The 138,073-nt window shown below is 48.3% G+C and overlaps 61 non-coding genes and 2 pseudogenes across 61 annotated transcripts; all 63 read left to right on the forward strand.

Annotated features, from left to right (window-relative positions):
• The first annotated feature begins 9,396 nt into the window (after window positions 1-9,396).
• Window positions 9,397-9,478, forward strand: TRNAS-GCU (transfer RNA serine (anticodon GCU)). The gene has a single exon. It is a non-coding gene; the product is annotated as a tRNA-Ser (tRNA).
• Window positions 9,479-16,911: 7,433 nt separating this feature from the next.
• On the forward strand, window positions 16,912-16,993 carry TRNAS-GCU (transfer RNA serine (anticodon GCU)). The gene has a single exon. It is a non-coding gene; the product is annotated as a tRNA-Ser (tRNA).
• Window positions 16,994-22,024: 5,031 nt separating this feature from the next.
• On the forward strand, window positions 22,025-23,210 carry LOC126548292 (uncharacterized; annotated as a pseudogene).
• Window positions 23,211-40,058: 16,848 nt separating this feature from the next.
• Window positions 40,059-40,140, forward strand: TRNAS-GCU (transfer RNA serine (anticodon GCU)). Its single transcript has one exon. It is a non-coding gene; the product is annotated as a tRNA-Ser (tRNA).
• Window positions 40,141-40,233: 93 nt separating this feature from the next.
• Window positions 40,234-40,315, forward strand: TRNAS-GCU (transfer RNA serine (anticodon GCU)). The gene has a single exon. It is a non-coding gene; the product is annotated as a tRNA-Ser (tRNA).
• A 93-nt stretch (window positions 40,316-40,408) lies between these two features.
• On the forward strand, window positions 40,409-40,490 carry TRNAS-GCU (transfer RNA serine (anticodon GCU)). Its single transcript has one exon. It is a non-coding gene; the product is annotated as a tRNA-Ser (tRNA).
• Window positions 40,491-40,583: 93 nt separating this feature from the next.
• Window positions 40,584-40,665, forward strand: TRNAS-GCU (transfer RNA serine (anticodon GCU)). Its single transcript has one exon. It is a non-coding gene; the product is annotated as a tRNA-Ser (tRNA).
• An 84-nt stretch (window positions 40,666-40,749) lies between these two features.
• On the forward strand, window positions 40,750-40,831 carry TRNAS-GCU (transfer RNA serine (anticodon GCU)). The gene has a single exon. It is a non-coding gene; the product is annotated as a tRNA-Ser (tRNA).
• A 93-nt stretch (window positions 40,832-40,924) lies between these two features.
• On the forward strand, window positions 40,925-41,006 carry TRNAS-GCU (transfer RNA serine (anticodon GCU)). Its single transcript has one exon. It is a non-coding gene; the product is annotated as a tRNA-Ser (tRNA).
• Window positions 41,007-41,099: 93 nt separating this feature from the next.
• On the forward strand, window positions 41,100-41,181 carry TRNAS-GCU (transfer RNA serine (anticodon GCU)). The gene has a single exon. It is a non-coding gene; the product is annotated as a tRNA-Ser (tRNA).
• Window positions 41,182-41,273: 92 nt separating this feature from the next.
• Window positions 41,274-41,355, forward strand: TRNAS-GCU (transfer RNA serine (anticodon GCU)). The gene has a single exon. It is a non-coding gene; the product is annotated as a tRNA-Ser (tRNA).
• A 93-nt stretch (window positions 41,356-41,448) lies between these two features.
• On the forward strand, window positions 41,449-41,530 carry TRNAS-GCU (transfer RNA serine (anticodon GCU)). Its single transcript has one exon. It is a non-coding gene; the product is annotated as a tRNA-Ser (tRNA).
• A 93-nt stretch (window positions 41,531-41,623) lies between these two features.
• TRNAS-GCU (transfer RNA serine (anticodon GCU)) lies at window positions 41,624-41,705 on the forward strand. Its single transcript has one exon. It is a non-coding gene; the product is annotated as a tRNA-Ser (tRNA).
• An 84-nt stretch (window positions 41,706-41,789) lies between these two features.
• TRNAS-GCU (transfer RNA serine (anticodon GCU)) lies at window positions 41,790-41,871 on the forward strand. The gene has a single exon. It is a non-coding gene; the product is annotated as a tRNA-Ser (tRNA).
• A 93-nt stretch (window positions 41,872-41,964) lies between these two features.
• Window positions 41,965-42,046, forward strand: TRNAS-GCU (transfer RNA serine (anticodon GCU)). The gene has a single exon. It is a non-coding gene; the product is annotated as a tRNA-Ser (tRNA).
• Window positions 42,047-42,139: 93 nt separating this feature from the next.
• Window positions 42,140-42,221, forward strand: TRNAS-GCU (transfer RNA serine (anticodon GCU)). The gene has a single exon. It is a non-coding gene; the product is annotated as a tRNA-Ser (tRNA).
• An 84-nt stretch (window positions 42,222-42,305) lies between these two features.
• Window positions 42,306-42,387, forward strand: TRNAS-GCU (transfer RNA serine (anticodon GCU)). The gene has a single exon. It is a non-coding gene; the product is annotated as a tRNA-Ser (tRNA).
• A 93-nt stretch (window positions 42,388-42,480) lies between these two features.
• On the forward strand, window positions 42,481-42,562 carry TRNAS-GCU (transfer RNA serine (anticodon GCU)). Its single transcript has one exon. It is a non-coding gene; the product is annotated as a tRNA-Ser (tRNA).
• A 93-nt stretch (window positions 42,563-42,655) lies between these two features.
• Window positions 42,656-42,737, forward strand: TRNAS-GCU (transfer RNA serine (anticodon GCU)). The gene has a single exon. It is a non-coding gene; the product is annotated as a tRNA-Ser (tRNA).
• A 92-nt stretch (window positions 42,738-42,829) lies between these two features.
• On the forward strand, window positions 42,830-42,911 carry TRNAS-GCU (transfer RNA serine (anticodon GCU)). Its single transcript has one exon. It is a non-coding gene; the product is annotated as a tRNA-Ser (tRNA).
• A 93-nt stretch (window positions 42,912-43,004) lies between these two features.
• TRNAS-GCU (transfer RNA serine (anticodon GCU)) lies at window positions 43,005-43,086 on the forward strand. The gene has a single exon. It is a non-coding gene; the product is annotated as a tRNA-Ser (tRNA).
• Window positions 43,087-43,170: 84 nt separating this feature from the next.
• On the forward strand, window positions 43,171-43,252 carry TRNAS-GCU (transfer RNA serine (anticodon GCU)). The gene has a single exon. It is a non-coding gene; the product is annotated as a tRNA-Ser (tRNA).
• Window positions 43,253-43,336: 84 nt separating this feature from the next.
• TRNAS-GCU (transfer RNA serine (anticodon GCU)) lies at window positions 43,337-43,418 on the forward strand. Its single transcript has one exon. It is a non-coding gene; the product is annotated as a tRNA-Ser (tRNA).
• Window positions 43,419-43,511: 93 nt separating this feature from the next.
• On the forward strand, window positions 43,512-43,593 carry TRNAS-GCU (transfer RNA serine (anticodon GCU)). Its single transcript has one exon. It is a non-coding gene; the product is annotated as a tRNA-Ser (tRNA).
• Window positions 43,594-43,677: 84 nt separating this feature from the next.
• TRNAS-GCU (transfer RNA serine (anticodon GCU)) lies at window positions 43,678-43,759 on the forward strand. The gene has a single exon. It is a non-coding gene; the product is annotated as a tRNA-Ser (tRNA).
• A 93-nt stretch (window positions 43,760-43,852) lies between these two features.
• TRNAS-GCU (transfer RNA serine (anticodon GCU)) lies at window positions 43,853-43,934 on the forward strand. The gene has a single exon. It is a non-coding gene; the product is annotated as a tRNA-Ser (tRNA).
• Window positions 43,935-44,027: 93 nt separating this feature from the next.
• On the forward strand, window positions 44,028-44,109 carry TRNAS-GCU (transfer RNA serine (anticodon GCU)). Its single transcript has one exon. It is a non-coding gene; the product is annotated as a tRNA-Ser (tRNA).
• A 92-nt stretch (window positions 44,110-44,201) lies between these two features.
• TRNAS-GCU (transfer RNA serine (anticodon GCU)) lies at window positions 44,202-44,283 on the forward strand. The gene has a single exon. It is a non-coding gene; the product is annotated as a tRNA-Ser (tRNA).
• A 93-nt stretch (window positions 44,284-44,376) lies between these two features.
• TRNAS-GCU (transfer RNA serine (anticodon GCU)) lies at window positions 44,377-44,458 on the forward strand. The gene has a single exon. It is a non-coding gene; the product is annotated as a tRNA-Ser (tRNA).
• Window positions 44,459-44,542: 84 nt separating this feature from the next.
• TRNAS-GCU (transfer RNA serine (anticodon GCU)) lies at window positions 44,543-44,624 on the forward strand. The gene has a single exon. It is a non-coding gene; the product is annotated as a tRNA-Ser (tRNA).
• A 91-nt stretch (window positions 44,625-44,715) lies between these two features.
• On the forward strand, window positions 44,716-44,797 carry TRNAS-GCU (transfer RNA serine (anticodon GCU)). The gene has a single exon. It is a non-coding gene; the product is annotated as a tRNA-Ser (tRNA).
• Window positions 44,798-44,890: 93 nt separating this feature from the next.
• Window positions 44,891-44,972, forward strand: TRNAS-GCU (transfer RNA serine (anticodon GCU)). Its single transcript has one exon. It is a non-coding gene; the product is annotated as a tRNA-Ser (tRNA).
• A 93-nt stretch (window positions 44,973-45,065) lies between these two features.
• On the forward strand, window positions 45,066-45,147 carry TRNAS-GCU (transfer RNA serine (anticodon GCU)). The gene has a single exon. It is a non-coding gene; the product is annotated as a tRNA-Ser (tRNA).
• Window positions 45,148-45,239: 92 nt separating this feature from the next.
• Window positions 45,240-45,321, forward strand: TRNAS-GCU (transfer RNA serine (anticodon GCU)). The gene has a single exon. It is a non-coding gene; the product is annotated as a tRNA-Ser (tRNA).
• Window positions 45,322-45,413: 92 nt separating this feature from the next.
• TRNAS-GCU (transfer RNA serine (anticodon GCU)) lies at window positions 45,414-45,495 on the forward strand. The gene has a single exon. It is a non-coding gene; the product is annotated as a tRNA-Ser (tRNA).
• A 92-nt stretch (window positions 45,496-45,587) lies between these two features.
• TRNAS-GCU (transfer RNA serine (anticodon GCU)) lies at window positions 45,588-45,669 on the forward strand. The gene has a single exon. It is a non-coding gene; the product is annotated as a tRNA-Ser (tRNA).
• Window positions 45,670-45,762: 93 nt separating this feature from the next.
• On the forward strand, window positions 45,763-45,844 carry TRNAS-GCU (transfer RNA serine (anticodon GCU)). Its single transcript has one exon. It is a non-coding gene; the product is annotated as a tRNA-Ser (tRNA).
• Window positions 45,845-45,937: 93 nt separating this feature from the next.
• Window positions 45,938-46,019, forward strand: TRNAS-GCU (transfer RNA serine (anticodon GCU)). The gene has a single exon. It is a non-coding gene; the product is annotated as a tRNA-Ser (tRNA).
• Window positions 46,020-46,103: 84 nt separating this feature from the next.
• On the forward strand, window positions 46,104-46,185 carry TRNAS-GCU (transfer RNA serine (anticodon GCU)). Its single transcript has one exon. It is a non-coding gene; the product is annotated as a tRNA-Ser (tRNA).
• Window positions 46,186-51,167: 4,982 nt separating this feature from the next.
• On the forward strand, window positions 51,168-51,249 carry TRNAS-GCU (transfer RNA serine (anticodon GCU)). Its single transcript has one exon. It is a non-coding gene; the product is annotated as a tRNA-Ser (tRNA).
• Window positions 51,250-51,342: 93 nt separating this feature from the next.
• Window positions 51,343-51,424, forward strand: TRNAS-GCU (transfer RNA serine (anticodon GCU)). The gene has a single exon. It is a non-coding gene; the product is annotated as a tRNA-Ser (tRNA).
• Window positions 51,425-52,684: 1,260 nt separating this feature from the next.
• LOC126548293 (uncharacterized) lies at window positions 52,685-59,687 on the forward strand (annotated as a pseudogene).
• On the forward strand, window positions 58,254-58,335 carry TRNAS-GCU (transfer RNA serine (anticodon GCU)). The gene has a single exon. It is a non-coding gene; the product is annotated as a tRNA-Ser (tRNA).
• A 4,786-nt stretch (window positions 59,688-64,473) lies between the features above and the next one.
• Window positions 64,474-64,555, forward strand: TRNAS-GCU (transfer RNA serine (anticodon GCU)). The gene has a single exon. It is a non-coding gene; the product is annotated as a tRNA-Ser (tRNA).
• A 93-nt stretch (window positions 64,556-64,648) lies between these two features.
• TRNAS-GCU (transfer RNA serine (anticodon GCU)) lies at window positions 64,649-64,730 on the forward strand. Its single transcript has one exon. It is a non-coding gene; the product is annotated as a tRNA-Ser (tRNA).
• A 93-nt stretch (window positions 64,731-64,823) lies between these two features.
• TRNAS-GCU (transfer RNA serine (anticodon GCU)) lies at window positions 64,824-64,905 on the forward strand. The gene has a single exon. It is a non-coding gene; the product is annotated as a tRNA-Ser (tRNA).
• Window positions 64,906-64,998: 93 nt separating this feature from the next.
• TRNAS-GCU (transfer RNA serine (anticodon GCU)) lies at window positions 64,999-65,080 on the forward strand. The gene has a single exon. It is a non-coding gene; the product is annotated as a tRNA-Ser (tRNA).
• A 93-nt stretch (window positions 65,081-65,173) lies between these two features.
• On the forward strand, window positions 65,174-65,255 carry TRNAS-GCU (transfer RNA serine (anticodon GCU)). Its single transcript has one exon. It is a non-coding gene; the product is annotated as a tRNA-Ser (tRNA).
• Window positions 65,256-65,348: 93 nt separating this feature from the next.
• TRNAS-GCU (transfer RNA serine (anticodon GCU)) lies at window positions 65,349-65,430 on the forward strand. Its single transcript has one exon. It is a non-coding gene; the product is annotated as a tRNA-Ser (tRNA).
• An 8,950-nt stretch (window positions 65,431-74,380) lies between these two features.
• TRNAS-GCU (transfer RNA serine (anticodon GCU)) lies at window positions 74,381-74,462 on the forward strand. The gene has a single exon. It is a non-coding gene; the product is annotated as a tRNA-Ser (tRNA).
• Window positions 74,463-79,470: 5,008 nt separating this feature from the next.
• Window positions 79,471-79,552, forward strand: TRNAS-GCU (transfer RNA serine (anticodon GCU)). Its single transcript has one exon. It is a non-coding gene; the product is annotated as a tRNA-Ser (tRNA).
• A 92-nt stretch (window positions 79,553-79,644) lies between these two features.
• On the forward strand, window positions 79,645-79,726 carry TRNAS-GCU (transfer RNA serine (anticodon GCU)). Its single transcript has one exon. It is a non-coding gene; the product is annotated as a tRNA-Ser (tRNA).
• Window positions 79,727-79,815: 89 nt separating this feature from the next.
• Window positions 79,816-79,897, forward strand: TRNAS-GCU (transfer RNA serine (anticodon GCU)). Its single transcript has one exon. It is a non-coding gene; the product is annotated as a tRNA-Ser (tRNA).
• A 22,263-nt stretch (window positions 79,898-102,160) lies between these two features.
• Window positions 102,161-102,242, forward strand: TRNAS-GCU (transfer RNA serine (anticodon GCU)). Its single transcript has one exon. It is a non-coding gene; the product is annotated as a tRNA-Ser (tRNA).
• Window positions 102,243-102,335: 93 nt separating this feature from the next.
• On the forward strand, window positions 102,336-102,417 carry TRNAS-GCU (transfer RNA serine (anticodon GCU)). Its single transcript has one exon. It is a non-coding gene; the product is annotated as a tRNA-Ser (tRNA).
• Window positions 102,418-107,404: 4,987 nt separating this feature from the next.
• Window positions 107,405-107,486, forward strand: TRNAS-GCU (transfer RNA serine (anticodon GCU)). Its single transcript has one exon. It is a non-coding gene; the product is annotated as a tRNA-Ser (tRNA).
• An 82-nt stretch (window positions 107,487-107,568) lies between these two features.
• Window positions 107,569-107,650, forward strand: TRNAS-GCU (transfer RNA serine (anticodon GCU)). The gene has a single exon. It is a non-coding gene; the product is annotated as a tRNA-Ser (tRNA).
• Window positions 107,651-107,743: 93 nt separating this feature from the next.
• Window positions 107,744-107,825, forward strand: TRNAS-GCU (transfer RNA serine (anticodon GCU)). The gene has a single exon. It is a non-coding gene; the product is annotated as a tRNA-Ser (tRNA).
• Window positions 107,826-107,918: 93 nt separating this feature from the next.
• Window positions 107,919-108,000, forward strand: TRNAS-GCU (transfer RNA serine (anticodon GCU)). Its single transcript has one exon. It is a non-coding gene; the product is annotated as a tRNA-Ser (tRNA).
• Window positions 108,001-108,093: 93 nt separating this feature from the next.
• On the forward strand, window positions 108,094-108,175 carry TRNAS-GCU (transfer RNA serine (anticodon GCU)). Its single transcript has one exon. It is a non-coding gene; the product is annotated as a tRNA-Ser (tRNA).
• A 4,977-nt stretch (window positions 108,176-113,152) lies between these two features.
• On the forward strand, window positions 113,153-113,234 carry TRNAT-GGU (transfer RNA threonine (anticodon GGU)). The gene has a single exon. It is a non-coding gene; the product is annotated as a tRNA-Thr (tRNA).
• Window positions 113,235-113,327: 93 nt separating this feature from the next.
• TRNAS-GCU (transfer RNA serine (anticodon GCU)) lies at window positions 113,328-113,409 on the forward strand. The gene has a single exon. It is a non-coding gene; the product is annotated as a tRNA-Ser (tRNA).
• A 15,587-nt stretch (window positions 113,410-128,996) lies between these two features.
• TRNAS-GCU (transfer RNA serine (anticodon GCU)) lies at window positions 128,997-129,078 on the forward strand. Its single transcript has one exon. It is a non-coding gene; the product is annotated as a tRNA-Ser (tRNA).
• The last annotated feature ends 8,995 nt before the right edge of the window (window positions 129,079-138,073 follow it).

A 138,073-nucleotide genomic window follows, 5' to 3' on the forward strand; every position in this document is an offset into this window, starting at 1 on the left:
TCACATGCCGGAGTATCCTATGCAGCCGTCGGTCCTTCTTTTTCGGAATGCGATGTACTACATCCAGAAACAAGTATCTTTACGGCAGAGGCCTACGCTATATGGTCGGCTGTAAAGCATATAAAGAAAGCAAAACTCCAAAAAGCCGTAATATATACAGACTCCCTAAGTGTGGTGAAGGCCTTAATGTCACCCTACAAACATAAATATCCTGCACTTACTGAGGTCTATTCCGACATGTGCAAAGCTTATCTATCTAACCAGCAAATCATCATATGCTGCGTACCCGGCCACAGGGGAATCGAAGGTAACGTCTTGGCAGACCAGATGGCTACGTCAATTGCACTCCCTGCTGTTAATAATACTGATTTGGTGCCTCTCACAGATCTGAAACCTTACATACGAAAGAAACTGCGAAACCACTGGCAACGCATGTGGGACGCAGAGATAAATAATAAACTGCACGTTATAAAGCCGCAGTTAGGTTTTTGGCCCTCCCCAACAAAATCTCGGCGAACAGATGTCCTATTCTGTCGCCTCAGAATAGGACACACATTTGGCACCCATAATTATCTGCTTAGTGGAAGTGAACCTCCAATCTGTGGTAGATGCGGTGAGATGCTTACTGTCCTCCACGTGCTCCTGGAGTGTCGGGAAGCCGAAACGGAGAGAAAGAAACATTTTCCGCTTGCTTACAAACATCACATCCCTCTACACCCGGTTATGTTTCTTGGTAAGGAACAGCTTTTTGACACCAAGACAGTCCTGAGCTTCTTAAATGATGTCGAACTACACGTTATATGCCCAAGAAATTCGTAGAGCATCCTCGCTCCAGAGGATGCCGCTGCGATAACAGTTTTGCCTAGCACATGCCTCCAGGCCCTTGTTTTTTCAAGGGCTCTAAGGAGGCAGTAGTGCTCGAGCATATCTTATAACCTTATATATTTTTACGCATCTTATCATTCTATTTAAATGCATCTTAATGTTCATAGTACACGTCATAAGTCATCGCCATAATCTTATTATACAGATTTTGCGCACTTTAGCGCGACCGTTTTTAAGGCCCCTCTACAGCCACGTCACACCAACTTCATCGAACTCATGATTTCACTGCAAGCCCATTAACACGGACATGGCGCTCTTTGGCCATACTTGGCCCTTGCGCCACAAAACATTAAACATTCATTCATTCAACCAACATGCCCAACTATCCATGCTAACGTCTTTGTGCCGCTTAGCACAAATCATTTAAAAGCCACCTAGCTCATATCTTAACTGCCGTTTTCAACGAAGCATACGAACTGAATATACTTCCACCATCCTTTGGCCAGTCTCATACAGTAGTAATACCGAAAACAGAAGAGACCGAAAAGCTCAAGCAACTTTCATCCTACAGACCCATAGCGCTTACTAATTGCGACTACAAAATATTGATGAAGGTGTTGGCACGACGGGTCCAGCCAGTTATTAAGGAAGTAGTCGGCCCACACCAGACGTGTGGCATTCGCGGCAGAACCATTTTTACTAACATTCATAAGATGAAGTGTGTGCTGGAGTGTTGTAACGCCATGTGTGATGCAGTAGCGATCCTCCAGCTTGACTTGGAGAAAGCGTTTGATTGAGTTTCTCACGAGATATTGCTCACCATCTTTGAACACGTTAATTTTGGCCACATAATCACTGAGGGGGTGACCATGGCGTACCTGAGCTGCTATACCAGACTTATAAATAATCAGACGTTGGGGGCCCCCATTAACGTGAAGCGCTCCGTTCGCCAGGGTTGTCCACACAGTCCACTCCTGTTTTGTGTTTACATAGAAACGCTGTGTCAGGCCATCATCGAAAATGAAGGCATTAAGGGATATTGTCTTCAATCAGCAGAGGTGAAGCTATTGCCATACGCTGACGATGTGGCTGTGTGCTGTAAAGATAAGCAAAGCGTATCGAACACTGCGAGCATCGTCAGACAGTTTGGTAACGGCACTAATAGCTTCATGAATTGGCAGAAAGGTCTGGGGTTTTGGCATGGGAGATGGCCGTCCACACCAGACCACTTTTCGAATGTAAACTGGGTCACGACTCTAGTTAAGTACCTTGGCGCACCCCTGGATGCCTACAAGGACAGTAGCGAGTACTGGAAGGAGCGGACAAAAGGACTAAAAGAAAAAGCCGACCGATGGAACGCCGGTCACTTGTCAATGTTCGCGAGAGCTACAGCGTGCAACATGTTTCTCGTGACAAAGATCTGGTACGTAATGCAGGTCCTTCAGTGCTTTTGTATTAATGTGCAGAATCTGCACCGCGTGTTCGTGGTACTCATGTGGGCATCGAGCTGGGAGCGATGCAGCCGAGATAATCTCTTCCGGCGTGTGAAGGATGGCGGTCTGGGGTTGGCGCACCTCTTCTTGCGTCAACACGTGAACAGATTTTTCTGCTTTCGAGATACAAACGACCAATTTCTGCGCACGGTGATCCAAATGAGGCTGTCAAGAGCACTTCCCGAATTCGTTGTACTTACCAAAATAATGCCAGGACCAATCCGTGGTTTCTTTCGGGAAATAGTTCAGTGTTTCTTTTTTGCGTGTTCGCTTTTCAAGTGCATACTTGTGGAGTGCAAAACGGAAAAAGCTATATCGTGATTTGTGTGACAGTGTCTTGCTTGTACCCATGTACAGAGCCGTGTACAGTGGAGGCCCAGGCCTAGACGTACTGAAAAGAATGAAGATGATGCCAGTTCAACCAGCCACGAAATCATTCTTTTTTAAATTACATACCGGCACTTTACCTGTTAAAATCTTCCTGGAACTACGTGAGTTCTACATGCCATGGGGAACACATTGCCTTATTTGTAAAAAATTCAAACTATAGATCATGTCTTCATCCACTGTTGGGAAGGGGTCTTTTTCTAGGACGTGTTGCAAAGAACTCTAAAAAAGGAGTTACCGATAGATCCCCACGGAATCAGTTTTCTACCAGTAAATGACGGCGAAGGTTTCCCGTACGACGTCATCATGCTTACGGGCCTCCACTGTTTATGGCGCACAAGAATGGCGGGCTAGCATTGTGATCCGGATGCCCGACCGGCACGTGTATACTTCCGTGAATGCATGCAGCGGTACGTGGAAGTGCAGAAGTTGCATCAGCCTGTTCCTGAGTGGTGCCACAGGGTTGAACCCCTGACAGCAATGAGACAACGTCACGCATCATGGCCACGCACGCTTATATCGCCTTCCGTTTCTCTACCACGGGATGCGCTTTAAAACCACGGCGCTGTAATTTTGCTTCAGAGACTTTCCTTCCCTCCCTTCTTCTCCGCCCTTAAACTGGCTCTCTTAACTACTACACACAGAACAAAGCAACAGCGCGCGCATTAGATCCCATAGATGAGATGAATATTTACAATTAGTATTAGGGTTATAATTATATTCGAGTGCTGATTGCTGTGCTATCGTTTGTTACCGAAGCTTTCCCTCAAGTCTAAATATTTTACGGCAGTTTGTCGTGTGCGTATCATGACTACGCACGCATATATCGCATTCCGTTTCTCTACCACGGGTGCGCTTTAAAACCACGGCGCTGCAGTTATTGCTTTTCTTTTCTTTCCTCTTCTCCGCCCTTAAACTGGCTCTCTTAACTATACTACACGCAGAGACAAAGCAACAGCGCGCGCATGCGATCCCATAGATGAGATGAATATATATATATATATATATATATATATATATATATATATATATATATATATATAGAAAACTATCAGTCATAGCTCTCGTAGTATAGCCCTCTGGGCCGTTTCCTTTTTTTTTTTCGAAAGTAGTCCTATTAGGGTTATTATAATTACACGAAGGTATTTCGCCCTCATCAGCAGCAGTCCTTGGTATAGTTATTCTGGCGGCTAGCTTCCCACGCTATGCGTGCCGCCATCGCACCTGGTTAAGCTTTTCCTAGACGCTAGAGTTATGCTTTGTCCGCGCAACCTTGAGCGATCGGAAAGCGCGTTTTCCCCTCTTGGCCGGCGGAGAAGGGAGGCTTCGTTCCGGCCGCGAAGCTCTCCACATCTCTGTAAGGTGCCTTGTGGATGTCTCGTGCTGACGATGCCCTCTCGGTGAGCGCATATTTCCCCCCTCATCTTTTAAGAGGTTCAATACATACAAGCATTTGTCTCGCAAACCAGATTTTTTTCAAGGGAATTTTCCACGTCTCAGTAATTTCTCTCGTCGTATTCGAGTGCTGATTGCCGTGTTATAGTTTGTTAACGAAGCTTTCCCCTCAAGTCTAAATATTTTAAGGCAGTTTGTCGTGTGCGTATCATGGCCACGCACGCTTATATCGCCTTCCGTTTCTCTACCACGGTTGCGCTTTAAAACCACGACGCTGCAAGTTTGCTTCAGAGACTTTCCTTTCCTTCCCACTTCTCCGCCCTTAAACTGGCTCTCTCAACTACTACACGCAGAGACAAAGCAACAGCGCGCGCATTAGATCCCATAGATGAGATGAATATTTACAATTATTATTAGGGTTATAATTATATTCGAGTGCTGATTGCCGTGCTATCGTTTGCTAACGAAGCTTTCCCTCAAGTCTAAATATTTTAAGGCAGTTTGTCGTGTGCGTATCATGGCCACGCACGCTTATATCGCCTTCCGTTTCTCTACCACGGGTGCGCTTTAAAACCACGGCGCTGCAGTTATTGCTTTTCTTTTCTTTCTTCTTCTCCGCCCTTAAACTGGCTCTCTGAACTATACTACACCCAGAGACAAAGCAACAGCGCGCGCATGCGATCCCATAGATGAGATGAATATACATATATATATATATATATATATAGAAAACTATCAGTCATAGCTCTCGTAGTATAGCCCTCTGGGCCGTTTCCTTTTTTTTTTTTTCGAAAGTAGTCCTATTAGGGTTATTATAATTACACGAAGGTATTTCGCCCTCATCAGCAGCAGTCCTTGGTATAGTTATTCTGGCGGCTAGCTTCCCACGCTATGCGTGCCGCCATCGCACCTGGTTAAGCTTTTCCTAGACGCTAGAGTTATGCTTTGTCCGCGCAACCTTGAGCGATCGGAAAGCGCATTTTCCCCTCTTGGCCGGCGGAGAAGGGAGGCTTCGTTCCGGCCGCGAAGCTCTCCACATCTCTGTAAGGTGCCTTGTGGATGTCTCGTGCTGACGATGCCCTCTCGGTGAGCGCATATTTCCCCCCTCATCTTTTAAGAGGTTCAATACATACAAGCATTTGTCTCGCAAACCAGATTTTTTTCAAGGGAATTTTCCACGTCTCAGTAATTTCTCTCGTCGTATTCGAGTGCTGATTGCCGTGTTATAGTTTGTTAACGAAGCTTTCCCTCAAGTCTAAATATTTTAAGGCAGTTTTCCTTGTCTCTAAAGCCGCTCGAGTTCGCTCTTCTCCTCGGGCAGCCATTTTTCCAAGAAAATATGCCTTCCAAGCACTCGCAAAACGCAAAAACCGACTGTCGCGGACAACCTGAGTCTCTTTCCACCTAAGTGTGAGGCTCAGAGCAGGAGCTGTGGCGCTTGAAAGTAGCCTGGGGCCTGACGAACCAACCGACTGAGCTATCTTTCCGGGCAACATCGAAGGGTCACGAGTTCAAATCACCTGTTATGTTCCTTTTGTTTTTTTCGCCCCTTTTTCTTTCTTTTTTTTTTCTTTCTTTTAATGTCTTTTCCTTTATTTTATCACTGTACGGGAACCCTCCTAAAAAAAAAAAAGAAACATATATCTTCAAATATGTATGGCCTCACACTCACATGTGCAGGTCATAAATACCAGGTTCTCTAGCCGAGTGCCATCCATGCGGTATAACCGAGCTCAGATTGGTCCACCTTGACTGACCAAATAGGGCACCACTGTAGGTTAAATGAGGTGTACAACTCCTGCGGGACCCGCCGTGGTTGCTCAGTGGTTATGGTGTTAGACTGCTGAGCACGAGGTCGCGGGATCGGATCCCGACCACGGCGGCCGCATTTCGATGGGGGCGAAATGCGAAAACACCCGTGTACTTAGAATTAGGTGCACGTTAAAGAACCCCAGGTGGTCGAAATTTTCGGAGTCCTCCACTACGGCGTGCATAATCAGAAAGTGGTTTTGTCACATAAAACCCCATAAATTAATTTTTAATTTAACTCCTACGGGGACGGTAGAGTATCCGTCTCGAGTGCAAGAGGACCGTGATTTAAATCCCGGTGCCGCGCTATTCTCCACCGGAAAATACAAAAAAAAAAACCGTGTGTTGAGAAAATTGCACAAACAGGCCTGGAGTGCGGCCTGATCCCGGTGACCAGAACCGGTAACGCACTCTCTCACCAGAGCAGGATTGGCCACCCTGGTGCAGTACTTGGCCACAACCTCCTATATGAATACAACAATCGAACCCCGGATCTCAGTCCCCAGCAGCCGCGAAGCAACTGACCACGGCGGCGGTCAGATCTGTGACGCTGCAGAGGGTGCTAAGAATACCTGGCTCCGGACAGGCCGCCATTGGAATCTGAACCTGGCAACGTTTAACGTTAGAACGCTATGTAGTGAGGCGAGTCTAGCAGTGTTATTGGAGGAATTAGAGGGTAGTAAATGGGATATAATAGAACTCAGTGAGGTTAGGAGGACAAAAGAAGCATATACAGTGCTAAAAAGCGGGCATGTACTGTGTTACCGGGGCTTAGCGGAGAGACGAGAACTAGGAGTCGGATTCCTGATTAATAAGGAAATAGCTGGTAACATACAGGAATTCTATAGCATTAACGAGAGGGTGGCATGTCTTGTTGTGAAACTTAATAAGAGGTACAAAATGAAGGTTGTACAGGTCTACGCTCCTACATCTAGTCATGATGACCAGGAAGTCGAAAGCTTTTATGAAGACGTAGAATCGGCGATGGGTAAAGTCAAAACAAAATACGCTATACTGATGGGCGACTTCAATGCCAGGGTAGGCAAGAAGCAGGCTGGAGACAAGTCAGTGGGGGAATATGGCATAGGCTCTAGGAATAGCAGAGGAGAATTATTAGTAGAGTTTGCAGAACAGAATAATATGCGGATAATGAATACCTTTTACCGCAAGCGGGTTAGCCGAAAGTGGACGTGGAGGAGCCCGAATGGTGAGACTAGAAATGAAATCGACTTCATACTCTGCGCGAACCCTGGCATCATTCAAGATGTAGACGTGCTCGGCAAGGTACGCTGCAGTGACCACAGGATGGTAAGAACTCGAATTAGCCTAGACTTGAGGAGGGAACGAAAGAAACTGGTACACAAGAAGCCAATCAATGAGTTAGCGGTAAGAGGGAAACTAGAGGAATTCCGGATCAAACTACAGAACAGGTATTCGGCTTTAACTCAGGAAGAGGACCTTAGTGTTGAAGCAATGAACGACAATCTCATGGGCATCATTAAGGAGTGCGCAATAGAAGTCGGTGGTAACGCCGTTAGACAAGAAACCAGTAAGCTATCGCAGGAGACGAAAGATCTGATCAAGAAACGCCAATGTATGAAAGCCTCTAATCCTACAGCTAGAATAGAACTGGCAGAACTTGCTAAGTTAATCAACAAGCGTAAGACAGCGGACATCAGGAACTATAATATGGATAGAATTGAACAGGCTCTCAGGAACGGAGGAAGCCTAAAAACAGTGAAGAAGAAACGAGGAATAGGCAAGAATCAGATGTGTGCGTTAAGAGACAAAGCCGGCAATATCGTTACTAATATGGATGAGATTGTTCAAGTGGCTGAGGAGTTCTATAGAGATTTATACAGTACCAGTGGCACCCACGACGATAGTGGAAGAGAGAATAGCCTAGAGGAATTCGAAATCCCACAGGTAACGCCAGAAGAAGTAAAGAAAGCCTTAGGAGCTATGCAAAGGGGGAAGGCAGCTGGGGAGGATCAGGTAACAGCAGATTTGTTGAAGGATGGTGGTCAGATTGTTCTAGAGAAACTGGCCACCCTGTATACGCAATGCCTCATAACCTCGAGCGTACCGGAATCTTGGAAGAACGCTAACATAATCCTAATCCATAAGAAAGGGGACGCCAAAGACTTGAAAAATTATAGACCGATCAGCTTACTGCCCGTTGCCTACAAAGTATTTACTAAGGTAATCGCAAATAGAATCAGGAACACCTTAGACTTCTGTCAACCAAAGGACCAGGCAGGATTCCGTAAAGGCTACTCAACAATAGACCATATTCACACTATCAATCAAGTGATAGAGAAATGTGCAGAATATAACCAACCCTTATATATAGCTTTCATTGATTACGAGAAAGCGTTTGATTCAGTCGAAACCTCAGCAGTGATGGAAGCATTACGGAATCAGGGTGTAGATGAGCCATATCTAAAGATACTGGAAGATATCTATAGCGGCTCCACAGCCACCGTAGTCCTCCACAAAGAAAGCAACAAAATCCCTATAAAGAAAGGCGTCAGACAGGGAGATACGATATCTCCAATGCTATTCACAGCATGTTTACAGGAGGTATTCAGAGGCCTGGATTGGGAAGAATTGGGGGTAAAAGTTGATGGAGAATACCTTAGCAACTTGCGATTCGTTGATGATATTGCCTTGCTTAGTAACTCAGGAGACCAATTGCAATGCATGCTCACTGACCTGGAGAGGCAAAGCAGAAGGGTGGGTCTGAAAATTAATCTGCAGAAAACTAAAGTACTGTTTAACAGTCTCGGAAGAGAACAGCAGTTTACGATGGGTAGCGAAACACTGGAAGTGGTAAGGGAATACATCTACTTAGGGCAGGTAGTGACCACGGATCCGGATCATGAGACTGAAATAACCAGAAGAATAAGAATGGGTTGGGGTGCGTTTGGCAGGCATTCTCAAATCATGAACAGTAGGTTGCCACTATCCCTCAAAAGGAAAAGGTACAACAGCAGTGTGTTACGAGTACTCACATATGGGGCAGAAACCTGGAGGCTTACGAAAAGGGTTCTGCTGAAATTGAGGACGACGCAACGAGCTATGGAAAGAAGAATGATGGGTGTAACGTTAAGGGATAAGAAAAGAGCAGATTGGGTGAGGCAACAAACGCGGGTAAACGACATCTTAGTTGAAATCAAGAAAAAGAAATGGGCATGGGCCGGACATGTAATGAGGAGGGAAGATAAGCGATGGTCACTAAGAGCTACGGACTGGATTCCAAGGGAAGGGAAGCGTAGCAGGGGGCGGCAGAAAGTTAGGTGGGCAGATGACATTAAGACGTTTGCAGGGACAACATGGCCACAATTAGTACATGACCGGGGTAGTTGGAGAAGTATGGGAGAGGCCTTTGCCCTGCAGTGGGCGTAACTAGGCTGATGATGATGATGATGTTTAAGGAATGTGTGTTGTTGTGATATGTCGAGGACTGGCAATGAAGAAAAAAGAGGGCGAGGTGGCTGAGTGGTTAAGGCGATGGACTGCTACTCCATTGGGCTCTGCCCGCGTGGGTTCGAGTCCCACCCTCGTCGAACGTTTTGCGCTTTTTGTCCCTGAAAAATACGCTGAGTTGATTTCGCAGATGTGGGATTGACTGAGATCTTACGAGGGGTACCTGACGTCCGGGCGAGGTGGCCGACACAGTCATTCTGCATCCGGCAGCCGAGCTGTTCGGATCGTAGCGTCATGGCCTCTTCCGGGGCAGCGACAGCGGGCACTTTCGGCCGCGGAAACAGGCTTACCGACGAAGACAAGGAGTATCCGTTTATTTTGCCGCAACGGCCGAAAGGACGAGTAGCGATCAACACCGTGTTTTTACACGGAGATGTACGTGCGAGACCCTACAAGGTCGAAGACTTCAGGGACGCCCTATTGCCAACGGGCCTGGTGCCTGACGTGGTATGCATGGCGGCGTACCAGATTAACCATGTCCGGGCGGTGACCCTCAATGATGCGATTGCCACAAAACTCCTGCTGGCCATGAAGGAAATGCAAGTGAAGGGTAGACGGTGGGTCATTGTTGACCCGCAGGACCAGCAGGTGAAGTTTATGCTTCACTGGCTTCTGGACGGCGTTTCCGATGAGGACATCCGGACGGCGTTGGCAACCTTCGGCAAGGTGGAAGAGGTGAGCCGAGAGCGGTGGCGCGTCCAAGGCATGGGAGACAAGACCTCTACTACCCGGACCGTGCTCGTGAAGCTGAAGAGCGGCGGAAAACTGGAAGACCTGCCTCATCAGGTGCGCGTCGGTGGAGAGCTAGCATTGGTGATGCAGTGTCTGCGTTGCCAATGCACGGGACACGTCCGCCGAGATTGTAAAGTCCCCCGCTGTTCCAAGTGCAGGCGTTTGGGCCACGTTGACGCTGACTGCGTCAAATCGTACGCAGCCGTGACAGGACCAGCAGCGAGTGACTTTGCTGCAGAGCACGTTATGGACGTGGTCGAGACGGAGGACGCCGCCAAAGGAACCGGAGACCTGGTTCCGACAGCGACAGTCAGTGGTGGGACATCGACCGTCGGCACAGAAGGCACGGTGGCTGAGGCTGCCGAGAAGACGAGCAAGACGGTACAGGTCCTGTCGTTAGTGGGTCATGCTACAGGGGGCGTTAACGAAGACGCACCCGATGACGACACGACAGCAATGCTGCAGGACGAGGACGCCAACGACGGTGAGCGGATTGCGACTCTCGGTGCCTCAGTCAAGCGTCCCCCACGACGCGACCAAGGACCGGGACGGTAGTGCAACCAGCACCAGCGAGGGGCCACCGACGAAGGCGCCTCATGGGAGGCGGATGGGCTACAAGCCAAAACCTAATATTCCGCCTGAAAAGAAGCCTGTTGTCAAAGCGGCGACGGCCACCAACGCCAGCAAGCCGGAAGTTCCTGGAGGCGGCTAGCCGAGGGCTAGTCGTGAACGGTAAGCAACATGCTCCAGGCCTACTTTTTCCTTAGTTAAGATGGCTCTCTTCCCGTCACTTAGTATTGCCACATTAAACGTGAGAGGGTTGGCGGCTAGTCGTAAGCAAAGTCAGGTCCTATGGTTGGTCACTGACCAAGACATAGACGTACTAGCCGTCCAGGAGGCCAAGGTTGACGGAGAGGAGGAGACCGGGAGTGCATGATTTTGTTGGGGGATGTGTTTTGAGTGCTCGGGTTAGAGCCAATAATGCCGGTATTCGTGATAGAAGCAGCAGCGTGTTGACTAAGCTAATTAGTGAAAATGAACTGGACGATGTTTGCGAGTGTCTGGAGGGGGAGCGGGAAGTAATGTACACGCGATTTCAAGGTGGTAGTCACGCGCGGATAGACCGCATGTATATATCGCAAGACATGATTCCAAAGTGTCATAGTTATTCTGTGGCACCAGTATCGTTCTCAGATCACTGCTTGGTGAAATGTCCCATAGGCACGGAGAGGAAGAGAGAAGCTTTTAATTGGGACCTATGGAAAATTAATGCCGTACTACTAAAAGACGAACCATTTGTAGAGGCAGTACATGAGGCCGTTAGGGAGGTATGTGAGGAAAATATTCAAACAATAGCAGAAAAATGGGAAGGGTTCAAACAAAACGTAAAAATGAAAGCCTTAGAAAGATCGAGCTGCTTAATGTTTGAGAAGGAAATGAAAGAAAGGGGCTTACGAAAGACACTTAAGCAGCTGATAGCGCTTGAGTGCGAAGAGCCAGGGGCGTATAAACAATATGTGCGAACCATTAAAGAAAAATCGAGCAGCTCGACAAAGAACTGTATCAAGGTGCGATTGTGCGCGCAAGAGCAAATGCATTAGTGATGGGGAAGACGCCCATTAAAAGGGCGCTTGGACTTGAAAAAGCGCGAGGCCGACGGAATCACTTCGGTAAGATTCTATGGAACGGCACAACTGCCGACGACAGTAAAAGCATAGGCCGAGCGTTTTTAGAGTATTATCAGTCGCTATTTGCGTTTCAAGAAGCGAATGTAGACGAGCTTGAAAAGGTTTTTCTCAGTCGCTTGTCGCGATTGAGTGACGACACAAAAGAACGATTAGAAGAGAAAATAACAGAAAGCGAAGTTGAAAAGGCAATTGATGATTGGAATCAAGGCAAATCACCAGGACCTGGCGGCCTGGGCGCTTGTTTATATAAAGCTTTCAAGAAGGAACTGTCGCTGTTGCTAACACAGCTGTATAATGATGCGTATGTTAACAAAGCTTTGCCGCCTTCTTTTGCCAAAGCGCATACCATACTCCTCCCTAAGAGTGATCAAGTGGAGAAACTTAGGCTAGTGACATCTTACAGGCCGATATAATTAACCAATGCAGATTATGAAATTTTCATGAAGGTTTTGGGAGCCAGACATCAAAGTGTAATAAAGGTAATTATCGCAGATCACCAAACGTGTGGTATCAAAGGAAGGTCGATGTTTTCGAATATTCACACGATGCGGTGCGTGCTCGAGTGCTGTGACGTTACTTTTGGGCAGAGTCGCAGTGCTTCAGCTCGACCTCGAGAAAGCCTTTGATTGTGTCTCTCATGATATTTTGTTTGCCATTTTGGATCATGTTAATATTGGTTCCATCATCACTGAAGGAGTGGCGTTGGCGTACCAGAACTGCACAACACGATTAATTGAAAAACTCATTGGGGGCCCGCATTAACGTCATGCGTTCTGTGCGTCAGGGCTGCCCCCTGAGTCCTCTTTTGTTTGGAATTTACATAGAAACTATGTGTTTGACCATAATTCAAAATGATCAAATACGCGGTTATAGCTTGGCAGACACAGAAGTCAAGCTCATGGCATATGCAGATGACATCGCAGTGTGTTGTACAAGCAAACAAAGTGGGACGGAAACGATAAGGGTAGGGAAAAATTTTTTTGATGTGACGGGCAGTAGAGTGAACTGGGGGATGTCCCTTGGTTTGTGGCACGGAGAGTGGTATTCAGCCCCGGACAATTTTGCAAATGTGAGCTGGATGAAAACCCCGACCAAATATCTAGGTGTTCCCATGGACAGTTACAAAAATAGCGATGAATACTGGACGAATCAAGCATAAGAAACTAGATAAAAAACAGAAAGGTGGAAAGGCATCAACATGTCCATTTTCGCAAAGGTAACTGTGTGTAACATGTTTTTATTGCGAAGTTATGGTACGTCATGCAGACGTTGTACTGTTCAACCGTAAACGTGCAAAAGCTGCACAGAGTGTTCGCCATTTTTATCTGGGGCTCTACCTGGCAGAGGTGTAGCCGAACCAATCTGTTCAGGCACGTGAAGGAAGGGGGGCTGGGCTTGTCGCATCTTTTTGTACGACAGCTCGTCAACAGATTTTTGTTTTTTCGGGATGTGCGTGATCCATTTCTGCGTACGGTATGCCAGCTAAGGTTGAGAGGCGCTTTGCCGGCACTTATCGTTAGTACTGATGGTATGCCGGGAACGCTTCAGGGCTATCTTAAAGAAGTTGTGGATAGCGGGTGCTTTTTTTTGTTCGTTTTTCTTTTGATTATTTATGTGGCGTTAAAAGGAAAACATTATATAAAGATGTTTGCGACATTGTATTTCCAGTGCCATTGTACAGAGCTCTACACAGTGGAAGACCGGGACAGGATGTCTTTAAACGTGTGAAAAATAAGTTGGTGCCTACTGGGGTAAAGACATTCTTTTTTAAACTACACACAGGGACACTCTCAGTGAAGACATATATGGAAGAACGTGGCTTCCTTGTACCCTGGGGATCGCACTGCTTGATTTGCAAGCAACCTGAAAGAGTAGATCATGTCTTTTTGCATTGCTGGGCTGGGGTGTTCTTCTGGGATGTCCTACAACGAACAATGAAGAAAGAGTTACCGTTAAATCCCCATGGAGTCATGTACCTGGCGGTAAAGAATGAGGACGGGGTTCCCTTCGACTTAATAATGCTCAATGGTGTTCATAGTTTATGGCGTGCAAGGATGCCTGGGTACTACTGCGACCCGGACGCTAGGCCTGCGCGTACTTATTTCAAAGAAAGCATGCCTAGTTTCATTGAAATAAAGAAAATACAAGATTGTGTACCCGAGTGGCTGTCGAGGATAGAACCTCCGACAGCATTGAAAGAATTTTAATAAGACAACGTCAGTCCTTATTGGACTGATGGCATTTATGTTTAATTGAAAATGTTTTAGTTGTTTTGTAATTTTGTTCGGTATTATGTGCTCTGTACAATGCGGAAGACCGGCAATAAATTAAAATAAAGAAAAGCGAGGTGGCCGAGTGGGTGACACTTCCGGCCGCGAAAGCCTACGGACGTGTTTTTCATGTGTTCCAACGGGGCGGCGTTAGCGGCCCAGTTTAGCCGCGGAAACAGGGACGACATGGAAGATAGCCAGGACTACCAAGTGCTCCTGCCTCATTTGCCAAAAGGTCGTATTGTTTTGAATACAATTTTTTTTGCACGGTGACCTACGAGTAAGGCCGTACAGAGTTGAAGACTACCGGGATGCCCTTGGACGTTTGGAACTGCTGCCTGAGGTTGACGCCTTAGGAGCATTTCAGATGAATCATGTGTGGGCTGTTGCGTTCAAGAGCCATGAAAGCATGAAGAAGTTGTTGACTACGGGGAATATTACTGTGAAAGGTAGTAGACCCGAACTACCAAGATGTCCGAGTGAAAATCCATTGGGTCCTCCCTAACGTGACGAATGACGACATACGTGTGGCCTTTGAGCCATACGGCGAGGTTATGGAAACGACAAAGGAGCGCTGGCGTGTCCTTGGCATTTCTGAAAAAGGTACGACAACGCGCGTGCTGAACTTCAAGCTGAAGGCCGGGGTCACGACTGAAGATATTTCATATCAAGTACGTGTCGCTGGTGAGCCTGCTCTCGTAGCTATTCCAGGCAAGGCGCCACTTTACTGCGCTGCCAGGGTAAAGGGCATATCCGCCGCGACTGCCGGATCCCGCGATGCTCACGGTGCCGACGCTTCGGCCATGGCGAAAGCGAGTGCGTGCCCACGTACGCAAATATAACGGGCCACAGAAAAGACGCTGACATAATGGATAATATCATGGACGAGGCTGAAGCTGAAGAAGCAGCTACCACGGTGATGAAGGAATAAAAACCTGTGGAAACGCCTCCGGCAGCGGTACAACAGCGTGAGCCAGCTAGTGAAACAAAAACGTGTGAAAAAAATCCGGCCGGTGCAAATAGTGACGACGTGCACAACAAAATGAATGGAAAATGCCATCAAGGGAAATCTAGTGAAGCTATGGTGACGTCGCCAAATGAAACACCGACAGTGCAGTGTCAAACAATGGAAGGCGTTGTAGAGGCGTCGGCAAAGCGCATGCACAGCGACAGTGTCGGCGAAACGGACCATCTGAGTGGTGCAGGTGGCGGGGGGCCGCCTGTGAAAAGGGCGTTCACGAGACGAATGTCGTTAAAGCCGAAACAGAACATTCCTCCTGATAGACGCCCGGTGGATGAACCGACGGAATAAAGGCGGGGACTCGCTTCCCCTTGGTGATTGAGCAGGATGGGACCGAATAAGCGACGCCGCCTAGACGATGCTGTCCCGTCCAGCTACCGAACTTCGGTTGAGGAAGCAGGCGACGGGCAGCGAGTTCATCCTGACCCACTATTGCCACAACTGAGTGAAGACTCCACTGCATCCTTGCCTTCTGGGGTAAACACTGCCCGATCCGAGTGCTCTTCACAAATTAAGGACTAAAAACTTGCTCTTCCCTTACGTGTTGCCACTTTGAATGTAAGGGGATTGGCGACTAAGAAACGGCAAAATCAACTTAACCGGCTTTTTCTGGAAAATAACTTATACATAGTAGCCGTGCAAGAAAAAAAGATAGAAAGTGAGGAGCAAACGGATCGAATGGTGGGAACTTTTCGAAGGCACTTCAATGTTTGTGTTAGCCATGCGATAGGCACCTCCGGTGGTTGTGCAGTTTATATAAGGAACAACGTGGGCATTGAAGGTGAAGAAGTAGTTGCGTCAGAGGCGGGACGGTAGCTTGTTGTTGACTTTTCGTACTGCGCAAGGGAATGGCGTGTTATCTGTATATGTGCACCAAACGTCGATTATGAGCGTGTTGTTTTGTTTGAAGACGGAAAGCGGCAATCCCGGCATGTATATAAAAGCAATTCGTGAAGTGAAAGGCAAACTAGAAGTAATTGCAACCGAAAACTACAGAGCAGCCGTGATAAGGGCGCGAGCCTAAAAGATATGGTTGGGTGAAACGCCCAACAAGCGAGCGATGTGTGACGAAAGAAAATACGCGGCTCAAAACGAAATACGACAGATCAACTACCGTAACGAACAGACATCAGACAGGAGTAAAATTGAGCAGGCATTTGTCGAACATTACAGCGAATTATTTGCGAATAAAAGAGGCGATAAAACTGGGCTGAGAACCGAGGTTATTAAACTAATGCCTAAGCTCGATGAAGAATGTAAGACGCAATTTGAACAGCCAATAAGTATAGAGGAAGTGAAAAGTGCCATAAAAGAATTAACTACAGGAAAAACACCTGGGCCGGACGAAATAGGAGCAGCCTTTTACAAATATTCATTGAAGAAATCAGCCCAATTTTGCATAAAGTTATTAGCAAAGCCTATGAGGAAAAATGGTTACCGCCTTCCTTCCGTGCTGCCCATGTTGTTTTGATACCGAAGACAGATGATCCAACTAGACTGTTATCAGTAGGGTCCTATCGCCCAATAACTCTTACTAATGTGGACTGTAAGATCTATACCAAAATTTTAGCTAAACGTTTGCAAAGCGTTATTATGCTGCTCGTTGGACCGAACCAGACATGTGGAATAAAATGACGTTCGATATGTACAGTCGTGCTCATAAATTTGGAGACCATGCGAGCCCGTGGGTTCGAGTCCCACCCTCGTCGAACTTTTTGCGCATTTTGCCCCTGAAAAATACGCAGAGTTGATCGCGCAGATGCAGGATTGACTAAGATCTTACGAGGGGTACTTGACGTCCGGGCGAGGTGGCCGAGTGGTTAAGGCGATGGACTGCTAATCCATTGGGCTCTGCCCGCGTGGGTTCGAGTCCCACCCTCGTCGAACTTTTTATGCTTTTTGTCCCTGAAAAATACGCCGAGTTGGTGGCACACATGTAATGTTGATTGAGATCTTACGAGGGGTACCTGAGGTCCGGGCGAGGTGGCTGACATTCTACTTCCTGCCACCGAGCGTGACGGACGGCGAATCATGAGCTCCAGTGGAGCGGCGACAGCGGCCTTTGTTGGCCGCGGAAACAGGTGGAACAGCGATGACGACGCAGGCTATCAGATTATTTTGCCTCCACTGCCAAAGGGGCGCGTCGAGCTAAACACCGTGTTTTTGCACGGCGACGTGCGAGCTAGACCCTACAAAGTAGAAGATTTCCGGGACGCTCTTGGCCCAACAGGATTGCTGCCGGAAGTGGTTGCCCTGGGGGCCTACCAGATTAACCACGTCTGGGCTGTGACCATGAACACCGCGGACGCCACGAAAAGGATGCTGGAAGTCAAGGAGCTGAAGGTAAAGGGGCGGCGCTGCATCGTGGTCGACCCTCAGGACCAGCAGGTGCGGCTACGTCTTCATTGGTTAATACATGGTGTGGCCGATGAAGATGTAAGAACGGCATTGGCGGCTTTCGGTAAAGCCGTACAAGTCACCCGAGAGCGATGGCGCGTTCAGGATATCAACGACAAGGGGACGACTACCCGGTCCGTCTTGCTCAAGCTCAACAGCGGCGTGAAGGTGGAAGATCTCCCGCACCAAATTAGGGTCGCCGGTGAGCGGGCCCTAGTCGTCGTTCCTGGCAGGCCAATGCAGTGCTTGCGCTGTCAAGGCACTGGTCATGTACGACGAGACTGCAAGGTTCCCCGGTGCTCGCAATGCCGTCGGTTTGGACACGCCGAGGACCAGTGCGTACGTACATACGCCTCTATGACTGGGCCAGCCGAAGGCAATGACACAGCAAGGTTGGTAATGGATGCGGCCGAGGCCGAAGATGCGGCGAAAGGGGCAGGAGACCAGGCAACCCCATGTGCTGTAGGCGGTGTGCGTGCACCTGATGCGGGCGCGGGGACACCACCGGACAAGGAAAACTCTACGGAAGGTGTGGCAAAAAAGCCAGCAGAAGAGACCAAGGAAGAAAGCAAGAGCAGCCTAACGGAAGCTAGCGAGCAAATGAAGACAGCTGAGGACCAGTCGGCGCAGAACGACCCTATGAGCAGCAATGTCGGAGCCTCGGTCAAACGGCCTCTTGAGAAGGCTGCAGACAGCAGCGCAGCGACCCAAGGAAGTGGGGAAGACGCCTTCGAAGACGCCAACGGGCAGGCGCAGCAGCTACAAGCCACGACCGAACACCGCTAACGCAGACAAGAAGTCCGAGAAGAAGCCGCCACCGCTCTCCAGTGGTACCGGTCCACCGGACGGCTCCGGGGGCGTCTAGCTGTGTGCTAGGCGCTAAAGGTAAACACCATGCTCCGGGTCAAATCTTTTCACTAGACATATAATCATGGCTCCCAACCCGTCGCTTAGATTGGCCACGCTAAACGTTCGAGGTCTGGCCGCCAAGCGAAAGCAGAGGCAAGTGTGTAGGCTGCTGGTGGACTATGGCCTTGACGTGTTAGCCGTGGAAGAGACAAAAGTAGATGGTGATGAAGAGACCCGCAGCATGGTGCAGCGGGTTACGCCACGGTACTACGCGGTAGTGAGCCACGCCTTAGGGACGTCGGCGGGCTGCGTGCTGTTTGTTAGAAAATTACCCGGTATAACGGTGCAAGGTTTTTATTCATGTTCATCTGGTAGATTAGTTTTCTGTGATTTTGCTTTGCATGGAATTGAATGGCGGGTGGTATGTATTTATGCACCAAATGCGTTGGAGGAACGGGCTTTGTTTTTTTCCATGTTAAAAGAGTATATATCTTCTGAAAAGCAGATGGTGCTGTTAGGTGATTTTAATTGTGTTCTCAATGCCCGAGATCGGTCTAATAGAGGATTAAGTAGCGATAAATGTAGGGATGTTTTGAACGAGATAATTACTGAATGCGAATTAGCGGATGTGGCGGAATGTATGATAGGGACGCGAGATGTGCGTTTCACGCACTTTCAAGGAAACAGCCATGCGCGCTTAGATCGTATTTACTTGTTGCTTCAAGCAATACCAATGTGTAATAGTTACAGTGTATATCCTATTTCCTTCACTGATCATTGTCTGGTTAAATGTGACTTAGGAAGGAAGGAAAAAGGCGGCAGCTTCTCTTGGGAGCTGTGGAAAATGAATTCAAACTTAACTACTGACGAAAGTTTCGGAGAATATGTATCGGACTGCATCAAAAAAATTCTAATCAGCGGCGAGGGTGAATTAAAACATCGATGGGAAGAGTTTAAACAGTGCATTAAAATGAAAGCCATCGATCGTTGCGTCGCGATAATGCATGAAACCAAAAAGAAAGAGAAGGAACTGCGAATAATCATGGAAAAGCTGACAGAACTGGAGTGCCAAGAACAGGGAGCATACAAAAGCGACATACGGAATATTAAACAGAAACTTGAATTGCATGATGAGGAACGCTATCGCGGAGCAATAGTTCGTGCTCGAGCCGAATCCTTTGCGATAGGGGAGGCGCCCACAAAAAGGGCGCTCGGACTGGAAAAATCGCACGCTCGACGTAATCATATTGACGTGATCGAGGTGGGTGGTAACGAAGTTACAGATAATGATAGTATCGCACGTGCGTTTTTTGAACACTACGAAAATCTGTTCGCATTTAGGCAGGTGGACCTAGAACGGTTTAAGACGAACTTCTTGAAAAGAATGCCTCAACTGACTGAAGAAAAAAAAGTTGCATTAGAAACGCCGATAACTGTTTTTGAAGTGGAACGCGCAAGTGACAATTTGAATCCTGGCAAGTCACCGGGCCCTGATGGGCTGTGCGCTCTGTGGTACAAGCGGTTTAAAAAGGAATTGTCAGCAGTACTTGTAGCAATCTTTAATGAAGCGTACGATGGTAAGGCGTTACCGCGATCTTTCGGTCAATCACACACGGTGTTGATTCCGAAGACAGAGGATGTAGATAAGTTGAAAAGTGTAACATCATACAGACCAATAGCACTCACAAATGTAGACTATAAGATACTAATGAAAGTCTTAGCAGCTAGACTTCAGTCGGTTGTTAAAGACATAGTCGGCCCACACCAAACGTGTGGAATTAAGGGTCGCACTATTGCGACGAATGTTCACAAGATGCGCTCAGTTCTTGAATGTTGTGACTCCCTTGAAGCGTGTGTGGCCATACTTCAGTTTGATCTGGAGAAGGCATTTGATTGCGTAGCGCATGCTATTTTGTTTGCAATGTTGGAACACATTAATGTCGGATCCGTCACCGCGGATGGTGTAGCTCTGGCGTATCGGAACTGCTCTACCAGACTAATTATTAACAAAGAATTGGGGGCCCCCATTAAAGTGCAGCGTTCCGTGCGTCAAGGCTGTCCCATCAGTCCACTTTTGTTTTGTATATATATTGGAACCTTATGTTTGTTAATAATTGAAAATCTATCCGTGGTTTTCATTTACAATCTTCAGAGGTAAAACTGCTCGCATATGCCGATGATGTGGCGGTATGTTGTATTGACTACGAAGGTATTGAAGAAACCATTCGAAGTGTTAAATTTTTCAGCGACGTTACAGGAAGCCGAGTAAACTGGGGAAAGTGTCTGGGGTTTTGGCACGGCGTGTGGCCGTTCACCCCGGGCATTTTTGCCAATGTTGTATGGCAGAAAACGCCTGTGAAGTACCTTGGTGTGCCACTTGAGTTCTACAAAAATAATAATGACTACTGGCAGCAACAAGCAGAACTCTTACGCGAAAAGGCGAATGCTTGGAGGGCGAATTATCTCTCCATGTTCGCGAGGGCAACCGTGTGTAACATGTTTTTTGTGGCTAAACTGTGGTATGTTATACAAGTGATGCACTGTTCTAGGGTAAATGTGCAGAAACTTCATAGGGTTTTTGCGACCTTTGTGTGGGGATCGACGTGGGAAAGGTGCTGTCGCACAAATTTGTTCAGGAGTGTGAAGTGTGGGGGACTTGGACTGGCACACCTTTTTCTCAAACAATTAGTTAATAGATTTTTCTTTTTTCGCGAGGTCAGCGACCCATTTCTGCAAACGGTGTGCCAGGCCAGATTAGGGCGACTGCTACCTGAATATGTTATTAGCACGCAAGTCCTGACGGGGACGGCACAAGGTTATTTTCGGGAAGTAGTAGCGAGTGTGCGATTTTTGAGTGTGCGTTTTTCTAATGATTATTTATATTCTGTTAAAAAGAGGAAACTGTATAAAGACTTATGTGATATAGTGTTGCCAATCCCGTTGTACAGGGCGATATACAGTGCAGGCCTGGGTCAGAACGTACTCAAACGGGTTAAAAGAAAGCAAGTAGCACCAAGTGCAAAAACTTTCTTTCTCAAACTGCATACCGGAACTTTCCCTGTAAGAACCTCCTTAGAGGAGCGTGGGTTTTATATGCCATGGGGGTCTCACTGCATTATTTGCAAAAAGCCGGAAACGATCGACCATGTTTTCCTTCACTGTTGGGAAGCGGTGTTCTTCTGGGATGTGTTGCAGAGGACAATCAAAAAAGAACTCCCACTAGACACGCATGGAATTAGGTACCTTGCGATAGACAACGAAGAAGGAGTACCTTTCGATCTAATCATGCTGACAGGCCTGCACAGTATATGGCGCTCAAGAATGGCTGGCTTCTACTGTGAACCGGATGCAAGACCAGCGAGGCTGTACTTTCGAGAGAGCATTGCTCGGTTAGTAGAAGTGGAAAAAACAAAAGAATGTCTTTCTCCCTGGATAGCCAGGGTAGAACCCTTAGTCACACTAAGGGAATTTTAAGTGACAACGTCAGTCAGAACACGAGTGATGGCTTTTCGCTCAATGTGTTGACAAATTGTATTGTAACCCCGTCTTGACTTTTCATGTGTTGTAAGTGTATCGTTGTGTCAAAACCGGTAATAAAGAAGAAAAAAGAAAGGGCGAGGTGGCCGAGGATTTCACTTCCGTCTGTCGAAAAGAGCGGACGTGGTCATCATGTGCTCCGATGGGGCGGTGTTTGCGGCAATGAATAGCCGTGGTAACAGGAATGCGACACCTGCTGAACGTGAAGATTATGAGGTCATCTTGCCTACATTGCCTACAGGTCGTACAGTTTTGAATACCATATTTTTACATGCCGATATTCGGGCCAGGCCTTATCGAGTTGAAGACTTCAGGGATACGTTGGACCGTCTGGCATTGCTCCCTGAGGTGCTAGCCTTGGGGGCGTACCAGATGAGTCACGTATGGGCCGTCACCTTCAAGAATGCGGATGGCGTGAAGAAGGCTCTGACCATCGGTGAAATGAAGGTGAAAGGGTCGCCGCTGTGTTGTAGTTGACCCGGCGAACCAAGCCCTGCGCCTGAAGTTGCACTGGCTGCTTTTCAATGTTCCCGATGAAGATGTGCGTGCTGCACTAGCCATGTTCGGGACGGTAACAGATGTGAAAGAAAAGTGGCGTGTGAATGGCATCCACGAGAAAAGTACGACGACGCGGACGGTGAGCATTAAGCTCCATCCAGGCGTCAAGGTTGACGACCTCCCACACCAGCTTCGTGTTGGTGGGGAGCTGGCGCTGCTAATTGCGCCAGGAAGAGCACCAGTGTGTTTGCGCTGTCACACCGTGGGACATATACGACGCGACTGCCGTGTCCCTCGATGTGCTCGGTGCCGTCGTTTTGGGCACGACGAGAGTTCGTGTGTGAAGACGTACGCAAGTGTAACAGGACCAGTTGGAAAAACTGACGCAGCAGAGCTCGTCATGGACGAAGCCGACGCGGAAGAAGCTGCAGGAACGTCGAGTCAAGTGACTCAAAAGGAGATACGACCAGCAGACACGCCCTCGTATCCGCAAGAAAATAAACAGCAAGGAGAGCATAGCCTTGTAGAAAAGCCCGACGTGAGGGAAGTGCCTGAAAAGACAAGTGTGGGCGCAGAACATGGTGAACCTTCAAAGGATCCAGCGAGCCAACACACGGAAAGCATGGACGTCACGGTACAATCCACCGGAGGCGCAGTCGGCAAACGAGGACGCGAAGCCACAACGGACGAGGCGGACAGACAAGACGTCGTTGGATCTGTGGAACCACCAACGAAAACGGTGGTGACTCGACGCGCGTCATTGAAACCCAAGCCCAACGTTCCACCAGACAGAAAAGCGGTGTTGAAACCGTCAACGTAGCCGCGAGCGTTGACGCTCTGCGGTTCCTTAGGGACTACGTCGACGCACATCAACCATCGAATAAGGACAATGATTGGAGCCTTTTGCCGCGCAACGCAAGCCGAAGCTCGAGGACTGCAGGCATCAGGAATCGGTTTGCTTCTTGGAAATGAGCTGCGGGCTTTCTGGTGTGCCTGCGCTCACGAGGTATGCACCATGGCGTATATGCAATTTTAATATATGGCGAGAAATCTCAGCACAGCACTAAAAATTGCGACTATCAATGATCGAGGCTTAAATGCTAGAAAGAAACAATATCAGCTAAATTGCCTTTTCTTGGAGAACGACTTGGACGTAGTAGCTGTACAAGAGACGAAAATAGGTAGCGAGGAACAAACTGACCGCATGGTGCTGCCTTTCCGAGCAAGGTACGATGTTTGTGTTTCTCATGCTTTCGGCACGTCAGGCGGATGTGCCATTTTCATTAGAAACAATTTAGGAATAGTTGTTGAGACCGTGCTTGTGTGCCAAAGTGGTAGATTTGTTTTAGTGGATTTTTTTATGTCCGAGTCTTGCTGGCGAATAATCTGCCTATATGCGCCGAACGCCGAAAATGAACGTGACGTGTTTTTTGAACGGCTCGAGCAGTACCTGATGTGTGAAAGACAAATAATTATGCTTGGAGATTTTAATTGTGTTTGCTTAGTAGCTGATCGAGTGAAAAATGTCCCACTAAGGCATAAGAGTGCCTCACGCTTGATTGCAATGGTGCAAGATCATAATCTAGAAGATATAGGAAATATATTAACTAATGGGACGCAGCCAGTCTTTACACACTAGCAGCGTGCGAGCCACGCGAGACTGGATAGGGTATACGTTTCTTTGCATTTAGTAGCGGCGTGCCATAGTTATGCCGTTACACATGTGTCATTCAGCGACCATTGTTTGGTGTCGGTCACAATTGGGACGCATAAAGAGGCCTCGCGCTTTAATTGGAAAATGTGGCTATTTAATGACAAGCTGCTGCATAATGAATCATTTGTAGAGTGCGTAAAGGAAAAGTTCGAACAGCTATTGGCGAAACATGATGACGTGATACAACGGTGGGAGCTTTTTAAAGAAGAAATAAAGATATGTGCAATAGAAAAAGCGAGTGTAATGAAATACGAAGAAAGGAAAAAGGAGAAAGAAATACAACGAGAATTGGATTTTATGTACAGAGTGGAAGCCGATAAGCCTGGTACATTCACAAAGCAGATCAATGAACTTAAAAGCCGACTGGAGCTTATAGACGAAGATAAGTACAGAGGAGCGGCTATCCGAGCAAGAGCTGAAAAGCTGTGGCTCGGCGAAACGCCCACAAAGCGAGCCTTTGCAGATGAAAAGGCTTACGCTAGGCAAAACGTAATACGGAAAATAAGATATAAGAATGAAGTCACTGACGAGCGAGCAAAAATAGAGAGAGCGTTTTTAGAGCACTATAGCGAATTATTTCGAAGAAGTTGCGATGTTCCGGAAGAGTTCGAACGAGAGTTCCTTGCTAGCATGACAAAACTAGATGATGTTGACCTCGAATGTCTGGAAGAACCGATCAGCTCGAGGGAAGTCTCCTGGACCTGACGGGTTGGGAGCGGCCTTCTATAAGGCCTTCAAAAAAGATGTGAGCCTAATTTTGCATCAGGTAATTGCTAATGCATATAAACGAAAATATGCACCCCCGTCCTTTGGCCGGTCGCATATAGTGCTCATTCCCAAAACGGAAGACCCAGGGAAATTGCTGTCAGTAGGGTCTTACCGCCCAATAGCATTGACTAACGTTGATTATAAAATATTTACTAAAATCTTGGCAAAGAGGTTACAGCGAGTTATAACACGAATTGTAGGACCACATCAGACATGCGGAATCAAAGGTAGACCAATCTACACAAATATTCATGTTGCACGAACCATTCTAGAATGTTGCGATGCGTGGGGCGGGCATGTAGCAATGCTGCAGCTTGACCTACAAAAAGCGTTTGATCGTGTATCCCACAATATCCTTTTCGCAGTTCTTGATTATGTAAATGTTGGTTTGGTGCTTTTAGATGGAGTTAGGATGTGTTATGCTAACTGTACCGCTAATCTTATAATAAATAAGGAGGTAGGTGAGAGCTTTCACGTACGCTCAAGTGTGCGCCAAGAGTGCCCTTTAAGTCCTTTATTATTTGCGTTATACCTTGAGCCATTCCCGTACAAAAATGACTGTTGATTAACCATTGATATATTATTGGGGAATTGTTGAAACAACGGACTTCAACAAATTTTCAAAAGCAATTGAGTTCGCTCAAGACTTGCACAACAATATTACCGTTGAGTGTTCTCAATAAACAATTTATTGGGTAATTTGTGTTGATTTTGTAGTTGTTTTTTTGTTGTGCAGCAGTTGAGTCCCGTATCAATAATTAGGACTCGCATATGAAGACATACCAAAAATTAAAATGCGAAGCGTTCCAACCTCATTGCTGTCACTTTGCGGCAGGTAGGTTCTTCTTTCGCCTCGTTTTCATAAAAAGAAAATAATGCGTGACCGATGGGGTGGCATTGAACGTCGGCCGTCAAGCCCGGTGCTCTAACCATTAGGCCATGAACGCGCGCATGCTCCTCTCGTTCGAAAGCCAGTAAGTTCTGAAAGGCTTGGCGCGTGCGCAGCGTGCCACTTCCTCGTGCTGCGCTAACGCTGGCGCTTTCAAGCGCCTATCTCCGGGACTGCCCCACTTTCGTAGCCGTTTTCTCTCTGTAAAAACTGCAGCGTTAGACTAGTTTCATGACCGCCCAAGTTCATAACGATTTATTTCTTCGCCGGTGCACAAACGCCATCGTCGTTTTAACATACACTAGATGACATAGCAATTGGTACGATCCAAAATGAGCACGTTTCGGGGAGCAGAAGAATGCGAAGTTCACTCATAAACACGGCGACTACGCGCATATGGAGTTCCCCAAAAGTAGACACGGCGGCAGCGCGGCCGGCGATAAGACAGGCGCCGACACGCGACGACGCTACTACCTTCGAGCATCCGACGCGCTGTGGGAACCGTAGGATCCAGGCGGCGCACATGCTGCAAACATACACGTGAGAGATCTTCGAATTTCCTGCGACGCACCCTCCGTCCGGAAAGTAAATATAGCTTTTTTTATCCAACGGCCGTGGTACTAGAGATCAAACAACGAACACGCTTTGAGATCGCAGCGCGCAGCCGCTATAACCATTGACTTCAAAGAGCTTCTGATTCAGAAACAGCCGCAACAGTATCGCAGCTAATCGCTGTATCTGCGGCTGCTCCCGACTCTCGCCTTGCAAGAAGCATGCGATTTATTTGAACCTCGCCGAACTGGGGTGCGATCTTGTACGCGTTCCAATATAGAACGGAGGCGGTCCGTTCTATCGAGCCGCACACGATTGGTCAATTTGAACCGCGACGAATGCCATGACGTCAATTGTCACGTGAGCCGTGACGTCTTGCTGCACATAATCTTTCCGTGTCGTCTGCTAACGGACGAACGCCACGGAACGGACCGAGAGTCCGTCCGGAGCGATAGAACGGATTAGAACGGCTACCAGACGGCTTGGATTGGATTAGAACGTAAGTACTTGGGACAGTTAGCATCTTTCGTATCCGGTTCAATCCGATTCCGCGCTCCCAACAGTTGGAGAACATGGCGTTTTTCTCTGCCGTGCCTTTTCGTGTCGCCTGTGCGGCTGGTGCAGTCGCGCAGAGACGACGACCCGAGGTAGATGATGCATTTAAAGAGTTGACGGAAGAAGAGTTCCGGCAGTATTTTCGTCTGTCCAAACGAACAGTGCGTAGCTTGTGCGACGAGCTGCACCCTATCATTGGATGCCAGCGAGCCAGTGGCCTTTCCACAGAAAGGAAAGTGTTGTGCGCGCTGCGATTCTTCGGCACCGGAAGCTTCCAGAGGAGCGTTGGTCGCGAGGAACACGTAGGCATGGCACAGTCGGCCGTGAGCAGCACCATTCACGAGGTGACAGAGGCCATCATTTCCGTGTCTTCCCGGCGAAAGTTGGGACTCAGCCCGGCTGACACGACGAGCTTCATGTCGAGGAAGGGTTATTACGCCCTAAACGTCATGGTCGTAAGTACCGTTGGAATGTTTTACTTCAAACTGTGGTTGCCATTTTTACTCGCCCATAGTTGCAATTGTTCAGTTTAATGCCCAAGCTGGCATAACAAGTATTTTAACGATTAAAAGAGGACATGCGGGGAACTGTTTACGAGCTCGTTGAAATCTGACATGGGAGTAATGATGAGTGCCATGTGTTGTGCATAGTCAGTCTGCCGTTCGAAAATTGTTTTAAATGGGCAGCAGTCATAGCAGAAATGGATACACTGTAGGGAAGACACGATGGAAGCATTTTGAACACGGAAGTACTTACAACCATTGCATGGGCAGGCTTTGGCTCGTATGGGGGTTCTTGCGCAATATCGGGCCTCGAGTTTTCATTTAGCTATCAATTAGTGCGAACCATAGGCGTCCACACAAGGGGGGGGGTGCATTGCCCCCCCCCCCAATTGCAAGACCCTGTGCACGCCTATGGCTGAAACAGTCTGCTACTTGTACCCGCGTACGTGTATTCTTTTGTGCATATGAATGGCAAAACGGATTTCGAGCATATCTGCAGCGCTATTTTGTATTGCTCCCCATTGCAGGTGTGCAACGCGGAACTTCGCATTCTTGTTGTGGACCCCCGGTTCCCTGGTTCGTGCCATGACTCTTGGGTGTGGCAGCATAACCCACTGCGTGCACGCCTAGCCGCGCAACTGCAGCCTGGCGAGTATCTGCTTGGTTAGTATTCGTAATGCGTACCCCTAACTAGGGCAGAGCACTCAGCTGTCACTTTCTGTAATAGGAGACTCAGGCTATCCTCTCGAGCCATGGCTGCTTGTTCCAGTACCTGGCAGCCATGCCGGCACCACCTCTGAAGGCCACTACAACCAGGAGCACGCATCCATGCGCAATGTTGTGGAGAGATGTATCGGGGTGTTGAAAAGCAAGTTCCGCTGCTTGCAGCGCTTTCGGACACTGCTATACAGCCCCGATAGAGCAGCGCGAATTATTTATGCATGCGTTGCTCTCCATAACATTGCCTTGGACGCGGGCGACTGGACATTGGACGATTATGGTGGGGAAGTGCCACCAGCTGAGGAGCCAGGAGACATCCAGGTGCTGGCACCACACGACGTGTTCCTCAGAGGAAGGCAGCAGTGCAGCGCCGTTGTCAACCTTTTCTGAAGGACACAGGAATGGCGAGTTTTCATAATACATAATTTATTTATACAAAGTGCCGTGCCCTTAGGCTATCACAGGGCTGTGTTTGTACAGCGGAAAATACATTAAAAATTTTGTATACACAACAAGTGCACCTCCATACGGATGGTCAATGTTCCAAATCCACACATCCGACAGATTATGATAATTTAAACACAGACGAAGTACACTTCGTTTCGCCAAAAACGAAAAATTATAGACCGATCAGCTTACTGTCAGTTGCCTACAAACTATTTACTAAGGTAATTGCAAATAGAATCAGGAGCACCTTAGACTTCCGTCAACCAAAGGACCAGGCAGAATTGCGTAAAGGCTACTCAACAATAGACCATATTCACACAATCAATCAGGTGATAGAAAAATGTGCGGAATATAACCAACCTTTATATATTGCTTTCATTGATTACGAGAAAGCGTTTGATTCAGTCGAAACCTCAGCAGTCATGGAGGCATTACGGAATCGGGGTGTAGACGAGCTGTATGTAAAAATACTGAAAGACATGTATAGCGGCTCCACAGCCACCGTAGTCCTCCATAAAGAAAGCAACAAAATCCCAATAAAGAAAGGCGTCAGGCAGAGAGATACGATCTCTCGATGCTATTCACAGCGTGTTTACAGGAGGTATTCAGAGACCTGGATTGGGAAGAATTGGGGATAAGAGTTAATGGAGAATACCTTAGTAACTTGCGATTCGCTGATGATATTGCCTTGCTTATTAACTCAGGGGACCAACTGCAATGCATGCGCACTGACCTGGAGAGGCAAAGCCGAAGGGTGGGTCTAAAAATTAATGTGCAGAAAACTAAAGTAATGTTTAACAGTCTCGGAAGGTAACAGCAGTTTACGATAGGTAGTGAGGCACTGGAAGTGGTAAGGGAATACATGTACTTGGGACAGGTAGTGACTGCGGATCCGGATCATGAGACTGAAATAATCAGAAGAATAAGAATGGGCTGGGGTGCGTTTGGCAGGCATTCTGAGATCATGAACAGCAGGTTGCCATTATCCCTCAAGAGAAAAGTTTATAACAGCTGTGTCTTACCAGTACTCATGTACGGGGCAGAAACCTGGAGGATTACGAAAAGAGTTCTACTTAAATTGACGACGACGCAACGAGCTATAGAAAGAAGAATGATAGGTGTAACGTTAAGGGATAAGAAAAGAGCAGATTGGGTGAGGGAACAAATGTGAATTAATGATATCTTAGTTGAAATCAAGAAAAAGAAATGGGCATGGGCAGGACACGTAATGAGGACGGAAGATAACCGATGGTCATTAAGAGTTACGGAATGCATTCCAAGGGAAGGAAAGCGTAGCAGGGGGCGGTAGAAAGTTAGATGGGCGGATGAGATTAAGAAGTTAGCAGGGACAACATGGCCACAATTAGTACATGACCGGAGTAGTTGGAGAACTATGGGAGGCCTTTGCCCTGCAGTGGGCATAACCAGGCTCATGATGATGATGAATGCGGATTCAAACACAAACAAAATGTAACGCCGAGTGTAGTGACAGCATTACACTCGTCACATCATGTCCAAATGGGTAGATGTAAATTAACGTAAAAGCGCAAAAAATAGATAGGTCAACTTTATCACACTCTATGATGACAAGTACATCACAAACCTTGTAGTACAACATGCTTCAGGTAGCAAAGCATGTGACAACATTGCAACATCAGCATCACACAATTCGTTTTCACCACGGCATGTAAAACTTGCAGTTACATTTACGTGACCTTGCAAGAAAGTATGACTATCCCAGGTATGTCCATTCCCTTGTCAGTGTTATGAGTCACTGACTAGAAGCATTCATTTCTCGGCAGCAATTGTAGTGCGATGCTAAACAACGGGTGAATCATAATTGTAAAAAGGTGAGTGCACTTGCCAGCTGTGATGAAAGATGTTACATAAAACATGAATAATTGGCTCTACAATCTCACAGCACCCAGAAAGTGTCACGCGTGAAAGATATTCTTGCAATGACTCCCTTGGAACGAAGACTAGAGGAAACCAATCACTGGTGTGGTGCAATGATGATGGTCATTTTCATTTGTGAAACTATGCAACTTAAAGAGTGACTAGTTTGGTGCTTTGAAAAAAAGACGACATTGTAGTCGTTGCACCTTAGCCTCACTGTGCCGGAATGAAAATATCACAGTGCAAACACTATGCGGTAACGCTTCATAATGAGTGCAGTAAGCTACAACACAGTGAAGCAATATAAATATCGCAGTACAAAACCCATACACAGAAATCGACAACTATTTGTAACGATTCCAGTGTGAATGACTAGGCGCCTTCGAAATGTGCAAATAAATAGAAAGAGGCAAATACAACAGAACAAAAATGGGTGCGCGCATTGCACCTCTCAACCAAAAAAATCCTCCTCTATTACTCAAAGGAAACTCAAACAATAAATAAACAAAACAAACGGAACTGGTGAAACAAATGAATAAAATGATAAATTAATTCCTCTCTTGCTGCAGGTGAGCAGCGATGTCTTGCGCTATGGCGCGCACCTGCTCCAGGATCCCCTCCTGGGCTGCTGCCGTCCGCTCTGCCGCGACAGCGAGGCGGGTTGTGGAGGCCTCGATTCTGCGCAGCACCTGGAATGAATAATCATGGTGGAACTGTTCGCATCAGTTGCTGATTACTCGCAACCAGCTCACGGCTGCAAGCTGCTGTTGTGAAGAATTGCAACGTGCACAACGATTCCCTCTCTGCTGAAGAGCCACTGGCCTGATGGCATCCTTTGGCAGTGTCAAGCGGCGTACAAGCTATACCCTCTTCGTTTGGATAGACAAAGACCTGCTGGAACTACTCTTCCATCATCTATTCTAATGCATCTCTCACCACCAAAAAGCCCATTTCAGGGCTAACCAACCTTTCGTCCGGCACCTGATCGTTGGCAAGACACGTTACCGAGCCCTCTATACAACGCATATTTCTTGTTTACATCCCAAGCTGATTTGTTTTTCAGATTCATGATTTACTTGTAACAAAGCATAAATAATATTTATGTCCTTCATGTAAAATGACACCAAAGGGCCTACCAACCTGCAGCACCTCGTCGCCCTGTTCCAGGCTGCGGGCGCACTGCGACGACATCGTCGTCAGGGTATCCACCCGTCGCGGTCGCTGTCGACGTGGTGGCCGAACAGGGCGCTGCAACACTGAAAGCATACAGCATTTTCTACAGTTGCACTGCATTTTATGGTACGAATGAAAGTGGCTATGGTCATGTTATGGCTTATTGGGCTAGTTCAATAAAATACAAGAGCTCATTTTATTTAACAGCTTGAGGATCAATAACTTACCAGGTGCAGCGGCCACCCATTCGGCAGGCGACGCGCCGCGCGGTGGATCCTCTGCCGCTGTAGAGTAAACACATTAAATGTTTACCAACTGCACACACACTTGGCGATAATTAAAACACTAATTCCTCTGATGCTTACGTGTCGCTGTGCTCACGCCCGCAGCCTCGTCTTGGACGACGACTTCCATAGCGCAGGTGGGGACCTCAGCCTGCCGGAAAATGTCATAAGCGTGGCTATTCGTTACAATGCCTAGGTTACACGTTTTCGTACTAATTTGCGAAAATATTGTGCGATTATTGAGTGCTTAATGATCCCATGTGTTACCGTCCTCGTGCACTTCCGTGAAGGCATTCTAATTCTGTGTTAATCACTTAACCCCCCTTTTCCCGAAAACGCAGCCAACTGAGATTCTAGTTGATTAACCTACCTGCTTTTCCATTCCCTCCTACGCTATTTTCCTGTTCACCAACGGTGTCGCGTTCTGCTAAAGGTACCACTTACAGATAATGACAAACTCTAAACCGGCACCATTCAGGAACCCATGATATTACGGCGGCAGTGTGCTTACCTCTTGGTAGGAGAGGTCGGTCACGCCGTGGAGGCGGACCGTCCCGCTGAGCTGCAGCACTCGGCCATGAAAGCCATGTAGCCGCCGCCCTCCTGTGCTTCTGAAAATACACGCCAATGTCGAAGGACAAATCGCCCAGGCCATTGGACGGTCACTCACCTTTGTTCTTAAGTAATTGCGGCAGCGTTGCGGTGGGCCTCGAACACTCTTGCCACTGCTCGGTCGCGACGGGGCCTTGCGTGTTCAGCTGGTCGGCTAGCTGCTGCCACAGCCGTCGGCGGTCGCCAGCAGTGAAGCGCGGCCCCAGCTCGCTGGATCTTATAGCCAGCTGGGGATGCTGTTGCATGAAGGCGACCGCCGTCTCCTTCTGCGCCTCCGACACGCGCGGCCCCTTCGCCGGTGCTTCGACGTTAAGCGCCATGGCTTCAACTGAACGACTAAACCAACCGCTTCAAAATTCGCGCCGTGTGCGTGAAACGGGGTGGTAGCTAGCGCCATCACTAAACGTTTCGCAAAACTGCGACACCACCTAGCGCCATTTGAAGACATTAACCGCAATATTTTGTTTCAGTCGTTTTGCATTCCAAATTGAATCTTTGAAAAGCAACACCAACATATTTTGCTACTCACTCATAATAGCAAAATATTTCTCAACATGTTGCAAACGCTTCTCAATATATTATACGGTCCCCAAGCAGACGTCAAAAGCGTGACGCAGGCTTCCACTTCGCTCATTGGCTGTTTGCTTCCTCTCGTTCTCGCGAACACTGCGGACCGCCTATTTCGTGACCTTTAGAACGGAGGCGGTCCGTTCTATTTTGGAACGCGTACAAGATCGCGCCCCTGTTGTCCGCAGGACAGGTCCCGTATGTTCGGTTAAATCGAAGAACACCAAAGGGAAATGAAAGAAATACAGGTAGCGGACTCTTATCATACCTTACTTGTCACCTCGTCATCTGCAAAGGTGCAATAAACCATTCTAGTACCATTACTTTTGTAAAGATAATAAAATTAGTAGTAATTATTACTTCTAGATGGCGCTACCAACGTCAAGGTAGCGTTCGGGTGTGTGTGTGTGTGTGTGTGTGTGCGCGCGCGGTTGCAATCGTTGTAGCTTTGTTTTATGCACACTTTTTCAACAGTACACATCGTTACCGCTAGTTTCGTAGTCACATTTCTTGGTCGAAGTATTTATTGTTTACGCTACAAATTAGGTTGTTCTTAAAAATTTATGAAGGTTAGTTGATGAAAAATTATTGCTAATTAATTAGCGGTTTTTAAGTGCCGTTATTTTGTGTTTGAAAGGTTTTGATAACTGAATACGATAGTGAAGCTGTGAACGGCTTTCGGACTCCGTTAGTTGGGTGCCGTTGCGTGGTGGTTCACGCATCGTGCTTTTTGATGAAAGTGTTTTTTTCTTTTCGGTCATCAAGACGCACATTTTAGTGAAATGCTTTAACGAAGATAAGTGAGACGTTTATCCGTTGAAGTCGTTGGCTGACTCAGCTACTAGTCTTCGACTGATGTGCGAGCCTGGCTGTTTTGATGAGTTGCGCGGCAGAGGTCATGATGCCTGTTGGAAAGAAGGCACCCCGAAACAGTCGCAGCCGAACTTCTGCAGATAGGTAAATAATCTCGTTTTCTTGGGCACATAGCCTTTTTCTATTTTGACATTGACAAGCGTGAGATGTTCATCACACCGTTCACTTTCTTCAAGCAAACCGTATGCCCCGGAGCGAAAGCGCGCTATACGCATTTCGTAACTATGGCGGCCGCCGTGGCAATTTGGGGCTTGAGGTCGTGGATACGATCCCTGCGGCGGCCGCATGCCAAAGGAGCGAAATGCAGAAAAGCTCGTGCATTGTGCATTGTATGCACGTAAAAATTTCCAGGAAGTCAAAATTAATACGGAGTCTCCAACTACAACCTGCCTCATAATCAGATCGTTGGTTTCGCACGTAGGACATCATAATTATTTTTTTCAATCCGTAGTGGCTCATCGTATACCGTACGGTTAGTGTGATCACCTTTTGTGCCGTAGCGGTTAAGCGCGCCTCGATTTAGGTTGCGCCTAATGATGCGGCGCACCGCAAAATATATTTCGCCTCTTTGGGATTTGCGGAGAACGGCCAACCGATTAGTCACAGCTTCCGCGCGGTGACTGTACACGGATACACAGCGCAAATGAACAGAGGTGTGGTGACGACTTCGGCAAAGAACACAGCCGCCGACGGGGTCGCCTTATCGCCTATCACCGCCAAAACTACCGCAGTAACCATCTTTATCTAGCGCGGCGCGTTTCTGTTGAAGGCGTACTGTACAATTTCAATTGGCGATAACCGAAACATGCCACCGTTTTCTGCTGCCCCTTTGAGCTGGGCCGATACGAATGTGCGATGCTTGCAGTAGCGAAAGGAGCGCCACTCGCGCGTTGTCGCCTCGAGCACCGTTTGCGCGGTGAAGAATGACGCGTGCATGAAGCTAGCTCACTGCGCAGACGCTACCGCGCAAAACGCGCAAGGGCGTGTACGCGACGTTCTGCACACAAATCGCGTGGGATGATCGGAGACACGCCGGAGCGGCTAGCGTCAAAGAAACGGTGCATGTTCTCACTTGTACACGCACGCTCACCGCTCGCATCGCTCTCGGCGTATCTTTAGGCCATTCCTGCTGCTGGACTTCTACCCAAAGATTCGATATCTGCTTGGGATCGGCTATGCACCGTCGCGTGGTCTTCGGTTCTGTGAGAGAGCCGGGAATATTTCTCCGCGCTGTGAAACATCGCTGTGCGTGCCTTAGCTAATATTTACCGTAGCAACCTATTTCTTCCTTTTCTAGAAAGCACTCGTAAAGAGTCGCAAATTTTTACTTGCCAGTATAGTATGTACTTCTATTTTGTGCGTAGTTATGTGCAGTGTGTGGCAGATTCTGAATCCGCGCAGTCTCATTTTGTGTCCGCATTCCCTTCTCGCAGGTTACGCATGTAGCAAATGCCCAGATGCTAAAGTGTTCTACGTCAAGAGCAGCTTGGCGTCATGCAAGAGACACCTGTTGATATGTGGCTGATTCACTAGCAAGCTCGCTTCTCTGTTGCCACTCTCCATCAAGTGGGATTTTTAACAATTTTTTCTGCTACTGTCGTGTACTAGCTGCCGCGCATGGACGCTGGGAAGGCTTTCGATTTGCTCTGGCTTGTAGTAGTAAAGGATGGGCTACCTTTTGAGGGGAGGTATTTCCTTTTGCTTGCGAGAATGTTTACCAGCCTAACCAGGTGATACGTGCATACTGGAAACAGCAGCGCGAACAGAGACGGACGACGAAATAAGTAGGAGCACACACGAGCGCAAGTTCAACTAAGCTTATTTTTGAAGACAGAGGTATTAAAGACACTGGTCAACTTGACAAAGGTAAAGAGCCGTGCATGCGTGGAAGAAACAGCCACGAGCGACAAGAAAAAAATATGAAAAAGCCATGTCATGTAGAATAAACGTGCGTGAAAAACGAGAACTAGCGGACAAATCTATCGAAAAAGTGAAATATTTGTTCGATGAGTGACACTACCCAACGAGAAATACTCTTGAGAACTGCAAGTCTTTCCCACTAACGGCAACAGATAACTTGCTTATGTATTTGTTTCGTTTGTGATCAATAAATATTGCTGCTGGAACTCCTCTGGTGTTGACGTATAGAGCAGAAAGAACGGTTGTTTCATCACAAAGACCAGAGCACAAGGGGACTTATGGAAGAATTATTTATTGATCACGAAGAAAAATTCATAAGCAAGATTTCTGTGACTCTAAGTGGGAAATAGTTGCTGCATTATTTCTCGTTAATATCACTTACAGGACAAACCTTTCAGTTTTCATGTGTTTTTTTTTGTTTTTGACGCATATGTTTGTTCTACAGGACATGTCTTTCGGTCCTTTATTGTTGTGCCGGGCTGTTTCTCCTGCACATCCATGGCTTTTTCTTTGTGAAGTTGGCCAATTTGTTTAAAATATTTGTCTTCACGAATAAACTTCTAGTTGAGTCAGTGTTAATGTGTGTTCCTACCTTAATTCATCCTTCTCGTTTCTGTTTGTGTGGTTGTCAAATGTACACCGAATTGGCGAAGTGTCCATATAATTTATACATGAAATATTTGCGCTGTTTATTTCAGGAAGAACGCTATAGGGTCTTATCTTCTCTGTTTTTCACACTGATGTACATTTTTCTAGTTCAACTTCAAGGAGTCCCCTGAGGAAGCCAATAAGAGTGATGGTAACTTCATTTGTGTAAGATTTTAGAATTTCATCCAGTCAAGGCATGACATGTCACATGCCTGTAGGTATGCAAGTATTTGTACTTTTTAAACATACTAAGTTCTAGTTTTCGGTTCTCATGACGCTGCTTTGTACTGTGCTGCATTCTCCAGGCGCAGGAACCTTCTTTTATGCCGTCACTGCATGGGTTCTTTTTGTATATATTGGAGAAACAATTGTCTTGAGCTTAAATATGCATGTATATCACTTGTAATTTTTTTTCAACACGGGTGCTGTATCTCCCTCTGTCTTTCTTACAGCTTTGTCCCAATTTTTATGCAACTTTTATGTATTTTATGCAATAAAATTCTGGTAGCATTTTAATAATATTTTACCTGCGCAATTGAGGTCATTGGTTTTTCGTATACACATTTATTTGCGTTTTTCACTGTCTCACCAATCTGGCTGTCCAGTCATTCAAACCTTTTCCCATCCTTTATGACTATTTCTGGGCTACTTGATACTGCAAGTGCAGGTTACCATCTATTTGGCTCTGGAATTGTGTTAGCCGTGTGTTACTACCAATTTTCTGTGCTAAATAATTATTTAAACCACTTAGTTGCTGGGTATAGTGAATAAGGCCCCAAAAAGTGCTCTAATTAGCTTTGTGCAAGTCCAGAAAAATTAACTGAAAATGAGCTCACTAAATTGAGGAAATACCACCAACAAACTCTTCTGTACCTCAATTTAACATATACAAATGGTGTACTGTTCTTGCAAACCTGGCTCGTCAGAAACATGATTCAGGTGTTAGCCATGCCCGACAACTTTCTAAATGATGTCTCATCAATTAATAGCTAAGTTGAGTGATGTTATTTTATAAAATAATTGGGCAACCTGAAAATATATGCATCTCGAAGACAAAAAGCTCAGACAAGTCTACTTTGGTACTTCATTAAATTTTAGTCGCGATGAAAGACGTGTGCTAAAGCTTGTATATATTTACGTGAAGTCATTTGTTTCAAGTCTGTTATTTTGCCTTCTCACAGTCAGCCGTAACTTTTCCTGTGATGGGTTAGTGTGCGAAACATGTTAATATAACGCATTCAGATGTCTTGTGTGTATCCACACGCAAGCAGCTTCAAGTGTTCATGTGTTCAAAGTTCGTTGTTACAAAGGTATGCTTAAGCCCGGCCTTTTGAGTCGCTTTGCCTTCTAGTCATAAACTTAAGTCGAAAGTAAAGACCACAATGATCGTTTTGATTTAATTCATATGTATAGGTTTTTTCAGATGTATTTACACTGCTAGAGTGCTGTAGGTACGAGCCTATGTCTCCAGGTTCGATGTACTGGTGCCTTATGTACTGTAATAATGTTTCACGTGCACGCATCTTTAGTGTAAATAAAGGTACTTCAAGTTGGACCAGTATCTGCTTTGATTTTGTTTGTGTTTGGGAAAGTTATGAGCAGGCACCGGGGCATGCAAGTGTGAACAGCAAAGAAATTTCAATATATGAATAAAAACCCACTAGCCCAACAAAACGTCAATCATATTTCACTGGCGACTTCTGAAATCTCAATGCCATCTCAACTGTGCCACAATGTGCTTTTCAATGCTGGGGCAATAATAACTCAACAACAGGTCAACAGAACTACCACAACGTTAGTTCAACGCACAATCAATGGTAACTCAACAACCATTCAACAAAATGAACACAACGAGCCGTCTAAGCACAAAGGACTTTCAATGGTAACTTAACAATTATTCAACATTCAGGTACCCAATGGTGTTTCAATTAAATTTCAGTGGCCAATATTCAAGACCACTCAACAGTTAGCCCAACAATTCTCCAACAAAATTTCCACAATTCCTCAATAAAAAACTCAATATTGACCAATAATAATTCAATGCCTTCTCAATAATTTTTTTTGTACGGGTTCTGCAGAAAAATAATTTATAACAACAGTATTATAGGTTTTCGTTTGCAGTCAGCGGAAGTAAAACTGGTAACATATGCGGATGATATTGCTTTGTTCTGTAGCCATAAGGAAAGCGTCGGGACCGCGGTAACGGATGTCTTATCGTTCTGTAAGATGACGGGTAGCGTCATAAACTTTGATAAGTGCCTGGGAATATGGCATGGAACATGGGAAAACACCCCACCTATTTTTGTCAATGTGAAGTGGACCGTTGCGCCGACAACGTATCTTGGGGTGCCGCTTGAACACTACAAGGAGACTGCGGGATTCTGGGAAGACGAAACAAACAAAGTGCACGAAAAAAACAGTTAAATGGGGTGGCCGTAGTCTTTCAATGTTTGCCCGCGCGACGGTCTGCAATTTATTCGCCGTTGCAAAAGTGTGCTATGTATTGCAAGCATTGTCTATGACTAGATTGCACGTGCAGCGTTTGCACAGGGTACTGGCAGTGTACGTATGGGGGTCAAAGTGGGAGCGAACCAGTCGAACAAATTTATTTCGATCCGTCAAAACAGGAGGGCTTGGACTGGCACATCTGTTCTTGAAACAGATAGTATTTCGCTTTGCGTTTCTTAGAGACCAAAAAGACCCTTTCCTCATTAATGTGATGCAACTGAGACTAGGTATGGCTTTTCCTGAATTCATTATATATAGTTGTTTAGTTAACAGTGGCCCTATGAGCGGATTTCTGAAAGAAGTGATATAGGCATTTCGGTTTCTGAAGGTACGCTTTTCAATGGAATACCTCAGTCACGTTCCTAAAAAACGTCTGTATAAAGATTTAATTGATGTAGTACTGCCAGTACCGCTGTACAGATCGAAGTTCAGTTTAGGTAGTGAAAGAAATGTGCTGAAAAGGGTAAAACGTATGCCTGTTAGGCCATCGCCAAAGTCTTTCTTTTTTCAACTACATTCCAATACACTACCAGTAAAACCGTGGCTTCAGGAAAGAGGTATTTTTATTCCCTGGTCTTTAGACTGTTTACTATGCCATAAGCAAGAAACAATTGAACACATATTCATAGACTGCTGGGACGCCTTATTTCATTGGGACGTCCTGCAGCGAACTTTAGAGAAAGACTTGCCGATAACACCTTATGGCTTCCGTTTTCTCCCAACGGAAAATGAAGGAGGAGTGCCTTACGACATGTTTATGTTATTAGGGTTGCACAGCCTGTGGCGCACGCGCATGGCCGTTAGACATGCGGATATACATGCTCGAAGTACTCGTGAATATTTTATTGAAAGTGTCAGTTACATAAAAGAAGTCTACGATGCTCAAAATGAAAAACCAGAATGGATTAGATTATTGAACGAGCTTGCTAAACTTGGGCGTTTTTAAAGCCACGTGCACACCAAAGCCTGGTGGCACTTTTATCATTCATAAAGTGTGTATATCTTGTATGTACTATGAAAACAGTAATAAAGAAAAAAAAGCGAGGTGGCCGAGTGGTTAAGGCGATAGACTGCTAATCCATTGGGCTCTGCCCGCGTGGGTTCGAGTCCTACCCTCGTCGAACTTTTTATGCTTTTTGTCCCTGAAAGATACGCAGAGTTGATGGTGCACATATAGGATTGACTGAGATCTTACGAGGGGTACCTGACGTCCGGGCGAGGTGGCCGAGTGGTTAAGGCGATGGGCTGCTAATCCATTGGGCTCTGCCCGCGTGGGGTCGAGTCCCACCCTCGTCGAACTTTTTATGCTTTTTGTCGCTGAGAAATTCGCAGAGTTGATGGCGCACATATAGGATTGACTGAGATCTTACGAGGGGTACCTGACGTCCGGGCGAGGTGGCCGAGTGGTTAAGGCGATGGACTGCTAATCCATTGGGCTCTGCCCGCGTGGGTTCGACTCCCACCCTCGTCGAACTTTTTATGCTTTTTGTCGCTGAAAAATACGCAGAGTTGATGGCGCACATATAGGATTGACTGAGATCTTACGAGGGGTACCTGACGTCCGGGCGAGATGGCCGAGTGGTTAAGGCGATGGACTGCTAATCCATTGGGCTCTGCCCGCGTGGGTTCGAGTCCCGCCCTCGTCGAACTTTTTGTCCCTGAAAGATACGCCGATTTGATGGCGCACATATAGGATTGACTGAGATCTTACGAGGGGTACCTGACGTCCGGGCGAGGTGGCCGAGTGGTTAAGGCGATGGACTGCTAATCCATTGGGCTCTGCCCGCGTGGGTTCGAGTCCCACCCTCGTCGAACTTTTTATGCTTTTTGTCCCTGAAAAATACGCAGAGTTGATGGCGCACATATAGGATTGACTGAGATCTTACGAGGGGTACCTGACGTCCGGGCGAGGTGGCCGAGTGGTTAAGGCGATGGACTGCTAATCCATTGGGTTCTGCCCGCGTGTGTTGGAGTCCCACCCTCGTCGAACGTTTTATGCTTTTTGTCCCTGAAAGATACGCCGAGTTGATGGCGCACATATAGGATTGACTGAGATCTTACGAGGGGTACCTGACGTCCGGGCGAGGTGGCCGAGTGGTTAAGGCGATGGACTGCTAATCCATTGGGCTCTGCCCGCGTGGGTTCGACTCCCACCCTCGTCGAACTTTTTATGCTTTTTTCCCTGAAAAATACTCAGAGTTTATGGCGCACATATAGGATTGACTGAGATCTTACGAGGGGTACCTGACGTCCGGGTGAGGTGGCCGAGTGGTTAAGGCGATCGACTGCTAATCCATTGGTCTCTGCCCGCGTGGGTTCGAGTCCCACCCTCGTCGAACTTTTTATGCTTTTTTTCCCTGAAAAATACGCAGAGTTGATGGCGCACATATAGGATTGACTGAGATCTTACGAGGGGTACCTGACGTCCGGGCGAGGTGGCCGAGTGGTTAAGGCGATGGACTGCTAATCCATTGGGCTCTGCCCGCGTGGGTTCGAGTCCCGCCCTCGTCGAACTTTTTATGCTTTTTGTCGCTGAAAAATACGCAGAGTTGATGGCGCACATATAGGATTGACTGAGATCTTACGAGGGGTACCTGACGTCCGGGCGAGATGGCCGAGTGGTTAAGGCGATGGACTGCTAATCCATTGGGCTCTGCCCGCGTGGGTTCGAGTCCCGCCCTCGTCGAACTTTTTGTCCCTGAAAGATACGCCGATTTGATGGCGCACATATAAGATTGACTGAGATCTTACGAGGGGTACCTGACGTCCGGGCGAGGTGGCCGAGTGGTTAAGGCGATGGGCTGCTAATCCATTGGGCTCTGCCCGCGTGGGGTCGAGTCCCACCCTCGTCGAACTTTTTATGCTTTTTGTCGCTGAGAAATTCGCAGAGTTGATGGCGCACATATAGGATTGACTGAGATCTTACGAGGGGTACCTGACGTCCGGGCGAGGTGGCCGAGTGGTTAAGGCGATGGACTGCTAATCCATTGGGCTCTGCCCGCGTGGGTTCGACTCCCACCCTCGTCGAACTTTTTATGCTTTTTGTCGCTGAAAAATACGCAGAGTTGATGGCGCACATATAGGATTGACTGAGATCTTACGAGGGGTACCTGACGTCCGGGCGAGATGGCCGAGTGGTTAAGGCGATGGACTGCTAATCCATTGGGCTCTGCCCGCGTGGGTTCGAGTCCCGCCCTCGTCGAACTTTTTGTCCCTGAAAGATACGCCGATTTGATGGCGCACATATAGGATTGACTGAGATCTTACGAGGGGTACCTGACGTCCGGGCGAGGTGGCCGAGTGGTTAAGGCGATGGACTGCTAATCCATTGGGCTCTGCCCGCGTGGGTTCGAGTCCCACCCTCGTCGAACTTTTTATGCTTTTTGTCCCTGAAAAATACGCAGAGTTGATGGCGCACATATAGGATTGACTGAGATCTTACGAGGGGTACCTGACGTCCGGGCGAGGTGGCCGAGTGGTTAAGGCGATGGACTGCTAATCCATTGGGTTCTGCCCGCGTGTGTTGGAGTCCCACCCTCGTCGAACGTTTTATGCTTTTTGTCCCTGAAAGATACGCCGAGTTGATGGCGCACATATAGGATTGACTGAGATCTTACGAGGGGTACCTGACGTCCGGGCGAGGTGGCCGAGTGGTTAAGGCGATGGACTGCTAATCCATTGGGCTCTGCCCGCGTGGGTTCGACTCCCACCCTCGTCGAACTTTTTATGCTTTTTTCCCTGAAAAATACTCAGAGTTTATGGCGCACATATAGGATTGACTGAGATCTTACGAGGGGTACCTGACGTCCGGGTGAGGTGGCCGAGTGGTTAAGGCGATCGACTGCTAATCCATTGGTCTCTGCCCTCGTGGGTTCGAGTCCCACCCTCGTCGAACTTTTTATGCTTTTTTTCCCTGAAAAATACGCAGAGTTGATGGCGCACATATAGGATTGACTGAGATCTTACGAGGGGTACCTGACGTCCGTGCGAGGTGGCCGAGTGGTTAAGGCGATGGACTGCTAATCCATTGGGCTCTGCCCGCGTGGGTTCGAGTCCCGCCCTCGTCGAACTTTTTGTCCCTGAAAGATACGCCGATTTGATGGCGCACATATAGGATTGACTGAGATCTTACGAGAGGTACCTGACGTCCGGGCGAGGTGGCCGAGTGGTTAAGGAGATGGACTGCTAATCCATTGGGCTCTGCCCGCGTGGGTTCGAGTCCCGCCCTCGTCGAACTTTTTGTCCCTGAAAGATACGCCGATTTGATGGCGCACATATAGGATTGACTGAGATCTTACGAGGGGTACCTGACGTCCGGGCGAGGTGGCCGAGTGGTTAAGGCGATGGACTGCTAATCCATTGGGTTCTGCCCGCGTGTGTTGGAGTCCCACCCTCGTCGAACGTTTTATGCTTTTTGTCGCTGAAAAATACGCAGAGTTGATGGCGCAAATATAGGATTGACTGAGATCTTACGAGGGGTACCTGACGTCCGGGCGAGGTGGCCGAGTGGTTAAGGCGATGGACTGCTAATCCATTGGGCTCTGCCCGCGTGGGTTCGAGTCCCGCCCTCGTCGAACTTTTTGTCCCTGAAAGATACGCCGATTTGATGGCGCACATATAGGATTGACTGAGATCTTACGAGGGGTACCTGACGTCCGGGCGAGGTGGCCGAGTGGTTAAGGCGATGGACTGCTAATCCATTGGGCTCTGCCCGCGTGGGTTCGAGTCCCACCCTCGTCGAACTTTTTATGCTTTTTGTCCCTGAAAAATACGCAGAGTTGATGGCGCACATATAGGATTGACTGAGATCTTACGAGGGGTACCTGACGTCCGGGCGAGGTGGCCGAGTGGTTAAGGCGATGGACTGCTAATCCATTGGGTTCTGCCCGCGTGTGTTGGAGTCCCACCCTCGTCGAACGTTTTATGCTTTTTGTCCCTGAAAGATACGCCGAGTTGATGGCGCACATATAGGATTGACTGAGATCTTACGAGGGGTACCTGACGTCCGGGCGAGGTGGCCGAGTGGTTAAGGCGATGGACTGCTAATCCATTGGGCTCTGCCCGCGTGGGTTCGACTCCCACCCTCGTCGAACTTTTTATGCTTTTTTCCCTGAAAAATACTCAGAGTTTATGGCGCACATATAGGATTGACTGAGATCTTACGAGGGGTACCTGACGTCCGGGCGAGGTGGCCGAGTGGTTAAGGCGATCGACTGCTAATCCATTGGTCTCTGCCCGCGTGGGTTCGAGTCCCACCCTCGTCGAACTTTTTATGCTTTTTTTCCCTGAAAAATACGCAGAGTTGATGGCGCACATATAGGATTGACTGAGATCTTACGAGGGGTACCTGACGTCCGGGCGACGTGGCCGAGTGGTTAAGGCGATGGACTGCTAATCCATTGGGCTCTGCCCGCGTGGGTTCGAGTCCCGCCCTCGTCGAACTTTTTGTCCCTGAAAGATACGCCGATTTGATGGCGCACATATAGGATTGACTGAGATCTTACGAGAGGTACCTGACGTCCGGGCGAGGTGGCCGAGTGGTTAAGGCGATGGACTGCTAATCCATTGGGCTCTGCCCGCGTGGGTTCGAGTCCCACCCTCGTCGAACTTTTTATGCTTTTTGTCCCTGAAAAATACCCAAGTTGATGCGCACATATAGGATTGACTGAGATCTTACGAGGAGCACCTGACGTCCGGGCGAGGTGGCCGAGTGGTTAAGGCGATAGACTGCTAATCCATTGGGCTCTGCCCGCGTGGGTTCGAGTCCCACCCTCGTCGAACTTTTTATGCTTTTTGTCCCTGAAAAATACGCAGAGTTGATGGCGCACATATAGGATTGACTGAGATCTTACGAGGGGTACCTGACGTCCGGGCGAGGTGGCCGAGTGGTTAAGGCGATGGACTGCTAATCCATTGGGTTCTGCCCGCGTGTGTTGGATTCCCACCCTCGTCGAACGTTTTATGCTTTTTGTCCCTGAAAGATACGCCGAGTTGATGGCGCACATATAGGATTGACTGAGATCTTACGAGGGGTACCTGACGTCCGGGCGAGGTGGCCGAGTGGTTAAGGCGATGGACTGCTAATCCATTGGGCTCTGCCCGCGTGGGTTCGACTCCCACCCTCGTCGAACTTTTTATGCTTTTTTCCCTGAAAAATACTCAGAGTTGATGGCGCACATATAGGATTGACTGAGATCTTACGAGAGGTACCTGACGTCCGGGCGAGGTGGCCGAGTGGTTAAGGCGATGGACTGCTAATCCATTGGGCTCTGCCCGCGTGGGTTCGAGTCCCACCCTCGTCGAACTTTTTATGCTTTTTGTCCCTGAAAAATACGCAAGTTGATGGCGCACATATAGGATTGACTGAGATCTTACGAGAGGTACCTGACGTCCGGGCGAGGTGGCCGAGTGGTTAAGGCGATGGACTGCTAATCCATTGGGCTCTGCCCGCGTGGGTTCGAGTCCCACCCTCGTCGAACTTTTTATGCTTTTTGTCCCTGAAAAATACGCAAGTTGATGGCGCACATATAGGATTGACTGAGATCTTACGAGGGGCACCTGACGTCCGGGCGAGGTGGCCGAGTGGTTAAGGCGATGGACTGCTAATCCATTGGGCTCTGCCCGCGTGGGTTCGAGTCCTACCCTCGTCGAACATTTTATGCTTTTTGTCCCTGAAAGATACGCCGAGTTGATGGCGCACATATAGGATTGACTGAGATCTAACGAGGGGTACCTGACGTCCGGGCGAGGTGGCCGAGTGGTTAAGGCGATGGACTGCTAATCCATTGGGCTCTGCCCGCGTGGGTTCGACTCCCACCCTCGTCGAACTTTTTATGCTTTTTGTCGCTGAAAAATACGCAGAGTTGATGGCGCACATATAGGATTGACTGAGATCTTACGAGGGGTACCTGACGTCCGGGCGAGGTGGCCGAGTGGTTAAGGCGATGGACTGCTAATCCATTGGGCTCTGCCCGCGTGGGTTCGAGTCCCGCCCTCGTCGAACTTTTTGTCCCTGAAAGATACGCCGATTTGATGGCGCACATATAGGATTGACTGAGATCTTACGAGGGGTACCTGACGTCCGGGCGAGGTGGCCGAGTGGTTAAGGCGATGGACTGCTAATCCATTGGGTTCTGCCCGCGTGTGTTGGAGTCCCACCCTCGTCGAACTTTTTATGCTTTTTGTCCCTGAAAGATACGCCGAGTTGATGGCGCACATATAGGATTGACTGAGATCTTACGAGGGGTACCTGACGTCCGGGCGAGGTGGCGGAGACATTCTACTTCCGGCCACCGAGCGTGACGGACGGCGAATCATGAGCTCCAGCGGAGCGGCGATTGCGGCCTTCGGCGGCCGCGGAAACAGGCCTGAAGAAGTTCAAGATAGCGAGTACCAGATTATTTTGCCAACTCTGCCCACCGGACGTGTTGTTTTGAACACGGTTTTTTTGCACGGAGACCCACGAGTGCGACCGTTTAGAGTCGAAGATTTCCGAGACGCGCTGACCAAGACCGGTACGCTGCCTGACGTGGTGGCTTTGGGGGCGTACCAAATCAACCACGTCTGGGCGGTGACTTTAGGCAGTGCGGAAGCAATGAAGCGGCTTCTCGCCTTGAAGGAGCTGAACGTCAAGGGGCGCCGGTGCCTTGTCCTGGACCCAGAGGACCAACAGGTGAAGCTTCGACTCCACTGGATGCTTCATGGCGTGGCCGACGACGACATTCGGACGGCGCGTACGGCGTTTGGGAAGGTCACTGAAGTGACCCGTGAGCGCTGGCGTGTTCAAGGCGTCCACGAAAAGGGTTCAACCACGAGAACCGTGCTCCTAAAGATGAAGCCTGGTATGAAGATCGAGGACCTGCCGCATCAGATAAGAGTTGCAGGAGAGCTGGCCCTCGTAGTCGTGCCCGGACGGCCGATGCAGTGCTTGCGCTGCCGCGGCACGGGCCACGTACGGCGAGAATGCAAGATACCAAGGTGTTCGAAATGTAGACGCTTCGGCCACGGTGAGGAGGAGTGCGTACGGACGTACGCAGTTGCTACAGGAACTGCGATGGCAGTAGATTCGGCGGACCACATCATGGACGTTGACGAAGCGGAAGCAGCTGCAAAAGGAGCCGGGCAATGCGAGAAGCCTGCAGTGAATGCAAAGACTTCGGTGACCGAGGAAGAAGTAAAAGAAACGATAACCAAAGAAAGCAAAGAAACGGCAACGATACGCTGCGAAGGAAAAGAAGACGGGGGGGGGGGGGGGGGGGCGACTGGTGCCGAGGGAGCACCAGAGCCGGACGTGTCTGAACCAGGGAACAGCAAGGAGCCCCTCGACAAGAGCGGCGGCCGAGCGTTGAGTGTCACCGGCACAGCGAAACGCACGCACACCGAACGCGGCAACGAAAAGGACCAGGCGGCGGCCGCTAGCAGCGAGGAGCCACCGACAAAAACGACACAAGGGAGACGACCACTCTTCAAAACAAAGCCAAATGTAAGGACGGAAATGAGAGTCGCCGAAAAGCAGGCGTTGCAGCTAGGCCTACGTGGCCAAAAAGGTGACCCCGGCACCAACAAAAGCGTCTAGCGACGTGCTGGACGCGAAAGGTAAGCACCATGCTCTCGGCCTCTTATCACCGCAGCAAAATGGCTTCCGTTCTCACGCTTAATGTTGCCAGTCTAAATGTACGAGGCTTAGCCACAAAGAAAAAGCAGAGTCATGTGCTGCGCCTTCTAACTGACCAAGATATCGATATGCTTGGTCTACAAGAAACAAAGGTCGAAGGGGAAGAAGAGACTGAGAGCATGGTGCAGCGTTTCACGTCTAGGTTTTACGCCATTGTCACTCACGCAGTTGGTACTTCTGCCGGGTGTGTCATGTTTGTCAAAAAACTGCTTGGTCTAGTTATTCAGTCGCATGTTTCACTTCCTTCAGGACGAGGGCTTGTCTGCGATTTCGTTTTTTGTGCTACTGAATGGCGCGCTGTCTGTATATATGCACCCACCGCAGTTGACGAGAGGACTGTCTTTTTGAATTTATTAAGCAACACCTGAACACGGAAAGGCAGCTCATTCTGCTGGGTGACTTCAATTGTGTTCTGAGCGCCGATGACAAAACTAGTACGCGTACTTTCAGGGATAGTAGTACTGCCGTTCTTATTCGATTAATTGATGAATTTGCTTTAGAGGACGTGGGAGAATGCCTGGTGAGCAGGTGTCCAGTTAAGTACACTCATTTCCAAGGTACCAGCCACGCCCGACTCGACAGCATTTACGTGACTGCATGTTTGGTCCCAAAGTGTCATGGCTATGACGTAGTGCCCGCGCCCTTCTCGGATCACTGCATGGTTCAATGTTTTATTGGTGCAAAAAAGCGAAGCAGCTGTTTTCAGTGGGATCTTTGGAAGTTAAACAACAAACTGCTCAATGATCAAGAATTCGCTAAGGGAGCGGAGGAAGAAATTAGTAAAGTCACTGGAGGGGGAATACATGAATTGGGCCACGAATGGGAACTGTGCAAGCAGCAGATCAAAATAAAAGGAATTGAAAGGGCGAGCTGCATACGGTACCAAGAAAAACTTAATGAAACGCAGTTAAAGTCTATGCTAGAAAAATTATTAGCTCTGGAGTGCAAGGCACCGGGATTATACATGGAGGACGTTAGGAAAATAAAACAAAAACTAGAAATTAATGAAGACGAACGCTATCGTGGAGCGCTTGTGCGCGCGAGAGTTGAACATCTAGCCGTGGCGGAGACGCCCACAAAACGGGCGCTAGGGATGGAAAAAGCGCACGCAAGAAGGAACCATGTCACTGAGGTACAATGGGCGGGTCGCACCGCAACAGATAATAGAGAAATCGGGCAAGCTTTCTTTGAGTATTACCAGGCATTGTTCGATTTGCGTAATGTCGACCTGGACCGGTTTAAAGAATCGTATCTGCGGGCGATGCCACGACTAGACGAGGAACAAAAAGCAAGACTGGACACGGCCATTAGCGAGCAGGAAGTAGAGCGTGCAATAGATAATTTAAACCCTGGTAAATCGCCTGGGCCTGATGGCTTGAGTGCAGCGTTCTACAAAACTTTCAAGCAACAGCTAGCTCCATTGCTGACTGCGGTATTCAATGAGGCATATGAAATAAATGTTTTACCAGTGTCGTTTGGAACGTCACACACTGTACTTATTCCGAAAACCGACAAAGCAGATAAACTTAAGCAGGTATCGTCATACAGACCTATCGCTCTGACAAACGTAGACTACAAAATCTACATGAAGGTTCTTGCTAGCAGATTACAGAGTGTAATGGGCGAAATAGTTGGCCCCCATCAAACGTGTGGGATCAAAGGCCGTTCCATCGTTTACAACATTCACAAGGCGAGGTGTGTACTCGAATGCTGTGACGCCACATATGCACGGGTCGCACTACTACAATTAGATTTGGAAAAGGCATTTGATTGTGTGCCACATTGTATTTTGTTTTGCATCCTGGACTACTTCAATATAGGTTCGGTCATCCGGGAGGGAGTGAGCTTGGCGTACCGAAACTGCACTACGAGGCTACTTGTTAATAAGTTGCTGGGGGCCCCCATAAACGTACGACGGTCGGTGCGCCAAGGTTGCCCCCTCAGCCCTCTGTTGTTTGATATATATATTGAGGCACTGTGTCTGAACATAATACAAAGCGATGAAATTCATGGATTTAGACTACAAGCAACCGAAGTGAAATTGCTTGCGTATGCAGACGATGTTGCAGTTCTTTGTAGGGACAAGGAAAGTGTTAGTAAAACAGTTGAAAGGGTGCAGTGCTTCAGTGAGCTAACCGGAAGTCGGGTGAATTGGGATAAGTGCCTGGGATTTTGGCACGGAGAATGGCCTTCAACCCCAGTCACTTTTGCCAACGTGGCTTGGGTAACAAGGCCACCGAAGTACTTGGGGGTGCCGCTGCAATTTTATAGAGACACTGATCCGTACTGGCGAGCGCAGCTGCAAGAGACGCGAGAAAAAGCGGACAAATGGATAAGCGCTCATCTATCTGTCTTCGCAAGAGCTACGGTGTGCAATCTTTTTTTTATTAGTAAGTTGTGGTATGCAATGCAAGTGTTACATTGTTCCCGAGTAAACGTGCAGAAGCTGCACCGTGTATTTGCTGTCTTTGTTTGGGCGTCCACATGGGAGGGGTGCAGCCGCACGAACTTGTTTCGGCAGGTGAAGGCCGGTGGTTTAGGACTGGGACATTTGTTTGTGTGACAGATTGTAAACAGGTTTTTATTTTTCCGTGATGTTAGAGACCCATTCCTGCGCACAGTGTGTCAACAAAGACTCGGGGAAGTTTTGCCTGAGTATGTTGTTACAACGCAATGTATTTCAAGAAGCGTTTGTGGTTTCTTTAGAGAAATTGTTCAGAGTGTCAAATTTCTAAGTGTACGTTTTTCGATGCAGTATTTGAGTAGCGTTAAAAGGAAAACATTGTATAGGGATGTTTGTGACGCGCTGTTACTAGTGCCCTTGTACAGGACCATACACTCTGGAGGCCCAGGTGGCAATGTTTTAAAGAGTTAAAAAAATGCAGGTGTCGCCGGGAGCCAAATATTTCTTTTTCAAGTTACACACTGGAACTTTAACTGTTAAGTCCTTTCTAGAGGAAAGGGGTTTATTTCTACCGTGGGGTTCCCACTGCCTTATATGCAAGCAGCTTGAGACAATCGACCACGTTTTTCTTCATTGCTGGCAAGGGGTATTTTTCTGGGACGTGCTCCAAAGAACCATTAAAAAGGAATTACCGCTAGACTCTCACGGGATCCGGTACCTTCCAACCGACAATGAGGATGGCGTCCCCTTCGACCAGATTATGCTGATGGGCCTCCACAGTATATGGCGCTCCCGAATGGCTGGCTATTTTTGTGATCCAGACGCGCGACCAACACGTATGTATTTTCGCGAAGGCGTACACAGATTCCTGGAGACTTTGAAAGCGCAAACAGATGTTCCTGAGTGGCTGTCAAAGCTGGAGCCTTTGGTAGAGCTCCGGGAATTTTAAAGATGACAACGCCAGGCCTCCGTGGCAGTTAGGCCACTCGTGCCTTCTGGCGCACTATACATTTTGTGTACTTTTGTCGTGTACTGTGTCGAAGACCGGCAATAAAGAAAAAAAAAAAAAGGGCGAGGTGGCCGAGTGGTTAAGGCGATGGACTGCTAATCCATTGGGCTCTGCCCGCGTGGGTTCGAGTCCCACCCTCGTCGAACTTTTTATCCTTTTTGTCCCTGAAAGATACGCAGAGTTGATGGCGCACATATAGGATTGACTGAGATCTTACGAGGGGTACCTGACATCCGGGCGAGGTGGCCGAGTGGTTAAGGCGATGGACTGCTAATCCATTGGGCTCTGCCCGCGTGGGTTCGAGTCCCACTCTCGTCGAACTTTTTATGCTTTTTGTCCCTGAAAAATACGCTGAGTTGATGGCGCACATATAGGATTGACAGAGATTTTACGAGGGGTACCTGACGTCCGGGCGAGGTATGGCATATAAAAACTCTACTACTAAGCTTATCATTAACAAAAAGCTTAGCGAAGGAATCCCAGTAAGGTCTAGTGGGCGCCAAGGATGCCCAGCCTCAAGCCTGCTATTCGCCATATATCTTGAACCGTTCCGTTCAAAAATTCTGAACAACAAAACAATATGCGGCTATCGCTTCTTAACGCACGAAATTAAAATCCTCTCATACGCAGACGACATCGCAATCTTTTGCCGAACTCAAAAAAGCATCGAAAGTGCCATTAAGGAAGCAAAAACATTTTGCAGCCTAACTGGAAGCGCCATTAGTTGGCAAAAATGCCTAGGATTCTGGCACGGTGAATGGAACGAGAGGCCGACACAATTCGAAGGTATAAGGTTTACTGATACGCCGGGCAAATACCTTGGCATTCCTTTGGAACACTATCGCGGAAACAAAGACCAATGGGCGGGTGAAATTGATCGGGTTAAATCCCAAACAACAAAATGGGGCGGACGCGATTTCTCAATCTTTACACGTGCAACTGTGTCTAATATGTTCATCGTAACAAAAGTTTTCTATATGATGCAAGTGCTTTGCATGGCAAGGATGTCTGTACAAAAGTTACACAGACTGTTCGCTGTTTTTATCTGGGGGTCGAACTGGGAGCGTACTAGTCGTCTGAACTTATTTCAGTTGGTTAAAAACGGAGGGCTAGGCTTATCGCATTTATTTCTTAAACAAGTTGTTACACGGTTCTTTTTCTTGAGGCAACAGAACGATGCTTTCCTGCAGAGTATTTGTCAAGTGTTTTTGAGCCAGGCATTACCCGAATACATAGTGTCATTGTATTCTACTAATCATGTTCCATTGAAAGGGTTTATGAAAGACGTCGTTGATGCTTTTCGTTTTTTGAAAAGCCACTTTTCGACTGAATATCTCTCGGCTGTAACAAAGAAGAAATTGTACAGAGACTTGCTTGATGTGATGTGTCCTGTGCCGATCTATCGTTCCTTTATGTGCTAGGACGAGAACGTGAATGTTTTGAGTCGCGTTAAAAAGATGCCTGTGAGAGCGTCGACCAAGACGTTTTTCTTCTTTCTTCACACCGGCACGCTCCCTGTAAAACCCTGGCTTAAAGAAAAAGGTATTTTTGTACCTTGGAGTACTGACTGTACAATATGCAATAAGCCCGAAACCATCGAGCACGTATTTTTAGACTGTTCAGATTCTGTTTTTCTGTGGGACATTTTACACAGGACACTCAAAAAGCAACTTCCACTTACACCTCACGGGATTCGATTTCTCCCGTTTGATCAGACAGGGGACGTGCCGTGTGATCTGTTGATGTTGTTGAAAATGCACAGTCTATGGAAGACGCGAATGGCTGTAAGACACGAGAATGTTAAATCACAACCGTCAAAAGTGTACTTCAGAGACGCTATTATGTACGTCCGCGACATCTACAGGTCACTTGCCGATCCTCCAGAATGGCTACCTGTGTTTGATCAGTTGCTAACCCAAGAGCCGTACTAACCTAACAACACGAGACAAAGTACGAGTCTCGTTTTTAATACAACCTAAGTGTATCTATGTTGAATTCCAACAAGAATTCCTGTCTATTGTACGAGGAGAAATCCGGCAATAAAGAAAAAAAAAAAAAAAACGTCCGGGCGAGGTGGCCGAGTGAGAATCCACTTCCGTCTGTCGAAGAGAGCGGACGTGGTCATCATGAGCTCCGATGGCGCGGTGTTTGCGGCAATGAATAGCCGCGGTAACAGGAATGTGACGCCTGCTGAACGTGAAGATTATGAGGTCATCTTGCCTACATTGCCTACAGGTCGTACAGTTTTGAATACCATATTTTTACATGCCGATATTCGGGCCAGGCCTTATCGAGTTGAAGACTTCAGGGATACGTTGGACCGTCTGGCATTGCTCCCTGAGGTGCTAGCCTTGGGGGCGTACCAGATGAGTCACGTATGGGCCGGCACCTTCAAGAATGCGGATGGCGTGAAGAAGGCTCTGACCATCGGTGAAATGAAGGTGAAAGGGTCGCCGCTGTGTTGTAGTTGACCCGGCGAACCAAGCCCTGCGCCTGAAGTTGCACTGGCTGCTTTTCAATGTTCCCGATGAAGATGTGCGTGCTGCACTAGCCATGTTCGGGACGGTAACAGATGTGAAAGAAAAGTGGCGTGTGAATGGCATCCACGAGAAAAGTACGACGACGCGGACGGTGAGCATTAAGCTCCATCCAGGCGTCAAGGTTGACGACCTCCCACACCAGCTTCGTGTTGGTGGGGAGCTGGCGCTGCTAATTGCGCCAGGAAGAGCACCAGTGTGTTTGCGCTGTCACACCGTGGGACATATACGACGCGACTGCCGTGTCCCTCGATGTGCTCGGTGCCGTCGTTTTGGGCACGACGAGAGTTCGTGTGTGAAGACGTACGCAAGTGTAACAGGACCAGTTGGAAAAACTGACGCATCAGAGCTCGTCATGGACGAAGCCGACGCGGAAGAAGCTGCAGGAACGTCGAGTCAAGTGACTCAAAAGGAGATACGACCAGCAGACACGCCCTCGTATCCGCAAGAAAATGAACAGCAAGGAGAGCATAGCCTTGTAGAAAAGCCCGACGTGAGGGAAGTGCCTGAAAAGACAAGTGTCGGCGCAGAACACGGTGAACCTTCAAAGGATCCAGCGAGCCAACACACGGAAAGCATGGACGTCACGGTACAATCCACCGGAGGCGCAGTTAGCAAACGAGGACGCGAAGCCACAACGGACGAGGCGGACAGACAAGACGTCGTTGGATCTGTGGAACCACCAACGAAAACGGTGGTGACTCGACGCGCGTCATTGAAACCCAAGCCCAACGTTCCACCAGACAGAAAAGCGGTGTTGAAACCGTCAACGTGGCCGCGAGCTTTGACGCTCTGCGGTTCCTTAGGGACTACGTCGACGCACATCAACTATTGAATAAGGACAATGATTGGAGCCTTTTGCCGCGCAACCCAAGCCGAAGGTCGGGGATGGCAGGCATCGGGAATCGGTTTGCTTCTTGGAAATGAGCTGCGGGCTTTCTGGTGTGCCTGCGCTCACGAGGTATGCACCATGGCGTATATGCAATTTTAATATATGGCGAGAAATCTCAGCACAGCACTAAAAATTGCGACTATCAATGATCGAGGCTTAAATGCTAGAAAGAAACAATATCAGCTAAATCGCCTTTTCTTGGAGAACGACTTGGACGTAGTAGCCGTACAAGAGACGAAAATAGATAGCGAGGAACAAACTGACCGCATGGTGCTGCCTTTCCGAGGAAGGTACGATGTTTGTGTTTCTCATGCTTTCGGCACGTCAGGCGGATGTGCCATTTATTAGAAACAATTTAGGAATAGTTGTTGAGACCGTGCTTGTGTGCCAAAGTGGTAGATTTGTTTTAGTGGATTTTTTTATGTCCGAGTCTTGCTGGCGAATAATCTGCCTATATGCGCCGAACGCCGAAAATGAACGTGACGTGTTTTTTGAACGGCTCGAGCAGTACCTGATGTGTGAAAGACAAATAATTATGCTTGGAGATTTTAATTGTGTTTGCTTAGTAGCTGATCGAGTGAAAAATGTCCCACTAAGGCATAAGAGTGCCTCACGCTTGATTGCAATGGTGCAAGATCATAATCTAGAAGATATAGGAAATATATTAACTAATGGGACGCAGCCAGTCTTGACACACTAGCAGCGTGCGAGCCACGCGAGACTGGATAGGGTATACGTTTCTTTGCATTTAGTAGCGGCGTGCCATAGTTATGCCGTTACACATGTGTCATTCAGCGACCATTGTTTGGTGTCGGTCACAATTGGGACGCATAAAGAGGCCTCGCGCTTTAATTGGAAAATGTGGCTATTTAATGACAAGCTGCTACATAATGAATCATTTGTAGAGTGCGTAAAGGAAAAGTTCGAACAGCTATTGGCGAAACATGATGACGTGATACAACGGTGGGAGCTTTTTAAAGAAGAAATAAAGATTTGTGCAATAGAAAAAGCGAGTGTAATAAAATACGAAGAAAGGAAAAAGGAGAAAGAAATACAACGAGAATTGGATTTTATGTACAGAGTGGAAGCCGATAAGCCTGGTACATTCACAAAGCAGATCAATGAACTTAAAAGCCAACTGGAGCTTATCGACGAAGATAAGTACAGAGGAGCGGCTATCCGAGCAAGAGCTGAAAAGCTGTGGCTCGGCGAAACGCCCACAAAGCGAGCCTTTGCAGATGAAAAGGCTTACGCTAGGCAAAACGTAATACGGAAAATAAGATATAAGAATGAAGTCACTGACGAGCAAGCAAAAATAGAGAGAGCGTTTTTAGAGCACTATAGCGAATTATTTCGAAGAAGTTGCGATGTTCCGGAAGAGTTCGAACGAGAGTTCCTTGCTAGCATGACAAAACTAGATGATGTTGACCGCGAATGTCTGGAAGAACCGATCAGCTCGAGGGAAGTCTCCTGGACCTGACGGGTTGGGAGCGGCCTTCTATAAGGCCTTCAAAAAAGATGTGAGTCTAATTTTGCATCAGGTAATTGCTGAAGCATATAAACGAAAATATGCACCCCCGTCCTTTGGCCGGTCGCATATAGTGCTCATTCCCAAAACGGAAGACCCAGGGAAATTGCTGTCAGTAGGGTCTTACCGCCCAATAGGATTGACTAACGTTGATTATAAAATATTTACTAAAATCTTGGCAAAGAGGTTACAGCGAGTTATAACACGAATTGTAGGACCACATCAGACATGCGGAATCAAAGGTAGATCAATCTACACAAATATTCATGTTGCACGAACCATTCTAGAATGTTGCGATGCGTGGGGCGAGCATGTAGCAATGCTGCAGCTTGACCTACAAAAAGCGTTTGATCGTGTATCCCACAATATCCTTTTCGCAGTTCTTGATTATGTAAATGTTGGTTTGCTGTTTTTAGATGGAGTTAGGATGTGTTATGCTAACTGTACCGCTAATCTTATAATAAATAAGGAGGTAGGTGAGAGCTTTCACGTACGCTCAAGTGTGCGCCAGGGGTGCCCCTTAAGTCCTTTATTATTTGCGTTTTACCTTGAGCCATTCTGCAGAAAAATTATTCATAACAACAGTATTATAGGTTTTCGTTTGCAGTCAGCGGAAGTAAAACTGCTAACATATGCGGATGATATTGCTTTGTTCTGTAGCGATAAGGAAAGTGTCGGGACCGCGGTAACGGATGTCTTATCGTTCTGTAAAATGACGGGTAGCGTCATAAACTTTGATAAGTGCCTGGAAATATGGCATGGAACATGGGAAAACAGCCCACCTATTTTTGTGAATGTGAAGTGGACCGTTGCGCCGACAAAGTATCTTGGGGTGCCGCTTGAGCACTACAAGGAGACTGCGAGACTCTGGGAAGACGAAACAAAGAAAGTGCAAGAAAAAACAGTTAAATGGGGTGGCCGTAGTCTTTTAATGTTTGCCCGCGCGACGGTCTGTAATTTATTCGCCCTTGCAAAAGTGTGCTATGTATTGCAAGCATTGTCTATGACTAGATTGCACGTGCAACGTTTGCAGTGTTCGTATGGGGGTCGAAGTGGGAGCGAACCAGTCGAACAAATTTATTTCGATCCGTCAAAACAGGAGGGCTTGGACTGGCAGATCTGTTCTTGAAACAAATAGTATTTCGTTTTGCGTTTCTTAGAGACCAAAAAGACCCTTTCCTCATTAATGTGATGCAACTGAGACTAGGTACGGCTCTTCCTGAATTCATTATATCTAGTTGTGTAGCTAACAGTGGCCCTATGAGCGGATTTCTCAAAGAAGTGATATGGGCATTTCGGTTTCTCAAGGTACGCTTTTCAATGGAATACCTCAGTCACGTTCCTAAAAAACGTCTGTATAAAGATTTAATTGATGTAGTACTGCCAGTACCGCTGTACGGATCGATGTTCAGTTTAGGTACTGAAAGAAATGTGCTGAAAAGGGTAAAACGTATGCCTGTCAGGCCATCGGGAAAGTCTTTCTTTTTTCAACTACATTCCAATACACTACCAGTAAAACCGTGGCTTCAGGAAAGAGGTATTTTTATTCCCTGGTCATTAGACTGTTTACTATGCCATAAGCAAGAAACAATTGAACACATATTCATAGACTGCTGGGACGCCTTATTTCACTGGGACGTCCTGCAGCGAGCTTTAGAGAAAGACTTGCCGATAACACCCTATGGCTTCCGTTTTCTCCCAACGGAAAATGAAGGAGGAGTGCCTTACGACATGTTTATGTTATTAGGGTTGCACAGCCTGTGGCGCACGCGCATGGCCGTTAGACATGCGGATATACATGCTCGAAGTACTCGTGAATATTTTATTGAAAGTGTCAGTTACATAAAAGAAGTCTACGATGCTCAAAATGAAAAACCAGAATGGATTAGATTATTGAACGAGCTTGCTAAACTTGGGCGTTTTTAAAGCCACGTGCACACCAAAGACTGGTGGCACTTTTACCATTTGTAAAGTGTGTATATTTTGTATGCACTATGAAAACGAAAAAAAAAAAGAAGCGAGGTGGCCGAGTGGGTAAGGCGATGGACTGCTAATCCATTGGGCTCTGCCCGCGTGGGTTCGACGTCATCCTCGTCGAACTTTTTATGCTTTTTGTCCCTGAAAAATACGCCGAGTTGATAGCGCACATATAGGATTGACAGAGATCTTACGAGAGGTGCTTGACGTACGGGCGAGGTGGCCGAGTGGTTAAGGCGATGGACTGCTAATCCATTGGGCTCTGCCCGCGTGGGTTCGAGTCCCACCCTCGTCGAACTTTTTATGCTTTTGCCCCTGAAAAATACGCTGAGTCGATGGCGCAGATGTAGGATTGAGTAAAATCTTACGAGGGGTACTGACGTCCGGGCGAGGTGGCCGAGTGTCATTCCACTTCCGACCACCGTTGTGTGCGGATGTGCGGACGTGGGTAACATGGGCTCCCAAGGAGCGGATTCAGCGGCCCTTTCAAGCCGCGGAAACAGGTCTTTTGCTTCAGTCGACCAGGATTACCAAGTTGTATTGCCTCAACTGCCAACAGCTCAGGTTGTTACGGATACCATTTTTCTTCATGCGGATTTACGAGCGCGCCCATACCGAGTGGAAGATTTTCGCGATGCCTTGGAAAATCTTGGAGCACTTCCGGACGTTATCGCTTTGGGGGCGTGCAGGATGAATCACGTTTGGGCCGTGACATTCAAGAGCGCTGAAGCAACGAAGAAAATGTTGTCAAAAGGGGAATTCCGAGTGAAGAGTCGCCGGTGCCTGGTAGTTAACCCCAACGACCAAGGCTTACGAATGAAACTGCACTGGCTTCTTTACGAGGTCAGTGACGATGAAGTGCGTGCGGCCTTGGCTCCGTATGGAAAGGTTACGGAAGTAGCGAAGGAAAAATGGCGCGTACGTGGTATCACGGAAAGAGCATCGAAAACCCGCCTAGTGGCCATGAAACTTGGAGCCGGAGTCACTATCGACGACCTGCCCCACCAGTTGCGTGTAGGAAGCAAACTCGGCCTAGTTGTTGTGCCGAACAGAGCACCATTATGCCTCCTTTGCAACACCACTGGCCACATTCGACGTGACTGCCGTGTGCCTCGCTGTTCCCAGTGTATGCGCTTCGGCCACACGGACCTAGACTGCGTGATCACATATGCGAGCATTACCAGAAAAGCAACTAAGGACGCGGATGCAGAGCTCATGATGGATGAAGCAGACGCCGAAGAAGCCGCTGGTGGGCAAAAGCAGGCCGACACAAAGAGCGTAAATCAAAAAGTTGCCCCTACCGACGCGTGGAAAGGTGTTTTTGCTGATAACACCACACCCCAGACAAACGGAGCCCCTGTGACGGGGGAAACACAAGAGGTGGACAAAGTCAAACCCGTAGAAGCAGCGTTGGGTGCGGAAGCAGAAGCGGACGCACAGCCAATGGAACTTGAGCCAGGTGCTTCTACCAAGAGACCGCGCGACGATGCAGGCAGCGAAATGGGCAAGCCCAGTGCAAGTAGCGGAGAAGAACCGCCCACCAAGACAGTCGTGAAGACCGGCCTTCAATCGGGCAGACGACCGAGCTTCAAACCGAAACCCAGCCTCCCTCCGGACCGGAAACCTGAGGGAAATAAGCCCTCGTAACAACGAGGGTCAACGCATAGAGCAGCGATCCCACCACTTACGAACGTCGTGGTGGATCGTCGTCGTCGTGCTAAACACCGTGTTTTTGCACGGCGACGTGCGAGCTAGACCCTACAAAGTAGAAGATTTCCGGGACGCTCTTGGCCCAACAGGATTGCTGCCGGAAGTGCTTGCCCTCGGGGCCTACCAGATTAACCACATCTGGGCGGTGACTATGAACACCGCGGACGCCACGAAAAGGATGCTGGAAGTCAAGGAGCTGAAGGGAAAGGGGCGGCGCTGCATCGTGGTCGACCCTCAGGATCAGCAGGTGCGGCTGCGTCTTCATTGGTTAATACATAATGTGGCCGATGAAGATGTAAGAACGGCATTGGCGGCTTTCGGTAAAGCCGTACAAGTCACCCGAGAGCGATGGCGCGTTCAGGGTATCAACGACAAGGGGACGACTACCCGGTCCGTCTTGCTCAAGCTCAACAGCGGCGTGAAGGTGGAAGATCTCCCGCACCAAATTAGGGTCGCCGGTGAGCTGGCCCTAGTCGTCGTTCCTGGCAGGCCAATGCAGTGCTTGCGCTGTCAAGGCACTGGTCATGTACGACGAGACTGCAAGGTTCCCCGGTGCTCGCAATGCCGTCGGTTTGGACACGGCGAGGACCAGTGCGTACGTACATACGCCTCTATGACTGGGCCAGCCGAAGGCAATGACACAGCAAGGTTGGTAATGGACGCGGCCGAGGCCGAAGACGCGGCGAAAGGGGCAGGAGACCAGGCAACCCCATGTGCTGTAGGCGGTGTGCTTGCACCTGATGCGGGCGCGGGGACACCACCGGACAAGGAAAACTCTACGGAAGGTGTGGCAAAAAAGCCAGCAGAAGAGACCCAGGAAGAAAGCAAGAGCAGCCTAACGGAAGCGAGCGAGCAAATGAAGACAGCTGAGGACCAGTCGGCGCAGAACGACCCTATGAGCAGCAATGTCGGAGCCTCGGTCAAACGACCTCTTGAGAAGGCTGCAGACAGCAGCGCAGCGAACCAAGGAAGTGGGGAAGACGGGCCGCCTTCGAAGACGCCAACGGGCAGGCGCAGCAGCTACAAGCCACGACCGAACACCGCTAACGCAGACAAGAAGTCCGAGAAGAAGCCGCCACCGCTCTCCAGTGGTACCGGTCCACCGGGCGGCTCCGGGGGCGTCTAGCTGTGTGCTAGGCGCTAAAGGTAAACACCATGCTCCGGGCCAAATCTTTTCACTAGACCTATAATCATGGCTCCCAACCCGTCGCTTAGATTGGCCACGCTAAACGTTCGAGGTCTGGCCGCCAAGCGAAAGCAGAGGCAAGTGTGTAGGCTGCTGGTGGACTATGACCTTGACGTGTTAGCCGTGCAAGAGACAAAAGTAGATGGTGATGAAGAGACCCGCAGCATGGTGCAGCGGTTTACGCCACGGTACTACGCGGTAGTGAGCCACGCCTTAGGGACGTCGGCGGGCTGCGTGCTGTTTGTTAGAAAATTACCCGGTATAACGGTGCAAGGTTTTTATTCATGTTCATCTGGTAGATTAGTTTTCTGTGATTTTGCTTTGCATGGAATTGAATGGCGGGTGGTATGTATTTATGCACCAAATGCGTTGGAGGAACGGGCTTTGTTTTTTCCATGTTAAAAGAGTATATATCTTCTGAAAAGCAGATGGTGCTGTTAGGTGATTTTAATTGTGTTCTCAATGCCCGAGATCGGTCTAATAGAGGATTAAGGAGCGATAAATGTAGGGATGTTTTGAACGAGATAATTACTGAATGCGAATTAGCGGATGTGGCGGAATGTATGATAGGGACGCGAGATGTGCGTTTCACGCACTTTCAAGGAAACAGCCATGCGCGCTTAGATCGCATTTACTTGTCGCTTCAAGCAATACCAATGTGTAATAGTTACAGTGTATATCCAATTTCCTTCACTGATCATTGTGTGGTTATATGTGACTTAGGAAGGAAGAAAAAAGGCGACAGCTTCTCTTGGGAGCTGTGGAAAATGAATTCAAACTTAACTACTGACGAAAGTTTCGGAGAATATGTATCGGACTGCATCAAAAAAATTCTAATCAGCGGCGAGGGTGAATTAAAAGATCGATGGGAAGTGTTTAAACAGTGCATTAAAATGAAAGCCATCGATCTTTCCGTCGCAATAATGCATGAAACAAAAAAGAAAGAGAAGGAACTGCGAATAATCTTGGAAAAGCTGACAGAACTGGAGTGCCAAGAACCGGGAACATACAAAAGCGACATACGGAATATTAAACAGAAACTTGAACTGCATGATGAGGAACGCTATCGTGGAGCGATAGTTCGTGCTCGAGCCGAATCCTTTGCGATAGGGGAGGCGCCCACAAAAAGGGCGCTCGGACTGGAAAAATCGCACGCTCGACGTAATCATATTGACGTGATCGAGATGGGTGGTAACGAAGTTCCAGATAATGATAGTATCGCACGTGCGTTTTTTGAACACTACGAAAATCTGTTCGCATTTAGGCAGGTGGACATAGAACGGTTTAAGACGAACTTCTTGAAAAGAATGCCTCAACTGACTGAAGAAAGAAAAGTTGCATTAGAAACGCCGATAACTGTTTTTGAAGTGGAACGCGCAATTGACAGTTTGAATCCTGGGAAGTCACCGGGCCCTGATGGGCTTTGCGCTCTGTGGTACAAGCGGTTTAAAAAGGAATTGTCAGCAGTACTTGTAGCAATTTTTAACGAAGCGTACGATGGTAAGGCGTTACCGCGATCTTTCGGTCAATCACACACGGTGTTGATTCCGAAGACAGAGGATGTAGATAAGTTGAAAAGTGTAACATCATACAGACCAATAGCACTCACAAATGTAGACTATAAGATACTAATGAAAGTCTTAGCAGCTAGACTTCAGTCGGTTGTTAAAGACATAGTCGGCCCACACCAAACGTGTGGAATTAAGGGTCGCACTATTGCGACGAATGTTCACAAGATGCGCTCAGTTCTTGAATGTTGTGACTCCCTTGAAGCGTGTGTGGCCATACTTCAATTGGATCTGGAGAAGGCATTTGATTGCGTAGCGCATGCTATTTTGTTTGCAGTGTTGGAACACATTAATGTCGGATCCGTCATCACGGATGGTGTAGCTCTGGCGTATCGGAACTGCTCTACCAGACTAATTATTAACAAAGAATTGGGGGCCCCCATTAAAGTGCAGCGTTCCGTGCGTCAAGGCTGTCCCATCAGTCCACTTTTGTGTTGTATATATATTGAAACATTATGTTTGTCAATAATTGAAAATAATTCTATCCGTGGTTTTCGTTTACAATCTTCAGAGGTAAAACTGCTCGCATATGCCCATGATGTGGCGGTATGTTGTATTGACTACGAAGGCATTGAAGAAACCATTCGAAGTGTTAAATTTTTCAGCGACGTTACAGGAAGCCGAGTAAACTGGGGAAAGTGTCTGGGATTTTGGCACGGCGTGTGGCCGTTCACCCCGGGCATTTTTGCCAATGTTGTATGGCAGAAAACGCCTGTGAAGTACCTTGGTTGTGCCACTTGAGTTCTACAAAAATAATAATGACTACTGGCAGCAACAAGCAGAACTCTTACGCGAAAAGACGAATGCTTGGAGGGCGAATTATCTCTCCATGTTTGCGAGGGCAACCGTGTGTAACATGTTTTTTGTGGCTAAACTGTGGTATGTTATACAAGTGATGCACTGTTCTAGGGTAAATGTGCAGAAACTTCATAGGGTTTTTGCGACCTTTGTGTGGGGATCGACGTGGGAAAGGTGCTGTCGCACAAATTTGTTCAGGAGTGTGAAGTGTGGGGGACTTGGACTGGCACACCTTTTTGTCAAACAATTAGTTAATAGATTTTTCTTTTTTCGCGAGGTCAGCGACCCATTTCTGCAAACGGTGTGCCAGGCCAGATTAGGCGGACTGCTACCTGAATATGTTATTAGCACGCAAGTCCTGACGGGGACGGCACAAGGTTATTTTCGGGAAGTAGTAGCGAGTGTGCGATTTTTGAGTGTGCGTTTTTCTAATGATTATTTATATTCTGTTAAAAAGAGGAAACTGTATAAAGACTTATGTGATATAGTGTTGCCAATCCCGTTGTACAGGGTCATATACAGTGCAGGCCTGGGTCAGAACGTACTCAAACGGGTTAAAAGAATGCAAGTAGCACCAAGTGCAAAAACTTTCTTTTTCAAACTGCATACCGGAACTCTCCCTGTAAGAACCTTCTTAGAGGAGCGTGGGTTTTATATGCCATGGGGGTCTCACTGCATTATTTGCAGAAAGCCGGAAACGATCGACCACGTTTTCCTTCACTGTTGGGAAGCGGTGTTCTTCTGGGATGTGTTGCAGAGGACAATCAAAAAAGAATTCCGACTAGACACGCATGGAATTAGGTACCTTGCGATAGACAACGAAGAAGGTGTACCTTTCGATCTAATCATGCTGACAGGCCTGCACAGTATATGGCGCTCAAGAATGACTGGCTTCTACTGTGAACCGGATGCAAGACCAGCAAGGCTGTACTTTAGAGAGAGCATTGCTCGGTTAGTAGAAGTGGAAAAAACAAAAGAATGTCTTTCTCCCTGGGTAGCCAGGGTAGAAACCTTAGTCACACTAAAGGAATTTTAAGTGACAACGTCAGTCAGAAGACGACTGATGGCTTTTCGCTCAATGTGTTGACAAATTGTATTGTAACCCCGTCTTGACTTTTCATGTGTTGTAAGTGTATTGTTGTTGCAAAACCGGTAATAAAGAAAAAAAAAGGGCGAGGTGGCCGAGTGGTTAAGGCGATGGACTGCTAATCCATTGGGCTCTGCCCGCGTGGGTTCGAGTCCCACCCTCGTCGAACTTTTTATGCTTTTTGCCCCTGAAAAATACGCAGAGTTGATGGCGCAGATGTAGGATTGACTAAGATCTTACGAGGGGTACCTGACGTCCGGGCGAGGTGGCCGAGTGGTTAAAGCGATGGACTGCTAATCCATTGGGCTCTGCCCGCCTGGGTTCGAGTCCCACCCTCGTCGAACTTTTTATGCTTTTTGCCCCGGAAAAGTACGCAGAGTTGATGGCGCAGATGTAGGATTGACTAAGATCTTACGAGGGGTAGCTGACGTCCGGGCGAGGTGGCCGAGTGGTTAAGGCGATGGGCTGCTAATCCATTGGGCTCTGCCCGCGAGGGTTCGAGTCCCACTCTCGTCGAACTTTTTATGCTTTTTGCCCCTGAAAAGTACGCAGAGTTGATGGCGCAGATGTAGGATTGACTAAGATCTTACGAGGGGTACCTGACGTCCGGGCGAGGTGGCCGAGTGGTTAAGGCGATGGACTGCTAATCCATTGGGCTCTGCCCGCGTGGGTTCGAGTCCCACCCTCGTCGAACTTTTTATGCTTTTTGCCCCGGAAAAGTACGCAGAGTTCATGGCGCAGATGTAGGATTGACTAAGATCTTACGAGGGGTAGCTGACGTCCGGGCGAGGTGGCCGAGTGGTTAAGGCGATGGACTGCTAATCCATTGGGCTCTGCCCGCGTGGGTTCGAGTCCCACCCTCGTCGAACTTTTTATGTTTTTTGCCCCTGAAAAGTACGCAGAGTTCATGGCGCAGGTGTAGGATTGACTAAGATCTTACGAGGGGTAGCTGACGTCCGGGCGAGGTGGCCGAGTGGTTAAGGCGATGGACTGCTAATCCATTGGGCTCTGCCCGCGTGGGTTGGAGTCCCACCCTCGTCGAACTTTTTATGCTTTTTGTCCCTGAAAAATACGCCGAGTTGATGGCGCACATATAGGTTTGACTGAGATCTTACGAGGGGTACCTGACGTCCGGGCGAGGTAGTTGACTTCCGGCCACCGTAATGTACGGACGTGGCTGATATGAGCTCCGTCGGAGCGGATGTAGCGGCCCACCATAGCCGCGGTACGAGGAATGAAATGTCGCAGGATTATGCAATCATTTTGCCCCCACTGCCAACTGGGTACGTTGTTCAAAATACTGTTTTTCTACATGCTGATGTGAAAGGTAGACCATATCGCGCGGAAGATTTTCGTGAGCCACTGTTTCAACGTGTTCCGCCAACCGAGGTTCTTGCGCTCGGCGCCTATCAAATGAATCGTGTGGGCGGTTACCTGCAAGACTGCTGAAGGCGCAAAGAAGTTTTTGGCCGAACCGGAATTGACCGTCAAGGGTCGGAGATCTATCGTAATTGATCCCAGTCACCGCGACGTCCGTCTGAAGCTTCACTGGCTGCTCTACCATGTACGCGAAGAAGCCGTGCGAAACGCCCTGAACCCCTACGGAACCGTCTTGGAAATAGGACTGGATAAATGGCGCCTTGACTGCTACAGCCAACAGAACACCATGACACGCACAGTTGTGGTGCGACTGAAAGCGGACGTTACGTTGGATGATATAGCACATCAGCTGCGCGTCGGAGGTGAGCTAGCCCTTGTCGTAGCGCCCGGAAGAGCGCCAAGGTTCTTGCGCTGCCAACAGATTGGCCACATAAGAAAGGACTGCCGCGTGCCGCGGTGCAACGTCTGCAAACGCTTTGGACACGCCGTAGAAAACTGCTCGAGGACGTATGCGGCAGCTGCCATGGCCACGGTGAGCACGGAGAAATCCGAGCTCACCATGGATGAAGCGGAAGCAGAAGAATGTCTGAATTCTGCAACAACATCAGGAGTACAAGGCACCAGCACCAAAGGTAGTAAGCAAACGGAAAACGCTACCGCGGAAAATTCAACTGTCTGTGCGCGATTGAGGACCGCTCCAAACGTGTAAATTTGCGCGATCAAAGCGCAGTGTTTTTGACGGAATTGATTGCAGAGAATGGACTAGAAGATGTGGCCCTCTGCATGTCTAATGGCGGGGTTGAGTTCACGCATTTTCAGGGCCAAAGTCACGCACGTTTGGATAGAGCCTACATCCCACTTGACCTTGTGATGTGTTGTGACGAATACGTTGTTATACCAGTGTCTTTTAGCGACCACTGTTTGGTAAAATTCACGCTTGGGACAAAGGAAAAAATGCCTAAGTTCAACTGGCACCTCTGGAAATTAAATAATAGCATCATGAAAGATAAAGTTTTTTCTAGAAAAGTAAATGAAGCGTTAACGATGCTGTATGAAGTTGGAAAAGACGACTGGGAAACGAGGTCGGAAGCTTTTAAACAAGATGTCAAATTGAGTGCTATAGAACGTACGACAATCCTCAATTTTGAGAAGAAACAAGACGACAAGAAATTGCAGTCGCAAATGCAAGCACTATTAAAGGAAGAGAGTGTGAAACAGGGCTCTTTCACTGAAGAAATCAAAAATACCCAAAACAAGCTGGAACTTTTAGATAAAGAAAAGTACAGAGGTGCTATTATTAGGTCAAGAACAGAAAAGCTTTGGATGGGCGAAACACCGACAAAGCGGGCACTAAGTGATGAAAAGCAATATGGACAAAGAAAAGAAGTTAAGGAAATAATGTACAATGGCAGACTGACGAAAGAAAAAAGTCAGATAATGAACGCGTTTCTTGAACACTATCGCGATTTGCTTGGAAAACCTATTCCGATGGCGAATGGATTTAGTGAAGATTTCCTTTCTTTAGTGCCCAAGTTTGACGACGAAACTAAAAAAAGTTTGGAGGCCCCTATCAGTATACAGGAGATTAAAAAAGCTATTGATGACTTAAGCACTGGAAAGACACCTGGCCCAGATGGAATCGGAGCAGAATTCTATAAAATGCTTAAATAAGAGATTGCCAGCGCGCTGTTCCAAGTTATCGAAGAGGGGTATAAAAAGAAGAAGCTACCACGGTCTTTCACTGAAGCGCACACTGTTTTAATTCCCAAATCGGACGATGACATCAAACTTCAGTCTGTGACGTCATATCGCCCCATTAGCCTCTTGAATACAGACTACAAAATTTTCATGAAGGTGTTGGCCAAAAGAATGCAGAATGTCGTTCAAAACATTGTAGGACCGCACCAGACATGTGGCATAAGAGGTCGTAGCATTACGACAAATATACACGTAGTAAGAAGTGTCTTAGAGATTTGCGATGACTTTGGAGACCGAATAGCAATGATGCAATTAGATTTACAAAAAGCTTTTGACCGTGTCTCCCATGAAGTGTTGTTCAACGCGTTAGAACATGTGCAAGTTGGAACTGTGTTTATCGATGGATTAAAGATGGCGTACTCGCAGTGTGTAACACGCCTGGTAGTTAATAGGACGCTGAGTGAAGAAATTGACATACTCAGTTCCATCAGACAAGGATGCCCGGCCTCAGCCTTACTTTTTGCCATATACCTAGAACCCTTTAGCTTATCAATTATCCAAAATTCAAACGGGCACGGATTTAGATTACAGAGTACTGAAATAAAGATTCTTGCATATGCTGACGATGTGGCCGTACTCTGTCAAGATAGGCAGAGTATATGTGAAGTTGTTCATACAGCCAAACAATTTTGTTCCATGACAGGTAGCATGATTAACTGGGATAAAACAACTGCGTTTTGGTATGGTAATTGGGATATGAAGCCTGATGTATACGTAAATGTAAGATGGGAAACCCGCCCACTGAAGTACCTAGGGGTGCCACTCGAGGTTTATCGCGACAACGACGAGTACTGGAAGGAGGAAGCAGAAACAATCAGGCAAAAAACAAACGCCTGGGGTGGGCGGGAGCTCTCTATTTTTGCACGGGCGTATGTATGCAACCTGTTTTTAATAGCCAAAATATGGTATGTGTTCCAAGTCCTTTGTATGTCGCGGGTGAATGTGCAGAAATTTCACAGGATTTTCGCCGTGTTTATGTGGAGATCGACCTGGGAACGAACAAGTCGCTCAAATTTATTCTTACCGGTCCGAAACGGTGCATTGGGTTTGTGTCATTTATTTATTAGGCAAGTTGTGTCTCGCTTTATTTTTCTCCGCGACCAAAGAAATGGCTTTTTACAAACTGTGATAAAATTAAGGCTGTGTTCACACGTTCCAGAATTTGTTGTGTCATCGAATGACAATATGTGCCATTATGTGACTGGATTCTTGCGCGAAGTAGTGCATTCTTTTCAATTTCTGAAAGTGCGCTTTTCGCTAGAGTACTTGTCCTCTGTAAAACGGAAAACACTTTACAAAGACCTTGTCGACTGTTTGTTGCCAACACCGCGGTGCAGAACTTTATTCAATGGCGGAGCCGGACAGGACGTGCTAAGAAGGGTTAAAAAGATGAACGTAAAACCGGGAACAAAAACTTTCTTCTTTAAACTTCATACTGGGACGCTCCCAGTAAAGCAATGGTTAGCTGATAAGGAACTCTACGTTCCATGGACGACAAACTGTCTACATTGTAAGACGCCCGAAACGGTAGAACGCGTTTTTCTTTACTGCTGGGACGCCGTTTTCCATTGGGACATTCTGCAGCGCACATTGAAAAAGGACCTACCCATCACGAGTTATGGCATTCGTTTTCTGAGTGTGGACAATGAAGACGGCGTCTCGTACGACATGTTCATGCTGATAGCACTTCACAGCATCTGGCAGACTAGAATGGCGGTCCGCAATGCCGACCTTCACGCACGTCCTGTCAGGGAAAATTTCATTGTAAACATGGATTATATACGCGAACTGTATAAAGCGCAACCAGAGCCTCCTGACTGGCTACCTCTCTTGGACAAATTGCGTAACTTGAAGAAATTTTAATGTGAACACACCGGATCAAGACTTGGTCCAAATGTTTCCTTTTATCATTCATGTTCCTCTGTTTCCACGACCTGTAAAAGAAAACAGGCAATAAAGGAAAAAAAAAAAGACGTCCGGGCGAGGTGGCGGACGATTCTGCTTCCGGCCACCGAGCGTGACGGACGCATGATGACGGGCTCCGTTGGAGCGGCTACAGCGGCCTATTCTGGCCGCGGAAACAGGACGATGGAACAGGAGGGCACCTACCAAGTTGTTCTGCCAGGTCTGCCAACAGGTCGTTATGTTTTAAATACAGTTTTTTTGCACGCTGATATCACGGCGCGACCGTACCGGATTGAAGATTTCCGCGACGCATTGGCACCGCATTCGCTTCTTCCGGATGTTATCGCCCTGGGGGCGTACCGCATGAGCCATGTCTGGGCTATCACCTTCAAGGACGCGGACGCGGTGAAGAAGATCTCGAGCATCGGGGAGCTGCGTGTAAAAAACCGGCGCTGTCTGGTGATTGACCCGGCGAATCAGGACGTTCGACTGAAGCTCCACTGGCTTCTACACAATGTGCCTGATGAGGACGTGCGTGTCGCCTTTGAGCCCTATGGAAAAGTTACCGAAGTAGCCCGGGAGCGCTGGCGTGTGCAAGGTATGACAGAGAAGGGATCAACCACCCGGCTTGTCACCCTCAAGTTGAAAGCGGGCGTGAAGTTGGATGACTTGCCACACCAGCTGAGCGTTGGCGGTGAGTTGGCGCTTGTCGTGGTACCAGGCAGACCCCCGCTGTGCCTTCGGTGTCGCGGTACGGGCCACATCCGCAAGGAATGTCGAGTCCCGCGTTGCGGAATCTGCCGACGCTTCGGCCACGAAGAAGACCAGTGTACTCGCACTTACGCGACCATTACAGGCCCGGGAACCAGCGAGGACTCGTCCGAGATGCTGATGGACGAGACGGATGCTGAGGAAGCAGCCCGTGTGGGTGGACAACCACAGCGCCATACTCAGCCATCGTTCACGACTCTGGTGAAGCAAAAGGCGGGGCCCTCCGGCGCAACAGATGGTAGTGTACAGGCGCAGCATAAGCCTGAACAGGACGACGATGACAAGGCAAAGGAGGCGGCGAAAGCCGCGGACGCTAAAGAAAGCAGCGTGGAGACCCCCGGCATTGATACCATGGAGACGAACCAGGAAGCGGCGAGCACCATTGCTGGAAAACGTCCGCATGAAGAAAGCGGAGACGTCAAGCTGCAGCCAGGCGGTAGCGGCGATGAGCCTCCGCCGAAGGCAGGGGGAGTGAGACGCTCGTCTTTAAAACCGCGGCCGAACCTTCCGGCCGACCCGCGGAAGGCGGGGAAACAGCCTCCGTAGTAACACAGTGTCCTGGTCGGTGTCAGCGCCGGTTGTGTTGGTCGACCGGTGTCAAGAGGTCCTGGCAGTCGTGAGGAAGGCTACGTCAACCATGAAGGTAGGCACCATGCGGATAGAGGCGTTTCTTCTTCTAAGACATGGCTTTTAATCTTATTGCTCCACTTCGAGTTGCGACTTTGAACGTCAGAGGTCTGGGAGCAAGAAGGCGACAATACCAGCTTAATCGCCTTCTTCTGGATAACGATATTGACATAATTGCTTTACAAGAGTCGAAAATAGAGAGCCAAGAGCACACTGACCGCATGGTGTCTTCCTTTCAAGCAAACTTTCATGTGTGCGTTTGTCATTCTGTTGGGACGTCGGGTGGGTGCCTTGTACTCATACGCAAGACGTTAAGAGTGAACGTAGAGTCTGTATTTGCATGCCCAAGTGGTCGCCTTTTGATTGCTGATTTCACATTTTCGAATTTTTGGTGGCGAATTGTTTGTGTATATGCTCCTAATGTAGAAAGCGAGCGTAAAATTTTCTTTGAATCACTTGAGCCATGGTTGAATGGCGACAAGTTTTTGCTTGTACTGGGAGACTTCAACTGTGTGTGCGCCGCAGCTGACAGAGTGAAGTTTAGGCCACTGAGAGACAAGAGCTCTGAAGTTTTGAATACTTTTGTGCATGAGTATGGTCTCGAGGATGTTGGCAATGTGTTTTCCACTGGGACCCACCCAGAATACACGCACTTTCAGCGGGAGAGCCATGCGAGACTAGACAGAATGTATGTATCTGTCGATCTTATGCCGCTATGCTCAAGTTATGACGTTAAACCTGTGCCTTTCAGTGATCATTGCCTCGTGAGCATGACTTTAGGAATGAAGGGCAGGAAATTGCGCTTTAACTGGCACTTATGGAAATTGAACACAAAGCTTTTGGAGGATGAAGGGTTCATTATGCAAGTAAAGACCAAGCTAGACAAACTGCTAGACGCGCAGCCAGCTAGTTTTGCAACTGAATGGGAGGGGTTCAAAGAGTGGGTAAAAATGAAAGCAATAGAAAAGAGCAGCGTGGCTCGCTATAAAGAGAAAGAAAAAGAAAAAGAAATGAACGGGCAACTTGAATGGATGCTGAGCATGGAAAATAGCGCGCCGGGAACTTTCACGAAAGAAATACGGGAAGTGAAATGCCAGCTCGAAAGAATCGACGCCGACAGGTATAGGGCCGCCGTCATACGCGCAAGGTCTGAAAAATTGTGGGCTGGCGAAACGCCGACAAAACGAGCGCTATCAGACGAGAAAAGATACGCTTGCCAGAAAGAAATTAGGAGCATCCGATTTGACGGCCGGACTTCGGAAGATGCGAGAGACATTCAGTGTGCTATAGCCGAACATTTCACAGAACTTCTTAGCAATAAGCTCGAGACCATAGAAGGCTTCCATGTAGACTTCTTGAGGCTGGTGCCAAGACTAGATGATGAAATTAAGGAACGTCTTGAACTGCCTATAACTTTACAGGAGATAGAAAAAGCAATAGACGACCTACCATCTGGGAAAGCTCCTGGACCAGATGGGCTAAGTGCGGCCTTTTATAAAACCTTTAAGCTTCCTGTTGCACAGTGCATGCTCCATGTGATAACTGAGGCTTATGAGCGCAAACAGGTTCCATTGTCTTTCAATACGTCCCGCATAGTTCTAATTCCCAAGACTGATGATCCGGAAGAACGACTGTTGGTGGGGTCATATCGACCGATTAGTCTCACCAACGTCGACTACAAAGTATTTATGAAGGTTCTAGCAAAAAGACTGCAGTCTGTGATCACGAAATTGGTAGGGTCTCATCAGACGTGTGGAATTAAAGGCCGTAGCATCGCTACAAATATACATGTCGCACGCAACGTATTAGAATGTGTCGATGCAGTTGGCGGTCAGATAGCAATGATGCAGCTCGACTTGGCGAAAGCCTTTGACCGCGTCTCCCACGAAATCCTTTTTTCCATCCTGGAACACTCCAAACTAGGTGACATTATAGTAGAGGGCGTAAAAATGGCCTACAAGAACTGTACGACCCGCATTATAGTTAATGGCGATCTCACTGACAAACTTGCTGTACGTTCTTCAGTAAGACAGGGATGCCCGCTTTCCCCCTTGCTTTTCGCAGTGTATTTAGAGCCACTATGCCTGGCAATTATCAACTCTGACCGAATTTCAGGTTACAGACTGCAGTCATCACACGTGAAAGTACTCGCCTATGCTGACGATATAGCGGTTTTTTGCGCTGATAGACAGAGCATCTGTGAAGCGACAATTGTGATTGAAAAATTCTGCGCTCAGACTGGAAGTCAGATCAATTGGGGAAAAAGTTCCGGTTTTTGGCATGGCGAATGGGACGTAACACCGGGTTGTTTTTCTCGGCTTCGATGGTCCACCTTGCCAACGCGGTATCTAGGAGTACCTCTGGATTGTTATCGGGATCCCAGCTCGTACTGGAAAGAAGAAACTTTGAGAATGAAAGAGAAAGCGGTCGCGTGGCAAGGAAGACAGCTATCAATGTTTTCCCGTGCCTCTATCTGTAATGTCTTTTTGATTTCGAAGCTCTGGTATGTCATGAATGTGCTGTGTGCGACCCGAACAGCTATTCAAAAAATGCATCGTGTTTTTGCTGTTTTTGTTTGGGCGTCCACCTGGGAAAGAACCAGCCGAACTAACCTGTTTGTTTCCGTTAAAAGCGGAGGCCTTGGCCTGGCGCATCTTTTTTTGCGTCAAGTGGTCTCGCGATTTATGTTTTTGCGTGATCAAAGTGATCCCTTTCTAAGAACTGTTATGCAAGTACGCCTACAGAGACTGCTCCCTGGAAGGCTGGTCTCCTGTGATAACATGTGTGATGCCGTGACAGGATACTTGCGCGAGGTTGTTCTGTCGTACAAGATGTTGGAAGTACGTTTCAGCCCTGAGTAGCTATGCAATGTCAATAAGAAAAAGCTGTACAAAGCGTTGGTTGACGTGATGTTGCCGGTACCCATTTATCGGACACCACACTTTGGAGGCCCAGGGCAAGATATTTTAAAAAGAATTAAGAACATGCCCGTTAGACCAGTTGTCAAAACCTTTTTTTTTAAACTGCATTCCGGTACGCTGCCTGTTAAAACCTGGCTGCATGATAAAGGGCTATTCGTGCCATGGACAACAAACTGCTTGTTATGCAGGAAGCCCGAGACAGTGGAACATGTCTTCCTAGAATGTTGGGATCCCATTTTTTACTGGGATGTCCTTCAGAGGACGATTAAAAAGGAACTCCCTTTAAATCCTTACGGCATCCGGTACTTACCAGTTGATAGTGAAGAAGTGCCCTACGACTTAATCATGCTCCTTGGCCTCCACAGTCTGTGGAAAACGCGAATGCAGGTGCGACATGCAGACATAAATACCAGTACCACACGTGAAAACTTCATCGAAAGTGTTCTTTATCTTCGAGAATGTTTCAGGGCACGGACTGATCCACCAGAGTGGATACCACTACTTGATGAATTAGTCCAATTGAAAAGATTTTAGCACCACTCGCGTCAGCCCAAGTGTGGCTGAAGTGTTTTATCATGTTACTTTGTGTTATGCGTCCAAAACGGCAATAAAGAAAAAAAAAAAAAAAGGGCGAGGTGGCGGAGTGGTTAAGGCGACGGACTGCTAATCCATTGGGCTCTGCCCGCGTGGGTTCGAGTCCCACCCTCGTCGAACTTTTTATGCTTTTTGTCCCTGAAAAATACGCCGTTGATGGCGCACATGTAGGATTGACTGAGATCTTACGAGGGGTACCTGACGTCCGGGCTAGGTGGCCGCCATTCTGCTTCCGGCTCCCGAGCTGAACGGATCGCGGGATCATGAGCTCCAGTGGAGCGGCTTATGCGGCTGTTAGCCGCGGCAACAGGCTTTCGACATCGGAAGATAAGGACTACCAGATTATTTTGCCTCGTCTACCTACAGGACGCATCGTGTTAAACACAGTTTTTTTGCACGGCGACACTCGTGTTCGCCCGTTTCGCGTAGAGGATTTTCGGGACGCGCTTCAAGCTCTTGGTATGCTCTCTGGCGTCGTTGCCCTTGGAGCGTACCAAATCAACCACGTATGGGCTGTGACGATGAAGACAGCCGAGATGGCCCAAAAGCTGGCTGCACTGAAGGAGCTTCAGGTCAAGGGGCGTCGCTGCCTGGTCATCGACCCTAAAGAACAGCAGGTGAAGCTTCGTCTTCACTGGCTTCTTCATGGTGTGGATGATGAAGACGTAAAGACTGCGCTGGCTTCCTTTGGCAAAGTCACGGAAGTAACCCGGGAGCGCTGGCGGGTGGATGGCGTTTCCGACAAGGGCTCGACGACCCGAGCTGTGCTGCTGCAGCTGAAGGCTGGACTGAAAGTCGACGACCTGCCCCACCAGATCCGCGTCGCCGGCGAGCTTGCGCTGGTCGTAGCCCCAGGTCGCCCCATGCAGTGCCTGCGCTGCCGGGGCTCTGGTCACGTTCGTCGAGAATGTAAGGTTCCCCGTTGCTCCCGGTGCAGGCTTTTCGGACACAACGACACGGACTGTGTACGTTCATACGCAGCAGCCGCGGGGTCGGCGGAGAGCGAGCCGTTGACATCAGACCACATGATGGACGTGACCGAGGCCGAGGATGCGGCCAAGGGAGCTGGAAGCGGCAATGCGGTGGCAGAAGCGAGCGGGACGACGACGCCGACTAAAGGAGGACCGAATAATGTCCCTCCTCCCGACGAGCCAGAAACCGCACTAATCAGCGTCAGGGTGACCCAGACAGAAAATGAGAGCCGCCAGCCGGCTACAGATACTACGGAGGCAGCGGAAAACGACAACGCGACCCCTGCTAGCGCCCGCGTCGAAAGCGTCTCGGCACCGGTGAAGAGGTCCCTGCAGCAGGAGGAGAAAGTGGACGGAAAGGCCAGCGGTGACTCCGAGGCGCCGCCAGCTAAGACGCTACCCGGCAGGCGCTCCACCCTCAAGCCTAAGCCTAACCTGGAGGCTGACCGTAGGCTCACCCCGAAGCCGACCAAAGACGAACTCGGACGACGGCCACCGGATGGCCACGGAGGCGTCTAGCGGTCAGCTAGACGTTAAGGTGAGCACCATGCTCCGGGCCTTCTCCCCTCCCGTTTAAATCAGTAATGGCTACCAACCCGTCGCTTAGCCTCGGCACGCTAAACGTTCGAGGTCTGGCCGCCAAAAGGAAACAGAGTCAGGTGTATCGACTGCTAGTGGACCACGACCTCGACGTTTTAGCAGTGCAAGAAACCAAGGTAGACGGCGAGGAGGAGACCGGGAGCATGGTGCAAAGGTTCACGTACAACTACTATACGGTAGTGAGCCACGCCTTAGGGACTTCGGCGGGGTGTGTCTTGTTCGTGAGGAAGCTTCCAGGCCTGGTTATAGACGGTTACTTCTCGTGCTCTTCCGGTCGACTTGTCGTTTGTGATTTCAGCTATTGCGATGTCCAATGGCGCGTGCTGTGCATTTATGCGCCTAATACGGTGCAAGAAAGGGTAAATTTCTTTTTGAACTTGAGGCACCACTTGTCTGTGCACAAAACGATAGCCTGTGTTGGGGACTTCAATTGTGTATTGAACATCGAAGACAGGTCTACGCGACGCGTAATTTACGACAAAAGCAGCGATATCATGGCGCAGATCATACATGAATTTGAATTAGAGGATATCGCTCAGTGTTTCGGGGCTGACCGAGAAGTGAAGTACACCCACTTCCAGGGAACAAGTCATGCACGATTAGACCGTATCTACCTGTCATATCATTTAGTAGAAAAATGCCAGTGCTATGCAGTTACTGCCGTATCCTTTTCTGACCACTGCCTGGTAAAATGCAGGGTGGGCCGCAAAAAAGAACGAAACGAATTCGTCTGGGAACTGTGGAAAATGAATGCTGAGCTTCTACGGGACGATACTTTTAACGAGACGGTAGTGAATGCTCTGAATTCTTTTGGAAAAGACAGTTCTATGAAATTGGGCGAGGAATGGGAGCTGTCGAAACAAACTATTAAAATCAAGGCAATTGAAAGAAGTAGCGTACTACGATATGAAGAGAAGGCAAGAGAAAGGGATTTAAAAACATTACTGGAAAAATTCGTGACGCTCGAATGCATGCAACCCGGAGCTTATCAAGAAGATATGCGTGCTATTAAGAAAAAGCTCGAGGTTTTCGATGAAGAGCGTTATCGAGGTGCGCTCGTGCGCGCGAGAGCAGAAAGACTAGCATGCGGGGAAATGCCTTCGAAAAGAGCACTGGGATTAGAAAAAAAGCACTCCAGACGCAAACAGATTGAGGCCATCGAATATAACGGGCTGGTAGTAACTGATACGAAGAATATAGGGCGTGCCTTCTTTGAACATTTCCAAAAGCTTTTCGCATTCAGGCCCGTCAACATGCAAAGTTTCAAGGACTTATTTTTGCAGCGAATGCCACAGCTGTCGAGTGACGTTAAAGAAACGTTGGAAGGACAAATAACTGAACAGGAAGTGATAAAGGCCATCGAAGACCTGAACCCTGGCAAGTCACCAGGTCCAGACGGTCTTTGTGCCGCTTGGTACAAATCGTTCAAAAGCCACCTAGCTCCTATCTTGACCGCAATTTTCAATGAAGCATACCAAATGAAAATATTTCCACCATCTTTCGGCCAGTCCCATACAGTACTAATACCTAAAACAGAAGAGACCGAGAAGCTCAAGCAACTTTCCTCCTATAGACCCATAGCGCTTACTAACTGTGACTACAAAATACTGATGAAGGTGCTGGCACGGCGTATGCAGTCAGTCATTAAGGAAGTAGTCGGCCCACACCAAACGTGTGGCATTCGCGGAAGAACAATCTTCACTAACATTCACAAGTTGAAGTGTGTGCTGGAGTGTTGTGATGCCATGTGTGATGCAGTAGCGATCCTCCAGCTTGACTTGGAGAAAGCGTTTGATTGCGTTTCTCACGAGATATTGCTCACCATCCTTGAACATGTTAATTTTGGCCACATAATCACTGAGGGGGTGACCATGGCGTACCGGAGTTGCTATACGAGACTTATAATTAATCAAAGGCTGGGGGCCCCCATTAACGTGAAGCGCTCCGTTCGCCAGGGTTGTCCACTCAGCCCACTCCTGTTTTGTGTTTACATAGAAACGCTATGTCAGGCCATCATTGAAAATGAATACATTAAGGGATTTTGCCTCCAAGCAGCAGAGGTGAAGTTATTGGCATATGCTGACGATGTGGCCGTATGTTGTAAAGATACGCAAAGTGTATTGAACGCTGTGAGTATCGTCAGACTGTTTGGTAATGCCACTAATAGCTTCGTGAACTGGCAGAAATGTTTGGGGTTTTGGCACGGGGGATGGGCGTCCACCCCAGACCACTTTTCGAACGTCACCTGGGTCACGACGCCAGTTAAGTACCTTGGCGCACCCCTTGATGCCTACAAGGACAGTAGCGAGTACTGGAAGGAGCGGACAAAAGAAATAAAAGAAAAAGCCGACCGATGGAACGCCGGTCACCTGTCAATGTTCGCGAAAGCAACAGCGTGCAACATGTTTCTCGTAACAAAGATCTGGTACGTAATGCAGGTCCTACAGTGCTCTCGGATTAATGTGCAGAAACTGCACCGCGTGTTCGCTGTTTTCGTGTGGGCATCGAGCTGGGAGCGATGTAGCCGAGATAATCTCTTTCGGCGCGTGAAGGATGGTGGTCTGGGGTTGGCGCACCTCTTCTTGCGTCAACTAGTAAACAGGTTCTTCTTTTTTCGAGACACAAATGACCCATTTCTACGCACCGCTATCCAAATGAGGTTGTCAAGATCACTTCCCGAATTCGTTGTAGGCACCGAAATAATGCCAGGACCAGTTCGTGGTTTCTTTAGGGAAATAATTCAGAGTGTTTCCTTTTTGCGTGTTCGTTTTTCTAGTGCATATTTGTGGAGTGTAAAACGGAAAACGTTATATCGTGATTTATGTGACAGTGTATTGCTGGTACCCATGTACAGAGCCCTGTACAGTGGAGGCCCAGGCCTAGATGTATTGAAAAGGGTGAAGAAGATGCCAGTTCAACCAGCCACTAAATCGTTCTTCTTTAAATTACACACCGGTACTCTACCTGTTAAAATCTTTCTTGAACAACGTGGGTTCTACATGCCATGGGGAACCCACTGCCTTATATGTAAAAAAGCAGAAAGCATAGATCATGTCTTCATCCACTGTTGGGAAGGGGTCTTTTTCTGGGACGTGTTACAAAGGACTCTAAAAAAAGAGCTACCTATAGATCCCCACGGAATCAGGTTTCTGCCAGTATATGACGACGAAGGTTTCCCGTACGACGTCATCATGCTTACGGGCCTCCACTGTTTATGGCGCGCAAGAATGGCGGGCTACCATTGTGACCCGGATGCCCGACCAGCGCGTGTATACTTCCGGGAATGCATGCAACGGTATGTGGAAGTGCAGAAGTTGCAACAGCCTGTTCCTGAGTGGCTGTCGAGGGTTGAACCCCTTACAGCACTAAAGGAATTTTAATCCGACAACGTCGTGCCACAGTAGCGGACGGCAACGAATGTAAATATTACTGTTCTTTGTTCCGTTTGTGTATTCATTCGTTTTTGCTTCTTTGGTCTTTGTTTATATCATTTAAGGAATGTGTGTTGTGGTGACATGTCGAGGATTGGCAATAAAGAAAAAAAAAAAAAAAAGGGCTAGGTGGCCGAGTGGTTAAGGCGATGGACTGCTAATCCATTGGGCTCTGCCCGCGTGGGTTCTAGTCCCACCCTCGTCGAACTTTCATGCTTTTTGCCCCTGAAAAATACGCCGAGTTGATGGCGCAGATGTAGGATTGACTAAGATCTTACGAGGGGTACCTGACGTCCGGGCGAGGTGGCCGAGTGGTTAAGGCGATGGACTGCTAATCCATTGGGCTCTGCCCGCGTGGGTTCGAGTCCCACCCTCGTCGAACTTTTTATGCTTTTTGTCCCTGAAAAATACGCCGTTGATGGCGCACATATAGGATTGACAGATCTTACGAGGGGTACCTGACGTCCGGGCGAGGTGGCCGAGTGGTTAAGGCGATGGACTGCTAATCCATTGGGTTCTGCCTGCGTGGGATCGAGTCCCAACCTCGTCGAACTTTTTATGCTTTTTGCCCCTGAAAAATACGCCGTTGATGGCGCACATGTAGGATTGACTGAGATCTTACGAGGGGTACCTGACGTCCGGGCGAGGTGGCCGACTTTCTGCTTCCGGCAGCCGAGCTGAGCGGTCAGCAGAATCATGGGCTCCAGTGGAGCAGCGACAGCGGCCACTTTTGGCCGCGGAAACAGGCTCAACGATGATAAGGATTATGCTTTTATTTTGCCGCAGCTGCCTAAAGGACAACTGGGGATTAACACCGTCTTTTTGCACGGTGATGTACGTGCGAGGCCGTACAAGGTGGAGGATTTCAGGAATGCCCTTCTGCCGACGGACCTGCTGCCTGATGTGGTATGCATAGGGGCTTACTAAATCAACCATGTCTGGGCAGTGACCCTCTGCGATGCAGCTGCAACAAAAAAGCTGCTTGCCCTGAAGGAACTTCAAGTGAAGGGACGACGGTGCCTCATTGTTGAGCCGCAGGACCAACAGGTGAAGCTTAGGCTTCACTGGCTGCTCTACGGCGTTGCCGACGAGGACGTCCGGACGGCTTTCGCGGCTTTCGGCAAGGTGGAGGAGGTGAGCCGGGAGCGGTGGCGCGTTGAAGGCATGGGAACCAAGACCTCAACCACCAGGACCGTCCTTCTCAAGCTGAAGGCCAGCATGAAGGTGGAAGACTTCCCCCATCAGATCCGCGTTGGTGGAGAGTTAGCCTTGGTCGTCGTTCCCGGTCGACCGATGCAGTGCCTGCGCTGCCACGGCACGGGACACGTCCGCCGTGAGTGCAGAGTCCCACGTTGTACCCGGTGCAGACGTTTCGGCCACGTCGACGCTGAATGCGTGAAGTCCTATGCCGCTGTGACAGGCCCACCAGCGAATGATGTTGCGGCAGAGCACCTCATGGACGTGGCCGAGGCGGAGGACGCGGCTAAAGGAACCGGTGACATGGTGTCGACAGCGACAAGTAGTGGGACGACCATTCTGGAGGCAGACGGCAACGTGGCTCAGGCTACTCATAAGCCGAGTAAGGCGGAACGGGATGCTACGACTGAGGGGCAGGCGACGGGCAGCGTCAGTGAAGACGCACCTGAAGACGCGACCGCAATGCAGCAGGACGAGAGCGTCACCGACGACGACCATACTGGGGCTCTTGCTGCCTCCGTCAAGCGCACCCACGACCAGACGAAGGACCGCGAGGTTCGGGCAACCAGCACCAGCGAGGGACCGCCGACGAAGACTCCTCATGGGAGGCGGTTGGGCTGCAAGCCAAAGCCCAATGTACCGCCTGAAAAGAAGCCTGCCGACAAAGCGGCCACGTCTAAGGACACCAACAAGCCGGGAGGTCCCGGAGGTGGCTAGCCGAGGGCTAGTCGGGAGCGGTAAGCACCATGCTCCGGGCCTACTTTTCTTTTAGATCAAGATGGCTCAAATATCGTCCCTTAGGTTTGCCACATTAAACGTGAGAGGGCTGGCGGCTAGTCGTAGGCAAAGTCAGGTCCTACGGTTGGTCACTGACCACGACATAGACGTACTAGCCGTCCAGGAAACTAAGGTTGAAGGAGAGGAGGCGACCGGGAGCATGGTGCGACGTTTCACGACTAGGTATTTGGCGGTGGTTAGCCATGCGGTAGGCACGGCTGGAGGGTGCGTTCTTCTTGTGAAGAAGCTGCCTGAACTGCAGATTCAAAGCATTTTTTCGTGTCAGTCAGGAAGGATTGTTCTCTATTATATTGTTATGTGTGATGCTGAGTTCCGCGTTATATGCGTATATGCGCCGAATTCAGTAGATGAGCGCGTCCGTTTTTTTTCGAACCTTTCACAATATGTATGTTGTAATATGCGAGTGATGCTGTTGGGTGACATTGTGTGTAAAGTGCTGGAGACAGAGTCAATAATACAGGTGTGCGTGACCGAAGCAGTGAAGTGTTATCAAATTTAATTAATGAAAATGAACTCGATGATGTTTTTCAATGTCTGGAAGGGGGGCGTGAAGTGACTTTCACACGTTTTCAGGGCAGCAGCCATGCGCGTTTGGACCGAATGTACATTTCATTGGATACAATTCCAAGATGCCACGGTTATTGTGTAGTACCAGTGTCGTTTTCAGATCACTGCCTGGTGAAATATAACGTAGGTATAGTGAGAAGGAGACATGTATTTAACTGGGATATCTGGAAAATGAATGCCTTGTTACTAAATGACCAGCCCTTTTTACAGGTAGTACGGGATGCGGTTAATGAAGTTCAATGTGATGCAGCGGGAACAGTCCTCGAGAAGTGGGAATGTTTTAAACAGAAGGTTAAAATGAAAGCGGTAGAAAGATCCAGTTGTAAAAAATTTGAGAGGGAAATGAAAGAAAAGGGTATAAGAACACTGCTTGAGCAGCTGCTAACGCTTGAGTGCAGAGCGCCTGGTGCGTACAAAGACGATGTGCGAAACGTCAAAGAAAAACTTGAACTGTTTGACAAGGAACGCTATCACGGTGCCATAGTGCGAGCATGAGCAGATGCACTAGCGGCAGGGGAGACGCCCACGAAAAGGGCGCTCGGCTTAGAGAAGGCGTATGGAGGAAGAAACCATGTCGACCAGATCTTAGTGAACGGGAATGTCGTTGAAGACAGTCATAGCATTCGTCAAGCCTTCTTTGAGTACTACCAGTCGCTTTTTGCATTTCAGGAAGCGAATGTTGAGGGTTTTAAAGCAGGTTTTCTGCATCGCATGCCACGTTTGAGCGATGACGTAAAAAAGCGATTAGAGGAAGAAATAATGGAGAGCGAAGTCGAAAAGGCAATCGACGATTTGAACTTGGGTAAATCACCGGGACCTGATGGACTCAGCGCGGGTCTATATAAATCTTTTAAAAGAGAGCTGGCGCGTTTGCTTGCACATGTATTTAATGACGCATACGAAATGAAATCATTACCGCCTTCCTTTGGAAAAACGCACACCATTCTAATACCGAAGAGCGCGATCAAATAGACAAACTCAGATTCGTGTCATCCTACAGACCGATTTCACTAACAAACGTCGATTATAAAATATTTATGAAGGTTTTAGCTAGCAGGCTTCAAGGCGTCAACAAGGAAATAGTCGCAGACCATCAAACTTGTGGCATCAAAGGGCGAACTATTTTTTCAAACATCCATAAGATGCGATGTGTGCTCGGGTCCTGTGATATCACCGGTGGCGGTGTTGCAGTTCTTCAGCTCGACCTAGAGAAAGCGTTCGATTGTGTCGCTCACGTTATTTTGTTTGCCATCTTAGGTCATGTTAATGTCGGTTCCATCATCACTGAGGGCGTGGCCTTGGAGTACCAGAATTGCACAACAAGATTAATTGTTAATAAGTCTCTGGGGGCCCCCATTAACATCATGCGTTCAGTGCGCCAAGGCTGCCCCCTCAGCCCACTGTTATTTGCTATCTACGTAGAAGCAATGTGTGTAGCAATTAATGAAAATAACGGAATACGGGGTTTCAGATTGGCAGCGACAGAAGTGAAGTTGCTTGCATGTACAGATGACATTGCAGTGTGTTGCACTGACCAACCGAGCGTAACGGAAACAATATCTGTAGTAAAGCATTTCTGTGCCGTAACGGCTAGCAGAGTAAACTGGGGCAAATCGCTAGGGCTGTAGCACGGGGACTGGTTTTCTGCACCCGACTGTTTCGCGAACGTGAACTGGGTGAGAACTCCGACAAGGTATCTGGGTGTTCCCCTAGACAGGTACAATAGCAGCGACGAATACTGGAGGAACCAAACCAAAGAACTGAAAGAAAAAGTAGATAAATGGAAAGGTAATAACCTGTCCATTTTTGCAAGAGCGACAGTTTGTAACGTGTTTTTTATTACTAAGTTATATTACGTCCTGCAAACACTGTATTGTTCTAGAGTAAATGTGCAAAGGCTGCACAGAGTGTTTGCGGTTTTCATCTGGGGATCAACATGGGAACGGTGCAGACGAACAAATTTGCTCAGAAGAGTGAAGGATGGGGGTGTGGGGCTGGCGCATCTTTTTGTTCGTCTAGTTGTAAACCGATTTTTGTTTTTTCGCGATGTGCGCGAGCTTCTTCTGCGCACCGTATGTCAGCTAAGGTTGAGTAACGCTTTGCCGGCACATGTTGTTGGCACGGCAAGCATGACGGGAACGCTGCGTGGTTATTTCAAGGAAGTGGTCGACAGTGTACACTTCCTTTCTGTTCGTTTTACAAATGATTACCTTTGTGAAGTGAAAAGGAAAACATTGTATAGAGATGTATGCGACATAGTGTTCCCAGTGCCCTTATACAGATCCATATACAGGGGGGGGCCAGGACAGGACGTACTTAAACGAGTAAAACATATGCAGGTGCCACCAGGGGTAAAGACCTCCTTCTTTAAGCTACACACCGGAACGCTCTCCGTGAAGACGTTTCTGGAGGAAAGGGGTTGTCTCGTACCTTGGGGGTCGCACTGCTTGATATGCAAGAAGCCCGAAAATATAGATCACGTTTTCCTACATTGCTGGGCGGCAGTTTTCTTCTGGGACGTCTTAAAGCGAACCCTGATGAAAGAGCTACCGGTGGACCCCCAAGGTATCAGGTATCTGGCCATTAAAGATGACGACGGGGTTCCCTATGACTTTGTTATGTTGAATGCTCTACACTGTATATGGCGTGCCCGTATGGCAGGGTACCATTGCGATCCTGACGCTAGGCCAGCTCGTGCTTATTTCAAAGAATGTATCTCGCGATTTCTTGAAATTCAGAAACTAGAGGAATGTGTACCGGATTGGCTGTCAAGGCTAGAACCCCTGACAGCCATGAAGGAATTTTAGTTTGACAACGCCAGTCCAATATGGACAGACGGCTCAATTGTGCGGTTCCTATCCTTACGCACCTTCCGTTGGTGTTTTTCTTTTTTTTTTGTTTCCTTCAATGGTTGGAATTTGTGATACATAAGTGTGTGATAACTGTATCGTCTGAGTAATGTCGAAGACCGGCAATAAATAAAAAAAAAAACAAGCGTGACGGACGTATGATGACTGGCTCCGTTGGAGCGGCTTCAGCGGCCAGTTCTGGCCGCGGTAACAGGGCTATGGAAATGGAAAACGACTACCAGGTTGTTCTGCCAAGTCTCCTAACCGGGCGTTTAGTTTTGAATACTGTTTTTTTGCACGCGGATATCAGGGCCCGCCCGTACCGGGTGGAAGATTTTCGAGACGCGTTGGCTAGGCAATCGCTTCTCTCGGATGTTATCGCCCTGGGGGAGTATTGGATGAGCCATGTCTGGGCCATCACGCTGAAGGATGCGGATGCCGTTAAGAAGATTGCAGGCGTCGGCGAGCTGCGCGTCAAAGAACGCCGCTGCATGGTTATTGACCCGGCGAACCAGGACGTACGTCTCAAGCTCCATTGGCTGCTTCACACCGTGCCGGACGAAGACGTGCGTGTCGCGCTCGCACCGTACGGAAAGGTCTCCGAGGTCGTCCGGGAGCGCTGGCGTGTGCACGGCGTGTCAGAGAAAGGCTCAACGAGCAGGATGGTCACGCTGAAATTGAAAGCTGGCGTTAAACTGGACGACTTGCCGCACCAGCTTAACGTTGGGGGTGAGTTGGTACTCGTCGTTGTGCCTGGAAGGCCTCCGTTATGTCTTCGCTGCCGAGCTACGGGTCACATTTGTCGGGAGTGTAAGGTCCCGCGATGCGGAGCTTGTCGACGTTTCGGTCACGAAGACGGTGAGTGCCCCCGTACTTATGCAAGCATCGCTGGCCCTGGAACCAGTGAAGATGCCTCGGAGCATTTGATGGATGAGGCGGACGCAGAAGAGGCAGCGAGGACAACTGGGAAAACGGAGACGAAAGATGGGCCATCGTTTACGCCTCTGGTTAAGCAGAAGATAACGACAACGTTGACGTCTCCTGCAGTGGTGGCATCTCAGCTAGCGCAGCGTGACCCCGAAAGCGACAGCGGTCGCAGTGCGGTGGCCGATACGAAAGCTTCGCTGAAAACCCCGGACCGCGTGGAGCCTCGCATTGCCGACGCCATGGACGCCGACGATGAAGCGGCTGCCCTAACCGCTGGAAAACGGTCCCGCGAAGAGAGCGCCGGTGAGAACCTGCAGCCTGGTGGTAGTAGCAGTGGGGAGCCGCCTCCAAAAACGACAGGAAGTCGACGTTCGTCTTTGAAGCCGCGGCCAAACCTCTTGGCCGAGTCACGGCAGGCAGGTAAACTGCCTCCGTAATTTTCTTTCTGTGTTCTGTGGAATGTCAGCGTCGGTTGTGTATCGACCGACACAGTGTTTTTGGCTGACTTTTCGAGTTTGCGCGCATAAAAAGTGGAGGATGCGACGAGGAAGTGCCTCAGACCGCGTCGAGACAAACACCAGACAACCCTTTGGGTGGCCTGACAGACCCCCCGAACATCATTCCGGAACATCAGTCGGGAGAATCACATGGTCGACAGAGGTAGGCACCATGCGGATCGCGCCCCTTTTTATTACGTAAACGTATGGTAGTTGAGCTAAGAGCCCCATTGCGTGTAGCAACTTTGAATGTTAGAGGGCTAGGAGCACGAAGGCGGCAATGTCAGCTTAATCGCCTCCTTATTGATAATGACCTTGACCTAATAGCTGTGCAAGAATCAAAGATAGTCGCAAGAACATGCTGACCGCATGGTGCCCCCTTTTCGCGCCAACTTTGAAGTGTGTGTGTGTCACTCCGTTGGGACATCGGGTGGATGTCTTATCTTCATTCGCAACACATTAGGTATAAGTGTGGAGTCTGTATTTGCATGTGAAAGTGGCCGCCTCTTGGTTGTTGATTTTTCTTTTTCAAACTTACACTGGCGCGTTGTATGTGTTTATGCCCCCAATGTTGAAAGTGAACGTAAATGTTTTTTTTTTATTCCATTGAGCCGTACTTGAATTGTGACAAGGTGTTGCTTGTATTGGGAGACTTTAACTGCGTATGTGCTGCTACTGACCAAGTGAAGTGTAGACCAGTGAGGGACAAGAGCGTGGAACTGTTGACTGGATTTCTGTATGATTATTTATTGGAGGACGTTGGAAGTGTGTTTTCGGCTGGAACACGGCCTGATTACACACACTTTCAACGCGACAGTCACGCAAGATTAGATAGGTTGTATGTTTCTGCTGATCTCGTGCCAGTATGCACAGCCTATGATGCAAAACCTGTGTCGTTTAGTGATCATTGCCTTGTGAGCGCGACTTTTGGAACGAAGGGAAGGAAATCGCGCTTTAATTGGTACCATTGGAAACTAAATGAGAAAATTTTAGACGATGAAGGATTTGTCAAGGAAATTAAAAGCGATCTTGATGGTGTACTAGCTGAGCAAGCGGACTGCTTTGCCGTTGAATGGGAAAGTTTCAAAGAACCAGTGAAGCTTAAAGCTATAGGAAAAAGTAGCGAAATTCGGTATAAACAGAAAGAAAAAGAAAGGGAACTTCGCGAACAACTCGAGTGCTTGGTTAGGATGGAAACCAATAAGCCAGGAAATTTTAGTAACGAAATAAAAGACGTGAAGTGTCAGATCGAAACAATTGACACTGACAGGTACAGAGCAGCAATAATACGCTCAAGGAGCGATAACTTGTGGGCAGGCGAAGCGCCTACAAAGCGGGTGCTATCAGATGAAAAGCGGTACGCTTGCCAGAAGGAAATCAGGCAAGTAAGATACGAGGAACACATTACAAGCGACGCTAGTGAGATTCAGCGCGCTATCACGGAATACTTTGCTGAACTTTTCGGCAATAGGCGCGAGCATGCTCAAGGGTTTGAAGGGGATTTCCTCCGACTAATGCCAACACTCGACAATGATGTAAGAGAGCGTCTTGAATTGCCTATTACTTTGGAAGAGATCAAGAAAGCAATAGATGATCTTCCGTCTGGAAAAGCGGCGGGGCCAGATGGGCTGAACGCTGCCTTCTATAAAACCTTCAAACATGATGTTTCTCAGTTCTTGTTACAAGTGATAACAGAAGCCTATCAACGCAAAAAAGTTCCATTGTCGTTTTGTATTTCACACATTGTACTTATTCCCAAGTCTGATGATCCGGAGAAACGAATGTTAGTGGGTTCCTACAGACCTATCAGCCTCACTAATGTCGACTACAAGGTGTACATGAAAGTACTAGCCAGAAGACTTCAGAGTGTAATGGACAAATTAGTAGGGCCGCACCAAACCTGTGGCATCAGAGGTCGCAGCATTGCAACAAATATACATGTGGCCAGAACCGTATTGGAATGTGTTGACGCGCTTGGAAGCCAGGTAGCTATGATACAGCTGGACTTGGCTAAAGCGTTCGACCGCGTTTCACATGACATTCTTTTCTCCATTCTAGAGCATGCCAACCTGGGTAGTGTAATAGTAGAAGGAGTAAAAATGGCATACGCAAATTGTATGACACGCATTATAGTTAATGGTGACCTTACTGAGCGCCTCACAGTGCGTTCTTCGGTGAGGCAAGGTTATCCGCTCTATCCCCTGCTTTTTGCAGCGTATCTAGAGCCTTTATGTCTGGCCATTATCAACAGTGATTACGTCACGGGTTTCAAGCTACAATCTGCTCAGGTGAAACTTCTTGCGTATGCGGACGACATAGCGGTATTTTGCACGAACAGAGAAAGCATTTGTGAAGTTACAAAGATTCTGGAAAGGTTTTGTAACCAGACTGGATGTCAAGTGAACTGGGAAAAAAGTTCTGGGTTTTGGCACGGGGAATGGGATATTACACCGCAATTTTTCTCACGGCTGCAATGGTCTCCCATGCCAACGCGATACCTTGGTGTACCCCTAGAATGTTATCGCGATCCCAGCCCACTTTGCAACGAAGAGATGTCAAGGGCGAGAGAGAAAGCGGGTGCATGGCAAGGAAGGAATCTGTCAATTTTTTCACGTGCCTTTGTCTGCAATGTTTTTCTCATTTCAAAAATATGGTACCTCATGAATGTGCTGTGTGCTTCGCGGACCTCTATTCAAAAATTGCATCGTATATTTGCCGTCTTTCTTTGGACTTCGACCTGGGAAAAAAACGACGAGAACAAACCTGTTTCTTTCAGTGAAGAGTGGAGGCCTTGGCCTGGTTCATTTGTTTTTGCGTCAAGTGGTATCACGCTTTATTTTCTTTCGTGATCAAAATGACACCTTCTTAAGAACGGTTATACAGGTCCGATTGCAGAGGCTACTCCCAAGAAACATAGTGTCCTCTGGTGAAAACATGTGCGGTGCTGTAACCGGATTTTCGCGCGAGGTTGTGCTTTCTTGTAAGTTGTTAGAAGTGCGTTTTTCCCCAGACTATTTGTACAGTGTTCCCAAGAAAAAACTGTACAAAGATCTTGTGGATATCATGCTGCTGGTGCCATTGTACCGTGCGCCTTATCGTGGAGGCCCAGGGCAGAATATATTAAAGCGAGTGAAGAAGATGCCAGTTAGGCCAGGCGTGAAAACATTCTTTTTCAAGTTACACTCTAATACATTACCTGTCAAAACGTGGCTTCAAGAAAAGGGAATCTTTGTCCCTTGGACAACGAACTGTCTATTATGTAAGAGGCCAGAGACAGTCGAACATGTTTTTCTGGACTGCTGGGACGCGATATTCCACTGGTGCGTCCTGCAGAGAACTATAAAGAAAGAGTCACCACTAGACCCTTATGGTATTAGGTTTTTACCGGTTGATCACGAAGATGTACCATACGATTTGTTCATGCTTCTTGGCCTCCACAGCCTGTGGAAAACACGAATGCAAGTAAGGCATGCAGATGTTAATACGCGCAGTGCACGTGAAAACTTTATTGAAAGCGCTGCTTACCTTCGGGAATGCATCCGGGCACAGCATGACCCACCTCAGTGGATAACACTTCTTGATGATTTAGTGAGTTTGAAGAAATTTTAACTTTGCTCGCCTCAGCTCAAGCGTAGCTGAAGTGCTTTATCGTTTGTAACTTATTGTTCCTCATGTGAACTTCGGAAATAAAGAAAAAAGGAACCCACGCGGGCAGAGCCCAATGGATTAGCAGTCCATCGCCTTAACCACTCGGCCACCTCGCCCTTTTTTTTTTATTTATTGCCGGTCTTTGACCTTACTAAGACCATACAGTTAGCAGACACTTATGTATCACAAATTCCAACCACTGGAGGAGAAGGAAAAACAAAACAACGGAAGGTACGTAAAGAAAGAAACCGTACAATAGAGCCGTCTGTCCATATTGGACCGGCGTTGTCAAACTAAAATTCCTTCATGGCTGTGAGGGGTTCCAGCCTCGACAGCCAATCCCGTACACATTCTTCTATTTTCTGCGTTTCAATAAATCGTGACATACATTCTTTGAAGTAAGCACGAGCTGGCCTAGCGTCAGGATCGCAATGGTACCCTGCCATACGGGCCCGCCATATACAGTGTAGAGCATTCAACATAACAAAGTCATAGGGAACCCCGTCGTCATCTTTAATGGCCAGATACCAGATACCTTGGGGGTCCACCGGTAGCTCTTTCTTCGGGGTTCGCTTTAAGACGTCCCAGAAGAAAACTGCCGCCCCGCAATGTAGGAAAACGTGATCTATATTTTCAGGCTTCTTGCATATCAAGCAGTGCGACCCCCAAGGTACGAGACAACCCCTTTCCTCCAGAAACGTCTTCACGGAGAGCGTTCCAGTGTGTAGCTTAAAGAAGGAGGTCTTTACCCCTGGTGGCACCTGCATATGTTTTACTCGTTTAAGTACGTCCTGTCCTGGCCCCCCACTGTATATGGATCTGTATAAGGGCACTGGGAACACTATGTCGCATACATCTCTATACAATGTTTTCCTTTTCACTTCACAAAGGTAATCATTTGTAAAACGAACAGAAAGGAAGTGTACACTGTCGACCACTTCCTTGAAATAACCACGCAGCGTTCCCGTCATGCTTGCCGTGCCAACAACATGTGCCGGCAAAGCGTTACTCAACCTTAGCTGACATACGGTGCGCAGAAGAGGCTCGCGCACATCGCGAAAAAACAAAAATCGGTTTACAACTAGACGAACAAAAAGATGCGCCAGCCCCACACCCCCATCCTTCACTCTTCTGAACAAATTTGTTCGGCTGCACCGTTCCCATGTTGATCCCCAGATGAAAACCGCAAACACTCTGTGCAGCCTTTGCACATTTACTCTAGAACAATACAGTGTTTGCAGGGCGTAATATAACTTAGTAATAAAAAACACGTTACAAGCTGTCGCTCTTGCAAAAATGGCCAGGTTATTACCTTTCCATTTATCTACTTTTTCTTTCAGTTCTTTGGTTTGGTTCCTCCAGTATTCGTCGCTGCTATTGTACCTGTCTAGGGGAACACCCAGATACCTTGTCGGAGTTTTCACCCAGTTCACGTTTGCGAAATAGTCGGGTGCAGAAAACCAGTCCCCGTGCCACAGCCCTAGCGATTTGCCCCAGTTTACTCTGCTACCCGTTACGGCACAGAAATGCTTTACTACAGATATTGTTTCCGTTACACTCGGTTTGTCAGTGCAACACACTGCAATGTCATCTGCATATGCAAGCAACTTCACTTCGGTCGCTGCCAATCTGAAACGCCGTATTCCGTCATTTTCATTAATTGCTACACACATTGCTTCTACGTAGATAGCAAATTACAGCGGGCTGAGGGGGCAGCCTTGGCGCACTGAACGCACGATGTTAATGGGGACTCCCAGTGACTTATTAACAATTAATCTTGTTGAGCAATTCTGGTACGCCAAGGCCACGCCCTCAGTGATGATGGATCCGACATTAACATGATCTAAGATGGCAAACAAAAAAACGTGAGCGACACAATCGAACGCTTTCTCGAGATCAAGCTGAAGAACTGGAACGCTACCGCCGGTGACGTCACAGCATTCGAGCACACGCAGTATCTTATGGATGTTCGAAAAAATATATCGCCCTTTAATGCCACAAGTTTGATGGTCTGCGACTATTTCCTTGATGACGCCTTGAAGCCTGCTAGCTAAAACCTTCATAAATATATTATAATCGACGTTTGTTAGTGAAATCGGTCTGTAGGATGACACGAATCTGAGTTTGTCTATTTGATCGCTCTTCGGTATTAGAATGGTGTGCGTTTTTCCAAAGGAAGGCGGTAATGATTTCATTTCGTATGCGTCATTAAATACATGTGCAAGCAAACGCGCCAGCTCTCTTTTAAAAGCTTTATATAGACCCGCGCTGAGTCCATCAGGTCCCGGTGATTTACCCAAGTTCAAGTCGTCGATTGCCTTTTCGACATCGCTCTCCATTATTTTTTTCCCTAATCGCTTTTTTACGTCATCGCTCAAACGTGGCATGCGATGCAGAAAACCTGCTTTAGAACCCTCAACATTCGCTTCCTGAAATGCAAAAAGCGACTGGTAGTACTCAAAGAAGGCTTGACGAATGCTATGACTGTCTTCAACGACATTCCCGTTCACTAAGATCTGGTCGACATGGTTTCTACCTTCATACGCCTTCTCTAAGCCGAGCGCCATTTTCGTGGGCGTCTCCCCTGCCGCTAGTGCATCTGCTCATGCTCGCACTATGGCACCGTGATAGCGTTCCTTGTCAAACAGTTCAAGTTTTTCTTTGACGTTTCGCACATCGTCTTTGTACGCACCAGGCGCTCTGCACTCAAGCGTTAGCAGCTGCTCAAGCAGTGTTCTTAAACGCTTTTCTTTCATTTCCCTCTCAAATTTTTTACAACTGGATCTTTCTATCGCTTTCATTTTAACCTTCTGTTTAAAACATTCCCACTTCTCGAGGACTGTTCCCGCTGCATCACATTGAACTTCATTAACCGCATCCCGTGCTACCTGTAAAAAGGGCTGGTCATTTAGTAACAAGGCATTCATTTTCCGCATATCCCAGTTAAATACATGTCTCCTTTTCACTGTACCTACGTTACATTTCACCAGGCAGTGATCTGAAAACGACACTGGTACTACACAATAACCGTGGCATCTTGGAATTGTATCCAATGAAATGTACATTCGGTCCAAACGCGCATGGCTGCTGCCCTGAAAACGTGTGAAAGTCACTTCACGCCCCCCTTCCAGACATTGAAAAACATCATCGAGTTCATTTTCATTAATTAAATTTGATAACACTTCACTGCTTCGGTCCCACACACCTGTATTATTGACTGTCTCCAGCACTTAACACACAATTAAAGTCACCTAACAGCATCACGCGCCTATTACAACATACATATTGTGAAAGGTTCGAAAAAAAACGGACGCGCTCACCTACTGAATTCGGCGCATATACGCATATAACGCGGAACTCAGCATCACACATAACAATATAATAGAGAACAATCCTTCCTGACTGACACGAAAAAATATTTTGAATCTGCAGTCCAGGGGTGCTATGCAGGATGCGCCGAGTTTGGCGAAACTCGGGATCTTCACGAGCTCTGGCGACACCCCAAGATGAAAGCACAAATGGTACCGAGACACAGTTTATCTTTGGAGAAGTCTCCAGTTTCATTGGTTTATCTAGATTCACTCTGGGTGGCTATCATTCCTTGGGCGTTGCCTTCTGGGCGGTCGACAAACTGGGGCTCACGTGATCATACCGCCGGTGCATGGTCGCGCCTTCTTTCACTTGTTTGTCGTTCCACCGAGTGCATTACACGCACAAGCGAGTTATAAAACAAATGCATTTATTACAATATTATTAGTTAGTTTAACGTGGTTTAAAAGCATTTTAAAGCTTACAAGATGTACACTGAATGTGTATTCGACTAATTTGTAATTTAGTAGGCTTCGCATTATACCACGAGGGAACGCTGTGGTGGCGTCATCACATACATTCATCGGGCGAGCGTGGCGGCTAAACACCGAAGAGGCCCAGTGTAAACAAACTCGTACAACGAGCTTGCAGTGCGCGACGTAGTGATCAGGCTCGACGATGACCACTATTTCTTGGATAGTTCTGTTCCTCCGTGAGCAACCTTTCCGTGCACCCCGAAAGACTGCGAATAGCTTAGGCGATTTTACAGATCGCAACGCGTACTTATTGTTCACGGCACAATCCTGAACAAACAACTTATCCGGTGCTGCTTCTGTGAGTGCGCTGAGTTCCTCCACTCTGCGTGACTGCGAGCGTCACGAATATTGCATAGTGTGTGCAAAAGGAAGACAGCCGATATAGTTACGATACGACAAGGAGGTGGTGCCGACGATGGATCTCGCAACCAACACAGTGACCGAGGCATCGACAAACTGCAGATAAGTATATTTCTACTGTTTCATATTTAGCATAATAATAGTGCACGGATTAAGTCGCTTTCGTAGTAACGAACTGAATGTCCTGCAGTTTAAAAAAGGCATTGAGAGGCAATGAGTGTTCGTGCTTTTACATGCACGTGGGCCCGCGAAAATATGGAAAAGATAAAGGTAACCTTCACTAACTTAGTGATATAACAGATGTTAATCAGTGACATTCAGCCCGCAGAATGTATGGAAGAGTATCTTTATCCAGGTGAAATATCAATAGCAGGTACTGATATAAAGCAGGAAACTAATACAAAAATTTGATGGGTTGAACAGCACATGGGAGGCATTACCGAATCGTGATCGCCACGTTACCGATATCCTTGAAAAATGTTTAGAATCGTTGCATTCTGCCGGTTACGCAATATGGGACATAAACCTGGAGGTTAACAAAGAAACTTGAGAAGTCGAGGACTGTGCAGAAAGCGAAGTAACAAAAATTGTTGGTGATAGCATTAAGGCAGGAAGACAGTGGCGTAGTAAACCGTAGCAACTGATATGCTAGTTGAGATTAAGAAAAAAAAAATGGAATCGGTGGGCAGGCCATGCACGTCTTCAATCACTTGTTGCCAATTTATAACAGGTGATTACATAAGCGTGACAGAATGGATGTCAAGGAGAGAGAACTGCAGCCGAGGATGGTAGAAAATTGCGTAATGGGACAAAAATATGATGTTTGCAGGCATAGGATGCAATCAGCTCGTATAAGACGGCATTGTAGGGAGCGCCATTGATTTTGCAGTGAAGAAAAATAGGTTTGTGCTGCTGACAGTAGAGACTCGTAAAGGTTCGAGGACACGTCAGCTGTTGGCACACTAATAAACATTACAATTGGCTCTGAAAAATACAACCCGTTATGAAGAATAAAGCAATGTTGTCCCGACAAATTGTTTTATTATGCATACACTAAAGGCTTCCACAGTCAAGGGCAGTTAGTACCAATAGTGCAAGGAGAATTTTTATTTGTAAATAATGGTTTGTATGCGGTTAATTCATTCCAACAATCCACTTTTTTTGCAGCAACACATTCTGCTGCTGGAGGCACTCAACCGCCTGGTGGCAGTAGGCGAGCGCCAGGCACACGCTCTTGAGTGTGGCAAGGTCCAGAGGGCTGCTCTGCAACAGTAGGATCAGTGCACTCACTGCTTTCCAGTCGAGCCCCCAGAACACACCTTATAAAGGAGCTTTCAGTTTATTATTTTGTTTATTTTCAAGAGCATGAATAAAATTATTGCAGTAAACATTGTGCTGTGCATATTGGGACACTTGTAACATGCACTTGATGTCTCTTCAAAATGGGCAAACACATAAGACAACCTGGACCGTGTAAATGAAAAAGACACTAATGCAGCATATACGTCATTGTGCTGTTTGTTCTTTCTATGTGCAAAAATACAGTGGGTGTTGATTAGCCACAAGATGAACGGTGTGTGTATTTCACATTGAAAAGACAGGAAACGGCATGACCTTAATAATGCTACCACCTATAGACTGTCCCCATGAATGCAACACTCCCCGATTTAAACGTGCCATTACATGCATGTTCGATACCACATATTCTTTAACAATGTCATATATTTGCATGTACTAATTTTCACACAGCTTAAGCGCATGCATAGCTCACTTGTGATGTATCCATTTCATAGGCCAAATAATTGTACACTTTGTCCTTTTGTGTTGTATGAAAAGCGGCATCCTCTAGTCGGATACAACTTCACAAGATAGGAGAGGCCCCGCCCAGATGACCAAAGCACAGCAGCCGATTGCCTCCACGTCTAAAGAAATAGTCCCTCTCCACGAGCGGGTATTAGTGCGTCCAGCGGCACGACGTCAGTGTAGAGGGTGTGCCCATTGGTGCAGGCTTGTGTTCACCTGCCGTTGAAGTGCAGATTCTGCGGCCTCCTAAAGTTGTATCCGACTATAGAATCACGTAATGCCTTGCACTGGTTGCATAGACTTTAGCAACTTGATAGCACACAATGATCAGGAACAGAAATCTATAAAGGCACCCAAGCAAAGCTGGCTGGCCACACATCCATTATGAGGGGCTGTAAACAGTTCTCACCAAATATTCCCATGTCATCCTTGAAAAAGAGGTGGTGTTTGGCACTTTAGAATCAAAAACAGATTACAGTGAATGTTGTGTACCACGTTAAAACAAACTGAGCTTGGTTATCTGCACAGCATGTAATCAAAGCTTGTGCTTCACATAGGAAACAAAGTGCTCTATCCAGTACAACTGTCGAGTTTGCTGTGGCACCTATTATGTCATTAGTGTCAACATACAAATTTTCAAAGGCCATTCATTTCAGCATTATTTCTGTATGATGGTTCTTTCGATCAGTGCTTGTATTACATGAGCAGGTGGATTTGAAAGCAAAGCTTTGTTTGCAAACCTTCAGACTTCCATAATTGTGCGGCAAGGCACTGGCATGGTGTCGAATAGCTCACACTTCCTCGGTCCTGCACCAAAGAGGCCCAATGCTCTATTGGAAGTTGGATCGCACAACAATTCGACGGCACACAAAGAAGAGTAACACACACAGCAGTGCGTTCTGCTGTGTGTATTTCTCTTCCTCAGTCCTGCACAAAAGAGGCCCAATGCTCTACTTGAAGTTGGACCGCGCAACAATTCGACGGCACACAAAGAAGAGTAACACACACAGCAGAGCGTTCTGCTGTGTGTATTTCTCTTCTTTGTGTCCTGTCGAATTGTGGTGCGATTCAGCTTCAAGCTTCTATACCGATACAACGAGTCTTCAACCTCACCAATGATCTAGTTATTAAGCCACAATGGCGCACATCTTTGAAATGTCCCAACACGAATCAGCTCTCCAATAAATCACTGCAATCATAAAATTTTGCTGCACAGGTGTATGCACGTGCCATATTCTGTACCACTAAACTCGCAGGAATCAAAGGGGCAAGCAATAACCAGCCTTACTGCTGCCGTTACCATCATCATCATGACACCAATAGAAAGACAGTGCTGTGTTTCAGTAAAGGGAGTGCCGGAGGGAAAGGCGTGACAGCGAGGCTTGAGGCTTACAATAAAAATAGCATTTACAAGACATGTTCAATGCCAAAATATGCTGCATATCGCTCATCCTACTTTGGCAGTGCGGCAAGCTTTTACACGTTTGAGCATGTCACAGTTTGTGTAATCATTGCTCTAAAGCTGTACAAAAGGTCTATTCGCTCTGCAATCTTTATTTTTATCATGGCGGGTTAAAGACCCACTTTTCATTGGCATCTGCACCACATTTCTCCCGATATGTAATTTTGCCTTGGTGGTTCACGACATGTTCACGCACACCAAGTTCTGCAGAGCATTGGATCTGCAATGTTCTACTGCTGAAGAATTAGAGCCCTATTATGAGACGAAAATATACGATTTGTCCATACAGAATAATGCTGCCCCCCCCCCCCAAAAGAAATACACTGAACCACTGGCACATGCACCAACAGTGAAAACAGCAAACACTCTGAAGTATTTTCTTCATGCAAGCCAGCACACTAAGATTCTCAACGCATTTTCATTTTGCCATAAATGCATAGGCACAACCGGCTTGGTGCGACATCCGCATCTCGCACTGCAACAAATTGTGCAATGCCTTGCTGTTTCATAGTGTGGCCGATAGATGACGCATGACCAAAATTGAGCATTATGCATACTAAGTAAGTTGTACTAAGTACTAAGTAATCTCATAAAAAAAAAACAAGTTCTTTATGAGATTAGCATTCACAGGGTACTTCACACAATTTGTGATATCCATTTATCTATTTATACTTCATTAACCTCTTTCCCCCAAAAAGTGAGCCATTTGGAAGGCACCCTGAAAGACAAGTAGAACAATCGGTAAAAAGTCAGCAACCAGTGAAAAAGTCAGTATCATAGGCTGCCGCATGTGTGACGTCGGAAACACAAAATTTAAGTCGGCTACAGAGAAGTGACAAATTTGGCAATATGGTGCTAGACATTGTTTCAATGTTAATCACAGTAACGCTGACATTGAAGGCACCTTAATTCCTACGTACGTTGCGTCGACACACCCGACTACGTTCGTAATGTTTCCGCGAAGTAAGAAGCGTTTTTTTATAAATGCCCGCTCAGCCGCAGTCTTCGGGAAAGCCAGCCACCGCTTCCGCACTGCCGCATCAATAAGCGCATCAGACATCTCTGACACTGCGGCTCACAGTAGTTTGATGACGTTCAATGTAACGCTCGGCGCCGACGCTTCCCTGAAAACTCCCAGTCCCGTAGAAACGGAGGGCGCAGAGGACTTGCTCTTCAACGGTGAGCGTTTGAAGCCCGCCACGCTGTCTCCACAGACGAGAGTCTTCGCCTAGCTCGTCACACAGCCAGCGCACTGATGTCTTAGACAGGCCAAAATGACGCTGAAACTCCACGGCGGTCATGTACGCGAACGGGTCCAGACGGTCATACTGACGCTTGCTGCCGCTGGCTGCAATAACACAGGCTGCTGCTGCCGCCGCCATGTTCCCGAGTTGAACTCGGAGGGGGTTTCGCGATGTACGAGTTTAGTACGAGTTCGCCTGTCAATCAAAGCCAGAGGTCACGCCCCGCGCGAGGCATGTAACTCTTGCGCGCGCACCCACCACGGTTGGGCCACGCCCAACTTATCTTTCGGCAACAGCGACGCGGTGCCGAGCCGAGAAGCATCAACAATATTCACCACCGACATAAAACGCACAACACACTGTCATCGGTGATGTATACTGCGCACTACTATCAAAAACAAAGCGTTGACTGTCGCTGGCTTCTCGGGCTGAGATGGCTGCACAGAACGGTTTCATTGCCTGCATTGTGGCGACGTAGCGCACAGTAAATAATTATCGGCACGTCACTGTAGCTGCTTGCAAGGCGTCGATGCGCCGAGGGTGACGACGATGCTGAGGAGTGCGTATCGCAGCAGTCGTTTGAGATGGCTGCTCTGTCATCGGTGATGTATCGGAGCCACAGCGTCGTAAACACGATCAGCGTCCGAGAATCGCTCGCTTTTCTAGACCCAGTGCAATGGCATTTCTTCATCACAAGCACTGCGCACTCGACAGGTCCAACACATTCCTCCCTTCGAAGACTCATTTCATAACTGCACACAAGAGCCCTCACCTGCCAAAATGCGATTGCTGCGGTGTAGTTACGATATCCATCTGTGATCGCTGCTGGCTCCAGCAGAGGTAATCCGCAAACACCTTGGAGTGCACAAAACACTCAAATACTGCGTACATGCGCTCAGAGGCACTTTCACTGGGCAAGCGATGATAAGCGATGAATTGTGTGGCTGGGAAGCACGCAATTCTTCGCAATGCATCGCAGAGGCTTCGCGCACAAAGATAAACACTACACTTTCCCTGAACTGCGTCACTACGGAGCCGACGGACTGCCATTTTGCACCGACAGCCGTTCCTCCCGTATCAGTGACTAGTGCATAGTTTTTAGTTGCTAAAGCGGGACCCTTAAAGCGCCTGCGATGAACAGTCGTACCGCGGCGCTGCGTTTTTATTCCCCTAATAGAGAAAGAGTGACTGACCTTATCGAATGACTGTCTTTATTGAGAATAGCACTGTAGCGCCCCTAGGCGACTTCTCACCGCATGAACTGCCTCGTGCGTGCGACCCGCTTCAATGTATCTGCTTCTCAGCTTTCGCCTCACTGTCGCCACTCGCGGCAAGAAGTGCAAAATTTAATAATTTGCTCGATCTCCGTTTGTCATCCGAAATTTCTAGCATTCAAAACGAAAAACAGACACTTAAAGAAATAAAAATGTTCGTTATTTTATTTGTTGTATTTTAACGTATTCGTTTGAGCGAAAGCGTAGGTGCAAGAATGCGCCGCATGTACCCTGTTCGCATTCGATCGAGGATATAAAGATAGTCGCCGAAAGAGGAGGCACGCCCTTGACGCGCCCGGGAAAGGCCTGGCAAGCGGCTCACGGCAAGTCTGCAGACAGACAGCGGGACAGTCACGGTATTGCTAAGTTGCGATAATCCGTTGATAACAATACGCGGCGCTGGCGCGTTTCGTTGTGCAGCCGTCTGCGCTTGAAACGTGGAAACAGCGTGCCGCGCAGGGTGCGCTCATGTTGTCATACGCGGCTTTTTGTCTACATATTTTTTTACCTGCAGCCTTTGCGCGTTTCACGCTATCTCCGTTCACTGACTGCCGTCAAGCAAACTCGGGTAAAACTCGGGGGAACGAGAAACTCGGCGCATCCTGCATAGCACCCCAGGCAGCTTTTTCACAAGAAGAACGCACCCTCCAGCCGTGCCTAACGCATGGCTAACCACCACAAAATACCTAGTCGTGAAACGTCGCACCATGCTCCCGGTCCCCTCCTCTCCTTCAACCTTAGTTTCCTGGACGGCTAGTACGTCTATGTCGTGGTCAGTGACCAACCGTAAGACCTGACTTTGCCTACGACTAGCCGCCAGCCCTCTCACGTTTAATGTGGCACTCCTAAGGAACGGTATTTGCGCAATCTTGATCTAAAAGAAAACTAGGCCCGGAGCATGGTGCTTACCGCTCACGACTAGCCATCGGCTAGCCGCCTCCGGGACCTCCTGGCTTGTTGGTATCCTTAGGCTTATGCGCTTTGTCGACAGGCTTCTTTTCAGGTGGTACGTTGGGCTTTGGCTTGAATCCCATCCGCCTCCCGTGAGGCGTCTTCGTTGGCGGTCCCTCGCTGGTGCTGGTTGCCCGATCCTCGCGGTCCTTCGTCTGGTTGTGGGTGCGCTTGACGGAAGCAGCAAGAGCCCCAGTACGGTCGTCGTCGGTGACGCCCTCGTCCTGCTGCATTGCGGTCGCGTCGTCAGGTGCGTCTTCACTGACGCTTCCCGTCGCCTGCACCTCAGTCGTAGCGACCCGTTCCGCCCTACTCGGTTTCTGGGTAGCCTCAGCCGCCTTTAAGTCTACCTCCAAAGTCGTCGTCCCTCTAGTTGTCGCTGTCGACACCATGTGGCCGGTTCCTTTAGCCGCGTCCTCCGCCTCGGCCACGTCCATCACGTGCTCTGCCGCCACGTCAATAGCTGGTGGGCCTCTCACAGCGGCATAAGACTTGACGCAGTCAGCGTCGACGTGGCCGAAACGTCTGCACCGGGAACAGCGGGGGACTCTGCACTCTCGGCGGACGTGTCCCGTGCCGTGACAGCGTAGGCACTGCATCGGTCGACCAGGAACGACGACCAAGGCCAACTCACCGCCGACGCGGATCTGATGAGGAAGGTCCTCCACCTTCACGCTGCCCTTCAGTTTGAGGAGGACGGTCCTGGTCGTTGAGGTCTTGGTGCCCATGCCTTCCACGCGCCACCGCTCACAGCTCACCTCCTCCACCTTGCCGAAAGCCGCGAACGCCGTCCGGACGTCCTCGTCGGCAACGCCGTAGAGCAACCAGTGAAGCCTAATCTTCACCTGCTGGTCCTGCGGGTCAACGATGACGCACCGTTGTCCCTTAAGTTGTAGTTCCTTAAGGTCCAGCATCCTTCTTGTGGCAGTCGCATCGCTGAGGGTCACTGCCCAGACGTGGTTGATCTGGTACGCCCCTATGCATACCGCGTCAGGCAACAGTCCCGTCGGCAGTAGGGCGTCTCTAAAATCTTCGACCTTGTAAGTTCTGGCGTGAATATCACCGTGCAAAAAGACGGTGTTAATCACCACTTGTCCTTTAGGCAGTTGGGGCAAGATAAATGCATATTCCTTATCGTCACTTTGCCTGTTTCCGCGGCCAAAAGTGGCCGCTGTCGCTGCTCCACTGGAGCCCATGACCCTGCTGACCGCTCAGCTCGGCTGCCGGAAGCAGAATGTCCGTCACGCTTGGTGGCCGGAAGCAGACTACCCCGCGTGGGTTCTAGTCCCAGCCTCGTCGAACTTTTGTGCTATTTGTCCCTGAAAAATACGCAGAGTTGATGGCGCACATGTAGGATTGACTGAGATCTTACGAGTGGTACCTGACCTCCGGGCGAGGTGGCCGAGTGGTTAAGGCGATGGACTGCTAATCCATTGGGCTCTGCCCGCGTGGGTTCGAGTCCCAGCCTCGTCGAACTTTTTATGCTTTTTGTCCCTGAAAAATACGCCGAGTTGATGGCGCAGATGTAGGATTGACGGAGATCTTACGAGGGTTACCTGACGTCCGGGCGAGGTGGCCGAGTGGTTAAGGCGATGGACTGCTAATCCATTGGGGTCTGCCCGCGTGGGTTCGAGTCCCAACCTCGTCGAACTTTTTATGCTTTTTGTCCCTGAAAAATATGCCGAGTTGATGGCGCACATGTAGGATTGACTGAGTTCTGACGAGGGGTACCTGGCGTCCGGGCGAGGTGGCCGATCACATTCTGCTTCCGGCTCCCGAGCTGAACGGATCGCGGGATCATGGGCTCCAATGGAGCTGCATATGCGGCTGTTAGCCGCGGCAACAGGCTTTCGACGGAAGAAGATAAGGAGTACCAGATAATTTTGCCTCGGCTACCTACGGGACGTATTGTTTTAAACACAGTTTTTTTGCACGGCGACGCTCGTGTTCGCCCGTTTCGTGTAGAAGATTTTCGAGACGCGCTTCAAGCTGTTGGTATGCTCTCTGGCGTCGTCGCCCTTGGAACATACCAAATGAACCATGTATGGGCGGTGACGATGAAGACAGCCGAGGCTGCCGAAAAGCTGGCGGCCCTGAAGGAGCTGCAGGTGAAGGGGCGTCGCTGCCTGGTCATCGACCCCAAGGAACAACAGGTGAAGCTTCGCATCCACTGGCTCCTGCATGGGGTGGACGACGAAGACGTCAAGACTGCGCTGGCCTCCTTCGGCAAAGTGACGGAAGTGACCCGGGAGCGCTGGCGAGTGGATGGCGTTTCCGACAAGGGCTCGGCGACCCGAGCAGTGCTGCTGCAGCTGAAGGCTGGAATGAAAGTCGACGACCTGCCCCACCAGATCCGCGTCGCCGGCGAGCTTGCGCTGGTGGTAGCCCCAGGACGTCCCATGCAGTGCCTGCGCTGTCGGGGCTCTGGCCACGTTCGTCGTGAATGCAAGGTTCCCCGTTGCTCGCGGTGCAGGCTTTTTGGACACAACGACGCGGACTGTGTACGTTCATACGCAGTAGCCGCGGGTTCGGCGGAGAGCGAGCCGTCGACGTTAGACCATGTAATGGACGTGACCGAGGCGGAGGAAGCGGCCACGGGAGCTGGAAACGGCAAAGTGGCGGCAGAAACCGGTGCGACGACCAAGCAAGCCGAAGGAGGAAGGAATATCCCTCCCCCCAAAGAACCAGTAGCTACAGTCGAGAGCGTGAAGACGGCCTCGCAAGAAAATGAGAGCCACCAGCCAGTTACGGATGCAACGCAGGCAGAGGCGGACGACAACGCGACCCCTGCTAGCGCCCGCGTCGAATCCGTCTCGGCACCGGTCAAGAGATCCCTGCAACACGAGGAGAAAGTCGACGGAAAGGCCGGCGGTGACTCCGAGGCACCACCCGCTAAGACGCTACCTGGAAGGCGCTCCACCTTCAAGCCTAAGCCGAACCTGGAGACTGACGGTAGGCTTATCCCGAAGCCGACCAAAGAGGAACCCGGGCGACGGCCACCGGATGGCCACGGAGGCGTCTAGCGGTCAGCTAGACGTTAAGGTGAGCACCATGCTCCGGGCCTTCTCCCCTCCGGTTTTCACCAATAATGGCTACCAACCCGTCGCTTAGCCTCGGCACGCTAAACGTTCGAGGTCTGGCCGCCAAAAGGAAACAGTCAGGTTTACAGACTACTAGTGGACCACGACCTCTACGTTTTAGCCGTGCAAGAAACCAAGGTAGACGGCGAGGAGGAGACCGGGAGCATGGTGCAAAGGTTCACGTATAACTACTATACGGTAGTGAGCCACGCCTTAGGGACTTCGGCAGGCTGTGTGCTGTTCGTGAGGAAGCTCCCTGGTCTTGTTATAGATGGTTACTTCTCCTGTACTTCTGGTCGACTTGTCTTTTGTGACTTCAGCTATTGTAATGTCCAATGGCGCGTGTTTTGCATTTATGCGCCTAATACTGTGCAAGAGAGGGCAAATTTCTTTTTGAGTTTAAAGCATCATTTACATGTGCAAAAAATGATAGCCTGTGTAGGCGACTTCAACTGCGTATTGAAAGCTGAGGATAGGTCTACGCGTCGCGTGGTTTGTGACAAAAGTAGTGATATCCTGGGGCAGATTACACACGAATTTGAATTAGAAGATATCGCAGAATGTTTTCGCGGTCACGGAGACGTAAGCTACACTCACTTTCAGGGCACAAATCACGCACGCTTAGACCGTATCTATCGTTCATATGATTTAGTTGAAAAATGCCAGTGCTACACAGTTACGGCCATATCATATTCTGACCACTGCCTGGTAAAATGCACGGTGGGCAGGATGAAAGAACGAAACAAGTTCGTCTGGGAACTGTGGAAATTGAATGCAGAGCTGTTACTGGATGAAACTTTTAACGAAAATGTAGTGACTGCTCTGAATTCTTTTGGAACAGACAGTTCTACGAAATTTGGTGAGGAATGGGAGTTGCTGAAGCAAAGCATTAAATTGAAGGCAATCGAAAGAAGTAGCGTACTGCGATATGAACAAAAGGCCAGAGAAAAGGATTTAACAACATTGCTAGAAAAATTTGCGAAGCTTGAATGCATGCAACCTGGCGCCTATCAACAAGATATGCGCGCCGTTAAGAAGCTCGAGGTATTCGACGAAGATCGCTTCCGAGGCGCGCTAGTGCGCGCCAGAGCAGAAAGGCTATCATGCGGGGAAACTCCAACGAAAAGAGCACCGGGGCTAGAAAAAAAGCACTCGAGACGTAAGCAGATTGAGGCTATCGAATATGAAGGGGTGGTATTAACGGATAACAATAATATAGGGCGTGCTTTCTTTGAGCATTACAAAGAACTTTTTGCATTCAGGCCTGTCAACATGCACGATTTCAAGAAATTATTTTTGCAACGAATCCCACAGCTGTCGAGTGAGGTTAAAGAAACCTTAGAACGACCATTAACAGAACATGAAGTGATGAAAGCCATCGAAGACCTGAATCCTGGGAAGTCGCCAGGTCCAGACGGTCTTTGTGCCGCTTGGTACAAATCGTTCAAAAGCCACCTAGCTCCTATCTTAACAGCAGTTTTCAATGAAGCATATGAACTGAAAATACTTCCACCATCCTTTGGCCAGTCCCATACAGTACTAATACCGAAAACAGAAGAGACCGAAAAGCTCAAGCAACTTTCCTCCTACAGACCCATAGCGCTTACTAACTGCGACTACAAAATATTGATGAAGGTGTTGGCACGACGGGTCCAGTCAGTTATTCAGGAAGTAGTCGGCCCACACCAGACGTGTGGTATTCGCGGAAGAACCATTTTCACTAACATCCATAAAATGAACTGTGTGCTGGAGTGTTGTGACGCCATGTGCGATGCAGTAGCCATCCTCCAGCTCGACTTGGAGAAGGCGTTTGATTGTGTTTCTCACGACATATTGCTTACCATCCTTGAACACGTTAATTTTGGCCACATAATCGCTGAAGGGGTAACCGTGGCGTACCGGAGCTGCTATACCAGACTTATAATTAATCAGATGTTGGGGGCCCCCATTAACGTGAAGCGCTCCGTTCGCCAGGGTTGTCCACTCAGTCCACTCCTGTTTTGTGTCTACATAGAAACGCTATGTCTGGCCATCATCGAAAATGAATGTATTAAGGGGTTTAGTCTTCAATCAGCAGAAGTGAAGCTACTGGCATACGCTGACGATGTGGCTGTGTGCTGTAAAGACAAACAAAGTGTATTGAATACTGTTAATATCGTCAAAAAGTTTGGTAACGTCACTAACAGCTACGTTAACTGGCAGAAATGTTTGGGGTTTTGGCATGGAAGATGGGCGTCTACACCAGACCACTTTTCGAACGTAAACTGGGTCACGACGCCAGTTAGGTACCTTGGAGCACCCCTTGATGCCTACAAGGACAGTAGCGAGTACTGGAAGGAGCGGACAAAAGAACTAAAAGAAAAAGCCGACCGATGGAACGCCTGTCACTTGTCAATGTTCGCGAGAGCTACAGCGTGCAACATGTTTCTCGTGTCAAAGATCTGGTACGTAATGCAGGTCCTACAGTGCTCTCGTATTAATGTGCAGAACCTGCACCGCGTGTTCGCTGTATTCGTGTGGGCATCGAGCTGGGAGCGATGCAGCCGAGATAATCTCTTCCGACGTGTGAAGGATGGTGGTCTGGGGTTGGCGCACCTTTTCTTGCGTCAACTGGTGAATAGATTCTCCTTCTTTCGAGATACAAACGACCCATTTCTGCGCACGGTGATCCAAATGAGGCTGTCAAGATCACTTCCCGAATTCGTTGTAGGTACGGAAATAATGCCAGGACCAGTCCGTGGTTTCTTTCGGGAAATAGTTCAGAGTGTTTCTTTTTTGCGTGTTCGTTTTTCAAGTGCATATTTGTGGAGTGTAAAACGGAAAAAGTTATATCGTGATTTATGTGACAGTGTTTTGCTGGTACCTATGTATAGAGCCCCGTACAGTGGAGGCCCAGGCCTAGATGTATTGAAAAGGGTGAAGAAGATGCCAGTTCAACCAGCCACTAAATCGTTCTTTTTTAAATTACACACCGGTACTCTACCTGTTAAAATCTTCCTTGAACAACGTGGGTTCTACATGCCATGGGGAACCCACTGCCTCATATGTAAAAAAACAGAAAGCATAGATCATGTCTTCATCCACTGTTGGGAAGGGGTCTTCTTCTGGGACGTGTTACAAAGGACTCTAAAAAAGGAGCTACCTATAGATCCCCACGGAATCAGGTTTCTGCCAGTATATGACGACGAAGGTTTCCCGTACGATCTGATCATGCTTACGGGCCTCCACTGTTTATGGCGCGCAAGAATGGCGGGTTACCATTGTGACCCGGATGCCCGACCGGCGCGTCTGTACTTTTGTGAATCCATGCAACGGTATGTGGAAGTGATCAAGTTGCAACAGCCTGTTCCTGAGTGGCTGTCGAGGGTTGAACCCCTTACAGCACTAAAGGAATTTTAATCCGACAACGTCGTGCCACAGTAGCGGACGGCAGCGAATGTAAATATTACTGTTCTTTGTTCCGTTTGTGGATTCATCCCTTTTTGCTTCTTTGTTTATATCATTTAGGAATTTGTGTTGTGATATGTCGAGGACTGGCAATAAAGAAAAAAAAAGGGCGAAGTGGCCGAGTGGTTAAGGCGATGGGCTGCTAATCCATTGGGCTCTGCCCGCGTGGGTTCGAGTCCCACCCTCGTTGCGCTTTTTGCCCCAGGAAAATGCTCAGTTAATGGCGCAGATGTAGGATTGACTAAGATCTCGATCGGGGTACCGATCGTCCGGGCGAGGTGGCCGAGTGGTTAAGGCGATGGACTGCTAATCCATTTGGCTCTGCCCGCGTGGGTTCGAGTCCCGCCCTCGGCGCGCTTTTTATGTTTTTTGCCCCTGAAAAATACGCAGAGTTGATGGCGCAGATGCAGGATTGACTAAGATCTTACGAGGGGTACCGATCGTCCGGGCGAGGTGGCCGAGTGGTTAAGGCGATGGACTGCTAATCCATTGGGCTCTGCCCGCGTGCGTTCGAGTCCCACCCTCGTAGAACTTTTTATGCTTTTTGTCCCTGAAAAGTACGCAGAGTTGATGGCGCACATATAGGATTGACTGAGATCTTACGAGGGGTACCTAACGTCTGGGCTAAGTGGCCGAGTGGTTAAGGCGATGGACTGCTAATCCATTGGGCTGTGCCCGCGTGGGTTCGAGTCCCACCCTCGTCGATCTTTTTATGCTTTTTGTCCCTGAAAAATACGCAGAGTTGATGGCGCAGATGTAGGATTGACTAAGATCTTACGAGGGCTACCTGACGTCCGGGCGAGGTGGCCGAGTGGTTAAGGCGATGGACTGCTAATCCGTTGGGCTCTGCCCGCGTGGGTTCGAGTCCCACCCTCGTCGCGCTTTTTATGTTTTTTGCCCCTGAAAAATACGCTGAGTTGATGGCGCAGATGTAGGATTGACTAAGATCTTACGAGGGGTACTTGACGTCCGGGCGAGGTGGCCGAGCGGTCATTCTACTTCCGGCAGCCGAGCTGTACGGACGTGTGGATCATGGGCTCCGAAGGAGCGGCTTTTGCGGCCACCGGCCGCGGTAACAGGCTTATGGACGATGACGAGGAAGCGAGCTACCAGTTTATTTTGCCACCGCTGCCCAAGGGACCTGTCGTGAAAAACACCGTGTTTTTGCATAGCGACGTGCGAGCGAGGCCCTATAGGGTCGAAGACTTCCGAGATGCACTCATCCCGACTGGACTGCTGCAGGAGGTCATGGCCCTTGGAGCCTACCAGATCAATCACGTATGGGCAGTCACCTTCTCGAGTGACGAGGCAACGAAAAGGATGCCGGCGTTGAAAGAGCTCAACGTGAAGGGGCGTCGTTGCGTTATCGTCGACCCTCAAGACCAACAGGTACGCCTCCGCCTTCATTGGCTGCTTTATTGGGTGGCGGACGAAGATATAAAGGCAGCGCTAGCGGCCTTTGGCAAGGTCGTGGAAGTGACGAGAGAACGATGGCGTGTCAGAGGCGTAGGCGACAAGGACTCAACGTCGCGGACCGTTCTGTTGAAGTTGAAGAGCGGGATGAAAGTCGATGACCTCCCGCACCAAATCCGAGTTACCGGTGAACTGGCCCTTGTCGTAGCGCCTGGACGGCCGATGCAGTGCCTACGATGCAAGGGTGTCGGACACGTCCGTCGCGAGTGCAAGGTACCGCGTTGCGCTCGGTGTCGCAGTTTGGACCCTCTGAAGATCAGTGTGTGCGCACGTACGCTGCAGCTGTGGGGCCACCAGCGAACGAGGTCGTCGCGCAGATGAGGATGGATGCTGCTGAAGCCGAGGACGCTGCCAAGGGGGCTGGTGACAAGGAGAGCGCCAGCAATGCAGAGGCGACATCGAAGGCAGCGAAAGATACAGATGTATTTGTGACCCTCGAAAAGAAAGATGGGACGACAACGGGTCCTGCAGAAAAGCGGGCGAAAAGCAAGGAAAACTGCCCTGTAGTTGATGAAGCCGCATGCGAGACAGAAGGTGGGGATCCGCCCCCAACCAGCGACCCTATGGATACGAGCGGCAACGCTACCTTTAAGAGGCCGCTAGACGCTACCGATGGGAAAACAGCTGCAAAGAACCATGCCGACGGGCCACCTGCAAAGACAACTTTGACGAGAAGGAGCAGCTTCAAGCCCTCTCCAAACATTCATCGGGATAGGAAAGCCGGCGACAAGCCGCAGCCGTCCGCGGACCACACCAGACCACCGGACGGTCCCGGAGGCGTCTAGCCGCTGGCTAGACGTTGTGGTGAGCACAGTGCTCCGGGCCTCTCTAACTTTCTCGTATTAGCAATGGCAACCAACCCAACGCTTAGCTTAGGCACGCTAAACGTAAGAGGTCTGGCCGCCAAGCGTAAACAAAGCCAAGTGTACCGGATGATGGTGGACCAAGACCTCGACGTTCTGGCCGTGCAAGAGACAAAGGTTGAAGGGGAGGAGGAGACCCGGGGCATGGTGCTAAGGTTTACGTCTTTATACTACGCGGTAGTGAGCCATGCTAAAGGTGCGTCGGCGGGTGTTCTTTTATTTATTAGGAAACTTCCCGGCTTATCTATCGAAAATTATTTTTCATGCCCTTCAGGCAGGTTAGTGTACGTTGACTTTAATGTTGGTAATGATTCGTGGCGTGTTGTGTGTGTTTATGCACCTAATGTTTGTGAAGAGCGCACTCTGTTTTTTTCATCCTTAAGGACGCACATTTGCATGAACAAAAAAGTGATAATTCTGGGAGATTTTAATTGTGTACTCCGAGATCGGGACAGAACAGGCCGAAGAACAAATGACAAAAGCTGCCATGTCCTCGCTGAATTATTAACCGATTTCGACCTAGACGACGTGGCTGACTGTCTGGTTGGAACACGCAAGTTCATTACACACACTTCCAGGGCAATAGTCACGCGCGTCTAGACAGAATGTACGTGTCACTAGACGTAATACCCCTGTGTAACAGCTACGGTGTCACGCCTCTTTCATTCACTGATCACTGTTTGGTCAAGATGTATGTTGGACGCAAAGCAAAACACCACACTTTCACGTGGGAGTTGTGGAAAATGAATTCCAAATTGTTAACTGACGAGCTTTTTCTAAGCAAAGTACAGGAATATTTGAAAGAAGTGGGAAATAACGTGTTGCGAGTCACCGAAAAGTGGGAAAATTTTAAACAACGAAGTAAACTAGCCGCCATCGATCGCTCCTGCAAAATAAAGTACGAAGAAAGAGTTAAAGAGAAAGAACTAAGGGTGGTGTTGGAAAAGTTAACGGCCTTAGAGTGCAGCCAACCGGGCGCATACAAAGACGATTTGCGTAGCATCAAATCGAAATTGGAGATATGCGATGAAGAGCGATATCGGGGAGCGATTATACGCGCAAGGGCAGAGGCTTTGACAGCAGATGAGGCTCCAACTAAACGTGCGCTCGGTCTTGAAAAGAGGCACGCACGGCGTAACCACGTAGATGTACTTGAAGTAGATGATCACGAAATAACCGACTGTGAGGACATAGCGCAAGTGTTTTTCCAGCACTTTCAACAGCTTTTGCATCGAGTCCTGTTGACGTAGATGCCTTTAGAGCCACGTTTTTGGGACGCATGCCGCAACTCAACGACGACACGAAGAACAGACTAGAGGCACCGATATCAGCACGTGAAGTGGAAAAGGCAATTGATGATTTAAAAACTGGAAAATCGCCGGGTCCGGATGGCCTTTGCGCCGCTTTTTATAAACAGTTTAAATCAGACTTGTCGCCTCTTCTCGCTGACGTCTTTAACGAAGCGTATGAAGTAAACGCATTGCCATATTCTTTCGGGGAAGCACACACCGTGCTCATCCCTAAGACCGACGAGCCTACGAAACTAAAATATGTAACGTCGTACAGACCAATATCACTTACCAACAATGATTACAAAGTATTCATGAAGATCATCGCTTGCAGGTTACAATCAGTAATGGAAACCATGGTAGGTAGTCACCAAACATGCGGCATCAAGGGACGTACTATTAGCACAAACATACACATAATGAGATCAATTCTGGAATGTTGTGACGCCTTAAGGTCGCGAGTTGCTATTCTCCAACTTGATTTGGAGAAAGCTTTTGACTGTGTTGCTCATGTTATTTTAATTGCCATTCTAAAACATATAAATGTCGGGTCCATAATTACTGACGGGGTGGCCATGGCGTACCGGAACGGAAGTACTAAGCTTATAATTAACAAGTCACTGGGGGCCCCCATCAGCATTCAACGTTCCGTGCGTCAGGGCTGCCCAGCCAGCCCACTCCTGTTCTGTATTTATCTAGAGACTCTGTGTTTGGCAGTGATTGAGAACAAATGTATTCATGGGTTTACAATGCAAGCATCAAAAGTTAAACTTCTGGCCTATGCTGATGATGTAGCCGTGTGTTGCAATGACAAGGAGAGCGTTTTGCAAACGATAAATGTTGTTAAAAAATTTGGCGAAATCACTGGAAGTAGAGTAAACTGGAGCAAGTGCCACGGTATTTGGCATGGGGAGTGGCCTAAGACCCCCGCTATCTTTGCGAATGTCACGTGGTCGACAACGCCAGTAAAATACCTGGGTGTACCACTTGAAGCTTATAAACAGAGCGACGAATACTGGCAGTGCGAGCTTAAAAGGGTTAAAGAGAAGGCTGAGGCGTGGAGAGCCAAACACCTTTCAGTATTTGCCAGGGCTACAGTGTGCAACTTGTTTTTCGTAGCTAAGCTATGGTACGTTATGCAATTCATTTTTTGTAACAGAGCCAATGTACAGAAATTGCACAGAGTTTTTGCCGTGTTTGTGTGGGGTCCTGGATCGGAGAGATGCAGCCGCAACAATCTTTTCAGTCGGGTGAAAGATGGAGGGCTAGGGCTGGCCCACCTGTTTGTGAGGCAATTAGTCGGACGGTTCTTTTTCTTCAGGAACAATGATAATTCATTTCTTCAATCGGTTTGCAAAGTTAGACTTGCGCATTTGTTACCCGAGTTTATTATAAGCTCTGAAAGTGTACCGGTGGCAGTGTTCGGATTCTATAAGGAAATTGTGCTGAGTGTTCGTTTCCTTGCTGTACGGTTTTCCAAAGAATATTTGTTTACGGTCACAAGAAAAAGGCTGCGCAATGATCTATTGGACAGCCTTTTTCCCCCACCTCGGTACCGAACTATGTACAGTCGAGGCCCAGGCCAGAATGTTTTCAAACGTGTTAAAAAAATGCAGGTACCGCCTGGTATGAAAACTTTTTTTCAAGCTACACACAGGAACACTATCAGTTGCAACGTTTTTAGAAGAAAGGGGCTTTTACATGCCATGGGGCTCAGATTGCTTCATATGCAAAAACCAGAAACAATAGACCATGTTTTTTTACACTGTTGGGCGGGGGTTTTCTTTTGGGATGTTCTACAGCGAACAATAAAGAAAGAATTTCCTCTTGATCCACATGGCATAAGGTATCTACCGATAGATGACGAGGACGGAACACCTTTCGATCAGATAATGTTAACTGGCCTCTACTGTATATGGCGAGCCCGCATGGCTGGCTTCTATTGCGATCCCGATGCGAGACCAGCCCGTGTTTTCTTTCGAGAACAAATAACACGTTTTCTTGATGTGCTTGCTACACATGTGTGCCCACCGCCTTGGATGGCCAGGATAGAACCCCTGGCTAATCTTAAAGAATTTTAAACAACGCCAGCTCACATATAACAGGCGGCTTTTACTTATTAATTTTTGTTAACAGATGAGAAGTTCATCTGTCTGTGTATATATGTTCCTTATGTTGTCCTTCCGATGTACTGCTGATTACCGGCAATAAAGAAAAAAGAAAAAAAAAGAAAAAAGGTGGCCGAGTGGTTAAGGCGATGGACTGGTAATCCATTGGGCTCTGCCAGCGTGGGTTCGAGTCCCACCCTCGTCGAACTTTTTTTGCTTTTTGTCCCTGAAAAATACGCCGAGTTGATGACGCACATATAGGATTGACTGAGATCTTACGAGGGGCACCTGACGCCCGGGCGAGGTGGCCGAGTGGTTAAGGCGATGGACTGCTAATCCATTGGGCTCTGCCCGCGTGGGTTCGAGTCCCACCCTCGTCGAACTTTTTGCGCTTTTTGCCCCTCAAAAATACGCTGAGTTGATGGCGCAGATGTAGGATTGACTTTGATCTTACGAGAGGTACTTGACGTCCGGGCGAGATGGCCGACGTTCTACTTCCGACCACCGAGCGTGACGGACGGCGAATCATGAGCTCCTGTGGAGCGGCGACAGCGGCCTTTGTTGGCCGCGAAAATAGGTGGAACAGCGATGACGACGCAGGCTATCAGATTATTTTGCCTCCACTGCCAAAGGGGCGCGTCGAGCTAAACACCGTGTTTTTGCACGGCGACGTGCGAGCTAGACCCTACAAAGTAGAAGATTTCCGGGACGCTCTTGGCCCAACAGGATTGCTGCCGGAAGTGGTTGCCCTGGGGGCCTACCAGATTAACCACGTCTGGGCTGTGACCATGAACACCGCGGACGCCACGAAAAGGATGCTGGAAGTCAAGGAGCTGAAGGTAAAGGGGCGGCGCTGCATCGTGGTCGACCCTCAGGACCAGCAGGTGCGGCTGCGTCTTCATTGGTTAATACATGGTGTGACCGATGAAGATGTAAGAACGGCATTGGCGGCTTTCGGTAAAGCCGTACAAGTCACCCGAGAGCGATGGCGCGTTCAGGGTATCAACGACAAGGGGACGACTACCCGGTCCGTCTTGCTCAAGCTCAACAGCGGTGTGAAGGTGGAAGATCTCCCGCACCAAATTAGGGTCGCCGGTGAGCGGGCCCTAGTCGCCGTTCCTGGCAGGCCAATGCAGTGCTTGCGCTGCCAAGGCACTGGTCATGTGCGACGAGACTGCAAGGTTCCCCGGTGCTCGCAATGCCGTCGGTTTGGACACGCCGAGGACCAGTGCGTACGTACAGACACCTCTATGACTGGGCCAGCCGAAGGCAACGACACAGGAAGGTTGGTAATGGATGCAGAGTAGGAGACCGGGAGCATGGTGCGACGTTTCACGACTAGGTATTTTGCGGTGGTTAGCCATGCGTTAGGCACGGCTGGAGGCTGCGTTCTTTTTGTGAAGAAGCTACCTGGACTGCAGATTCTAAGTATTTTTTCGTGTCAGTCAGGAAGGATTGTTCTTTGTGATATTGTTATGTGTGATGTTGAGTTGCGCGTCATATGCGTATATGCACCGAATTCAGTAGATGAGCGTGCCCTTTTATTTTCGAACCTCTCGCAGTATGTTCAGTGTGATAAGCATGTTATGTGTTAGGTGACTTTAATTGTGTGTTGAGTGCTGGAGACAGTCAATAAATGTCGGGGTGCGTGACCGAAATATTGAAGTGTTACCTAAACTATTAAGCGAAGGGAAGAGGGTATGAGCCATTGCTGACAAAGAAGTGCTCATATCGGCTCCGTCGTTAAGTCCCGATTTCGCAGTGCTAATTAGTTTGGATCCTGAAGATTTTATTACCACTGTGACCGTGAAGGTATCTGCTATCCTCTGATACCCAACTTTCCATCCATGGTGCGTTTTTCATCTATTTATCGGACTTTACCTGGTTCATCGCCAATAGGCATTGCTAGGCCTAAGAGAAGCAAAGGCTTGTTAGACCTAGCCAGCCGTACTACTGCCACGACAACATGGAGGTTTTCCCCGCCGCTTTGACGCACGGTTCCCAGATTTACCAAATGTGCGTGCAAGTAGAGGGAGAAGAAATTATGCCCGAGGAATTTCATCGCACGCCCGGGTGGCTGCACAACGGTGGGCACACGAGCCGAACACGCCTGCAATACTCCGAGCTGTCAGCAGAAGACTACATTCATCAAGAACGTTAGGACCGCAGTTATGCGGGTGGCTCGCATGCCCGCAATGCCTGCGGAAGAAATTATGATCGTCGTGCGGCCCCGCGGAGGGCTCGATATTTCGAAGGCGGGACCTGCATGCGTGGCTACTGCCATCATGGCGGCAGCGGGAATTGAGAGGGCAGATCGAGGTGAGGATATGGCGTGTCCCAATACCCACCAGGACGTTATGGTGCTCAGCACTCCGTGCGAGGAGCGAGCGAAGAAGTATGCTCGAATACACGCTATCAACGTCTAAGGCAAAATATACGAAGTGAGCGCTTACGGAACGACCGCCCACGACACAGTCAAGGGCGTGATCAGGGGCATAGCGCTCGAGGACAGCGAAGCCGAAATCATGCAGCAGATCGTTACAAAGTACAACCCCCTCGCCGTGGGGTCGAAGCGTATCAGGAACACGATGACAATAATTGTAGTGTTCAACGGTACCAAGGTTCCCAAGTATGTGCGTTATGAATCCACGCTCTATCCGTGCAGTCTCTACAGGAAGCAAATGGAAGTTTACAAAGTATGCGGCAATATCGGCCACAGGCGCGATGTGTGCCCCACACCGAACGTACGTGTTTGTCTTTCATGCGGTGTTTCTAATCCTAGAGATAGCCACAAGTGTGTCCCCAAGTGCAAGCTCTGTGGCGAAGAACACCCCACTGGGGACCGCCTCTGCAGAGCCAAATACAATGTTCCATACGTCGTGCGGCGACGGCGATGGGAACGCCGTAACGCCGAAGAACAGCGAAAGCAAGCACTCGAATCAAGCTCCTTTCCACGCCTAGGACGCTCCCGCTCGCGCAGCGCTTTCCGTGGTGGATCCCGCAGCGCGTCGCGCCGTGCTTCACGCCACACATCACGTTAAGCTTCCAGTCATGCCTCGCGAAGCACATCCCGCGGCCGTGACTCGTCGGACAGGAACAGCTGCGGCGCAAAGCGATCGCGCTCCCGTGACAAAGTCAGCTGGGCCGACGTAGCCAAGGGCGAAGTTAAAGGCAGCAGCGCCAGCTCCAACAGCGCCACTAGTGGCCGAAGCACTCCGAGCAGCTGGCAGGCGTGGATTACCAGCCCCTACTACAAGGAACTCGAACAACTCCGCGCAACCAATGCGACGCTGATAGAAAACACGCGCCGGCTTGCCGAAAAGCTAGCCGAGGTCAAGAAAGAACTTCAAGCACAGCAAGCCTATCCAAGGACAGACCCAGCTCAGTCACCCGAGACACCTACACCCACCACCGACACGCCATCACACCAAGGCATACAATCAATGGACACAACCCAAGATAAGCCCCAGGAGGAGAAGACCACTGATCCAACCCACAAGAAACGAGCACGCACCGAACCTACACCCACCGCTGACCCCGAGCAGAACACCGACACGCTATCGGACCAAGGCACAGAATCAAAGGAGAAAACCCAAGACGCGCCCCAGGAGGAGAAGACCACTGACCCATCCACCAAGAAACGAACACTCACTTCATCACGACATTACAAGGACCTGACCCAATTGGAAACTCAGCTCGAAGCCAAAATTGAAGCGCTCGCCAACACTTATGCCAGCACGGCTGCCGTGACCGACCAAAGACTGGCGCGGCTGGAGGAACTGATCACCACGTCCTTCCGCACCATACAAGAGCGTTTCGAATTCATTGAACACATCCTCAAGCCCATAGTGCGCAGCCCCATCTTTTCAACGGAATTCGCCAACCACCCATACCTCCAAGAACAGACGAAAGCCCCACCTTCGCCACAACTATGTCCCAACCCCAATCCACTATAGGATCGCTACCAGGCCTTACGGTCTGGCAGTTGAACTGCCACAGTTACAACAAGAAAGCAGTGCTACAACAACATATTACCACAGTAAACAAGAAACCCGACATTATCCTGCTGCAAGAAACGGCGACGATGACCCCACCCTCCCTCGGTATCGCGCTCACGTTAGCCAAGCGGAGGGACGGGGCGTCTGCACGTTCGTCCGCAAAGGGCTCACGTTCATCCAGCACCAACTCAAACACGGCCGCAGCAGGGTGGAATACGTCTTCACCGAAATCATCCCTAGCAAACAACGGAAAGGCAGCCTGTTCATCGCCAACATCTACAGTAACATTAAGCACCAAACACAGAAATTCAAGACCCTACTACACACAGCCAGCACCCAAGCCAGAGACAAAACGTTGCTGATCGAAGGGGACTTCAACGCCGCCCATCGAGCTTGGGGTTACGTGAAGGACACGGCCAAGGGACGGGACTTATTACAGGATACACTGGACCGCAACTGTGTCCTAATCACGGACCCCGCGCATCCTACCCGCATTGGCAACTCCGTAGCACGAGACACCACACGAGACCTTACATTCATCAAGAATGACCACACGGGCAAAGTAACATGGCACAACACGGGCGTCGACCTGGGCAGTGACCACTACATCCTCGAAATTACGATACCCAACCAATTACGGAGCAATAACATTATACACAAGTGGACGGTCTGGTACGAATTCCGCAAGGGACGCCTCACCACAGCACAAGGCATTACAGAGATCGAAACCTGGACGGCGGAGCTCCGCGATGCAGTGCGCTCGCCACAAAGACCATAGAAACAGACGAGGACGTCATCATCATGGACAGCCGCATGACCCATCTGATCGAGGCCAAACGTTCGATACAGGCGCGTTGGAACCAGCACCGGTTGAATCGCGAATTGAGGAAGAAGGTGGCTGACTTACACAGGGCCATTGAACACCATTGCATGCTCCTGTGCCGTCAGCAGTAGAACGAAATCTGCAACCGAGGTGACAGGGAACTTCATCGCAGTTGTACATGGAATCTATTTCGGCACCTCCTAGACGAAACAAAGACCAAGTCATACCAGCGCGACCGCCTGGCCCGCCTGATGCACACCATCACACAACAACAAGGAAAAGACGCTGTTATCAGGAACCTGGAAGCCAAGTATCTGCCAGACACGCCAATGGAAACCCAACGCGTGGCTCGCCCTGCCCAACGCGTGGCTCGACCGAGAAATTACCATATCAGAGGTACGGGTAGCGCTGTACGAGCTCAACACCCGCTCAGCAGCCGGCCCCGATCTCGTTACCAACAAGATGCTACGCAACCTGGACGATGCCTCGATAGAGGCCCTAACCTATTACTTCAATGAATGCTGGCATTCGGGCAAGCTCCCCCGACAGTGGAAAATGGCAAGAACGATCCTGATTCCGAAACCGGGCAAACCGTTGGACATCGGCAACCTGCGTCCCATCTCGCTGACGTCCTGCGTGGGCAAGGTGCTGGAGCATGTGGTCGCCAACCGGTGGCAGGAATACATAGAGAAGGAAGGCCTCTATCCTGACACGATGATCGGCTTCCGGCGCAGACCCAGCACACAAGATGCCATGTTACAACTCAAACAAGAAATCATCGACAACAAGACACAAGACAGCAAAGTAATTCTGGGGCTCGATTTACAAAGTGCATTCGACAAAGTCAAACACTCAGCCATATTAGCACAAGTATCAAGACTCAACATGGGGGTAATGAGCTACAATTATATTCAAGACTTCTTGACCAACCGCACGGTGGAACTGCACGCCGGAGACCTCAAACACCCCGAACACAAGCTCGGCAGTACGGGTACTCCACAGGGTTCGGTCATCTCGACGTTGCTCTTTAACCTCGTCATGATCAGGGTAGCGAGGGCAGTAGCGGGGACCGGCGTCCGGCATACGATCCACGCCGACGACATTGCCCTGTGGGTGGCCGGCGGCACCGACGCCAGCATCGAGCAACAGCTGCAAGCGGTGGTTACCGCCATCGAGCAGCACCTTGACGGCACAGGCCTAATGTGCTCGCCCGCCAAATCCGAGCTGTTCGTCCTCGCACCGCTTCGACCGGGACGGAAGCGCGCTCCCCTTCGGGAGTGTGACCACATCAAGATTGTGACTGCATCGGGGCAACGCATCACAAAGTTCCCAAGATCAGGGTCCTGTGCCTGATGCTCAACAAGAGCGGCCGCAACAATGAGACCATCAACAAGCTTACTACCAAGGCAATGGACGCCATCCGGCTCATACACAGAGTCTCTACACGACGGGCGGGCATGCGTGAAGACAGTCTCGTGCGCTTTGTCCAGTCGTTCGCGATCAGTCACATCGCCTACGTTGCGGCCTACCTCAATTGGCACGTCACTGACAGGACCAAGATCAACACGCTGATCAGACGGGCTTACAAGACGGCGCTGGCCTTAATGGAGACCACGAGTACGGCTCGGCTCCTGCAGCTCGGCGTCCATAACACCCTAGAAGAAATAGCCGAGGCGCAGCTCACCGCGCAAATCGAGCGCCTCTCTACCACCAAGACGGGCCGCAGTATACTGACGTCCGTGGGTTACCTCCAAGCTCCCAGCCGGCAACCGTGCGAGATCACAGATGAGGCAGGGGCCCACATTTACGTGGACCCCATACCGAAAAACATGCACCCAGAGTACAACCAAGAATGGCGGCAGGCGCGGGCAAAGGCCCTCACCGAACAACACGCCCAAGACCCGCACGCCCGGTACGTGGACGCAGCAGAATACAAGCGGGAAGGCTTCGCGGCAGTGGTCGTTGCGGCGGCTACCGGCACCAAGACAACGGCAGCGAGCGTGCGGTGCACGAACGCCACAGACGCTGAGGAGGTTGCCATCGCTCTGGCGATTACCGAGGCCGAGTGTCGCACTGTGCTCAGCGACTCGAGGAACGCCATGCGCAACTTTGCCAAGGGGCGAATATGCGCGCCGGCGGCCGCCATCGTCGGCAAGCTCCAACTTCAAGACGGTGGCAGTATCATCCGTGTCAAGTGGTTCCCGGCGCACACCGGCGAGTGTGCATCCTCACCGAACCACAACGAGACGGCCCATTCGGCGGCGCGAGCGCTTACCTTCCGCGCCCCCGAGAGTGACCGTTCCGTGTGGTGGTTCGAAACCAAGGACAGATTGACCAGTTATGCCGAAGTTACCAAGTGTTACCGCTTAGCTCGACGGACAATGCCGCCTCCCCACCGGGCACTCAGTCGGGAGGAGGCCGTAATTCTAAGGCAGATACGACCGCGTCGCTCCTCGCCCCCGCAATGCTGCACGTGCTTCACCCAGAGCTCTATCCGAGAGGGCTGTCTGGTGTTTGTGCAGCGGGTCGGGCAGACCAATGGCACATCATGTGGGACTGTTCCAGGTTCCCGACGGTAGCTGCCTCAAGGACTTACCCGCCCGAACTTCAAGGTGCACTGCAGTCTTCAGACAAGGACACACGACTATGGGCCGTCCAGCAGGCCCGGGGTGCACTCGAAAAGCAGAAACCTCATGACCCACTACAAACGGGTTCAACTGGGGTAGTGAAGAGTAGGGTGTAACCACCGGCCGACGCTTGGCCAGCGTCACGACGCGTTAAACCGTCGTTTGCCGGCACTTTATTAAAGTTATCCCTATCTATCCTATAAGCGAAAATGAACTCGATGACATTTTTGAGTGTCTGGAAGGGGGGCGTGAAGTGACTTTTACATGTTTTGCAGGGGAGAAGCCATGCGCGTTTGGACCAAATCTACATTTCAGTGGATACATTTACAACATGCCATGGTTATTGTGTAGTACCAGTGTCGTTTTAAGATCACTGCCTGGTAAAATGTATAACGTAGGTGTAGTGAAAAGGACACATGCATTTAATTGGGATATGTGGAAGATGAATGCCTTGTTACTAAGTGATGTGAGGAATGGCCGTACGGGGTGGCAACGTGCCAGCAATGACAACACAACGTGACAACACAATGTCAAAAGACCAAGAAGTAATTGAAAAAGCTTTCGTTGAACACTACCGAGCGTTGCTGTATAGGCAGGTGCATGTGACAGAAGAGTTTGTAAACACCTTTCTAATGCTTCTGCCAAAATTAGAAGATGAAGTAAAAGAGGGACTCGAGAGACCAGCCTCTGCGAATGAAATTAAAGAAGCCATAGAAGACTTGGGTAAAGGAAAGGCGCCTGGACCAGACGGCCTAGGAGCAACTTTGTATAAAACTTTCAAGGCAGAAATAGACGAGATACTGCACTGTGTAATATCAAAAGCTCATTAAACTAAGCACTTGCCACCATCATTCAGGAAAAGTCACGTCGTGCTTATTCCGAAAACCAGTGATACGGTAAAGCTGAAATTTGTCACAGGATACAGGCCCATAAGTCTCACGAACGTGGATTATAAAATCTACATGAAGGTGCTCGGAAAAAGGCTGCAGTCAGTTATTAAGTCCATAGTAGGCCCCCCACTAAGCACGCGGTATCACGACAAAAAATTGGGGGACGCTTAAGCTTCGCCTTCAAGAGTGGAACGCGACAGCGTTCCCGTCGACCCGCCAAGGGGTGTAAGACAATGCGCTACGGCACAGCGATCACTTATGAGGCGCCCCGCATCAGACTTTGCACCGACCAATCACGCGGTGAGCGTCGAGCAACGCAGAGTTCGTCGCGGCAACGAAACGTGCGCCTGAGCAAGCGGAACGAACCAAAGAACTCGGTGTCTCGGAGGGGGAAACGATGTACGCCAGCAAAACGTCGTGATCGGCACGGGCAGAGAGATAGACAGATAGTGACCTAAAGAAAGGAAGGACGCTCGATTAAGCAACCCGTGAGGGAGCACGGCGAAGCGTCGTCAGGGGAGAGGGAGTCCGGGCCGCGACGCGCTCGCACCGGTCCCCGCACAGCCCCAATGCGTGCGTGACGCGCCACCTGTCGGGGCAGCGCCGTACATTGAGAGGAGAGGGTCTTCAGTGTTTGCCGCAAGATGGCTCTGCGTGTGCCGAAACCGCAGAAGAAATGCAGCGGTAACGCACTTCGCTACTCGTGTAACTGCGACTTCTGTAAGTTACATGTTCATAATTACCGATATATACCGCACTATAACTTTCTACGGCGCGTTTCTAAGGCAACACCGCATTCACTAGAGGTGCTTTTGTAGCGCTTTGAAGCATCAAACGGAAGAAGAAGACGGAAGAAGAAGAAGCCGTGTGGAACGGCTGTGCTCCAATATGCTCTCTGCTGGAAACAGCGTATCGGCCCCAGGCCGAGGATCGTCGACCCCGTTTGTGAACGAAGATGCAAGCTACAAAGTTGTCCTCCCGCGTCTACCAACCGATAACGATGTTTTGAATTCTATTTTCCTTCATGCGGACTTGAGTGGCAGACCATACCGTGCTCCCGACTTCCGAGACGCTCTGCTTGAGGTAGTGAATACTTCAGATATTGTAGGTGTCGGGCAGTATCAAATGAGCCATGTATGGATGGTTACTTGCGCTAGTAGTGCGGCAAAACAGACTCTCGTCCCCTGTGGTGAGGTCCGTGTCAAAGGGCTGAAGTGCATGGTGATAGATCCGGAGACTAAAAACATCAAGGTTAAATTACTATGGCTTCCACCTCACCTTGAACCACGACGCGTTGAAGAGGCGTTCCAGGCCTATGGTCAGGTGAAGTCGGTGGAGAGAGAAGTATGGAGATGCACTGGCATGGAACAGTGGGTGACAACAAACCGGGAGGTTTCCTTGGTGCTCAAGGACACTATCACCGTAACCTCAATACCGCACATTATGTCAATTTATGGACACCAGTGCCATGTACTTATCCCCGGTAGGCCTCCGCTGTGCCTTCGTTGCAAGCACGTGGGACACGTTCGACGATAATGCAGAACACCGAGATGCTTACAGTGCCACCGATTTGGTCACTCAGCGGACGCCTGCGTGTCCACCTACGCCAATAAGCTTCGTTCTGGGCAATATAGCGCAGACGAGCCACAACTGGACCATCTCATGGATTCTACAGAGGTAGTAGATGCCACCGGAGAGACTACAGGTGGCATTAAGGACGAGGACCAGGAGTCCTTGAAGCCAATGCCAACCAGTCACAACAGCTCAAGTAATACTAGCGAAGCTACCGGCGAGGATGACTCAGTTTGCCCACCTGGCCTAGCAAGCCTTAAAGAAAAGCCCCCTGATGACAAGGAAGAAGAGGAAGAGGCGATGGGCATAAGTCAGGCAAGGAAACGTCCGGCACCATGCAACGACGCAGCAACAGAAAGTGCTCTACAGGCGCGCGAGAAAGTGTCTCCTAGTGCTCAGCGAACTCCCTCTCCTGGTGATAATGTGCCGCGCCGGTTTTATCAGCGTAGTCAGGAGAGTGCCACAAAGAAGTCCAAAGGGAGCAAGACCACAGATTTACCTGTGGCCAAGGGCGATGAAACACAAAAGCTTTAGGTGAGCAAAATGGCTACCGCCTTCACCCTCCCCTTATGTGTAGCGACACTCAACGTACGTGGGCTGAGGAATATAAGGCGTCAGCAGCAGTTACTACACGTGCTTAGGCAGCATGAAGTTGATGTTGGTGCAGTGCAAGAGACAGATATCGTCTGCTGGTGATGTCAACCTTGCGCTGCAAACTTTTGAACCTGATTACGAGGTGTGTATTAGCCAAGCATGTGGTGCTTCCGCTGGATGCTTTTTGTTAGTCAGAAAGCAGTTAAATCATTCTTCATTGTCGCTGCTTGTTGATGGGGAAGGCCGCCTTATATGCTGTGACCTCTCTTTTCATTCCCGTAATTGGCGATTTATTTGCGTTTATGCTCCCTCAAAAGTGAGTGACAGGAAGGCTTTCTTCCTCTCACTTGCCCCGCTCGTAGATACTGACAGAGATTTGGTACTGTTGGGAGACTTCAACTGTGTTTGTCATTCCAGAGACCACTCATACCTAACTAATCGTTATGATGCAAGTGCTACTTTCCTGCATCAGTTAACCGAAGATCACAATCTAATAGACGTGGGCGCCTACACACCATCTTCGGTGCGGTTCACGCACTTTCAAGGCGTCTCCCATGCTCGACTTGATCGTGTGTATGTTTCGACGAATCTCTGGTCTAACATTCACAACTACGCCGTGAAGCCTGTATTTTTCACAGACCACTGTTTAGTAGCTGTTTCATGGGGTCCCCGAAAATTTCGCAGGTTTGCTCCAAACTGGGAACTGTGGAAACTTAATACACAACTTTTGCGAGAGGAAAGTTTTGTAAACAAAGTGAAAGAATTATGGCTAGAAATAACACAATGTCAACAGCTTCCTTTGTTTGCTCAATGGGAAATGTTCAAAAACAGAGTAAAATATGAGGCGATTGCCATTTCATGTGAGCTGTCTCAAAGAAAAAAAGCTGAAAAGCATTACCTTCATGATCTACTTCACAAGCTGCACGCTTTCGAAAGCCAGGAACCAGGGTTGTATATAGCGATGAAATAAACACAGTTCGCGCACAAATACAGAAATATGAGACGGAAGTGTACAAAGGAGCAATGGTGCGTTCACGCACAACTCGCTTCACAGAGGAACAGCCCACAAAAAGGGCTCTCGGTGATGAGAAGCGATACGCGCTTTCCAAGCAAATATTAGAAATTGAGTCTGGTGGGTCTATATACACAGACACGTCCCAAATAATAAGCCTATTTGAAGCTCACTATAAAGATCTTTTCGCTGCAGTTAAGCCTCAGAATGGATACGAAGAAAACGCTGATCAGTTTATTTTGCTTATGCCACAGTTAGAAGAAGATGATCGACTCAGCGTTGATGGGCCAATAACTCGAAAAGAAATTAATTTTGCCGTCGAAACGCTGCAGAAGAACAAGACGCCTGGTCCTGATGGCCTTAGTGCTGAATTTTATATAAAATTTCAGGAATTCCTATGTCCTTTTCTGGAGCAGCTTTTCGGGGAAGCCTATCAATATGGTGAGCTTCCTCCATCTTTCTATCAGGGCCACACAACCTTAATACCAAAAAGCACTGATGATGAAACAATAAGAGAGTAAACGGATATAGGCCGATAGCGTTATGTAACGTGGATTACAAAATATTTGCAAAAATACTGACAAATAGATTGCAGACAGTCATTACTAAATTAGTAGGTGATCATCAAACATGCGGAATTCGAGGCCGCTCTATACAGACAAATGTTCATATCGCACGTTCAGTCCTTGAGTGCATAGAGGGTAGTACGGATCAAGTAGCTCTTCTCCAGATTGACCTCGCCAAAGCCTTTGATAAGGTTCAACACGAATTTTTGTTCCAACTACTGCGACATCTTCAGTTAGGGGATGTATTATACAATGGTATAACACTTTGTTATAAACATTGCACCACAAAGTTAATTGTGAACCGTACACTCTCAGATATAATACGAGTACAGTCATCCGTTCGTCAAGGTTGTCCGCTCTCGCCTTTACTCTTCACCATATACTTAGAACCGCTTTGCTTAAGCGTGCTTTGCGACTCGAGCATTAAAGGATACATGTATGCCGATGAGGAAATTAAAGTGCTAGCTTATGCAGATGACATTGCCTTCTATTGCGTCGATAAGCCAAGCATTACGAAGGCAATAGACGCTACCCTGCGTTTCTGTGAGACTGCAGGAGCTACTGTAAATTTTGACAAAAGTAGAGGCTTTTGGCTAGGCATGTGGGCGCTCACTCCCTCTGTATTCGCGAATATTCATTGGAATCAGTCTCCGTTGCGATATCTTGGAGTACCTCTCGATAACTTCCGTAATAGTGTACCTCATTGGACGTCCACGATAACCACTATCCGTCGAAAGGTGACAACCTGGCAAGGACGTGATCTCTCTATTTTTGCGAGAGCTAAGGCATGCAATACATTTCTCGCTTCTAAGCTTTTTTATGTTCTGCAGGTCTTGCACTGCTCACGTGTCCATGTCCAGGCATTTCATAGAATATTTGCATGTTTTACTTGGCATTCATCATGGGAAGCCATGAGAAGGGACAACCTTTTTCTCCCGCTTGAAAAGGGAGGCCTGGGTCTTGTGCATTTTTTTGTGCGACAATTGGTCATGCGCTTATTTTACCTCAAAAATGTCCGTCATCCATTCCTTCTCGCAGTTAATCGAGCACGTCTTGCGTCACACCTGCCTTTTCTTTTTGTCACGACAAACTTTGCTCAGGAACTACCGTTATGGGGCTTCTTAAAGGAACTTGTCGACACTATTTCATTCTTAAAAGCCAGATTCAACCTTGAATATTTGTTTACCGTTAATCGCACGTCACTAAATGTAGCACTTATAGATAACCTTTTCCCTGAACCTCTGTACCGAAAGCCGTATCTGTCTCTATTTGGTCAAGATGTTCTTTGCCGTGTCCGTAGAATGTGCATAGCGCCAGCAGCGAAAACGTTTTTCTTTAAGCTGCACACCTCCACACTGCCAGTTAAAACGTGGCTTCAGGAAAAAGGACTGTATGTACCTTGGAATACAAATTGTGGGCTTTGCAATCAACCCGAGACAATAGAACATTGTTTTATACTTTGTCGTGACGCATTTCTTTTTTGGGACATTTTACAAAGAACTATCAAAAAAGACTTTCCTCTCACATGTTATGGTATCCGGTTCCTTCCGTTCAAAAAGACAGCCAGTAATACACCATATGATTTGTTTATGTTATTAGGACTTTATTCATTATGGAGAAGTCGAATGATCGACAGACATGCCGAGCCACCTCGCTCGACAAGGTCTATCTTCCGAGAAGAGACTGCTCAAGTCCGTAGTGTGGTGGCTACATATGATCCCGTCCCTGAATGGATTTCGCGTCTGGACGCTTGTGTTTGTTTGCCAGAATTTTGAACTGTCATTGGACTGTATACTATCTGTGAATTTGTTTCTCTTGTATGTTCATATGTAATGTAACTGCATTGGTTTGACAGTGCCGATAATTCCATGCAATAAAGAGAAAAAAAAACTCGTGGCTGAGTGGTAGCGTCTCCGTCTCACACTCCGGAGACCCTGGTTCGATTCCCACCCAGTCCATCTTGCAAGTTGTTTTTCATTCACGAAGTGCCTCCCGGAATTTATCGCTCACGGCCAACGCCACCGACGACACCGGCTTTCTGCGACACGAGCTCCTTAACGCTGTCGCGTTAAAACAATATTGTCGAATATTCACGTCGCTAGGAGTATATTGGAATGCTGTGACGCGAACCTGGAGTTTGTAGCAATGGTGCAGTTTGATCTAGAAAAAGCTTTTGGCAGGGTTGCTCACCGCATACTTCTTGCACTGTTAAAACACATTAATGTAGGCAAAGTGGTTCAGGATGGAGTTGCCATGGCTTATGAGAACTGTTCTGCTCACCTTATAATCAACAAAAATCTAAGTGGAAATATAGCAGTGTACGCCAGGGGTGCCCTTTGTCGCCCTTACTTTTTGCGATTTTTCTTGAACCTTTCTGTTTGAAGGTACGAGAAAACGAAAACATTCGCGGCTACCGTCTTTTAAGTCAGAAAGTAAAAATACTAGCTTACGCAGATGACATCGCACTTTTTTCCATTGACCAAGAGAGCGTTCGGGAGGCAGTCAAGGATGCAAGAAAGTTTTGCAGTCTCACTGGGAGTGCAGTAAGCTGGCAAAAAAGCATAGGCTTCTGGCACGGTGAATGGGACTGCCGGCCAGCAGTGTTCGAAAGAGTACCGTTCACGGATACGCCAACCAGTTATCTTGCTGCTCCTTTGGAGTACTATCATGATACCACGGCGCATTGGACCGAATAAACTGAGCGGGCTAAAGCACAAACAACGAAGTGGGGAGGCAAGAATCTCTCAATATTCCCGAGAGCCACTGTCTGCAGTTTCTTTCTTGTCGTAAAAGTGTTTTATATACTACAAGTTTTATGTATATCCCGAGTGTGTGTACAGAATTTGCACAGGCTTTTTGCAATGTTTGTGTGGGGATCAGGATGGGAGCGCACGAGTCGTCTGAATCTGTTATGCTGTGCAGAAAGAAGGGTTGGGTTTGTCGCATTTATTTTTGAAACAGGTTTGAAACAGGTTTTAAACTGGTTTCAAGTTCTTGCGCGACGAAAGCAATTGTTTTTTGCGGTGCGTTATCCAGACGAGATTAGGTGACTCGTTGCCAGAATATGTAGTGACGTCGTATAGCATACCTCAAGTAGTTGTCCGAGGTTTTTTGTTTGAAGTAATAAGTTCTTTCCATTTTGTAAAAGCACAATTTTCTTTGGAATACCTGAATACCGTCGCAAGAAAGCGATTATACCGAGATTTAGTTGATATCATGTGTCCAGTACCAATTACCGTGCAATTTATGCACTGGGGCGTGAGCAGAATGTGTTAAAGCGAGTTAAAGAAATTCCAGTAAGAGCAACAAGAAAAACGTTTTTTTTTATGCTGAGCACTGGCACGCTTCCTGTCAAACCATGGCAGCAGGAGAAGGGGATCTTTGTGCCCTGGAGTGTTAATTACCACATGTGTAAGAAACCGGAATCAATGGAGCACATATTTCTGGAGTGCAGGGACTCAGTCTTCCTTTGGGACATTCTACAAAGGACTCTAAAGAAAGAATTTCCATTAACAGTTTTTGGAATCTGGTTTTTACCTTTTGAAGAGGCAGAAGGCGTGCCATGGTGATCCGGTGATGTTACTCTGCATGCACAACGTGTGGAAAACACGAATGGCGGTGCGTAAGGAGGATGGGAACGCAAAACCGGCCAGAGAATATTTTGTTGAACATGTATTGTTCATTCGCCAAGTGTATGAAGCGCTCAGTGACCCACCAGAGTGGTTACCAATTTTGAAACAGCTTGCAAACATTAAGCATTTTGTAACTAAAATTAATCGACAAGGTTCACCCGCACGTTGAACTGTATTCTTGTTTCAGTAATCGCAGCGGAGAATTCCTGTGAAACGTGTACTTGTTATGAAACAGGCAATAAAGTATAAAAAGGGCGAGGTGGCCGAGTGGTTAAGGCGATGGACTGCTAATCCATTGGGCTCTGCCCGCGTGGGTTCGAATCCCACCCTCGTCGCTGTTTTTGCTAGTTTGTTCCTGAAAAGTACGCCGAGCTCATGGCGCACACGTGCGATTGACTTCCTACGAGCTGTGCCTGATGTAGGGGCGAAGTGGCCTAGTGGTGAAGGCGATGTACTGCTGATCTGTCGCGTAGGTTCGAATCCCACCCTCGTCGTTGCGTTTGCTTTTTTTTCTCTGAAAACTACGCCGAGCTCATGGGGCATATATACGATTGACTGGCTTCTTACTGGCTGTAGCTGGTGTACGGGCGAGGCTCAGGAGTGAATCTCCGCATGGCTATCATTTACTGTTTTTAAGGAGATGCTCTTTTGACCCTAGCGCCGAGGTCTCCTTCAGTTACCGCCCTAGCAGGAGGGCGATACTTTCGCAAGTGGCGGCGCACACGATTGTTTACGTTGTCATGGCAAGAGGAACAGCAGCCGCGCGGCGCTTCCTAGCGCTTTGTTTTTTTCTTTTTGTTTTGTAATGACAACCTGCTCCGCTCCCTCTCCACCCTTCCCCATGTCCTGCGCCCCTTCACTTTTCCTTTATTTTTGCCTGTCCGCGCCGCGCATGTTTTTTTCTTTATTTTATAGCGCGCACGCGCTATCCCAGGTACAGTCTACTATAACGTAGGCAGTGTGATTAGACGGCGGAACGCGCCACGCACTGCTTTGAAGCCGGGAGCGTAGACAGGTCCCGGATGGATGCGGCGGCGCTGCAGTCGCGCGGGCTGTACGGACGCGTTCTCCGTGTGTTGCGGCCGGTTGCAGCGTGCTTGCTCTGAAGGACTCTGAAAGAATTCCTCGAGTTCCTCTCCGTTGGGAGTCGCATGCACAAGGTCTTGGCGGCTTCTTGAGCCAGTCGACGGCAGATGGGCTCCGTGTGACATTGTGCAACACTTTGGCTCTGTTAGAACACTTGGAAGGAGAGGGTTTTAAATACCTATTGACATCTAGACTAAGTCAATATAAGTTGGAGAACTTCTTGTGAGGTAGTCGTGCGGATCCAACGATCAACCGACGCCGTCTCAATTTTTGATTGTTGTGAATTGCCTGTCTTTTTGTACCTTGGCGAAGGCAATGCCAACAGGGAACACAGGTCAGTAAATATTTGGTATCGCTACTTCACTCACTTGATAATTCTGACAAGGAAGGGGACGTTGCGTCACTTGATGAAGCTGGAAATCTGATGCTTGTAGAGCAAAGGCTAAACAGTACTCCGGCAGAGCACCGGGCTTATGTGGAGAAAAGGAGCGATGACCACCTCATCCATTATATATGGCAGGGTATGTCGCGCAGAAATTTTTTACTCGCAACAAATGTGAGGACTGCCGCTCTCTTCTTTTGCAGAACTCTAGTGTCACATGCAGAGTCTCAAAATTCACAAAATTTTTGACAGGGGAGGATTGCTGTATCCCTCCAAGTTGCTTTTTGAAGCACTAAACAAACTTGAGGGGATATATTTACAAGCTTCTTCAGCAAAGAGGAGCTTTGCAGTGACAGCATAGTTGATGTCATGATTCTAGCGAAAGCTTCAAATTTGGCTATGTCAAAGGCTGCAAATTACATGCTGATGATTTCACATCAGCAGTTGTGCGTTTTTATGTACTAACAATTAAGGCGGCACTTTTACGTTAGAGGTCTTAATCAGTGAAGATAAGCACGACGAAAAAAGAAATTGCACTTTAAAGTGACGCCGCCAAATATGACAGCGAAGACAGGTTTGCAATCACGGTCGTTGACGCGCGCGGAGCACTTATCAGCGCCGCGTCAATCAACGCTAAGCACGCGAACGAGGCGGAGGAAACCGCGATAGCCTTGGCTCTTCAAGCCGCAAAAGGCCCGGCGACCATTTTCTCCGACTCGCGCACGGCGGCCAGAGCTTTCTCGTCCGCTCTAGTTTCTAAACACGCAGCGGACATGGTCAACAGATCCTTTCGTATTACTACGGGAGAAGACACTGGAGGTCATACCATGGCGTGGTTCCCGGCCCACATGAACGACGTAACTAACCAAGCAGGTTGCAACCCTAACGTGTGGGCCAACTGCCTGGCGCGTGAATTCACGAACCGCGCCCGAGCTAATGGTCCGGCTCTCCCACAGGATTGCCCCTTAAAAGATCATCTTGCCACCTTTCACGAAATTACGTCGCATTACAGACAAAGAAGGGGGAAATTCCCTCCTCCCCGCCCGAAACTGAACAGGGCTCAGGCTGTTACTTTCTGGCTTTTACAGACGAGATCCTACCTCACCCCCAGAGCGCTTAGTTGGATAGACCCCAACTTCCCGCAGACGTGCCCCAAATGCGGTCACGCGTGTTGCTCCTTCGACCACATGCTCTGGCTGTGCCCGAACAACGCGGGCTCCGACTTTCAATACAAGTCCAAGTGGGACGCCTTGCTGAAGAGCTCGGATTTCACAAACCAACTACAGGCCGTCCAGAGGGCCCGCGACGTCGTGGAGAGTCACCACCTCCCTGTCCCGTCGTGGGCGGAGCCACCAACTTGATTGCGGAGCCTTCGGTTCCCCCCAATCCTCAGGACACTCTAATAAAGTTCTTGTCACTGTCACTTTAATGTTCGCTATACTGTTCTTAGCATAGCTGGTGCAACATATGTATGCTGACCCTTCTTTGTCGTTTTTTATCAGTATGCACAACTTTTTCTGGTGCATTCAAAAGGCTAATTTTGTGAATGTCATTAAGAAATCAATTAAGGAATTCATTTGCCCATATTAATTCCGCTGTAGGTCTCCATTGCTTGGGATGAAATGTACTCGCACTGTTTTTCTATGTTTTGGCATACTGTGTGCAGTTTTGCAGAGATCCCTTTTACTTGGCGCCTTTCCTACCTGTTTTATTTCTTTCATAGAAATGTAGGATGTCGGTGTGTCTCATACCCGCACATGAGCCTGACGTTCGGGAGCACTTCATTATGTAAATAAAAAAATTCACGAATAAACTGTGCAAATGTAGTTACGGGGGGTTCGCGAAACAGAGTGAGAGAACGAGGGACAAATGTTTATCGCGAAACAAGGGAAATGCCAAGCAGGGAAGCCCTTTGGCTTTGGGCTATGTAGGTACATATTGTTTTGCCTTCTCTTCTACAACAGCGGTTGAGGAACTAAGCGCTTGACGTTGGGTCGCGGCCGTTTTTTTTATGAATGTGAACCGCAAAAGAAAATGTGTGCACCTGGAATCCGAGTCGGTTTAAATCAATTCGATGTCCTTTACCACGGCGTTATTTCCAGCCGAGTTGTGAAGTGAGCACTTCATATTATAGGGAACCCATTCGACAACTAAGTAAACAGTTAAAAGAACTTGTTCGGGAGAGCAAGGACAGGTTTTATAGCATCACACTGAAAAAATTTCTTGCAGAGGACCTCGGAAAATTTTGACGCTACGTTAATCTTAAGGGTAAGCGACAACACGTGAATGTGAGCCAAAATAACAATAAACAGGTTGACAGCTTTAGTGATTTTTTCTCATCTGTTTTTACGCGAGATAACGGTACGGATCCGCACTTTGTAGATACCTCCGATAGGGTCCGAATAGATGATATAGTAATTAGTGAAGAAGGAATTCTTCACTTGCTCCTCAACATTAATATAAAGAAATCACCCGGACCAGATGAAATACCCAACGAATTCTTATACAGGTATGCGGAGTGGGTTTCAAAATATCTTGCCATTATGTCTCACTCATCTATTACTACCGGCTGTTTCCCCAGTCACCCGCCGTGGTTGCTCAGTGGCTATGGTGTTGGGCTGCTGAGCACGAGGTCGCGGGATCGAATCCCGGCCACGGCGGCCGCATTTCGATGGGGGCGAAATGCGAAAACACCCGTGTGCTTAGATTTAGGTGCACGTTAAAGAACCCCAGGTAGTCGAAATTTCCGGAGTCCCCCACTACGGCGTGCCTCATAATCAGAAAGTGGTTTTGGCACGTAAAACCCCATAATTTAATTTTTGTTTCCCCAGTCCTTGGAAGCGCGCCAAAATCGTACCCATACACAAAGGCGGCGCAACAGCAGACGTCAACAACTACCGGCCAATTTCCCTTACCAGCACGCGCTCAAAATTACTGGAGCATATTGAATCAAAACATTTAATTAAATATCTGGATTACCATAAGGTATTATACAGCCGTCAACATGGGTTCAGAAGGAAACTCTCCACGACAACTCAACTTATAGAAATTGTACATGACCTCTCCCAAACCATTAATTCGCGTGGCCAAACCGACACAGTGTACCTAGACTTTGCAAAGGCGTTTGATAAAGTTTCTCATCCTAAGTTATTAAACAAAATAGACGCCATATTCGAAAATCCCGCAATCATGAAATGGTTCACGTCTTAACTTCAATGCAGAGAACAGTATGTTCAAATTGGTAACTGCCAGTCTGTACCCTCACTTGTAGAGTCTGGTCTACCTCAGGGTACGGTACTAGGACCACTCTTATTTCTCGTATTTATTAATGATACGCCTACTGACATCACTGTACCGTTGCGCTTGTTTGCCGACGACTGCGTCATTTATAACAAAATTCAATCGAGACAAGACCAAGAAGAACTTAACTCAAATCTACAAAAAATTAAAAAAATGGTGCGACGATGGGCAAATTGCTATAAACCCGCAAAAATCAGTCTCTATGTCTATTTCACGCAAAAAGCATACCCTTAGTTACTCATACTACATTGATAACAACAAACTCGAGAACGTTGAAAAACACAAATACTTGGGTTTAACTTTTACATCAGATTTACACTGGAATACACACAGAAAATGTGTGCATAAAATCGCTTAAAGCCCTGTGGTCTTTGAGGCGGAACCTCAATCGGGCAACCCCTGAAATTAAATGTCTTGCTTACAAAACTCTAGTTAGACCAATTATTGAATATGCTCAAATTTTTTGGGACCCACACACCATAACTAACTGCTCTAAACTTGACCGAATACAGAGGCTAGCTGCCAGGTTTATATTTAATAAATATCGTCGCATCCATTCTCCAACAGAGTTATGTCAATTAGCTGATCTAGCACCAATTGAGCTCAGAACTAAATACGACAGATTAAAATTCCTCTTTGAAGTTATTCACAATCAAGTAGATATTAAACCTGATGATTATTTTGAGCTTCCTATGAAGGCGTCAACGAGGCATCGTCACAGTATGTACATTCCTCCTCCATTCGCCCGCAATGATTGCTTTAAGTTCAGTTTCTTACCTAGGGCGATAAGATAATGGAATTTGTTACCCGACTCTCTTGTAACCTCGATATCCTTAACCGCCTTTTTGGAAAGTCCTAAAAGCAAAATTTTTTTGTAATAACACGTAGTAAATTGCCCAATATTTATGCATTTACTTTTGCATGTGTGACTTTTATTGTGTCTATGACGATGCGGTGCCAAATTGTGAATGGTTTCTTTATTACTTTCCCTTGTATGTTGTACTTCATATGTATTTTCCATTGTAAGACAAGCTTTGTGAGTCAAAGCTTGTAACTCGGTCGCATTCTATGTTTCTTTTTGTTGTTCTTATTCTCCACTCCTGTAATAGCCCTAAGAGGGCTGACAGTATAAATGAATGAATGAATGAATGAATGAGCTTTCCGTAGGAATAATTTCTGGTTACGTGGCAGCGTGGCTCAAAACAAATTTAACGGCTTTGTGCCACTACTTCGGTGTCTGCAAAACTTTTGCTGTCAGGTTAATAAATCCGTCTAATGGGCGTTGAGATGCGCTAGGAGCGCAGGTATAATTCATCGCTTATATTAAGTGAGTTTAGGGGATGCATCTTAACATCTGCTGAGCATTTACACGTCTATTTGACTGCGACAGAAAATGATTATCAAAATATCAACATGCAGCGCTGACGCTGCGCCGTCTGTTGCGTACATGGATGGATGTATGTTATGAGCGTCCCCTCTGGAACGGGGCGGTATGTTGCGCCACCAAGCTCTTGCTATTATACTGCCTAATGTCTTACCTAGGTTCAGCAATAAAAAAAAAGAAAAAGAAAAACACTATGAACTCCCACAACCAAATTTTCTTATCACCTAGTGCGAACTGTGCTTTTGTACGTCTCTGATTTTTTTTTCCTTTCCCTACTCTTCTTTCACCAATCCTCCAATCACCTCTTACTTATCCCTATTGCGGACACGTTTACTTTTCCACTGCTTTCGCTGAACCCAGAGGCTTCAAAGAGGCCAGTGGTGCCTAAATCGACCGCTGGGTAGACGTCTTCACATTCTAATAAAACATTGTCCATATATAGTTTCCCTAGCTTTACCACGGCAAGCACATGCTTCTTCTTCCTTCTTATATCTCGCTTTATAGGTGCGTGTTCTAAGGCATCCCGATCTCGCTTCGAAAAGTATTGAGCTTCCCTTTGAGTTATCATAAATTGTTTATTTCCTGGCTTCGTTTTTTTCTTCTTAAGTAGTTACTCATGGCAGGCTTCTTTTCCTTTGCCGTCAACCATGAGATTATTTCAGCCTCTCTGACTTTCCGCTTGACGTTCTTTGTTGCCCACCCTACAGGCCGCATACTCGCTGGTAAGCTTCCTAGTTCTTTTCCTCCACTGTGAATCAATGTTTTTCCTGTACAGATACCTCAACACTCTCCCAGCCCATTTACTTTCTTCCATATTACAGGATGGATGGATGGATGGATGTTATGAGCGTCCCCTTTGGAACGGGGCGGTGGATTGCGACACCAAGCTCTTGCTATTATACTGCCTAATGTCCTACCTAGGTTAAACAAAGAAAAAAGAAAAAAAAGAACACTATGAACTACCACGCCCAAATTTTCTGATCCCCTATTGCGAACTGTGCTTTTGTACGTCTCCGCCTTTTGTCGTTTCCTTACTTTTCTTCCACCACTCCTCCAATCGCCTCTTACTAATGCCTCTTGCGGACATGTTTGCTTTACCACTGATCCCGCTGAACCCAAGGGCTTCAAGGAGGCCAGTGGTGCCTAAATCGATCGCTGGGTAGACGTCTTCACATTCTAATAAAACATTGTCCATATATAGTTTCCCTAGCTTTACCACGGCAAGCACATGCTTCTTCTTCCTTCTTATATCTCGCTTTATAGGTGCGTGTTCTAAGGCATCCCGATCTCGCTTCGAAAAGTAATGAGCTTCCCTTTGAGTTATCATAAATGGTTTCTTTCCTGATTTCATTTTTTCCTCTTAAAGGGACACTAAAGCGAAACAATAAACCAGTTTAGACCAATGAAGCATTGCTTCAGAACCCTGCAGGCAGTCATTTCGAAAAGATAGTTTGATTATCAGATGAGAAAATGAAGGTACAAGTATCAGTAGTTGAATTTCGCGCCGGAACCCCAGCGCCGGTACGTCCGCGTGACGTCAGGGATTCCAAAGTATGTTTTCGCATTTGGGAAGCGTTGACTGAGTAAAGGTTCCCGAAACTTGCCTTGTTTAATATTTGGTTCCTTTAAAACATAATGTAGTCATTCTGTACCGCTATATATATTTAGTAGGCTATAGAAGGTGCCATAAATATCCATGACGTCACAGCCACCAGGTGCGGGGACCTAAGTAGGCGTCGCCACCCGTATTTCGTTGTTGCGCTTTTTCTGGCTTACCGAACGTCTTATTGTTGTAAGAGTGGTGTTTTTGGTGTTGTAGAAAGGTAATTTACTAATGCAGAAGAAATCATTTTTCACTTTAGTGTCCCTTTAAGTAGTTACTCATGGCAGGTTTCCTTTCCATTGCCGCCAACCATGAGATTCTTTTAGCCTCTCTGACTTTCCGCTTCACCGTCCTTGTTGCTGTGTTGCCCACCCTACAGGCCGCATATACTTGCTGGTAAGCTTCCTAGTACTTTCCTCCACTGTGAATCAATGTTTTTGCTGTACAGATACCTAAACACTCTCCCAGCCCATTCACTTTCTTCCATATTCCTCAGCCGTTCTTCATACTCAATTTTACTGCGAGATTCCCTCACTTCAGCCCATGTTCCTACAGCGCCATATCGTGCTATCTACATGAAGCGGCACAGCGGCGAGCGCTTCCAGAATAAACTGCTCCTATTCTAGTGCACTGTACCCCAGGCATTGTTTGTAAACTGGCGCGTGGTGCGCCGTGCGTTCTTGATGCGTTAGCACGCACGCAGTATTGTCCATACTTTGAGTATGCCAGCATATGCCGGAACGTATATAAATTCCACTTCCAACACAACAGATATTTGGCCTCGTTTTATTGACTTCCGGTTCCGAAAACAAATATTTACGCATAACTTGGTATGATACATGATCAGAAAATGAACAAAGGTTAAGAATGTCTAATATGTACATGACTACTAAACAACACAAAAGTTCGCAGACAGTGAAAAAAAAAATTCAAGAAAACGCATAGACCGTTCCATGTACACACACATAAAAATTTTTATATAATGCCATAAAGACCAAAGTGTAGAACAGCTTCTGATACGTGCACTGAGAGCTTCTGATATATTCACTGAGATACTGCACGAAACTGGACGACATGTATGACATAGTCGTGAGAACTAAAGAAGGGGAAATTCACTGGTAATGGCAAAAACAATGACAGGCAAAATACCTAAAAATAGAGTAAAATGCTAAGATTGTTCTATTGACAGCCATATCAAGAAAAACAAAACAAAAGCTTACTTATAAACCTGCACAACACTATATGAAATGAGTGACATGTTCATTACTACTGAACAAAATGAAGAAGACATGGCAGAACAAAAATAACATTGTACTAAATACGGAAATAAACTTTATTGCATTATTTTGCACTTGGCCACAACTTGAGTAACAGTGGCAAGGGGGAGCAGAAGGTAGTTAGCTTTTGCAGCAGCACATAGAAAACATTCGCAGAAAGGCCTATTCTTCAAGCAAAGACCAGGTGAAGTACGCCAACAACACGACTTTTATTTCACCACGAATGCAATGTTTAGCAGTAAAATTACGTCAGTTAAGGCACTAAGTCATACCTATTGGGCCCTCCTTTGTGCAATAA

Source organism: Dermacentor andersoni, chromosome 1 (genome assembly GCF_023375885.2).
Source record: "Dermacentor andersoni chromosome 1, qqDerAnde1_hic_scaffold, whole genome shotgun sequence".
In the NCBI taxonomy this organism is placed as follows: Eukaryota; Metazoa; Arthropoda; class Arachnida; order Ixodida; family Ixodidae; genus Dermacentor; species Dermacentor andersoni.